Here is a 121,896-nt window from a genome sequence, read left to right on the forward strand (position 1 = left end):
ACTAAGAGCTGGAAATTAGGTGAGTTTTGATGACAGATCTCCTGAAATAGCTCATGCTGATTTCTGAGCAGAGGAAGACTTAGCCATGATAAAATTACTCCAGGGGGAACGGTCTAGCATGCAGTAGTTGTGATGCACTGTTAAGGACGTGACAAACTAATTTTCTGCAGCAATTGCATACCTATACCATATATATCACCTCCATCCACGCACTCCCTCATGGAGAGAGGCAATATGACTACAAGAAATGGCTTTCACAGTATTCCTTTCCCCCTTCTCCAGTAGCATTCTTCCCTTCCTCAAAACATCCAGGCTCCAGAGAAGGGTGAGGCAAAAGAAGAAGGCCTTGTCTAGGCTCCGGTTTCTTTAATTGAGATTATCCACCGGGAACTTTCTTCACTTCATACTGGGAGAACTGTAGCAGTTGTGGCAGTGGCTGAAAATTGGCTGGACACCACTAACACAGTTATTGTAATTTGTCATATTTGGTCTGTAAAGAACACGAATGAAGAGTTTCTTGTTTTATTTTCATTATATTAAAGTACTATTTATCAGATTATGTTTAATGTGTCCTTTTCAAAGTCTGCTATATTTTGATTTTGCTATTCTAGACGCCAAATAGGCCAGGAGCTACATTAGAAACAGCCCAAACCACAGAGTAAATAATGCTGAATATCACTGCATTACTGCTGAGGAATTTCTCAGTCAGCTTAATGATGACATAAGTCTATGGGGTAAACACATCAAGCCATGGTTTGCTTTTGACAGTGAAGCTGGTTGTTATTTGTGATACAAACATTTGTTTTAAACAGTGGTTTGGAGGAGCTGTGAGAAAAATGAGTCTGAAAAATATATTTGAGTAACTTGTTTTGTGTCTTCAGAAACTTCCAGTTCAAATACAATCAAAAACTCCTTTTTCCCTAATTGTCTTCTCTGCAGTCTGTGCTAGGAAAAAAAAAGATCCTTCTTGTGAGCAAAGCTATTAAAGATTCTGCAATTAGAAGAAAATAACTCTGTACTACTCATTCATGGAGCAGTCCATCTATTCACAAGAGTGAGCTTTAAAGAAGAGGTTCTTAGTCCCTAGAGCCTACAATGTAGGGATTTTAGTCAAGAGTTGTTTTCCATCTTTTTTACATTTGCTTATTATTTTCTGTAATTAGCATTAGAATGTACTCCTTGAAATCCCACCATGGATATGCACAGAATAAGAGAAATCTCATTTTACAGAAGGAGAGAACCCACAGTTGTTACAGCTCGGTGCATTCTATCTCCATTCCCTGGGAGAAGTGGAAAGATCAGCAATCAGCAAAGGGGCCCTCTTTTCAGAGCAGCTTGGGCACCCCTAGCAAAGCTGATTGTATTGACTGACATTACTTCAGGTTCCTGTAGATCTGCATCATTTGAAAGGTGTTGGAGTATTTTATGCCTGTTTTAATGGGAGAATGCTCAGCTGTAGATTAATTGCTACAAAGTCTTTCTTTGTGACAGATTTTCTAAGAATGTGCAGGACAAAGGGTAGATATGACTCACCTCTCAATATGGTATTGATAACTGCATTAAAATATTTGCCTGTTGTCAAAACAAGTTTAGAGCAAAGATCTGTTTTTTGCCATTGTTGTTGTTTTGTTTTGTTTTTAATATGTAGTCAATATATTAAATATATTCTAATGTCATTGTTAGTGTCTCTTGCTTTAGCCCGAGGCCCTACGCTCCAGATCTTTATGCCATCAGGTTACTAAGTGTAGACAAGATCAGGTGCTGTGCACAAAAATGCTGAGGTGCTGTAGGACAAGGACTGGGAGAACACTGCAACAGCCCCTTTGACTTTGGGAAGTGATGCTGCCTAAAATGTTCCGAATGTTAAAGCTCAACTTGAATAACGAATAGCATTTGGGCCCTAAAAATTAATTCTAAAAACTCACTGAAATTCTGTTTAACTATGCAAACAGAGAGAAAGTCATAATGACAAGATACTGTACAGCAGTACAGTGGGACTGAAAAAAATCCTGATCAGCAACTCATCTCTGCTGTGGCAATGAAGATGTGATATACACACATAGGCTTATTTCCCAGTTTCTATTTGTCTCTTACAGCATTACTGTTGGCTCTGATGTTAGTAATATTTATCTGCTTGGTTTGTTTTCCTTATTTCCTGAATTGGACAACTGCGTGAATCAAGGACATCACTACAAAACAGGAAAGGAAACTGATGGTGATTGGACCTTGCTAACAGTTGGAGCATGAGACCAATTAATGTCTTACTCCCGTTTTTGTTTGGACTTAGCTAGAAATTGAAACAGCTGGGATTTATCTCCAAAATTTTCTTTTTTCAAATACTGTTACTTGTTTAGAAGCCCAATAATTAAAAAACAGTGACTGAAAGCATTGAGAACACTTTGCATTTTCCCAGCTAAGTTTTAGATCGTTTCTGCAGGTCAATATTTAAGGTTTATGGAATCTTATCTTAAACAGTGAGAGCAGGGATAAGTCAACAGATTCCCACACACCTAAATCAGGTTACTGTGGCATTCATTTTTCCAAAGCCGGACGGAGACCTCAGCCAAGGCTGATGTCCAGAGCTCTGGGAGCTCAAAAGGGGCTGATTTTGCAGGATGGTGGTTCTCCAGGACCTGATTCTGGTTCTGCGCGTGCCATTGAACTCAGCAGGTAGTCCACGTGTAGTTATCTTATCTTGCCAGGTCTTCAGATCCAGTATTCCTCTGTGTCTTATTTGAGACCACATCCAAAAGCACATCTAAACCAGGCTCTGAAACCTTGTGCTTGAAGTATGTGTTTATAAAGAAACACATGAGAGAGAAACCGATGCTAGGAAATAGCATGAGATAGGCATCTGTGTGTTAAATGAACAGGCTTTTCTCAATTTTCTAACTGGAAGTGCTTAGAAAGTCTAAGAGGAGTTGGATGCCAAAAGGGTTGAAATGGTTGAAATGCGGCAACATTTCAAAGAATGGTGAAACGTTAAGATCTCCTCAATCCTAAAAGTGTCCTTGCACAGCATGTGGATTTGGTCACCTCTGCATAGTGTAGCAGCTGTGCTGGATGCTAATCGAGGCATCCATTTGCCCCTGAATGCATGGACTCCGCCAGAAGCACCAGGGCCCAGAAATCAGCCACTTGTAATGGTGATTGAATTTGATTGCAAGTGTGGGTCTTACTCCCTAAACTCACTAGCCATGCCTTGGTGATTCACAAAGATGTTTTTGATCTATGCTATTGATGTAAATCAAGGATAATCTTCCTGGAGTCACTCCAGGATATAATTGTTTCTGAGATAATTAACATTTCTTTGTATGCGTACAGATGATCCATGCTGGCTCTTGAGTTTGAGGGAGAATGAACAACATTGATTTGAAAATAAATAGGGAATTAGAAAATTTAAAACATCTTTGCTAACCTGCAGCTAGGGAAATAAAGCAGTATTTAAAGAATTAAGTTTACGCAGATGTGAAGTAACAGTCTTTAATGGGTATCTTAGAAACTATGAAATAAAGCCACTGCTACCGTGAAGAACAACAAAAGGAAAGGAAACTTGTGTGGAGATTAAAGATTCCACTAGCACAGAACGTAGTTGTTATGTTATTTTTTTCTTTTCTGAGAAAAAAAAAAACAACATGGTAACGGATGCAGAGCTAGCTTGTGATCAGGCTCATTACTACCTTGTTATCAAAGCAAGAACCAGATGGCATGACCTAGCAAGGGTAAGAAGAATGTTTTCTTTAAATAAATAAGCAGCACTAATAGATTTCAGAACATTATGCAATGTTGATCTTCATATTCTATAAATATTCAAAAAGACCCGTGCAAAACAGCTCGTTAATGATAAAAACTTACTATGAGAGTAAAAAAAAATGAACAATTTCAATAATGCTCAATTTCTGTACTGTTAATTATATAGTAGATGCTATTCGTTATCTCTGAAACTTTCTTCGTATTTCACTTCTGTTGCTTTTATGTAATATTTCTGTTATAAGCATAGTCACAGGCTTTGTCTGAGGCCCATGTGATTACGCCCTATCCACACACCTACTGCCATGCTGATGCCCAGCGTTGCCCTGCACAATGAAGCACTGATTGGGATGCTTACACCATCCAAAGAGACTCTCATAGAACTGTCCCACAAAAACTTTTTCAACATTTTTGGAGCTTTTTTTGAATAGTTGCATGCTTGGACAATAAGGTAGCACTAGGTAAAATGAATGTAATTTTTTGGAGCAATGTTTGTTTAAATTGGACAATAAACTCAGTTTGTAAAATGAATGGTTTAAAATAAAAAGGCAAAATTTCATTTATATTAAGTATAGAACACATCGGTGAGAAAATCTGCAGGTCTGCCTTTTTTCCAATGTCTTCATCTCCTGCTGGCATGCTTCAGCACTGGGTGTAACCACATCTGCAATTGCAGTTCTTACCTTCATATCCCTCTCTCTGCCATCAGGAAGAAATCTTCAACACAGGGAATATCACCTAAACACCTGTGATGTTAATCTTGGTTAGGTCTTTTGGAAGTTGCACATCTTTCATGTAGGAAGGAGTAAAAAAGCAGATTAAAAAAATGTTTTTAAGTGAAAATCAGACATGCATGATTTTCCATTTTTCTTTCAATTCCCATTATTCATTAGGCTTACAGGGAGATCAAGCATTTTGTCAAACTTGTTGGTTCTTGTTAGAGATGATTTCTTTTACGTTCCAGAATGTTCAGTAATTTGACAGTGAAAGAAATGGCACTATACAGCCAGGTAGCATGAAAAAAGTCTTGTTCAGATTGGCATTGCAATCACCCCAGAGGAATTTAAGAAGCTTTGGGCAAGGTATGACAACTCTAAATGATTAGGTCTTGCAATAATGCATCTTTTATAGGATTACAGAGCCTTCGGTAGTGCAGTGAATGACAATAGATTGCATTGCACAAGAAATCTTTTATTTTGTTATGACTGGGATCTTAGATCATGACAGTCTAACAGGAGGCTACGTCTTATCACACTGAGCTCAGGAATACAATTAGATCCATAAGTTTCCCATGAATTCAAGGACAAGACTTTATCTTGACTTCAGTTTTACTGATCCCTTTAATGCAATACACATCTTCTTTCCTTGAACGGCACCTCAGGTCACCAGCTACCACCAGCTTCCTTTTCATCAGTTTTGTTTTATACACACAAAATGCCTACCTTAGTTTGTGTGGAGTGAAAGGCAGTCCCAGGTGTCTCTGGTCAGTTGGGAAATAGCTTCTATCAAGGAGGTCCTAGAGAGTCTATTACAAACCTGTAAGAGACGGTGTTTGTGCCACCAGCCTCTCATTTTCAAAGCGCTAAATTTGCTTACAGTATTTTCAACCTAAACAAAAATGATTCAGTCAGAAGAAAAATGCTACATACCAAGTACATAACAAAAGAGGGTAAAGTAATTTCATGCTGTGTAAAGATGGCAAATAATATCCTGAAACGTTTTTATAGACAAGCAATTTGTTGTGAAGTGGCTAGAAACACTTGTCTGCCTTCAACAAAGAGGAGCTGTGCTACAGACTGTTTGAGATGGCATAGATGTCAGCTGTATGTGACATTATATTAAAATTTGCCTTCGTTACAGGTCTATTTAAAAAAATAATAACCTTCTCTAACGTGTAGAACCTGAGTGTATTGCTTCTTGGTTTCAAACTGCATTAACTGCATGTTTTTTTCTTAAAGCTGATTCATCTCCGCATTTTTTCAACTCCATTAGATTTTACTTTCTATTCTTACTCCTTATGGATGCCACGGCACAGTGAAGAGTATCCTTTTCATGCAGTTATTTGCTGCACAACTTCACTCCCATCAGCCACTCCTTTTATAGAATAGCTCAAATCTCTTCCGTGCCGTTATGTCTGTAACTTGAATAAAGGAATTAGAGTGAAGCTGAAGCTAAATTAGGCATTACCATGCATTGGAGCACTAACGGGTGGGGGGTGGGAAGGAACTGCAGGGGAAAAATCTATGGAAGTGTTTATGCCTAAGAAAATATGAAGAGTGTTTATGAATCTAAACTCATATTTCTAAAGGATGATTACAATTCTGAGCATCTCAGACTTGTGTGACCCATTTGAGACACCTGGGTCTGAATTTTTACGAGTCCAGTTCTCCGTGTCTCAAGTGAGACACTAAAAGGCAGCAGTTCTGAGAGCTGGAGAGCACTCCTGACTATTTGGTCCTTGGGGTAGTGCTTTCAGAATTGATTCTGTGATTACAAAGCTAAATCCTATCTTTCAAGTCTCATAGAAAGTCACTTATTCTCCGTGTGGTATGGCACCTCTGTAAGAGAGGGAAGTCAATGAGATTTAAGCTGCTATAGCACTTAAGGACATCTGTAATGCCATTCCATGAGGAACACATGAATATTTTAAAAGAGCATTTCTTTTTCATGGTATGATAAAGATGCAACAGAATATCTCAGCAAGAATTTTTTACAGAAACTGGGGATGGAGTTTGCATCCACTGACACAGGGCTCAGCAGACTCATCACAGAAGGCATCAATGCATATGCAAAAACAATCTGTAATAATCAACAAAAGAAGCATTCAAAGCTGGAAGAGCAGCACCAAGAGCAAACTAAAATTCTGCATGTAACAAAAGTTAGGGAACAGATCAAGTAAGATATTTATGAGTTTTGTATGTAACTTTCTATGCTTGTGTTTAGTTTAAGATGGCATTGCGTACAATACAAATGTAACAAAAATAATTTAAAAAAAAGTCTCTGAAAAGGAATTTCAGTAGGTACCAGACCAGAATTATGCACACTGGTATTCCCTTGACTCACTGGAGATAAGCTCAGTGTCTCATTTTTAAAATATTCCCCATGAATGTATGTCTCTTATTTTACAGACTTCATGGCTGCATGTCTTCTGAGAAATCCATGTCCAGAAAGTCTCAGACACCACTGTCTGTGATGCTAACCTGCCAAAACAATCCCCTCCAATGCTTTGGTCAGTTCATGCTTTCTCTGATCTCTCCCAGCACAGTTTGGGAGCAAGAATGCCCCAAGGACTGTTCCTAATAGGCTGTTTGCAGCCAGATGCTCTCTTGCAGTGGCTGAGAAGCTTCAGTAAGCAGAGAAGTGCCAGCTGGCTTCTGTGTCCAGAGCACTCCTGGACTGGTTTGTTGATAGTCTAATCTTGTGGTTCCAGTCCAAACACTTCTATCAGCACGAGTTGAAACCTGTCACCCTGCAGGTCTCGTCTGAGACCAAGCAATGTAGACTTAAACCAATCTGATCATGATCATTGGGTGCTTTTCTTGCAGCTGGAAGGCTTGAGGATGTAGCATGCTTTGGTCCCATATCCTACCCTGTCCCTTGGATGAGAGCCAAGTACAATCACAGTTGGTTTCACAACCCTCTAGCAGCTACTTAAATTGTCAGTAAATGACTGCGTAGAAGCAGCAAAAGACAGCCATGACAAGGGTAGAGCCTGGCTCCATATGAGAGAAATAAACATCTCTAAGCTAGAGGAGTCTCTGCCTCAAAGAAAATCAACAGTCAGAGTTAATAGATGATTCCTCTTGAGAAGAGCATTTCACAAACAAACAACAAAATGATACCCTACTCTGAGTGGAGTCTAATGATCCACACTTGCCCTGGTGAGTAGGCAGTGATTAGCCTGCTGCTGCTATGGGATTCCTAGTCCTGCCGCCAGAATGGGGCAGCAGAAGAATCCTCTGCCCCACCACAGCACAATTACAACCTTGTATTTCCAAGCTGTAGACAGACAGTACCTGAATGAATATAATGTTTTCTGCTCATGCTTTCACTGTTCTCCTGAACTATTTTTTATATTTTTATTTAGGACCGTAAACCTTCAGGAGCAAAACACATTTAAAAGTATACTTCAAAGAACCCAAATTTGCTTTCTTTTGTGCTTGGAAAGTGCCTAGGTGTTGTAGGAAATAATACGTTATTGATGATAATAATGATAATTCCCCATGACATTGTTGGTAGGGTGATACACTCATAAAAAAAAAAGAACAGCAGCCTTGTCTGACAGATAAAGTGGCAGCTTGGGAAATTATCAGACAAAAATAAATAAATAAAAAAAGGAGAGAGAACACCATAGAGAAGTCCTGTTAGATTAGCTGAGGATCTTGACTTTCTGCCCTGCTTTTTTTAATATTGTTTGCCAGTATCCCAGCTAGACCGAAGGAAACGTGGGCAAAACTTTTCTTCCTTCTCAGCATCACAGCTCTCCTACTTGCACTGCAGTCCCCAGCATTGTAAACTGTACTCGTGACACCCACAGATACCTTCCACCTGTAAAAAATTGCATAATATACAACAGAGATGGTTAAGCAGCTACTATCACAGCCTTTGCCTATTACTGTAGATGTAACTATCTGATGTGAAACTTAGACCTGAAGTGTCTCATACTGAGCTCCTGCTCCTTTTGTTGTAGCAGCTGATTGTCTTCAAACTTACACTTTGATGAAGAGCAGCTTTGGTCAGGAAGCTCCAACTTTTGACCCGTTAATGCAATGCCAACTACAAAGTGGCACTACCTTTAGTGCTATAAATAGAAAGTAAAGAAAGAAGTTGCTGTACTGCAAGCAGAAAATGTGTAGTGTGTCACAAAGATGCAAATACTCACTCTGAAGCAGCTGGAGAGTAATTAATCCAATGGGGAAGACATGGAGGGTTGATATAAATAGTAGTGATGCAAAATCCTGGCTGGTCCATATCATTTAGAATTATGAAGCTTTGAGAACTCACCATAACAGCAGTTGTGTACGTAACTATTTATGTGACAACAATACACACAAGTACACGTGGCTGTTGCTTTATCATAATATGAAACAAAACAGAAATTGGCAGACTGAGCCAAGGGTAACTGGATTCAGTTACCTGGCAGTAACCAGAACCAGATGTTTCTGCTGGAGGTGAAGCAGTCTACTAGTAGGTGGATGTGGAATACCTTGCCCCTGTGCTGGGGCTCTCTCATGCTGGGTTGACGAAGTTTGGTTTAAGCCTGTCAGATAGGACTTTCATATCACTTTCAAAAATTATGTTATAATTATTTGGTAGATTCTGGCTTTCCTTGATTTGTATGTATAAAATATCCAATTCTCTTCTTAATCTTTTCAAATTTCTGGCATCTGTGCCTTCCTCTGGGAATGGATTCACTTGCAGTCTGCAAAAGTAAGTCTCGTTACTTATTCTTGTCACCTTTCCGTTCTCTTAAATATTCTCCTTGTCTGCCTGCGCTTTCCCATCCACTTCACATCCAGTGGGAGCAGTCATAGTGGTTTCTGTCTGATTTTCTCTCTTGGAAAGCTGAAAGGGCAAGAGAATTTGAGTCCAGGCCTCTGAACTCCTCAGATTTCACATTAGACCTGAGAAAGCCATAAATGACTTAAGCTGGAGTCATTGTCTGGTGAATGAAATCCAGCTGCACAGTGGCTGTGAAGGCAGGAATCCAGCAAGTGTCAGCCTCCAAGACCAAATAAGACAGCTGAAATACAGAAAATGGAGGTAGGCACTGTGCCTTTCTACTATATTAATCAGCACAAGGAGATCTGTTCTTGGTCAGAATAATGGAAACAATAGTTGCAAAACCTAACCTTGGTGATGCAAGTGGGCCTCAGCCCCCACTTCATTCTAAACCAGTTGAAAAACAAGTTTATTTTACTGGTTCCTGTCCAGTTCTGACTAGGAGGAGACAGTTGCATGAGGTGTCAATGAATTTACTTTTAAAGGACCCACTTTGGTACCACTGGGAACAGCACCCACTGACTCTTCTGTGATCTTGCTTAAGCTGTCTCTCTGCTCTTTGCACAGTGGCTGCATTTCATCCATATCCTTTCTTCTGGCTGCAAACCTCACCCTCATTGCTTTGGAGACGTTTCAGTGCCCTGTGCTATGCACAGTGAGGCAGACAAAAGCTCTGGACTCTTGCAGTTCAAAACATACTGCTGTGCACTTTTTTTCTTTTTCTTTTGTTGTAACTCACAAGAACAAGCTGCCGAAATTAGAAACAGACATTGAACAGTGGCTCTCCAGCTCTTCAAGAAAAATACAAAACATTTGCAAGAAAATATTCCTTTTTGGCAACGTAACTTACTCTAGGATTTCAATCCTCATTTGGTCCACACACGTATTTACTGCTGTGAGTGGAATAATCACTGCCTGGAAATTTTAAATCAGTTCAAAAATGATGAATGCTTCAGTTTTCCAAAAATATGATTTTCAAAAACTGTTTTGATTTTACCCCAGCCTTTCCTTTCATTGGGAAGATTTAAGTGGAAGGTAGCAGTGATGATGAGAAGCTATCACTTAGCTGTATGGCACAGAAGGAAACAGGAGTCCAGCATCTTTTTCTGAAATGAAGGTACAATGTAGATATTATATCCTAAAAGTACACCCTTTCAAGATGGGAGGAGCAGTGCTAAACAGTCATCCAGTGATGGAGGAGATCAGTATCTCAGTGAAATCACAAAGACGGTGATTTTTCTAAGTGCCTGGTCTCACTTGTTTTTGGCTTTCAGGCTTCTGTATGCTGCTTCCTAGGTTTGATTCTCTTGGTCACTTGGGCTGCTGAGACCCAGGATCCATCCTCCTCTACTGTTTCCCCTTTGCCACCTCTGCAAAGCCATAGTTCTTAAGCTGTGGCACATTGCAATAACTCAAAAATAGGAAACCCTACCAGTAGATTTTAGATTTTTGTCTCTGTTAGAAAATTTACAGGCTTCTGAACATAATGAAACTTGAAAGCTATGGATCTAATTAAGGAGATATTGGATCTATAGGGTCTTAAATCTGAGGGTGAAGAAGCCTAAGCTGATTAGGCAGTAATTAGGTACTTGGAGATTCAAAACAGTAAAACCAACTTGAATGCAATGGCACCATCTAATGTGCATGTAGGATCCTTCTATGTTCCTTGCAGTATAAGTTTTGCACTGAGTCTTGCATGGTAACAGGAGCAGAATGTGAAAAAGAGGAAGCACAGAACTGGAAAAAAAGATACTTGAAAGTGAGCAAAAAGGTGATAATTCTTTAGGGGCCTTTAGAGGCTCTAAAAAACACCAGCAATATTGTAGTTTCCATGGAAAGATTCACATCATGCTTTGAAACCAATATGCAGTGGCTGAATTCATCGTAGAAAAGCTTAGACTATCTTCTGGAATATTACAGGAGTAGAATCTATAGGTGTTTTTAATGGCTAGCCAGGGTAAGAGAGCAATGCATGCAGCCAAAAAAGTATGCTTAATAGTGCATTCTCCAGGAAATTGAACTTTTGAAAGACAAAGGTTTCATATGAGAATGCAGAAGGAGGAATCTTCTGAAGCATTTTGTTGGATCTTCAAATAATGAATCAGCCAAGTAGTTTAGGAATAATGTACCGTCTGGAATCAAAGATTCAAAGGTACGGGAAAAACGTAGGAAAGTCAGATGTTAAAAAAGAAGACAATCTGTTTAGTCAAGTTAGGACACTCATAAGAGACAGTAGGAAAATATCAGAAGTGCAGCAGGACATTCTGTGTATCCTGAAAGAAAATGAGGAGAAAATTTTGAAGACGCTCTTCAAAGCTATCATTAAGAAGTATTAGAACTGAAAAATACATTGGCAGTAGAAGATAGATACAGTCTTCAGCGAATGGTTTATGGGCAGTATCACTGAAAAAATAATCAGTGGAAATGTGTGCCCTGTGTTTCTGAAGTGCTGCTAAACACCATTATTATAGGTACTGACTGAGAGATCAGATCTCTGGCTCTGCTGTGGGTTTTTAAGAAATGTCACACATTCATTTATTGATCTGCTATGATCAGAGCTGACACAAATCACTTTTTAGCCACGGCAAAAACAAACAAGTAACAAAACACACACAAACTAGCTTCTGAAGTATCAAAATTCTGTGACTATTTAGTGTTTGACTATTTAGTGTTTTTCCTTAGTTAAAATCATTCCATTTTACAATAAAGTTTAGGTTGGAAAGATGATTACTAATAAAAAACATACTTTATAGAGCATTAAATGCATCTATTCTTGAAAACAGCACTGAAAATGACCTAACACCTGGAAATACATTTTAAAAACAATGATTGCTCTATTTCAGAAGGTGGGCTGGGCTGGGAGAAGCTGTGGAGAAGGTGACACAACACAGAACGTCATGAAGGTTACCATCTGCTGGGTAGCAAAGGCATTACACATCAAGCCCACATAGCCAACTCAGATCAGCTCTCTGCATTCAGTGGCATTACAGTTTAGAGGTAAACAGTAGAGTGATGTCAATATGTTATGACCTGATATGCCTCACAGAGTACAGGAGGCTCATGAGACCTTTTAAAAATGTGAAAGAAAACATCATATGTCGGTACATCTGCACCTGTTGTAAGTAATCGACTTGGGCATTAACCTGAAATTGCATTTGGATTGAATTTAACATCAGAGCGTGTTATTTCATATACTCATGCTGAATCTGTTAGAGTATGGATTCCCAGAAATTTTGTCTGGCAGTGGTGCACTGTTCAGCATCCCAGACCAGAAAATATTTGTATGGAATGAAGGATTTTGACGTGACATACAATTCAAATATCCTGAATTACAAGCTGAGTTAAAACTATTGAAAAACAGTTTCAGTAATTTGTGAAGGTGAGAAATGATCCATACTTTCACAAAACTTGAGAGGAATGTATTTAAAATGGTTTATTGACAGCTGAAACTTTGTTAAACAGAGAGACCCAGTATTCCCAATTTAGTCCATATAACATTGGAGGGTGCGATGGGTCTGAAACACAAAATAAATTGCTAACAGCCCGCTGAAGAAATACAATAATTCAGATTTTTTACACTGTATGCTGTTTGCATACACAATGGTGCTTCCTGGACCCTGAGGAAATTATTCTTTGTTCATATCAAATGTAAACTTCAAAAGGATGGATTCAGAGGAGAAATAATTGGCAAGGAAAACATTATTGTATGGATTGTACAAAAATAACAACTTCTTGAAAACAAATAGAAAATCAAGGATCCTGTGATGCTGTGAGAAGAAATACAGCACCAGCAATGGGAGCTGAGAGCAGACACCTCTGAGGAGGAAAGACTTGCTGGGTGCTGCTAAAAAGTAGGTGAGATCTAGCATGTTCCAGGTTACCCTTGTTCACAGAAAGAAGATGTATAGGTTTGGATGCTCAGTGATTAATGGTAGCTTACCGAGGAGCAGAATGAGCTGGTCTGTGGATCTAGCAGCTCAGACCAGCTCACTGAGAGACAGAGGTAGTTGTGCTTGATTGCATGTGCTACACAGCTGTACTTTGTTATCACTGTCATACACCTTTTATACTCTAAATCCTGATTCTCTCAAGAACCCAGGCTCCATGCTCTCTGTACCCTGGGGCTGTCAGAGCAATCCCAAAGCAAATGGAGTACAGCTGTAGTTATCTACCCAGATAAAAATGTGTCATTTTTACCATAAGGGTATCTGCTTTGAAATGCTGAATTATATGTAGCTAATTTATGTATACTTGGCAATCTACATCAAGCTATAGTTTGCAATTATTTTGATCTTTCATTAATCTTAAGTGACTGCACCAGCTGAAAACATGCAAAAAGGAAAGATATTTGCACCTGCCTTATCCTCCTGAGCCCAAATGTGGAGAGGCTTCTGTGGAATCAAAAGACAGAGAGGGATATTACTCGGGTTTCCAAACTTTGATCGAAAGGTCCCTGATGTCAGTGAAATATAAGAGAAAAAATAAAGTGAGAGGAAGAGTCAAGATTTTCAGGTCTGGATTCAATCATTTGTAAGAAGCTGTAAATATGTCAGAGAAATGTTAAGGTGCTGATCCAAAGTCTCCATGAGTCAGCAGAAGCTCTACACTACTTCCCTTGGTCATGAATCAGGCCCTGCACTTCTGCAGGTGTTGCTCAGGTCTGACTCTGTTAAAATCATTCTTCCTACTATTTCAAAGTTCCAGGGGCTTCAAATTACTGAAAGTATGCTGCTCAACCTAATTTTATCAGCTGTACCAAGTGTTTTGTAAGTGATCAGGACAGGCTCTAACGGCCAGGCTGGATGTGGCTCTGGGCAGCCTGGTCTAGTGGTTGGCAACCCTGCCCACAGCTGGGGGTTGAAGCTAGGTGGTCTTTGAGGACCTTCTCAATCCAGGCCATTCTATAATTCTAAAAGAGAAGAGTGTATTTTCTATTTGCAGTTCTGGATAAGAAGAAGAGCCCATTAATCACTGAAGTAGCATTAGTTTGCATGGGGGAGGCTTTAGCCACACGGTTCCACATACGAATTAAATGGGGATGAGGGCGGGATGAGGTTTATTTGTGAACAATTTGGCACTCTTTGAATAAATCATATGAACTTACCACCCAAGAATAAGATCAAAATCCTTCTCTGCCCCTTCACCCCTATTTTGTATATTTCTTTGTATCCTTTCCATCTGATTCAACAAATGAGCTAAACTAAACATCTGTTCCTTTTCTGGGATAAATTTAGGGATTACTTCCAAGATTTCAAGAAGGCCTTTCATAAAATGGATAAAAATAATGATGGCTATGTAACAGCATGTGCCCCACAGAGATTTCTACAAGAATTCAACCATCACCCTGATCATGATCAGTTCAGCAGTCTTCTAAATAGATTTGTATGATTATCTCCTGAGCACCTCTTTGGTCACAGCCATAAGCTTGTATTTAGCGTTAAGCGTATTAGAAACTCTGACAAAGCTAATGGAGAGGGCCCCATGCTTAAAACTGCATATGGGTGAAAAATGTTTTTAGATTGGGTACTGGCTCTGCAAGTAATGAGAGTGAAAGGGCTGCTTACAGAAAGACGGTGTGCTTTGAATCTGCGTATTTATTTGCTGGTTTTATGTATTTATTTCACTGTAACAGAGCAAGCAGGTGAAAGGGACCCTGTTCAAAACAAAACCAGAAATAAATCAGGTCATAAAATAGCAGTAACTTTCAAAAGATCCAATACTGCTGCCATGCAGCTTTTAATTCTGCATATTAAAACGAGTGGAAAATTCTCTTGGTAGAGGCTGAGGAACACAAAGGACCTGTTCCATCATTGGATAGTTGGGCTTCTCTGCCCCAAACAGCCCCCCAGAGGTCAGAGGCCTGGCAGCACTCAGTTTTGTCTACAGCCTGTCAAATGAGACTCTTTTTTTTAAACAATGTTAGCAAAGTCTTTTTACAGTTCACCTTTAATTGGGTGATCAACTTTTTATGAATTGAAACCTTAATAGGAATCTGCTGCTTGTTTCTTTCTCAAAGACCTCTTGATGATAAACACCTCCATTCATTGTAATTTTGTGCAGATTATTCCTTTCTTGATCCAAAATAGTCTTTTCTAAATAATACAGAGTAGATTAGCATATGCATTTAGTTTTATTACTAAAATTTTAATGCCCACTTGGCAATTTATTTCTCAGCTGAAATGGTGTTGATTATTTCCTTTTCCACACACTGTCTCCAATATTGGAGCCAGCTTGACATGGGTACTATGTGGGAGTGCTGTGCAGCTGCAAGATGCAAAATCAGGGCTCTTGAATATTTTTTTTTCTTGGTAGCAGATATGGGGTCTATAGTTAATTTCTTTTCCAGCCTGTTTCATAAAGCTTCCTCTTTGTTTTACTGGCTCTCCCCATTAATTAGACATTCTTGTAACTGGATATTCTGGTGATTGGTAGCTGAGGCATTGGTCCCTGGTGATTTACTGTGGAAGCAGATGATGAAAGTACGTTAGAGTAATTCATTTTTACACAAGAAAATCAGGCTTGCTTAGTGGAGATATCTTCTCTGTCAAGGCTTGGCTCTCTAGGACCTGCCTTGACCATTATTCTGACCCAAAAAAAGCATAATGCAAAACGAAAATCTCCCAACCTTTCCCTTGCAGCATAGGAGCTGCTTACTTAATGCATGTGTGAAAATAATCTTCAGTTTTGATTTAAGTCTGTTAAAAAAAGACCTCTCCATTGCTGGTTATTCTGAAGTCAGTCTGGAACCATTTCATGGAAGCCAGTGAACCTGCATGAAAAAGTCCCAAAGTATACTGTAATCTGAAGACTTTAGTTGTCTTTGAATGATAGAAAATTCTGTAAGCTGACTACACTGGATTTGTACTGGGTAAGGGTAAAGCAAGCTGCTGCTATTGTATCCCTTGTGGTAATGAATTCTACAGGCTCATTAGGCAGGTTTGAAGTACTTGCTTCAAATACACCAGGTGTCTTTTCATTAAGTGGTCATGAGTCACAGGACATTGCAGGAAAGTAGCTTTTCATGTTATGGTTAATGCTACTCATTTCATCTTAATCTTCTGTGCTGAATAACCCTTATTCTCACGTACTATCTGCATGTGTGAAACTTGCCTTAAATCTAGACTTTTTACAGGAAACTATCCACCGTTGAATAAAAATTAATTAAGTTTGGTAACTCAAGTTCTCTGCACACACACACACACAAAACAAAACAAAAAAAAATTATAAAAAAAAAAAGCCAAAATCATATGCAAGAGCTCATCTTTTCCCATGGTGGTATTTGATGCAAAAATATATTCAGTGTTGTTACCTGGAGCTATCTGTAGTCAGCTGTGTAACCCACTCAGTTTCTGATGTGACAGAACAGGAAAATCCCCAGTGTCCCTGATCTAGCAGATGTTTCAGCAGACATAAATCCAGCAAGTCGTGCATGCAGTCCGCACAGCCTTTGGGCTGGTCTCCTAGGTACTGACCACAGTGGTCTGCTCAGGATCCCTTACTGATCATGAGGCTTCGCAAGGCTGCAGCTGAGGACCTGCATCCTCTGGCCACATCGGCGATGACAAGCTCAGTCACAGACTGTGATCAAAATACTCTGCTGTGCTTCAAAAGCACCTCATCAATGCTGATGGACTGGAAGGTTGTGTGCTTGGGCCCAGGCTAAAGCAGATCTCGAGCATCTGGAGACAGGTTGGAATCTTCACTGGGAGCGCAGTTGCCTTTAATTGATAGGATTGGTGGCTTAGACTCGAGAAAGAGGTTGAGCTGGAGCTAACAGGATTCATACACTGACAGCACAGACATATCCTGAAGCACTGCTGCAGTACACATAATACATCATAATAATTAATCAGTGCAGACAACAGTGAGATAATTACTTAAAATCATTGATATCTCATTCTGTGTTTTTCCCTTAGCCTAGGAATCAGCATTCATGACAGCAAGCTCTCTTATTTTGATTTCCTGAGAGCAACTGATGATGGCAGAGCATCTAAATACCAACAGAGACAAAAGCAAGCCACACCACCTGCAAGCTTTGCAACGCACAGCTTAGAGCAGACCCTAATTAAGATAAAAGAAATAGTTGCATCATCTTGTGATTTGTTGTACAAGGTAAGTTTCACGTGGTCATTGCGTTTTTTTAATTCTCTTTTTTCTGCCTGGCTGGAGACTAGTCCAAAGGCTTCAGAACTATTCTACTATTAATTGAGTGTTACCAAAAACCTTGGCCTTTGTAGGAGCAGCATCTTCAGACAACTGCAGACTTTTTAATTGATGACTGCATTCTGGTAACTCCACAGAACAAACAAATCAAATGGAGCCTCACGGTTTTGTGAAGATAAGTATTGGAAAGGAAAAAGAAAAAAACAGCAAATTATCTGAAGCTCCCTCTTCCCCAGACCCCCTTTGCCTCCTCTGGTTTTTTGTAAACTGCATGGAGGCCTGTGAATGTTTAGTCTTTTGAATATCTCTGTTGATTTTCCTAAGCTGATTTTACTGTAGGTACATATAATGTGCTATTGCAGGCAGGCATTATGGCTTTATCAGTGTGAGATGAAAGAGCGTGTAGCAACAGGAGCTGCAGACATATGATCAGATGAGAAGACATTATAGTGGCTGCAGAAGTTAGCACCTGTCACCCGGGCTTCTGCAGCTATCTGCATTTATGCACTTGGCCTCTCCTGGCTCTGACACAGACAGATAAGGCACATTAGCTGTCAAGCAGCAAGCTTCCTGGTTTTCCCATCTGTAAAATGAGGATGATAAAAATAACCCATTTTCTATAGAATTTTGAAAGCCCTGAATGAGAAAATGCTATTAAGTAGACTTAGACTGTTGTGTTGGAGTCTACTGAAATGCAGCCGCCTCGAGAGTAAATAGTTCTTGATGCCACAGTTAGATTGTTTACAAGCATGGAACAGAATAATCAAAAAGACCTTGAAGGAAGCATTCCTATCACAAAGAAATGTAAAGCCATGACATCTCCCCTGCAGCTGCAGGTCCAGTTTAAGCTCATGGTCTTAGGGGCAGGCTTCTGTCTCACTGCTCCTATATCCCCAGCAATATGGTCCTCCAGCCGGCCTTGTGTCAAAGCCAGTGCTTGTGTTCCTGCCCAGTGATGCAGGTTGAGAGCTTCAGCCTGACAAAAGCCTGAGCAGTTGTGTGTGGCTACGGGAAAGCTGCTGCCAGCACAAGGGAGTGGAAGGAAACAGTGTCTGGGAACGTGATGGGGGTTGAAGTTTCTTTTCATCAATCATTGCATCTTTGAAATCTCAATCTCTGGGCTCTGTCCTGCAGACAGCACAACACAGGCTTGCAATAAAGACATCACTAATGATGTCACTGCTACAACTGGAAAAGAACACAGAGCCATGGGAGATGCTAGTTCTTTACAGAAATCTCTTTTCACGACGTTTGGAGACACCTATCATGCTGTAAACTTCCTGGGGCTGTCTTGCCATTTTTGGCCACTAACCACTGGACAGGACACTGAAGTATTCATGATTATTTTGCATTTTTCACAGTAAGGGAAAAAAAATCCTTGCTGTGCTCTGCATTATTAAAATAGGAAGCAGATAAATATAATAGCACAAGTTGGTGTTTGTTATATTTTAATGGGACACACCTGGCTTCAAAATGGACAGTAGTATTTGTACTGTCAGCCCTAGGTGCTTTGGGAATAGGGAAAGTCACGGTTTTGTCTACTGAAGGTATGAGATGAAAATTGTTTTTTGGTACAAACAAATAATTCATTCGATTTTTCAGGATATCATTTGGTGTTATCCTGACTGCAAAGATTGACTCATTTTCTCCATGGAGAGCCAGACTGTTGTAGAAAAGCAAAACTTTTTCTCATTCCCTTTATATGAAAGAATAAGTAAATTATGCCTTTGTTTCTGAGCCGTTTTTTTGAGTAAAAGTCCCTCCCTCTTACATGATGGGGGTCTCTAACAACAGAAGAGTAGAAGAAAGTGTTTCATTAGAAAGAGCAGATCTGAAAGCACAATTCCTGGAGTCCAGCTAGTTGAGAAGAGAGAACATCCCATCCATGATATTTCTACACCTGAATACAAGTCTCTGAAGTCTTATAACAAGTAGTTTAAGGTTTTCTAGTGTTCAAAGGATTCCTTTGGATCCAATGTCCTTTGGATATAGCGATGTTTGCTTTACTGCTAGGCACGCTTCATGTACATTAAAATATACGGTTTTGAACACATTATTTAGAACAGTTCTAATGCTAAACCAAAACTTGCTATATTACACTAACAAGACCTTGTTAGCCGAGTAGTATGACATTAATACAAAGTTTTGAAAGGTGCTATCGTCTACACTTTTTTGAATGAGTGGTGCACACGTGCAGTGTCACTAATGAGGGACAGAACAGAATGAAGGGGCATGGTTACGTTGGTAGCATCCAGGCAGCCTGGGAGCGGGTATGACCCACAACTTGTCCAGACCTCAACACTTTGGCCTCTCATCTGTACTACTCTCTTGTATGTCACCTGCTGCAGCTGTGCAGGATCTAGCCTACTTGCCCGGGGAAACATGGGGAAATATTCCACAAGGAACAGGCTGGGCACTGCATGTAAGGAAAAGTGAGCGAACAAGTCTTCAGGATGAGCTGACACTAATGAGAAGCAAGGACTGCTGAGTCCTTTAGGGAGTAGGCAGAGGAAAATAAATTTGCTGTACTAGGAAATCTTTTTGGGAACAAAAGGCAGATCAAATATGCTCAGGCGGATTTCATTAGAAGTATTTCTAATTAAAAATATATTAGGCAGACCTCAAATATTTTTGTTCGCTTTCTCTCTTGTCTTCAGCAGTGCCTGTTCTGGAATGTCTGGATGCTTTGTATGGTTCCTTGTTGTTTTTACTGCAGGTTGTTGTTTATTTGCATATTTATACTTGTGGCACAGAAATGCAGGCTATTTTTGGATTATTTCAACAATTGCTTTTCATTTTTGGAAGAATGAAAAACTTCAAACTAAGTAAGGTTCTGGAAAATGTTTTTTGTTTCTTCGTGTCTAAAACACCCGTAAGGAAAGGCATGTGGATCTCATTTCCATAGGAACTGCTAAATGGATATGAAAACAGACTTCTCTTGTGAACTGTCTACATTTGCTTAAATACTTTGAATTCTTCCTTCTGGGGCATTTTCTCTAGTTGATAAAGGAGACACCAGAGCAATTAAAACACTAGAATTTCAGCAAGTGCTTGACTATTTCTGCTTTAAATTATCACACAAGCAGATCAGGAACCTTCTCAGGAACCTTAACCTTTGCAAGGAGCCGACAGTAGACTGGAGAGCTTTGTTAAAAAACATAAACCTCCCTTCAGAGGTAACAGTAGCCACCAAGCTATTATTTTTTTTTAACAGATAAGATGTATTAAAAGTGACTGACTATCTAAGCATCCAAAATTCATGCATCTTTCAGTTGATCTCTATTGAGGTCCACAAAACCCTTATCTCCTTATGAACTGCTGTCTGAAGTCTGGCACTTCTGTAGATTTAGGGTTACACACAGCAAGCTGTGAGCATGGCCACAGATGCTGACAGATCACCCCAGCAGGATGACGTGGGATGTGGGATACCCAAATATGCCTGACCTGTCTATATGGAGTGAAGGATGGGGAGAAAAGCGAGTGCAGTGGAAGCCCACCGGGTTCTTGGCACCAAGTAGTAAAAGCAGTATGGATGCAGCAAGAAGGTCAGACATAGTGATCAGCCAAATAAAGAGAAAATCTCAACTGCAGCCACAGACAGTGTTTTCTGGTGCTCTGAATATGCATGCTGGAATAATTCAAATTAGAGTTGCTCTTCTCTCTGGCAGAGGTTTGTATCTACAGTGTCTCAGTTTACTTGAGGCAGACTGCAGGAACAGATCCTTCAGTTCATACTCACATCATCCTTCTGTCAGGCAGAAATTCTTTCTGCACTTGTAAATTACGGAAGTGTGTCAAAATATGTAAGTAAAAGAAGCTTTTATCCTATTTTAATTTCAAAGTTTTTCCCTTCCCTTTAGTTTCTTCCATCTATCTTCTACCTTTTCCAGTGGGAATTGGGTATAACAATGAATATACAGGTGTCCAAATCACATTACCTTGCAGTTCACTTTCTAATTGGGCTGAAGGCCTGTTACTAAGTAGATGGCAGTTCTAAAGAAAATTAAATATGCAAGTACTAACTCTAGTCTTACAGTCTAAGAAGTAACTGTGTTTCATTTACAAAAATGTATGCTCCAAGCACAAATAAAATGTGGAAAATAATAATCATCACCCAGTGGAAAACCATATAAAAAGCCTAACACTTCATTGCCATGGCAATAATAGAACGTTGTGCTAAACAAATCCGTGTAGAGCTACATGGTGGTTGCATTTTGTGTCACAAAGCAGAGGCTGGAAAACCGGTGAGATCTCTGTTTTAGCCTCCTCATATTTGAGTCAGAAGTCTGCCAGGGTTTGAGCGCTTCACAAGAAAAGGAGAGATCAGACTTTTTCCATACGGGAAGACCCACAAGCAGCTCCAAAAGTTTGTCCTGTGTTACAGGCTTTTTTTAGCATGTTAGAGACTTTTTGCAAGTCAGTTACCAATAGGCACAGATTTACAATAGCGCTTATTATAAGTGCAGCTTTATTCAAAATTTTATAAGGTTACTTAAATGTATTTTATTCTCTGTAAATTTAACATTAATATTTATAGTAGTGCAACTGTTACTTTGTCCTTGGTGGCAGGGCTACATTTAATTATAGTTATTTTTAAAGTAGTTGGGAATTTTTAAATATTTATGTTTTCAGCTTGTTGAAATTAAAATGCAGCCTTAGCAGATATAACATCACATGGCTCTCAAATGAAAAACATTGGAATACTTTTTACAGGTCAGAAAGGGCTGCATTTCCCCATTATCCTGCTTTCTGCTCATATAATTTCAGTTGCTTTCAACCAAGTCGTACCAGCCCAAGGACCAATTGCATGAAATACACCCATATGATTATTTTCAGAATGTTTTTATGTTATAATATTGATTTACCAGCAAGCTTTCATCCTGACTTTAGAAGGGATTTCTGCTTTTGCTAGGGAAGGTTTTGCTGTGATGCATTCTCATCCTCCACGTACATGCTAAGCTCCCATAACAACTTGACAAGCTAGGTTCAAACTCTGAAAAGACACATTTTAATATGAAATCTCTTCAGCAGTCACTCCTCCAAGACCCTGAGTACCTCCCACCTCAACTTACCAAAAAATAAGCTACCTCCACATCTTTCAGGAAGTATTTTGGTCCATGGCAGGACTGGAGCCTGTGTGGCTTTTTTCAAAATCAAACATTCTTCTTGAATGCTGTGTTGGTGTAGAAGGGATAAATCCATCATTAAAACCCCAAATTAATCCACAAGGGAACATTTTCAGAAAGACAAAACAAATATGAACCAGATTCACAGCACTGGTTCAGCTTCCATATGCTCTCAAATCTCATGTTAACCATTTGGGTTCAACCCCACATCTCCCATGCCTTTGCAATTTCATCCCACCTCAGGTTCACATGTATTCCAGGGCTCCTGTGCAGGCTCAGGGAGAAGTCTGGTTGTTAAATTATTCACTTCATCCAAACAGGCTACAGTTCGGGCCCATAAAGTATGTATGTAAATTAATGAGATATGCAACTCATTCAGGCACATTAGGAAAACTGATCATTATGCTATACAATTTGATCAGTGAAGTATATTAAAAAGTAACAAGTAAAGTATGCAGCTTGATCATTAAAGTACGGAAAATTTACTGAACTAGTAAAGTATGAGCCTGGGATGACTTTTGTCTCACATGGCACCTCATAAATAAAGCCCACAACCACAAAGGCAAACATTCACAAACCCAAATACCATACAGGTTTAGAATGGTTTTTCATTTTTTGCATAGAAAATAGCTGGATAAGAGGAGATGCCAAAATCTTGTGGAAATTGTTTCTAAATATTATATGCATCACATGGATCTTTTGATGGCTTTGACATATGCTGATAAGCTTTACATTCTGATTAACTCTCTACAATACAGTCTATGGCATCTGTATGTCTAATCTGGTTTATATGAGGATGCCCCCTGAATTACAGCTCTGTAGAGCTTTTAGGGCTACACAACATGAAAATAGAACTGCAAATAAAAGAAATAATAGAAATGTGAATTCTTTATGCCGTATGACTGCAGCTTAATATTCAGGCAAGGAAGAACTGTGGTTATATCACTTAGCCGTGATACTGCTAACCATGCAGAAGATTTGAAGAAGAAGAGCTGAAAAAGTAGGAAGGAGACAGAGAGGACATTGTCTTGGGTGGGATGCTATTAACCACCAGTGAGCATTCGGAGGACATTTGTAGAAGTCCAGACTCTGGAGCTGGGAATAAGCTCACCTGCCAGTCTAATGACTAATAAGACCTGAGACCTGAGTGGAGCTCTTCTGTATTAAAATAATAAAATGCAATCTGGTCTAAAACAAACTACAGTTGGGAATCAGACATCCCCCCGCTAAAAGAGAATGTACTCACACATCCTTCCCCACTGTGAGCTATTTCAGTTAAGGAAGGAAAAAAATTAAAGAGTGTATTAAAAGCAATAGTAGAGGGAGTTCTGGTCAGGTCTACAACAGCGAGGATTTACACAAAATCAGCAAACCAGCACACCTGCGCATGAGGGAGGAGGGAATGGGATCAATTGCTTTTTGTCGAATGGCTTTCCTGGAGTTGGGGCTGTCAAGGGATTTGCCAAGCACTTAGTAAACCTGTAAGTGTCAAGTCCAGCAGTGAGAAGGAAGAGGCCAGGTCAAGCTGAGATTCCCCGAAGCTGTACCTTCCTCTCCTTCTCCACTCTAAATAATAAACCAAAAGGTCTAACAATATACTTAGAGGAAACCACAACCAAAGCAGCTCAGAAAATTCATTTCTTGAAATAAAATCCCAGACAAACTACCCTGGCACTCTAGAGCCAGCATATTTTGGAATTTTAATTTCATCCCTGCTTTCCCCCTTGTCCCTCATGATGCTTATGCACCCACTTAAGGCTGGAAAGCAGGATTTTAAAATGACGAACTGTACTTTGCAATGAAAGCCTTTCTTTCACTCTGTATTTACTGTGAGAAGTGGAAAAAGAGAAAGGAGGGGTAATGGTTTTGGGAACACAGTATTGGGCCACCAGATGTACTACTGATGGGCTAGACACTGGTGAGGAGTAGGGAATTCTCACTGTGGCTCCTAGTTCTCTATCCAGTTCTACCTAGGGTTATTTAATACAGCAGATAATATTTTAATTACATGTAAAGGATAGTGGCATTTTTCAAGGCAAAATCAAGTTTGCAAATAATCAGAAGCACTGTCTTAAATCACTTTGTCAAATCATCATGTGCTATTACAAATGCTAAACACTACAGAGAGTTTTTTACCCCATAAATGTGACCTCAAAACTTGCGTATGTCTGTTGCAAACTGTTGGTCAAAAGGAAAATAGTGCATTACAAAATGACCCCCAGTGGAGTTTTCATCTTTTATTTATAATTGCATTTATTATTGCAAGCTCTTGTTGCACACTAGATATCGAATCATCAGCCGGCTTAAATCAGCACTCAGGTTAATGGAGCTAGGTTGATTATTGCCAGATGAGAATACAACTCCACTTACATGCCACTGATAAAAAACAAGCCTCGCTGTAATACTGGAGCTTTTTGATCAGAATCTGAGAGCTAGAACTGGCTCGCTGGTGAGTTACTGATTATGTTGAGTATACAAACAAAATGCATTTCCACACCAACCCCACTCAGGCAACTAACTGTGGCTGCCACGTACCAGGCAGGAGCATCGTTCATGGAGATCAGCCTGAAGATACTTGTTGTGAGGGTAAGGGACAGGCCCGTGGGCTAAGCACAGAAACCCCAACAACTATGTAAACTGTCAAAAGGATGATTACTTCTGGCAAAGGTCATTCTCACTTACAAAGAGGAAAATGCATCCTTTTTCGGAGGAGATACAAGAGGCTTCTTACACAAGCAGTTTCCCAAGACCTTTGTTTTCTGAACCTTCCCAGAAAGGGGAGAGGTCAGACGTGACAGGACCAGAGAAATTGTAATTTATCCTGGTGTTCTGATTTACTTTATAATCTAAAATTTTCTTAATAGAAAAATTTCCCAGAAACAAGAAGGAGCTGCAGGGATGGAGCTTCGCTGAGCAGGTGTGGGTGGTGGAGCCTTCTTTTATTACTAATCAGCATAGTTATGCCATTTATAGAAAAGGACATGAGACTGTGCAGGGAACTTTCTAAAGAAGAAAAATGCAGTCCTGCTTTGAACAGCTAGTGATCTACATAGAGCCACCCATGAGAAAAGCCTCGTCTCTCTCACTGAAAGCAGGAGGGGAAAGTGGATTTACATGATCCTCTGAAGGCACCCCAAATTCTGTTACTCCATCTCACTCGTGAGGTTAAAGTGAGACAGAAGCAAAGGAATGTGCTGCGTGTAAGCTTTGCTTCAGATGCAGAAATGGCATTTAAATACATTGATGCCCAGGCCAGAGTCTGAAATTCTAGGCTCCAGCACCGCTACTTCAGCCAAAGATGATTATTTTAGCTGTTGATGGCATACACTGAATGCATTATCTGAATGTAGTAGATGAATGTAAGGCAATGAATTAATACAAAAGGTTTTCTAGTTTTTGAGCTATGCTTTCCAAGAAGTATAAGTGATTTTTTTTTAATTGGCTCTCTAACCATTTTAAGATCAAAGAGTACCAGGTCTTATGAAATAAACAGAAAGCTTTTGAAACGAAATAAATTAGGAAAGCTCCCACTTTCCAACTGTATTTTTTTAAAGGGCTGCTCAGCAGTAATATTTTCCCTAAGTCTTTGGCTTTGTTAGAATAATTAAAAGCAGAGGTAGTCCGCAGGCAGAAGGTGCACCTAGTGCTGGACCGAGCCTGGCAGTCTTCATTTCCTGACGACAGAAAGGGCCTGGCTCTGCATGCACAGTTCCACTTCTTGCGTTTCTTCTCTGAGCAGTGCAGCTGTAATACCTATCCTGCAGATGTGTTTTATGTAAAGCGTGGTTAATTGTGAAAAGTGTTATTTGCATCTGAAAATAAGGGAGTCTTTTCAGATGAGAGGCAGGCTTCTTGCGGTTCTGTAGGAAACATATTTTCTTTTCCATTCAGTTATAATGATCATGTGAGCCGTGACAAGGGAACAGGAGCTCAGGACCAAAAAGCCATCTGTTTCTTCTTTGGAATTTGGCTTTGCATAGAGCAAGAAGGTGGCAAAGCTTATACGCTTAAATACGGAGGTATAAAATACAGTAGCAACATTCAACGTGCTGTAAAGAAATGTCCCTGTGTCTTTGAACCAAAAGCAGACTAGTACGTTTTTAAAACCAGAACCTCTTACCACCATGCAGTAAAAATGGCTACCACTTGTGTTTAGGAAAACTTTACTTCCAAGATATTTTACATATTTAGTTTAGACAGTGCTGGTGGGTGGGAGGTTGGCTTCCGTTCCTGAAAATAAGTAGTTGCTTTTTCAAAATTCTGATACTGCTTTTTAATTACCATTATTGTGCCGTTCCTGAGACTAATTTTATGAGTAAATCTTCATTCCATTTTAAAAACTGAGGCTTATTGTAGGCAGAATGCAAATGTTGAATAGACTTCACTGATGTTTAGTTTTATGAAATGCAGTTTTTCACATGCACAGTGAAACTTCTGGTGTTTTCAGGTATGTCTGTAGAAAAGCATAGCAGTTCTTCGTTCTGCACTTTATTCTAACCAACTGTATTTTGTAGCTTCTGTCTCTGCTTGCCTTATGACCTTTCACTGCATTTACTCAAGATGTGGACTTTCTCACTGCAGAATGCCTAATGGGAGTTTACTTACTAGGAGTAAGCTTTGGTGCTAGATTTTAAAGGCAGCACACTGACATTACATTTGAAAGCAACACATGGAAAATAGGATCGGTGCACACCTTGTGCAAGCTTTTACACACTTCTCTGCTCTTCCCTTACACATTGTGTACCTTTGCAGTCTTCAGCTGCAATGTTTAGCTGCCATACTCCTACTGTGGATGACCAGATTAAAAAGGGCCGCAGTGAATATACCTGGGACTTAGAAATGAAAGGGAAATAATTGCCCTCTCTTTCATTTCAGGACTGAAGTGCCCTGTAAATCAAAGAGATTTTCACTGTGTGCTAAGAACTATTCAGATGAGAAGAATACTTTTGGGATATTTGGGCTAGTTAGCACCCACTTCCTTTTTTCTGCATTAGCAGAATAGCCCTCTTTGTAAGATCACCCAATTTTTTAGACCTTTGTAGAAGTTTAGATCAGTCTTGGAATTCTGTGCTTTTGTTGGCCTGTCACCAGTTGGATCACGTTTATAGTGAGTCTATTTTTCCCCTTAACTACTTGCATAGCCCCTTTTCTCTTTTGTGGTATAAGCCAGAATTCCTGGAAGCAGGTTTTACTGCCTGCGGGATCTCCAAGGCCGCCTTCTCTGTGGACTTCTCTCTCTGCGGCTGGCTGAGTGCCACACCATGATTTATAATTTATTCAGTAGATCCATTACTGATTCTGTGTGTATGTTTTGTCTAGACTGAGGAAGGGCAAAAAGTCATTCTGCCTAAATTTTCTTGGGAGCTGTCAGAGAGAGGCATCCTCTCACGGATACCAGAAGTAGCAACCGCTCGCTTGGACATGATTGCATGAGATTTTAAAGATATTGACTCTTCAAAAGATAACACAATATCAAAAGAGTTCTGGAATATTTGTAACCAACATTTTCAGCATCTGACAGAAGAGCAAGTAAGACAACTGTTTTATTTTTTATTGTTACTTTACGTGTACAGCTAGGTAAATTGGCTCTGGCTATAGATGTGTGTTTGAATGCTATTGTGTATAGGATAGAGTTTTAACAGTTTGGAAGAAATGAAAATGTTTTAAGACTTATCCCATGAACATTTCTTGCTACACTCATATGAGATTATTTTTTTCCTTATCTCTGACTGTGACTGTGAACTGTAATAATCAGAGGCTTTCCAAAGCAAGGTAATGGAGATGCTATTGCTAATAATGAAGGTGTGAATGGAGTGTGCAGCAGCTTTCTTTGCCCAGCTCCTGATCTGTGTATTTGCTATTTTAAAAGTTTCTTTTTACAGTTTTAAGTTAATTCACTTCCAGGGTTGATGGGAGGGAAAAGGCATTGTCAGCATAGAACAGAGAATACTTCCCTGGGGATCTAATGCAAATTCCTTTTTCTCAGTAGATATTTTGTTCTGCCCTCCTTGGACAAAGAAAGGGGCAAGTATTTGACATTGCCCAGCCATCTCTCAGCTACTTTTCTGAATTAAAGATTCCCCTAGATTAACACCAGCAGAGTTTACGTAACCTTGAATTTAGCTCCAGTGACTGGAATCATGACATGAATCTGGCACTACAAACCACCTGATTAATCCCATGCTAATCTCAGGGAACCTGATATTTTTGTCTTTCCTAAGATTCTGCTTCTACTGAGCTTACAGTGAAAACAGTCATTTTTTATCTTTGCTAATGCTGTTTCATTTTGAATTTTGCTGGTCCAAGGTGAATAATGAAGAAGAGAGAGTGAACCTTGACTACAAGGTTTTACTTAACAGCACTCCAGCCTTCATGCCTGACTGTGTCAGTGTTTTTTGGCAGCAAACTTAAAGACAAGACACAGTCTCCAAAGTCTTGTGCATGTCTGCAAGCCAGAATATTATTTTGGTACTTTGCTCATTGCAGATACATGCTCTTATTTTTTGGCTCTGTATTTCTCACCAACACTTCTGACTACAAATTGAAGATAAGAGTGGGGCCTGCTTATAATTACATCAGAGAGATTGTACAGTCTTCTGTATTATTGGGCACTGCTATGCATGTGTAAATTAGCAAATTAAAGCAGTGAAAAAATATCTAAATATTTTCTGCTTCACCCTTGGAAATAGTATAAATAATATAAAAGAACAAATGATCTGTGTGCTTCAGCCCTAATAGTCATACTGCTGGTGAGGCACCAAGCACAACTGCTAAGGCTTTGTGAATCCTGAGCTTCCAAACCAGACAAAAGCAGAAGAGAAAACTTAGTGGTATTGTTTCCTCATCTCTGTGAAGCACTGAGCAGAAGAGCCAGTGTTGACATATGGCTGAGACCAGGCCAAGACAGGAGAGCAAACATACACCAACCATGTTGTGAAAAATTTCGTTTCTTTCCTTTTTGGAAGCAGTAAGGCAGGCATCTCCTGCTGAAAAGTCCTCCAGACAAGATTCTGTCTATTTTACAGTCAAGAGAAAGCAAAGGGACAGAGGAGCTATTTTTCACTTTGAAAGAATCTCAGACAAGTTAAGAAAAAACTTCCTGATAGAAACTGTCATCCATAATAGCAATGAAAAGCAGGCCTGAAGAGCCTCAATTATATAAGCAGCAGCCTCTCTGTGAGACTCAAGCCCTGTATGTTCAGAAATATTTTGATTTTGACAGGCCTCCCTAGGATATGCCTACGTATAGCTATATGAAGATGCCCTAGGAGAGCCTTCCAATCTGGGTGCAGGATTTGCCTCTGCTAAACCAAACCCCTGCTGTTCAGGCTGTAATAGCTGCTCAGAGTTGTTACAACAGTGTTACTAGCAATCATATTCTAGATGACTTAAGAGAAAACGTCATCTTTTATCCTTTTTTGGATGACAGTCACTTATTGTTTGCTGCTAGCAAGGCTAAGTTGAAATCTATATCAAGTCACAGGTGAAGACTTTCTTCCTAAAATTTAGCTTCTTGGTCTTCTGAATTTTTGTGACCTTTCTGGTAAAAAATTCTATGGGGCAAATGGGGTGTTGATTAATATCTTCCCAACTGACACCCCCCTTTTTATTACAGGCACTTTTCTCCTCTCTGCTTGAACTACCTTGATGTGCTTGAACTACTTGCAATCCCCCAAATCCCCCAAATTTTGTTGAGTGTTGAAATAGTTTCTATCTATAGCTAACCCAGCTCATCAGGGTATTGTTGTATTTAATTGAAGTTTGTAATACACTTTGAGATCCTCATATGAAGTGCGAAGTGTAATCACAAGTGCAAAATAGAATTGTTTATAATTCATAATGTGGTAGCAGCCAGGCCAATGGGGGAAAGTTGAAAGGAAATTCAAAATGTATCCTTTGCCCTTTGAAGTTTGACTGCAACTTGGCTCATGCATCAAAGAGGTGACTAGTTTCCTTTAGGGTTTAAGTCTCTGCCGAAAAAGATCAAATCAAAAGCAATCTGGGGTTCCCAATTAGATTTGTATTAAAAATCAATAACGAAGACCCTATAAAGGCATACTGATGACTCTTGAAACACTTGCAAAATGAGTGCAGCTCATTTAAGGGCAGACTGTGATAATCCCTGCTTTGATTAGTAGCTTATATCATGAGTAGTCCCATTAAATTCAGTGCAGCTACTTATGGAATGAAGGGCTGTTCAATGGAAAGCAGCCCGGCCTTGTCCTTACAGAGCCATGCATCACTCAGAGAGCAGGGCTGCCCTGCCCTGCTTTGTGCCAAGCAAACACCGTATCTCCACATATGCTTTTAGTCCATCAGCTGCTCCCAGAACCTCTGTAGGCTGTCTGTATTGTACAGATACTGTTCTCAGCAGTTTATCATAACTATATGTGATTCTAAAGGCTGTAAAGATTTTCTGCTATATTCTTTCCTGCTGATTCCTTTATGCCCTCAGGGTGAAATAATTTGTTGATGCAAATACAATAACTGAAGAACCTTAGTGGCCTACTGAGATGGTTGTAGAACTTAGGTGTAGCTGATAGCATGAGAAATTTGCCGCAATGGTACTTAGCTAGGATACATGTGCACTGTGGATTTGATTTACATCTCATGATAAAACATTATTCTTCTATATGGCAGCTTAATCTCTGTGTCTAATCACAAGACTTAGTAGTCTAAACGTACACCGAGGGCCAAATTCAATTAAAAAATGTCCCGCAGAAATCCCTTTTTCATTGTTTTCCCAGCCTTGCTCAGGCTTCTGTAGAGAAGCTGTGATTTTTAATGTTTTTTGTAATAAGATGGACCCTAGGATTCCTTCTGTTCCAAATCATCCTCTCCCTTTCTTTTCAATATGCTTTGTCATATCCTTAGTACCTTAGAGGATTCTGGTTTTTAAAGCTAGCATTTACAGCAGTTGTCTTTCTTCATCAGTTTGGAAATCTTTGGAACACTGTGGATGTCGATGTTGGTGGATGACTGAAATATCAGGAATTTTTTTGAGAAATTCAGCTCAGAACATGTAGCAATGTCATCAACCGCTCCCAGTGCGACCTGTCCTGAGACTTCTGCCAAGCCAGTTACCTCTGCATCTTCTCAGCCAGAGCATCCCAAGACATCATCTTCTCTAGTGGGGCAGAAGAGTGTAAGTATGGTTGTTTTAAGAATTTTATCAATTTTCCTTTCTTGTGCATAGACTGAAAATAATAGTTTTGGAAGTTAGTGCCAGTGTTTCAATTGATTGCCCCTGAGATCTGGCACAAAGCCTGTCAATAAACAAATGGGGTTACTTGCAAAATAATTGTGTTACTAATCAGTAACTCCCCTGAAGTCAAATCATACATATCAATTTATACCAATAGCATTCCCTGCTATTACCTTGGACATCTCCATCAGATGGCAAAACATCAGATGGCAAAAATTCTTTTGTTGTTTAAGTACAGTCTCATTTCTGAGAACAAAGTGAACTGCCCAAACCTCAACAGCCCAACAGCTGCAAAAGCAACAAAGCAACATAAAAAAAGGTAAGTGGTTGCCTGACAAAGCCAGGCAGGAGTGGTAGTTGCAGTTTGCTGGCCTGTGCAAAACATTCTTGTGGTTTTTCTCTGCTTTCTGGCAAATGCCAAATTATAGTTGTTGATGGCTGGGAGTCAGATTGGTAGACTTGCTATGAAGACCACTGATCCAAGACAGATGAGAGAATTTCATGAGAAAGGGAGTAGTCTTGTTCCACTTTGGCATCCCTGGCTATACTTACTATGTTAGTACTGCGCTTTGGTCCCCTCCACTGGCAAAAATATTTGATATCCACTTGTGGAGCTTCACGTGCTTGTACCATGTTCTTTGACTATGACTAAACCTACAAAAGAAAAATAAAATAAAAAAATTATTAAGGTCCTATAAAATGCTTGAGTTTTCTGACTTCTTCTACATAGAGATGTTTAACTACTGAATAAGAAATAACAGATTGAGCAAATTAAAGATGCAAACAACTTGTCACAACTGGTAAATCTAAACATAGGCCCATTGCTAGCTCAATTATTGCATTAACTGTAGATTCTTTCGTGAAAAGCCAGGCTATTAGCATGCGTCCTTCATGCTTCCATCCAGTTCTCAGAGAAAGCACTGGAAAATTTCTCATTACTGTCTGTGAATGCTAGATTGGATGGTGCAAGACCGTAGGAAAGGAATGTAAGTCTCCCAGAATGTATGGCTGTTGGGAAGACCCAGCCAGCCTGAACACCTATTAAGATTCTTCTCTGTAGCATTCGTTGCATGGAAGTGTGTGAGTCCTCATCAATCCTGCACCAGTGAGACTCCTGTAGGAACACTGGGAAATCTCAGAAAATATGAGAATATTTGTTGGACCTAGGAGCATAACTATGGCTTGTGCACCCAGCATATAGAAGCAGGCTGAGGCTATACATCCAGCTCACACAAAGTACTGCTGAGGCAGCAGTCAAAAAGACACTAAGCACTGGCATCTTCTCACACTGTTCTTTCTGTGGGCTCTGCATGTGAGACCACAGAACTGAGTTTTCTCAGTAAGAAATCAAAGCACTGTTATTGCATTATTCAGTGATTATTTTGTTCTAAGATGATATTACACAGCTTTTCTAAATACAGAATCTGTTCTTTATTTAAAAAAAAAAAAAAAAAGTTTGGAGAAACTGTAAATGATTTACAAGTAAGATGAATTTTTTAAAAAAGTGGTCAAGGCTGAGTAAACAAATAGTGTCATTTCAACACTAAGAGTTTTCTAATATTTTTACCTACAGTTTTGCAAAAACAATTTAAATCAGAAATGGTTCAGATGGTGCATTAGTTTAAATGCTGGAAGGCCAGAATCCGGATTTGTCATTTAGTTGGTTATCTACAAAATCAGTAAGACTTGGTAGAAAAATTACTGTTATCTCTTGGTTTCAGACATCAGCATCCAGCCATCCTCAGACAACAACAGACTGTTCTGCACCTGTCCCTAACTGGGAAGAAATAGAAAATAAGATAAGAAAGAATATCCAGTGTTCCTGGAGAGACATTCTGAAGCTGTGTCAAGAGAAGGATGTCAGCAAGATAGGAGAAATCCCATTGTCCGACTTCCTAGGTTCGTTACCATCTGAAAAGTGCTTTATTCATTCTCAGATGTGTTCTATTTTCTTTCTGGTGTTCTGGCTATCGGCCTCCAGACATGTGGCATTCACTGCATGGTTGCTCCAGATCCCACCCTGTTAGTGCAGGGCAGAACAGCTTACTGTAGCTTTGGGTGCAATAAAATCCTGTTCGTATTCAGAATTAGTTGCCACTTAGAAAAGGAGTACATGGCTTTGCTTGTTGATAATTTTGGCTTGTAGACAAGTTATTTCCTCACCTTCCAAGTACACTGCCCTTATTGTACCTGGTGATGTTTTAATAACTTCGCCAGTCTTTTCCTTGTGATCTTGCATGTGCTTCTGGTTTCTCTGGTAGCAACAGCTGAATACCTGTTGATTTGAAAGGACCCTGGATTTTACTCTCAGACAAATTGAGCTACGCTGCTCTTATGTTGTGTTCTCTTCCTGAGAGAGTGTTCTGTGCTTTTGTTAGGACGTCCATCCACAAGTGTGATAAGACAGTGTACACTTGTGTAATCAAATGTAAAGTCCTGGGTAAAAAAAACATGTTAGCTTATCAGAAAATCAATTACATTCAGTATCAAGGCACACTTCTTGTGTGATTAAAATCAAAGAAACATGTTATTAGTCTGCTGAAGCCCTGTGAAGTGTGAACAGCTACCTCTAGAAGTGTATGCATATGTATATACCTGCATATAGCAATGGCTGTATAATATATTTATGCAGAAGTCACTGAAAGTGAACACATCAACATATCCCTGTAAAACTTGTGAACACAATACGCGATTGTCTATTTTTATGAGTGACAAAGTAGATGTTATTTCTGCATTTCTTTATTATTTCAGATATAGCAAGGAAGTTCCATTTGGAGTTAAGCAAAGAAGAAATTAACCAAATAACAACAAAATACGATATCAAGAAAAATGGAAAATTTGCATACTATGACTTCTTTCAGAGCTGTGTCTTGTTGTTAAAACCACAGAAAAGCACACTGCTACAAAGAGTGATTATACCGAAGCCACAAAAACCGGTACATACAATGCTTATAAAAATCAAAATTACACTTCTTTCAGTTTCTGCTGCAGTGACAGAGTATTCCAGCATTCTCTTGTTTAATCCCATGATGTTAATTTCTGGTATTCATTTGGTATCCCCTTCAGTTTGAGGATCTAACTCCTTGTGATCATGCTCCCGTGTACCCAAGTTAGATGGTAAATTGGCTAAATGTGCTAAAATTTGGATGATTACTACCAGTAGAAAACATAGGACCTGAAGTTTTAAGAGCTTTTGTTGAACTAAATAGAAATAAATTTAGGAATAAAAAGTGCTGTGGATGTGTCATGGGATGGCTGTCATTCAGCAGCCAGCCCCATGCTCAGCCCTGTAGGAAAAGTACTGAGGCACCACTGTTACCAGTCACTAAAATCATTTTGTAGCCAGGACTGGTCAAGCACATTGTATCCATGCAGCTGTCCTCCTAACATATACCTATTCCTGGAAAGACAGGCCCAGCAAAACAATTAGCCATAGGCTGTTGCCCTTATAGGCAGAACATGACAAATACCTATAGTAGTGATCTAAGGCAGGAAAGATGAAAAGAAGAGTAGAAGACAGGCTGTAGAGGCCCAGAAGGAAGGCATTGGTAATAGTGTCCCGATCAAATTATGTAGTAGGAACAGTGCCAAAATCCAAATCTGCTCATTCAAATGAGCTGTTTTTGACTGTGCCTAATTAGTTTAGATATGGTTAGTAGCAGCATTTTATAGAGAAATTACATTACTGAACTGTTTTCAGATGTGAAACGAACAGATTGCTACCAAGGTAGGAAGAGAGTATCATTAGGAATTATCAAGTATTCACTACCAGTAGGGACAGTAAGGTAGAACTATTAAGTTTTGCATCAAAAAACCTCATTAACTTACATAAGGTTTCCTTTATACACAAATTTGATGTTGTAAAATTTCATCCCAGAATACTGGAGTGGATAAAGAAGGAATTTTTGAGTCCCTTATGTAGTTGTCTCAAATCACTTTTATTTTATTTATCCTGTTCAGAAAATGCAATGAAGGTCTCAGTCCATGTTTTGAGCATCTTTGTATAATGTAATATTCAAAGTGAAATTTCCTCATTGATTGCTCACCCCATTCCATCTAATAAGCAGACAGATGCACATCAAAAGGAATAATAATTAATAATGGCAATAATAGTAATAATAAACTTTTCCTTTATGTCATAGGCAAGTTCTTTCTCTAAAGCCTGAGGGAATCAATGGCCTAGGGCTTCACGGAAGCATCAAACCTCCACACTGTGAAAATAACCCAAGTTGCATTCGCTGTAAAAAGCTCCTTCCCTTATTTCAATCCACAAGAGTACTCAGTATTTGGGGTTGGAAATTGCATTATTCATGTATCCATGCATTCCTCAGCTACGTATTCTGAAGGCAGAATGCACGAAGAGCACACAGATCAGTGGTGTTATCTCACCACCATGCCTGTTACAACACATATAGGCTCAATACAGTGTCTGCTTGTGTCTGCCTGTGTCTAACTAACAGAGGTATAACATCCTCTGTTTGTTTCCTTCACAATGAGACATTTGTAGAGACTGTAGCGTCATGTGTGCCTGGCACAAAAGTGGCATAAGTGACGTAACCAATGACAAGTGTTAAGGAGAAGCCTGACATGTACCTAAAGAAATAAAAGGATGGCAGAGCAGATTCAGATCCTGAAGGTGGCCTGCTGACTTTGGGTTCCCAAAGTCTCTTATTCATGGCAATACTACAGTACTAGTTCTGCAGATCACATGTGTTCAGCATAAAACATATAACGAGCTTAGCCAGGCCAAAACAAGGAAAGACATTTCCTAAGGAAAATTAAGTCTATGTTCCAGTTATTTAACTGCAGAGGTGTTAAAAAACTGACTACAAGGTATTATAGCTATAGGGAAGAATGTAGAGCGGGGTTTTGCTTTTCTTAAATCACATGCTGCCCCCATAGTTGGATTATGCATTCAGTCATTTTAAAGCAAAAAATTCACTCTGGAAAATGAACGCTGCAGGGAATTAAAAATGCCTGAAAGAGGGAGTTGAAACAAGGACAAGCGTAACACAAGTGAAAACACAGATCTGAGAAGAAGTAACACTGACTTCAGAATCAGTTTCAAATAATACAGTTAGGGCGTTGACAGTGATTAAGTAAATATACCATCTGCACTTTCCAAGAATATTAAAATGTCATAGGTTAAAATTATCTTATGTAAACAGTATCTTGCAATAATTTGTAAACAAGTGCTTGGCAGCCAGTTCGCCAATTAAGCCAGCGCTACTTTCCGATACCTTCTCATTCTGCATTATTGTTCTGCCCCGTTGTGTCCAGTGTATTAATGCTTGTCTTTCTCATCCAATTTTGACAGATGAGTCCTGGACCACAATCTGTGTTGTTCTACAGCACAATGCTGAGAATTCAGCCCCAGATCTTGCACTGTTGGAGACCAATGAAGCGCACTTTTAAATCCTATGACGAAAGTCGTACTGGACTGTTAAATGTTGCAGATTTCAGACAAGTAAGCTGTGTTGAGCAGTTAACAGTCAGAAAATTGCAGTACTTTAATGTGAGCTTCCTGATTGAAAATTTTCTGGAAAATGGTACCGAACTATAGTATATAAAATCATTCTGGCTTTCTTCTGTAAATTTAGCTCTGACTTGTGGTAATCTTTCTCCACATATGATTATACATTCTCAGGCTGAGGGTCTTAGTGGGGTCCTGCTATAACAGCATAAATAAAGCAGAGAAAATCTTAGTCCCTATCATAGAATCACAGAATGATTTGGGTTGGAAGGGACCTTAAAGACCACCCAGTTCCAACCCCGTGCTGCGAGTGAGTTGCTACCCATCAGCTCAAGCTGCTCAGGGCCTCATCCTACCTGGCAATGAATGCCTCCAGAATTGGGGCATACACAGCTTCTCTGGGCAGTCTGCTCCTATACAGTCTTTAAATACAGAGCTTTCACAAATGCATAAGAACAGAGGTATTGGCAGAACCAAACAAGTCCTTTGTGGAAAGTAGCTGCAGGATCCTGTGGACTTCCAACTGGTGTGTTCCCTTCTGAATGTGAAATGGGCCCAAGCAGTCCACATCTAAGAATCTCTATTACTGGTTTCTCTCTTTGCTCTTTTGTGTGGAGCACAGTTTTGTACTAGGGGAGGGATCCAAAAGCTCTACAAATATTTTGGCACCTTGTATCCCCTCAAATAGCAAATACCTCTGTATTCTATATATGTATATTACATCTGGAATTAATAGTTGCTTCTTTATCTAGATCTATGGCAATTTTGATTTTTACTCAACTTAATCTTCACAAATTTCAGTGTATTCTTTGTTTTATTTATTCATTGTTTTATTTAGGATTAGTAATCGCAGTGTGTTCTAGACAAATTGTGAATATTTGCTATTCAACTGCAAGAAAAAATTACGATGGGTCCCCTAAACTGCGTGCATTGAGACACCCCTTGGTATTATTACTGCTTTAAAGAACTGATAAACTGGTGGACGGGATGCTCAATCACAGCAACCAAATGCTTACATGCAATAAGTAATCGTGAGGTGTAATTCTGAGGCTCGCCTTCCCTGGAGCTGCAGAAAACCAGCTTGTTGCCTGGCACTGCAAAGAACAGCCTAAACCTCTTTAGATTATACCAGTCACTGAACTCCTCTGTAAATCTTTACTTATTTAGTATTGGTGGGAACATGATATTTCCTGGCACGGCCATGTAACTGAAACCTAAGTCTCTACGTGAAGACTGAGGGATGAGAAGCACCACTGTAGCTATACAATCTTCATGCCACAGGCTCCCTGGCTGTCACTACAGCTTTTTGCCTGCCTGGGTACTGCCTCAGGATATCAGGCTTAGGGGAATATGAATGAAGATCAGACCTGTTAGTTTGTCATATTCCTCTAGGACTGTGATGATTATCTTTCCAAGTTAAAGCACTGTCAACAATTGCAAATCAAGCGTCTTTAACATGATCTAAGCTAGGCTAAAATAAACAAATAAATAAAATAACTTCTCATAGGCTTAGATGAAGAAGCCATCCCCAGTTCCAGAATACTGCTACAAAGGTGTTAATCGGCCACTGACAAGATGTAAGGTGTTTTGTGAAGGAACAGAACCCTTTATTTCCTAGGAAACTTAAATTTACTGAAATGGAGAAATTAGCACCCTCCTAACTTCAGCAACATTGCTATTTACGGCTGTACAAAATGCACAGGGCCATTAGCAACTTCAGATGCTGAGTTGTTAGGAGAGAGTTGCAAACCAATAAGATCTTTCCAGAAAGCCAGTGATTAGTGGCGTGGCATACCAGCACTAATGGCTTTGCTGGTCACTGGCAGGGCCCAAATTCTCAAGTGCATGTGAGACCAGAAGTAACGCCCAGAAATTAATGTGTAAAAACATGGAGTACATGTGGGCATTATTACATACACTGGGGTTTGCACAGTTTGAGTGGCAGTGTTATTCCTTCTGTTTCCCTGGATGTGAAGACTGTAGATCGTCCAAGAAGGATACAAAGGAAGACACTCCATTTCTCCATCCCATCTCCTAATAGTACTTAAAGCCCTCTAAACATGCATTATTTGTAAATTTGCTTCTACACGCATAGGGGCTCCCCATCTCCAGTGCTCCCCCTAAGGCAAGTGCTGTTTGGGATTGTGGATGAAACCCCCTGTATACACAGGTTTTCAGAAATGTATCCCAGGGAACCAATACTGACATGGAAGTCAAAGGTAAGAAAGAGGATTTGATTTTCTGGTATTCTCAGAAACCTAAGATAGGACAGGGCTAAATCATGAAGTTGTTTTGTAAAGAAATTTTAGTATAACTGTTTTTATTTCTTCCTCACCAAAGGAACAATAAATTTTAAAGTTGCTTCTGTCTTTTACAGGTTCTTCATGAATACAAAATCAACCTATCAGAAGAAGAGCTGTTTAACATTTTGGAATACTATGATAAAACTCTATCTTCAAAAATATCCTACAATGATTTTCTCCGGGCATTCTTACAGTAGGATTTGGTCAAATGCAGGAAATTGTAGATAAAGACAGTGATGGATTTACAATTTCAAATTTCAAACTAATAAATTAATTGAGAATGGCTTTTTGTATCTATTCATTAGAAAACTCAAAATACTTTAGAATTCTGACAGAGTGGTCCTGTGTTGTGGATTAGATCTACATAGTGAGAGAATTAATTTTGCATAATCCATTTATCAAAAAAGAGGCAACAATTAACATTGTCAAAATAAGGCTTCTTAAGACATCTCCAAGAGCTATTCTTTTAAGAAAACTCTTCTTTTCAATTTTACACATTTTATTAATGGCATACTCTAATTTCAGTAAAAAGGTTTACAAGGCATACTATTCAATTTCCTCAATTGTGATTTTCCAAATGTATTACTTTTAGTATATTAGTCATCATTATTCAAAAAAATCATCCCATTTTGCAGTGCTTCTTTTTCCTGTGCTTAGTGTCATATTTGTCTTGTCAAGGACATTAATTTGGAATGGCTATTAAGATGCCAACGGTGAGTCGACACCACACCTTACTATATTAAAACTGTTCCTCTACATCTGTCAGCAGTATAGAAAAGAAGGCACCAATGAGCATTGGCTTCTTAACTGCAGATAGATTCCTAGTGTTAGTCATGAGGTTTTATTTTTTAGAGCACACATATAAATTAAACAGTAAATTGCAAGTAAACCGTTTGGTTAGATTTCCCAACAGCTACTGTTTGCTATTCCCAATAGCAGAATTCTGTTTGAATATCTTGTGAGATACTCAGATCTTGGGAAGGAAATTAAAAAGTAATTGTTTTGATTGTTGAACTTCTGAGATAATTAAAGGACATATGATCATCAGAGCTTGCTTCCTGGCATTGTATGAACAACTAAACAATTACCTGATCTGAAGACTTGTTAGGTAAATATGTCACTGTTGGGTTCCTGAATTAATATTCACTGGTACACTGAAGAGTTCTGTCCTTATCACCTGTGCTTATTTGGCATCACTCTTCCTCCAAAGTAGAAAAAAGTTTAACAGTATTAATAAAGGAAAAGAAAGAGCAAGCTGTGTGGTTGTAGAAGCATGTACAAAACACACACACACACATGAATATATGGAAGTCAAAAGGAAATGGAAGAACATAATCCTCTTTTTCTTATTGTTTCTAGTGAACATGTGAGCCATTGGTAGGAATCTGAAAGATTCCCAGCGCCCACCACTTTAATGCAGTCACTAAGAGGGTGATGCACTGGAACAGGCTGTCCAGGGAGGTTGTGGAGGCATTCAAGGCCAGGCTGGATGTGGCTCTGAGCAGCCTGGTCTGGTGGTTGGCCACCCTGCACATAGCAGAGGGGTTGAAACTACATGATCATTGTGGTCCTTTTCAACCCAGGCCATTCTGTGATTCTATGAATGTCTGTTTTTATGAAAAAACGGTTCATTGCATTTGGAGCTTCCACAGAAAAAGAAAGCACTGGGGATGTTTCTGATTGGACCTGTGGATGTGAGGTGTAGATGTTCTGTATTGTTTTTCATATAGCTTCTAGGATACTCCAACATAAAATAAATACATTTGGCATTGGACGTGTTTGAAATGGTAACATAAAGAATACTTGCTAGATTTTTTCCTCAAAACTGATGGCTATCTGTAAATCCCTGTAATTGATACTTAGATGATTAACAGAAGAGATTGTGACTACAGTTATTAAAGGCTGTCCTCCCATACTAAGATAATACAAAAATTCCTAGTTCCATTCCTGGAAAAGAGTGCATCTTAGGGATATACATACCTGTAAGTGACTGAAAAGGACGGGCCTCGGTGCATAGCTGTTGTGTCATGTTGGACGTTCCCACTGGGCATCTCCAGGTGATCCTGCATTGACATCGGCCAGCCCCACAGGAATGTCCCAGTGTTTGAGGTCATCTCAGGCTACAGCAGAAAATGGTGTTTCAGCACCTGATTTGATCCCACGAGGGGTTCAGTTTAGCCCTGTACAAGAACCAATTAGTCTGGCCTTTTAGTTTTATTTTTGTAACTGTTGTGAATCCACAAACTGCTCTCTTCTTTAATAGCAACTTTTTCCCCCAACCCTAATCAGGTGCAGCATGCCTGATTTAATTTCTGTTATTATTTCATGCAGTTTATGTCCTGAATTAATCATTCATACTCATTAAAGAATTAATTGCTGTTCGGAACACCTAAAATTGTAACACAAATACTACAATGATTAGTTTTTAAATAGTGGATTTCACTGAACTGTTATAATGATGGCCAAAAAAAACAAAAAACAAACAAACAAAAAAAAAAACCAAACAACAAAACTATTTAAGTAATTATTGGGAGGTTATGTTTTTGTGTATTTTTTTTTTTCAAATACACCAACACCTTCTATCTGACAATTGGATCCGGTTTTGTACCAAATATAATAAGGTCTCCATCCCCATGCTGTTACTGGGCAAGGAGGAATGTTGTGAAAGGATAAGGGCATTGTGCCCTGGCTCTGCCACCTTCAAGGTACCTGCCATCTTCAGAAGACATGCTGTGTCCAGGGACATTCCTGGGCTTCTTGACACATCGTGCCAGAGGATTTTTCATTAGTTCCACTGGCAGGAATATCAAATACAACAACTCCAAAGGGATTAAAGAACAATCTTTTCGCTGTGCGAACAAATCAAATCATGCTGGTTTTTTTAGTGAGTTTTTAAAGGCAGAGATGGCACTTGTCAACTGTTTATCCAGCCTCAAAAAAACAAAGTGAATTTCAACTACCAGCATTTCAAAATAAGCAAGGTAATTTTTCATATTAAAATCACAAACTGCTGGATGGATCAACTTTATAATGGAAGAGAGATTTTTAAGCAGCCCTTCCCCAGAAACGATGGCCAGTCATCCAGCATCAGCAGGCTGGCAGGCATCCCATTTGTTTCCACTAAGAGGTAGATAATGTCAGTGGGATTGAGTATTATCCCTTGGTAACAGTCCCCTGCTGCTACACGTAATCACTGAGGCAGTTATGAAAATAAAAAACGTCAGTGCAAAGGGAGGAAATGTCACTGCTGAGCAGAGGACACTGATTCCTGTTTTCTGCCATCCCAGGAGCAGCCTTCAGGGAGGGAAACACAGGTAGGGCCACAGCGGAGTTTGGAGCAGCATCTCTTCTTCATGAAAGGCTATAGGACTAAAGTCAAGGATCCATGGGGCTGGTTCAGCTGGGCATCACAATCTGCCTCCTGCCGCAGCCCTTCTGCCCAACCTCATGTTGCTTGCTATTCTATCCCCAGAATGGTGTCATTACTGCTGGGGACCTGCTCTGTACCAGAGGCATGAGATTCGCCAAGGGTAGAGAAGATCTACTCCTTCAACAGTGCTTTAACAGCACTTTAAGTTCCATTTAAACCACTTCTGAACAAAATAAACAAACCGAAGGAGATTGAAGTTGCTGGTCAATCCGCCACCTCACAGAGGCCTCGTGTTCCTCCCAGATCACCCATCAACCTGCTCAGAAAACCCACTGACAGAAGGAAACCTTCAGAGATGTGTGTTGTGGTGGAAGCCTCCCTCGAGTAGCATCCAACCGACAGCACCCACTAACTGCCAGCACCACCAGAGCCTGCACAACAGAAGAACTCGTGCCAGCCAAACCCCGTAGGGTTTCCAGACAATTAAAGTTAAAACAAAAATGAATTTTGTATCTAATTAGACTATGAAGGAGGAATATCTTTCACTGCATTCTCTTCCTCTCGGATATCTCTCTCTTTGAAGCTCCTGTGACACCAGCAGCAATGTCTTGTTAGCACATACCTGAGCCCTGCCCCAGGCCCGCTGGCCACCATTGCCAAGCACTGAGGCCTAACTTGGGGCAGGCAGCAGCTCAAGAGGGCTCTTCCTGGGCAGGGCAGAATCACAAGGCACAAGAGTTTCTTGCTGGTAGCATGAGCAAACAGGGAAAGGAAAACGAGATGGAAAACAGTTAGCAGAGGGAAGTTTATAGACTTTGTGGCAGCTATTTCTATTCTGGAGCTACTGGAGTGGTTTCCGAGGCTGCTGGAGCAGGTCCAGAGGAGGTCACAAAAATGCTCCGAGGGCTGGAGTACCTCTGCCATGAAGAAAGGCTGAGGGAGACGGGCTTATTTGTCTGGGAGAAGAGAAGGCTCCAGGGTGACTTCACTGCTATCTTCCAGTACTTGAGGGCAGCTTCTAAACAGGAAGCAGAGTAACTCTTTACATGGCCTAACAGTGGTAGGACAATGGGGAATGGCTTCAAATTAAAAGAGGAGAAATTTTGGTTAGATGTTAGGAAGAAACTCTTTACCCAGAGGGCAGGGAGGCTCTGACACCAGCTGCCTAGAGAAGCTGTGGATGCCTCATCCCTGAACGTGCTCAAGGCCAGGTTGGATGGGGCCCAGAGCAGCCTGAGCTAGTGGGTGGTAATACTGTCCATGTCAGGGGTTGGATCTCAATGGTCTTTAAGGTCTCTTCTGACCCAAGCCATTCAATAATTCTGTGTTCTATGATTCTAGGGAGCTTGCAGGACCAGAAACAAAGTCTCTCTGTGCTTAGAGGATGAACAAATAGAGTAGAGAGGGGGTTAAGGTAATCAAAGGGACTGAAAAGAAAAGGAACAAGGAAGAGCTTCATAGAGCCCATCTTCTACAGGCACACAAGGCTAGAAATAGAGCATGCTTTAGAAAAAAAATCAAACTCCTCCAGAATGCAGTCATTTGATTTGTTTGATTAAGGCATTACCATGTGAAGTACCTATATCTCTGTGCAATTACTGTTTTTATGTGGATGATATACAGCAGGTCATGTGCAGTAAAGGATGCTCCAAACATGGCAAAATGAAAATTAGATTTAAAAAAATCCATTTTCTAAAAAATAATTTTCTTCTGTTTTTGAATTTTTCTATACTAAAAGCTGTCATGCAGTGGAAAGAGCATTATTATGCTGTGAAAGGAGACATAAAAAGAATTTTGTATTATATCAATACTTAAAATATGCAAATATGATACCTTCCCAACGCCCCAAAATTATGCTTGGCATGAATTCTTAGCAACAATACAAATATCAGCATCTTCAAATAAGCAGGTTTAACACGCTGCTCAAATACCTGTAAAAACAACCTCATCACAGCTCTGGGAGTATCCAGATTTTGTCTTTGATGTAGTTAGATTTTAAGTAGGAAAGGTAAGCAAGTTGTCTTAAACAGTAGCTTTCACTGGGTTGAATGTTAATGGGGCAACTATGAATTTGACGTAGGAAGGAGAAGTGCCAGCATACATACCCAGACTCGACACCTTAAAAAATCTGGCTCTGGTCCTGCCCATTAAGGGCTGATGGTTCATTTTGGGGGAGGTGACACCTAAGTGCATAGAGCAGCTCCCAGACTGCTTGTCTGGGGAGTTCAGGCACTGCACAGCCAAAGAGGAGCAGTTCTTTGGGAGGTACTGTGGGCTCCTGATAGGCATGGGTGCTGCATGGGGCTACAGAAGCACTGTGCTCAGCCATTTTCTTTCCCTGGCCCTACCAATCAGGAAAGTCAAAAGTTGCAGAAGAGTTTTAACTGCATTTGTTGAGCTCTGGAATTTGATTTAACAAAGCATCTGAAGACTTGGTGCTATGCCCAGTTGCTGGTTGCTCCTCCAAACCTGTGCAGGTGTTGCACAACTAGAAATTCTATAACTGGCCCCATAGCCAACAAGGTTAACCCCAGGCTGCACAGCCAGTGTGTTTGAGCCTTACTTTAGCTATGTCTGTCTTCATCCCTGAATTGTGGTTAAAAATAAGGGTAAAGTGAAAAACAGTGTTACGCAGAAGTTTCACTGCGCTACGGATACCCCTTCTGCACCCGCTTTCAATGGAAGTACTTTTATGGAGCTAAATTCTCATTTCACTAAACAAAGCTTTGTAGGTACACTGACTTCAGGGTGTTTATTCCACCATATCAGATCAGAATCAGACCAGAATCAGCTTTTCCAGCTATTTCCAGGCCTAGAATGGAACTCAGATTCTACTTGAGGAGCAATGCATCTTTCTCCATGCACTGTGCATAATTCCTATCTTATGCATTAGAATAGATGCTGAAACAGTTCTAATAAACATTTGTAATTTGCATTTTAATTGCCTGCTAGAGTGTAAAATGTCTGCATAAAGGAACATTTTCCTCAGTGCCATGGGTTTGCTCAACACTAGCAAGGGAGCAGTGTGGAAGCACCCTGGGCAGTGACCATTCTACAAAATTGTCTGTTCAGCCAAGGCCTGATTCAAAGTTAAGCCAAAAGCGCCCGTGTGAGTGTATGTTACTTTGTTCCTAATGAATGGGGCTTCCATAATTAATTTTTGTTTGTAGATATACATCAGATCTTGATTTTAAAATTGCCAGTTGCAATGAAACAGCACAATCACTTGAAGGTTGTTTTGGAAGTAATTACAATATTTGTAAGGAAAACACTGCATACATACATTTGAATACATACATATGTGTATTTTTAAGCTGATGGCAGTAAACACTGAACATTCCCTGCAATATTCCATTGCGTGTTGCTGCTGTGTGACAGATGGCAGCAGACAGGCAGTCTGACAAAATGGTGTCTGACATGGAAGTGCTCAGGAAGCAAAGGTGTGTCACTGAGTTCCTTCAAGTGGAAAAATGGAACCAATTGACATACATTAACACTTGTTGAATGTTAATGGAGACCAAACTGTGCATGTGAGCACAGTGAGATGGTAAGCAATGCATTTCAGCAGTGGCAACAGCTATATGAAAGACAAGACACATTCTGCATGGCCATGCATAGTTGTCACATTACAAAATGAAGAGCATCTTGATCAGATCACGCACGAATCAGCTAATGGTGGTGACTGTGTTGGAAAACAGTGTTTGGTACTGACAGTTTGCTCTCAGGTAGTGCTATTGTCCTCTTTGTATCTGCTGCAGTGTCTATGGAAGCAAATAGGAGGCATTACATGCAGAGCAGCCGGTGTGTATCTTGGTCTCTTGTATTTTTATTTCCCATACAAAAACATCTTTCCTCTCTTCTTCAAAACTCAGTCCGTGCCCCATTAGTCACGGAACCGGTCCAAACCGGCCTGTAAACCGTTGACATTTGGTCACCATGGCACCGTGATGGAGAAGAATGGCATCACCATGGCCTCCTGATGTCACAGATCATCCGGTGTTCCAAGCCCTTGGAAACGGGGAACCCTGGGCCCAGAACCCCAGTTACTGAGCGAGAGGCGCCAGTGGCTGAACAGAGCTCGCGAGCCGAGTGGTTGTTTTTGTTTTCTGAGGAGGCAGAATGGATTCTGTTCCTCCAAAGAAGAGGCGGCTAATGGAGAGGCTCAACACCATCGAGCCCATGGAGGTGGACCCTCCCGAGAGCGATGAGGAGCCCATGGAGGTGGATCCGCCTCCATCAGGGCAGAGTCACCATCAGCCCATCGCTCTCGGGAAGTGGCAGAGGAGAGCCAGACCCAGAGCCCACCCCTACTACTGGAGTGGCCTGAGGTCCGGTCCACCTCCCGGCAGGTAGCCGCCTCGATGCCGACCCTGATCCTCCCATCCTGTAAGTTTATCATTATCTGATACAGCCCCAGCTGTCAGACCTCTCTGCAGGCTCACATGAGACATTCATCTCCTGTGAATTCTTCTTTTGACAGCCAAGGTTCCTGTGAACCCACCCTTCCCGTCCCCACCTCCCGTCCCTTCCCAAGTCCTCTCATCTCTTCTTCACCGAGAGGAAGAAGGAAGGCCAGGGACTGGCAGCCTCTGAGACACTGCTGCGGGGCAACAGGAGGAGCCCAGCGGAGGGACCTGAGCTGCCCGGGGACGTGAGGAGGTGTCAAAGGTGTCACCGAGGGTCTCTGTTCCTGTGGAGAAGCAGAAGACGTTGGTTGTGACAGGAGGAAGGCTGCCGTTCAGCATGAAGGACTTGATCAAGCTTGGACAGCAGAAGATTCTAAAAAATAGAAAATTTAATATAAACAATTAAAAACAAACTGAAAAACAAGCAGAAAAAAACAACCACACCTAAAGCCTCAAAAATAATGAAAACAATAAATTTTCTTCTGTGTTTTCTTTTTTGAACTTGAGAGTCTGTGAGTGGATTCTTGCCTCCTCTTCTCGTCTTCCCAGTACAGGAAAGACATTGCCATGTGGGCTGGGGCCCAGGGCCAAAGAGGGGGGAAGGGGCCAAGGCACACAGCCTCTCTGAGCAGCCTGCTCCAGCATCTCACCACTCTCTTGCTAAAGAACTTCCCCCTGATATCTAACCTAAATCTTTCTTCCATCAACTTGAAACCATTTCCCCTTGTCCTGCTGTTATCTACCCTTGCAAGGAGCTGACTCCCCTCCTGTTCGTAGGCTCCCTTTAGGTACTGGAAGGCTGCAATGAGGTCACCCCACAGCCTTCTCTTCTCTGGCCTGAACAAGCCCAGCTTCCTCAGCCTCTCCAGGTCGGGTAGAGCTCTGGGGCAACCTCATCGTGTGAAAGATGTCCGTGCATGTGGCAGGAGGGGATTAGATAATTTCAGAAGCAGACAACAAAAACTATTCTGGGTGGTGCAATGAATCTAACCCACAGAACCAACAAGCAGACCTCTTGAGATTGGGTCTTCATGGTGTCCTTACAAAAAACAACAGGAGCCAAAGGGAGAAAAGACAATGAAGTACTACTATGAAGTAGCTGAGAGGAGACACCTGCGTCCGTTTGTCCAGTGGACAGCTTAATAGTCTGTGTTACCTCTTCCATCTATACAGTGCATGAAAGCAAAACATTGGAAGCATCCTGGAACAGGAAGTATCTTGGGTCTCCCTGACACCATGGTAGCACAGGCACGACAACCCCTCAGCAGAAACACCAACACAACTAGCTTAGTTGTTATTCCACAACAGTCTGCTCAATTTCTTGCCAGACTGTTTGCACTTTAGTCACTGCACAGGAAACAGAAACACCCTCCGTTTGCTCTTTGCTTGATTTTAGCAATGCTTTTATGCTGCTACAGGTATATAGAAGTCAAGTGATAGGGACAGCCACATATGTGGCTGTGCTCCTTCACCCTAAAGATGAGCCCCGTAGGACTAAGAGAACAGATGGACATTAGGAAAAGGTTCCTTCAAGGATTCAGGAAGCTTTTGGACATCAGTCTCCAGAATGTGGTTTGAATGTTGGTTGGCCCAGTGTGGAACCAGACACTTCCCCACAGCCATCTCTGGGAGTAACTGTCTGCTCCCCGCTTGGACAGGTGTACAGGTCACTGGCTGTAGAAGCAGGTGGGTGCCTGGGCTGAAGTGTCACAGTGAATGGAGGACTGCTGATGCGACTGAGGTTAGGAAGAGTCTGCATAGAGCTGTGAACAGGCTGCATCAATGGGCTGTGTCCAATCACATTAATAAGACTAAATGTGATTCTACGATTCTATGATTCTGTGCTAAGGAAGGGCACACTGAGAGACTGCTGCCACCTTGGGCCACTGCAGCTGTTAAACCAGACGTGCCCAACGCATGGCCCACGGGCAGCTTGTGGCCCAGCCCAGCCCACTCTGTGGCCACCCACAACCCTGCACCATCTTGGCAGTGGCTCTTCACCACTAAGCAGCCCAGCCTGGCCCCAGGCGTGCACCCAACGCTCAGCAAGAGCCAAACACCGATGTGCTACTGGCACTGTCTGAAACCAGGGCATGGGGAGGACACAGTGCAGTGCTAACTCAAGTTGTAGCAAGTAATTGTATGCATTTTCATACATTGCATCAATTCGGTCCCGTGAACAGAGAAAAATACACAAGCCTGCTTTCCATTTTGATAAATTAATTTGAAAATATGTTTCAAGATTGCAAAAGAGCAATCATCACTTGTTTGGAATATGTGTGACTGTTTCAGTCAATGTTAATACGTTACCTATGCATTTTCCAATGTACGTACAGAGTTGCAATCATGCAGTCAACTCAAAAATCTGATCATGTCTCTAACAGCCCAGGACCTGTCTTACAAGAGAAAAATGTCCCTCACTTCATAATCACACCTTATTTGTGACAGCACTTTGTGGCTGAACTTACATAGGTGAGCAGCTGTAGTCAGGCTAAAGCACAGGAAGAGTTTGATTTCATGTGAAATATCCAATGAGCACCACTGAGAATTGCAATCATTGCCATCAAACAGGAGTGATGTTGAACGAGGTAAAATATATCTGACGAGTTTTATGGGTTTATTACTCTTCCTTTTTTTAAGCTTGAATTTAAAATATCAGAAATTAAAATAAGCTCTGTTACTGGTGTGCATGAAATATGTATTTTTCAAGGGCGGCTCCAAAAGTAATGCCTCCTGTTTTATTACGTTGGCCTGTAACGTCAGAGGTGGATGACGATGGTATGGCACAGAGGTTGAGCTTTCCCAGCAATATTTCCTTACATTTTGCAGCTGTGTGACAGATGGCAGCAGAGAGGCAGTCTGACAAAATGGTATCTGATATAGAAGTGTGCATGAGGCAAAGCTATGCAACTGAGTTCCCCCCAGTGGACAAATGGCACCCAGTTACATTCATTGGCGCTTGCAGAATGCTTATGGAGAGCAAACAGTGGACTTGAAAGCAGTGAGGTAGGGGGTGGTGTGTTCCAGCAGTGGCAACAGCGATGTGAAAAACAACCACATTCTGCATGGCCATGCATAGTTGTCACGTTACAAAATGAAGAGCATCTTGATCAGATCACGCACGAATCAGCTAATGGTGGTGACTGTGTTGGACAACAGTGTTTGGTACTGACAGTTTGCTCTCAGGTAGTGCTATCGTCCTCTTTGTATCTGCTGCAGTGTCTATGGAAGCAAATAGGAGGCATTACATGCAGAGCAGCCGGTGTGTATCTCGGTCTCTTGTATTTTTATTTCCCATACAAAAACATCTTTCCTCTCTTCTTCAAAACTCAGTCCGTGCCCCATTAGTCACGGAACCGGTCCAAACCGGCCTGTAAACCGTTGACATTTGGTCACCATGGCACCGTGATGGAGAAGAATGGCATCACCATGGCCTCCTGATGTCACAGGTCGCCTCACAGCCCGGTGTTCCAAGCCCTTGGAAACGGGGAACCCTGGGCCCAGAACCCCAGTTACTGAGCGAGAGGCGCCAGTGGCTGCACTGAGCTGAAGAGCTGAGTGGTGTTTTTGTTTTCCAAGGAGGCAGAATGGATTCTGTTCCTCCTAAGAAGAGGCGGCTAATGGAGAGGCTCAACACCATCGAGCCCATGGAGGTGGACCCTCCCGAGAGCGATGAGGAGCCCATGGAGGTGGATCCGCCTCCATCAGGGCAGAGTCACCATCAGCCCATCGCTCTCGGGAAGTGGCAGAGGAGAGCCAGACCCAGAGCCCACCCCTACTACTGGAGTGGCCTGAGGTCCGGTCCACCTCCCGGCAGGTAGCCGCCTCGATGCCGACCCTGATCCTCCCATCCTGTAAGTTTATCATTACCTGATACAGCCCCAGCTGTCAGACCTCTCTGCAGGCTCACATGAGACATTCATCTCCTGTGAATTCTTCTTTTGACAGCCAAGGTTCCTGTGAACCCACCCTTCCCGTCCCCACCTCCCGTCCCTTCCCAAGTCCTCTCATCTCTTCTTCACCGAGAGGAAGAAGGAAGGCCAGGGACTGGCAGCCTCTGAGACACTGCTGCGGGGCAACAGGAGGAGCCCAGCGGAGGGACCTGAGCTGCCCGGGGACGTGAGGAGGTGTCAAAGGTGTCATCGAGGGACCAAGGGCAGCAGGAACAGCCACTGTTTCTGTGGAGAAGCAGAAGACTTTAGTTGTGACAGGAGGAAGGCTGATGTTCAGCATGAAGAACTTTTTCAAGCTTGAAGAGCAGAAGATTTAAAAAAAGAAAAAAAAAAAAAATGTATAATCAAGAAACAAACCAACAGAAAACAAAAGAAAACTAAATAAAAACAAACAAAAAAAAACCCTAAAGCCACAAAATAACCAAAACAATAAATGTTCCTCCGTTTTTTTAGAACTGGAGAGTCTGTGTGTGGATTCATGCCTCCTCTTCTAGTCTTCCCAGTACAGGAAAGACATTGCCATGTGGGGTGAGGGCCCAGCCCAGGGCCATAGTGTGGGGAAGGGTCCAGGGCACCTGGCATCTTTGTGCAGGCTGAGGGATCTGTGTTTGGAAAAATGGCTATTGACCTAGACTACCACTGGTTCATCTCAGTTTTTCAATCCTGCTATTGTGAGCAGGAATGGCTCTTCCCTGTTCTTGTGGGAAGCGATCTGCAGCCTTGTGCACAGGAAAGAAAAAGCCAGCAAGAGTGTGCAAGGTGCTGTGAAGCCTCTGAAGACTCAAGAGAAGCAGTTGCCTTTTACATTTATAGGGAACTTTCAATGAATAAAAACTTATTTTGTCTTTATTAAAACATACACACCCTAGCTTTCTATTTTGAATCTACTTGTGATCTGTGACTTCCTGATAATTCAAGTGAAGTATTTTTAGACCAACACTATGCAGTCACAGAACACAACCACTGCCAATAATGCGAGCGTGGGGTCAACAGGACAACATTCTTGAGAGAACACTATCCTTTTTTAGCCCAGAAAAATAAATGAAGCCAATAGGGAGCACAGAACATTACAATTGCATCTGGGAGCACTGGTCAGTCATGTGCTTTCAAATTTTTTTTTCTTCCAATCTCTGTGTTTTGAGTTTTCGGTTGTTTTAATAGATAAAACTAGCTTCAAAATTAGGAAGAACCATACCCTATCTGTTGCTGTTGTCCTTTTCCCTTTGATTCATTTAGCAAGTGTTGGTTTCTTGTAAGCATTGCTTTAACAGAGCAGAGCTGCAGTGAGCAGGGTGTCTGTACCCGATGTGAGGACCTATCCTAACCAGCCAGCTCCCCCCCTGCCCCGTCACTATGCTTGGCCCCAGGGCCCAGCTGAGATCCTGCACTTCAGATTAAAATCTGCACCATAGAAGTTCCCTGTACTAAGGAACAGCAAATGCTCAGCAGCGGGTGAATTGAAAGTAATTAAGAAATAAAACACGGAACACATGCTCTCTTCTAACACAGAAGAGAGCATGAGCACAGTATTTCCAAGTTTAGGGCAGCATTAATGATGTAGTCAACACATCTATAATGCAACAGGCTCAACCGCTGCAGACTCGTGTAATACACTGACACAGTCCTATAGGCAGTTGATTGTCTTCATCGTAGTTTGTTGAGTGTATTGTCTATGTTTCCATTATTTATTACTTCCTTGACTTTCTTTTGTGTTGGGAGAAACACTGACTCAATTCAAGCAGTGGCTGCTAATTGTTTGAGCTCTATTTACCGCTCGAGAGCTCCAGTTTTGACAAGTCTCTTGACCGCATGTTAATAATATGTATGATTAATTATTGTTACGGGCATTCACAGAAACGAACTGGATAGGTAGCACTTCAGAGCTATTATTTCTTTCTGAACAAACAATAAACACAGTTATGTACACTCTGCAAGAATAATGGGTGAGGAAAGAAGGTGCTGCTGGATGTATGTGGGAAAAAATTGCTTCCCAACAATCCCAGCACGAATTCCCAACATCTCTGGTGGGAACGATGGACAGCAAGCCAGAGGCACTGCTTGTTCTGTTACAGGATAAGCATGAACATCAAGCATGCTGTTAGATCATCCAGGAGTCAGAAGCCATCATCATTTCACAAACAGGTGAGACACATAAGATGAGAGGAATTGTGGGTTCTGGTGGGCAAAATGTTCAACAAGAGCCAAGACTGTGCACTTGCAGCTCAACTGCATCCCGGACTGAGTAAAAACAGACCTGGCCAACAGGGGAAGGGAAGTAATTGTCCCCTTCTACTCTTCCCTTGTAAGGACCCATCTGGAGTACTATGCCCAAGTCTGCGGTCCCCAGTGCAAGAAAAGATGTAGGCTATTGGAGTGGTTCAAGAGGAGGGCCATGAAGATGGTCAGAGGACTGGAATGCCTTTCCTATGAGGAAAAGCTGTGGGATCTGGTTCATCTTGGAGAAGGTTCCAGGGAGACATCACTGAGGCCTTTCTGTATTTAAAAGGGACCTACAGGAAAGACAAGGAGGGACTCCTTAATACAGAGTGTAGTGACTGGACAAGGGGTAATGCTTCAAACTAAAAGACGGGAAATTTAGATTAGATGTTAGGAAAAAATTATTTACTCAGAGTGTGGTGATGCTCTGTAACTGGCTGCACAGAGAAATTGTGCATGCTCCATCCCTGGAGGTGTTCAAGTCCAGGTTGGATGGAGCCCTGAGCAACCTGAGCTGGTGGATGACATCCCTGCCCATGGCAGAGGGGGTTGAAAGTAGATGGTCCTTAAGGTTCCTTTAAATCATAGCCATGCTGTGATTCCACAATTCCATGTCTATGTCTTTCAGCTTAAGGTGAGCTTGTGGAGCACCTACTTTCACCCTTAGTGGAAGGACCTGCCCCTCTCGGCCCTTCTGGGCTTCTTGGTTCTGTCTGGAGCTGATGGAGAAGGCATTGTTGTTTGACTGTGGGCTGAAAGGCAAGACCATCTGTCTATCGGATAAAACTAACGTGCTGCTCCTCACAGATCTCTTCACTATTCATGCCATAGCCATGTTCAGTCATTGCTAACTTTGAAAGCAAATACATGACTTGAATGATGGTAGTGATGGTGATTTGGCTACTGTTACATGGTCCATCCCTCCACAAGCTGACGTTCTCAGGGTAATGTGATCAGCATTACCAACTCATTTTGAAGAGGAGTTGCCCTCAGCAATGCATCTGGAAACGCCCCGTTAAGCCAACCCAGCTCTTTCCCTAAGTACAGCCTGATGTAAATCCTGACTTTTTAAATGAATGAAATGAAGAAGTACAGTATATATAAATGATGATGCTCAATGCCTCTGGTGCCATTAAAATAAATATGTACTCTTTCAAGAAATCCAAACATGGGATCTAAATCACACAGTAATGTGGCAAACATGGGGTGTCACAGCCACAGGGGCACAACCTTTGTTGTGGGACATAAAGGAGTGCCTGGAACCTCCCTTATCCAGTCTCATCTCTGCTGGGCAAACCAGCCATCCTGCCAGCTGGACCTCCTCTTCTTTGTGTATAAGGATGCACTCCAGCCCATGGAGAGACAGATGTGTCTGGAGTGGGGATACCCATGTTGGGGGCTGCTCATGAAGCCCCCCAGTGAGTGGCACACAGTGGTGAGGACAGAGGCAGAAGGGTTGGTGACAAAAGAAAGGTGACTGGCAGCCAACACGTGTCCATGCAAAGCAGCTTTCCCTTCCTTGTAAAACATCAGGTAACAGATGCAGTCAGAGCAGCTGCACCATGCAAAGGCCTTATAAAATAGCTAAAAGAAATACAAATGAAGGTTTAATTGCCCAATCAATTTAAATTGTGTTATCCCGCATAACTTTATTATTTCTGGAAACTTTGTCCCAAGCTGTTAGGCAGGGGTGAAGGTCTCAGTTAGCCTAAGAATGTTTCCCTCGCAGGAGCAGCAGCTGCTGGATGGGCTGCCATGCAAGGCAGCCAGAATTGTTTCTGCAGCACAACTCCATCAGCGCACTGAAGGCTCATGACATCCCCAGAGCAGAAAGCACTGAATGAAAACAGCAAGCCCATCCGATCACCATTCCCCAGTGAGGCCCATGGCATGAGGCTGGCTTCTAGCTGGGAACGGGGCCTTCAACACACAGTGTTCCAGTGCCAGAAGCCATCTGCTGTCTGACCAGACCTGGGTGATGTTGAGGCTGAGCAAATGGCGGGAGCACAAGGGCATGTTGTGCACAGGCCCAATGGCTGACAGTGAGGTTAATTGCTCTGCTCAGCATTGGCTTGTCGTGCTCTAGAAGAGAATGAACTTTGCTGTGTGTGGAAATAAAACATGGTCAGTTTCTGGAAAATAAAAGCTTGTTCCTTTAATCTATTTGAAAGCTTTGGTACATCAAAATCCTGTCAAGAAGAGGTACCTTGATATAATTGGTGTGGACACTTGCAAAGGTCCTGATGTAGACCTTTGTCAAAGAGCAGTTCCTGAGAGGCTGCAAAGGGTCATGAGCAAGGGACATGCTGGGAAGCACCACACCACGGGATGGGAGCCATGAGGCATCCCTCTGCTGCCAGCCCCTCACAGCAGCGTGCCCGGCCCCACAGCCAGGAGCACCACTGGCAGGCCTGAGGAGAGGAGGGCTGCAGGGTGCACCACCAGGGCCAGGGGAGGGGCCCAGAGGGGAAAGGCCGCAGAAACATTCTGACGTGGACTCAAAGGGATTCCACAGAGACACAAAAGGATTCCCACGTGGATGTGTCCTCAAACAGATGGTGCTTGTACAAACCAGGGGAGCCTAGATAGGCTGCCATCTCTTTAAAGGAAAACTCCATCTGGGACCATGGGCAGCTCACCACAGTCCTTCACTTTGGGCTGCAAATACCTGTCGTTATCAAAAAACCCTAAACAAATGAACAGCATTAGATGAAGATCAGGACAGAAGAAAGTGGCAGGTCGTTGTTCCCAGAAGCTCTGTTGGGAAGGGACAGGAGGTCCTCCGGAGTCCCTGGCTTTCCTCAGCTCCCACAGGACACATGGGAAGGGAGAGAGCCTTTCTGGGATAGGACAGAAAGAGGTTTAGAAATATTTGAAATTGTTTAAATTTCCTGAAAAGTGAGGAAAAAGCAAAGTATTGGAAATATACAAAATAACAAATGGTCCAAAGCAGGTACATATAAGCACTCCTATTCACACTTTTCACATAAAAAGAGATCAAAGGGACAGTCAACAAAGTCGAGTGGTGGCACTCTTGCAGGGATAAATGAAATGCTGTTGTTCTAATGCACAGTGCATCATCACCCAGGGAGCTTGCTGTTCTAAAATATCTCTGAAATCTCAGATGCAGAGAGTTTCCTGAGAGGGACAGCAATGTACCTGACAGGACATTTGCAGTTATCTTTGCTAAATGTGAGTTACATTAGCAGTGAGCAATAATACGAGTTTTTAAGAGAGAAATTCACATACAAACAAGAATAAATGAAGAGGGGCAGACATCCCCATGAGCAGACTATTCCAAAAATTGCCTTCAAAGGAGTATCTTGTTCCTCCTTCCTCTGAAACACTTATGTTGGCTGTCAGCATGCTCAGAGTCTGCAGAAGATGAACTGCTTCTCCCTATCCCTTCTAGCTGCCTGCTGCAGCAATGCTTGAATGCTGGCACTGCCTCCTGCCCAGCACGGCCTCCAGTCTCCACACTTCACACTGCTGAGCAAGATAGGGATTTCCACCTTTCCCCCAGGAAGGTGGCTTGCTGTATCCCTGAAGAACTCTCCTTGAAGGGCAGAGAAGTTCTGGGGTTCTCTAGCTTCAGATTCTCACAAGCAGCAGCATCTGACTTCCCAAATCCAGCTCCCCAGATCGGGGTACACTGTGGTGGGTAGTGGAAAACGCAGCTGCTCTGGTGGGTGCCGCATCCCTGCTTGCTCACTCCTCGTAGCCAAGGAACATTTCACATCCCCAGCCGTATGTGCCTGAGAGAGGTAAAAATAATCTCGCCTTTTTTCACTGACATGCAGCAATATCTCCTAGTCCTCACTGAAGTGAACTGAAATTTATCTCTGTAACAATTCTGCCTAATGATGGGAACGCACGTTATTACTGACACACACCAGCACACCTCTGGGAGTGATCCTACCTGGATAAATAGCGGTGAAGGTCAGCCCTGGGGACGGGGGTGGGAAACATCTTGACAGCTCATCCCTGAATTTAAACAGAGCTGACAGTTCCAAAACTGCAAAACCTTCCCTTTCATGGCCTTGTTCACCTGGGGTAGATTGGAGCTGGGGCAAGAAATCCAGGCTTTTGATGGTGTTCACAATGCTAAAATAAAAATGTTCCCTTGCTCTATCTCACAAACCTGTATAGTTTGTGTCTGTACAGACATAAGCCAGCACTCAAACTGTCCGTCCCCCAGTTCACTAAACATTCCCAAAGGGCAGCATGCAGCTTGAGCAAGTGACAGTGAAGACCAAGACTTACCAGGACAGAGCAGGACAAAGTCCATGCCCTGCTGGTCATATCATAGTGACCACCACTGTGTCGGCTGCATGACCCATGGGACACCCCACCCTCTGTGCCAGCTGCCCCCAGCCATTCATGATGGCAGCTTCAATACCCCAACTCAGTACCCTCAGGCTGGCTCCCACAGCTGCAGAGCAGATGCTCTATTACTTGGAATTGAGTGCGCCAGGGGGATATAAAGAAGCCTTGTGTTTTGTTGTTTCTTTTAAGACTTTATTCGTCTAACATGCTTGACCAAAAATTACAACAACAATCAAGTTATGCCAAAATGATTAAATAACCTTTAAGCTTTCATACCTCAAGTAGTTTAAATGATATTTTGAAGTAACAGCTGCTTTCATATCTTTTTCACATAAAAATACACAGTATTTTGAAGATACCTTAGGAAAAATTATTTTTAAGAGAATAGTTTATGGTCGACATAGAAATTTTGTTGAGGCCAATAAAAGGACCTCTTCCCTCCACTTTCAGCATTTTAGCATCTTAAGTGCCATGAGTGAATGTAAACATTTCAGACTTCTTTAACATACAGCCAATTTCCTGCCACGTTTGTTTCAAAACGCTCAAATTGTGACTAGATTAGACACTTTAACTGCATGCTATTGTTCATCTTCCCAACGATGGTGGGAGTTCACATTAAGCTATGAATTTTAGCCTTTGCTGAGTTAGGAGCTGATCTTGCAATTTCTACACCAATGGATTTTACAAAAAGTAGACCCAGCTGAATTCAGTGGCGGACTGTTCTTGTGCTGTGAACTGTTCACTCCAGGAAACCCCTGCTCATTTTTATGTTTGTTTTTTGTTTGTTTGCCTGTTTCAGGAAAAAGCAGCAAATCAGTTTAGATCCTAAGTCACACAGCCGCTCCAGGAAGTGACAGCTCTACGGCTTGCCATGTTTCTTGCTGTCAGTGGACCCACAGCACATCAGTTGCTGGCTTCAAATTGCACAGCTTCCAACATCCACTGGATGAGGATTCAGGAAACCCCCAAAATGCAGTATTTCTGCCTGCCTCCCTTAGAGTTGTGGCTGCTAGCCTGGGTTGGCAGAGCAGGAATTTTGATATAGATGCAGCCGCTACACCAAGCTCGCCTTCACATCCATACATCAGGCAAAAAGTAACCGATGCTACCATCCACTGTGTGTGTGCACATAGGAGCTGTGCGCAGAGCTGAAAACAATCCAGTATTGATAGTGAGATGAGTTGCCTAATTTGTGTAAACAAGATTAATATGTAAATGCAGTCAGCCCCAAACACTGAAAGTCAGCATTCAGATTCCAGCAGTTAAATGATCTCCATCCAGGCAGAAAAGCTGCTTTGAGCATAGAGGTGTTAGTTCAAGGCAGAAACCCATTTCTTGCGGGACACACATGAAGCAAGTATTTTTGCAAGTTTGTAGACAGTTCTCTAGCTTCTGCCCAGGACTGTGTGGAAATCCCAGCAGACTCAACACCTCTGCTAACCTGCAGGAAAGCTGCACAGTTAGGATTGGTGTTAGCCATCCCCAGCAGCTCCTGACACCCCCTGCTTTGCCTGGATGCATCTACACGCAGCACAAGAGACAGATTTCAGCTGGGTTTATGGTTTTGTCTTGGGCCTCCCTCAACAGTGCCCATGAATGGGTACATGGCCATGACAGGCAAGCTCTTTGTGAGGCAAGCTCTGCTCTGTACCCACTGGCATGTACTCATCACTCACTGCACTTATGCTACTACATAACTATCCAAAAATTGAATGCCCAAACCCCACCTTTGGATGACCCCTCCCCCTCCCCCTTGAGGTCCATATGGTTTCCCAAAGGACAAAATGATCACAATGACATTCAGTCACAGCTGACATGGGCCAAATTCAAAACAGAAATCTCACTATTGGCTGCATATACCAGCAACAAGTTTTAAACAAATAGTCCCAGTGGGTTTCATTTAAAATTTCAATACTGAGCAATGGGTTGTTGGGTGTTGTTTTTGTTTTTTTTTTCTTTTTACAGACAATCACGCATTGCCTTACCATATGAAAACACAGTTATACTCCTTCATTTTTTTTAAGGGAAACGTCTCTTTTTTTTTTTTTTTTTTCCCCACAGGCGAAATCAGCTCTCAAATTCCTGAGTTTATACTGCACTTAACACAGTCTCCCTTCTCCCTTCTTAGATTTTGAGCTGTTTAGAACATGCTGGCAATATGCATCCTTTCCCTTAATGTCAGATGTAGCAAACTTCATTTCAGTACAGTGAATTAAGACCTCTATTGCATTGGTTTGGAATAGATGCAAGGACTCAAGACCTGGAAGGCTTGAAATAATAGCTTTCCTCTTGTGGCTGGTCATTTATGAAGCATCTTTTGTGTATCCTGTGTTAAGGGAAAACATCTTTAACATCACTTTTATCAAGAGCTCAATGGGAAACATCTGAAATGAGGAAATCCTAGTCTAAACTCTGTTTAAACTGCAAACTTTCTTGAAGAAACATTCCTCTGAAAGACACTGTTCTTTTAGTTAGTCCAATATAATGTACGGTATATACAAAAGTCCCTACTTGAGAGAGAGAGAGATGTATATGTATATAGATGTGGAATGCATTCACTTTTCTGTGTTCACAAACATTTTAATGGTGATATGTCTTTAATCTGTTTCTGGCACCAAAAAGTCTTTGTTCATCATCCGTTTTTGTCACTCAGATTTATCTGTGAAGAGCTAGCAGGAAAAAGAGAAGAAGGACTTTTCTTGTTGAACAGTTCCCTAATGGGATTCTCAGCCAGCAATATAAAGTTGCTAATGTGTTGGGCACAACATGAAATCCTTTATTATAATCATGTATTCCTCGGAGTAGGTAAGTCAATAATTATAGGTGGATTTAGTGGCTGGTAATTCACAGTGCACACAGAAGCATTCACGTAGGTAGTAGTTCCATCAGCCATGACACCATAACCTACAAAAAAAGAAGAGCTCTAATTACTCTTATTATTCATCTTTAAATCATTTTTATTATTTATCTTTATCACATTAACAATGATGACTGGCACGTTTATTATTCAGAAGGTGTTTAAAATTTACCTTAATGCAAAATGTGAAAGTCTCTTGGATGAATACCATCTTTGTTCTACAGTAGAACATTCTGCCATATAGCATAAGAAAACAAAAACTGACCCTCACTAGATAAAGGCTATCATCTCTGGCAACCTGCCCCCCAAACCTCCTTATAAACATTGGTATTTCTCTTTGAAAAGCTGTTTTCTTCAAACCTCCCCAGTTTTAGAAGGGATTGGAAGACAGAGCTTAGACAGTTTCAGCACTAAAAAAAAAAAAATACTTCATTTAGATTTGCAGACATCCATGCAAAAGAATTTGGGCAATTTTTCTTCTTCTACCTTTTTTTTTCCGTGCTGTGTTGTAAATATTTTAAGCAACTGATAGAGAAAAAGGATGATGTGACCAAGGGGAGGATGTATGCATATACACATGGTTGGGCTTGGTCTCTGTAGGAACCTCTTCCCATGTGTTTGATCTTGATGACTAATTCCAATAAAATGTGATGGAAGAGAAAAATGACTTCATTAATACATTCTTTGACAGACAAGGTGAATTCCCCCCCAGACACTGTAACATTTCCATAGGAGAAAACACCTCCAGAATGTCTTACAAGTAGGGAAAAAGTTTTAACTACATCTCATGTCTGACTAGACATTCAAGACACTCTCAGAGCTAAATCTGCAGGAAATCAAACTGCCAGTTCTTAAGCTTGTAGAAATGCAGTGAAATGCTGTTTGAAAAGCTGAAGAAAAAGCCCCTGGACTGAAAATTAAACACATTGTCCACTGTCAAAAGTATTTTCATGTACGTCTAGGAGAAAGCATGAAAGCATGAATTGATAACACTAAAGCTTCATGTTGAAAACTTTCATTGAACTAAATGCAAGTATTATGATCAATATAATGAAATGCATTCACAGTCTGAAACACATGATTTTGGGAAAATCACCTAGAGGAAGGCTTTTGTACCAACAACCAATCTTACTGTTACTAAAGTTAATAGTGAAACATATTCACTGCTACAAGGGTTGCTCCTATTTTATTATGCTGGTGCACAACGTCAGAGGCAGGTGATGGTGGTATGGCAGTAAAGGTTGAACTTTCCCAACAATATTCCATTACACTGTGTGACATGGCAGCAGAGGGGCAGTCTGACAAAATGGCACCTGACATGAAAGTGCAGATGTAGGAAAGGTGTGCCACTGAATTCCTCAAAGTGGAAAAAATGGTACCCACTGACAATCATTAACACTTCCTGGACGTTTATGGAAACCAAACAGTAGATGTGAGCACAGTGAGGTGGTGGGTGGTGCATTTCAGCAGTGGTGACAGTGATGTGAAAGACAAACCACGTTCCAGATGGTCATGAAGATTTTTATGAGTGTGGCATGCAGGCTCTTGTTCACTGCTGGCAAAAATGAATAGTTAATGGTGGTGACTGTGTTAGAAAATAGAGTCTTGTAGCTGAGAATTTGCTCTATCACATAATGTTATTGTGCTCTTTGTACCAGTTTTAGTTTCCATGGAAATAAAAAAGGAGGCATTACTTTCGGAGCGACCTATGTGCACTGAGTTAAACTGTTGCTCTCCTGGGTACATAGGATCCTAGTTTTTTCTGAAAGCAATTCCATGTCTTACAGAAGCACTGTTAATTGTAGCATTTATAAACAAAGATCCTTAAAATACCCTGAAAAATGCAGGGCCTCCTGGACTCCCCCATGGAAAAGCCACATTATAATTAGGGCGTAGGGAGGGAACTCTGTCAGGTTCCTGTCACAGACATTTCTTTACATCATGTGCTGTTTGCCACAGAACAATCGTCCTGTGTAAAACACAGGCTGCACCAAGGACAGTCTGCATTGCTGCTGGGAGTTTCTGTCTCCTCAGCTACACATTTGGAGAGAACAAAATAAGCTTGCTAATACATTCTTTTTGCTGGAAGATTCATCACACTACAGTCTTCACTCTTTCCTTACTGCCAGCAGAGTTTCCTTGGGCTTGACCTCCACCAAGCGCTGGCTGTAATTGGCAAAGCAGTATTTCAGCTGGAGCCCCTGCCAGGCATCTCATCACCACCACGTCAATCAGCAGCAAGGCCATGTGGAGAGGTATTTTTTGGCAGAGACAGCTGTGCAGAGGGGGAATAGGGAAGAAACATTTCTTCTAAGCATCTCTTCCTCCTGGATATTCAGTAAATGACTGCTGCAGATGTAGCTATGCCAGTCAAGGGAGGAACTCATCTGTTCAAATCATGCATTCTCTCTACAAAGAGCAGCTTCGTTTGCACAGCCTGTCTGCAGTGGGAATTCTCCTCTGCAGAGAGTTGCCATCCCACTGCAAAACAGGCTATGCAGCTCCCCATTTGTTTTCTCTAAATTATGGTAGTTGATGGGAAGAGTACCTTGTTTCTGTGTTCTGATACCTGCTGTGCCAACTTACTAATTCACATGATATACCATTACTGTGGAGGTGCCACTCATTTCACTTGGGAGCCAAAGTTGGGCTTGGTCTTAGCAGATGTGATTTTGTTTACCTGCCTGAAGCTTCTTGGCTCACTAACTGTTTGCCTACCTCCCCTGCAACTCACTTGGCCTATTTCTGAAAAGACAATGAGTTTGAATTGTAGTCACCAGCTCTCATGTACAGATTCTCAAAGCCTGCTGTAACAGCAAGATATTAGGAAAAAATATTGCCTATGCACTGCTTGTTTGCTCTGTACTTTTAACAACAATTTGGACATTAACAGGTCATCACAGATGAGAAAAGAGAATGAACTTCATTCCTGCCCTCTAAAATAATGATCTCAGTGACTTCTCTGTCAATTTTAAAGCAGTGCACCTCTAACCACTCTTAACCTAGCAGGGTCAAGACTCCAAGCAGAAAGTCCAAGTGGGATTTTTTGTGAAAGGCAATAATTCTTCACAAAAGCAGAAGTATCAGGGTGCCAGTTACTCCAGTTTTTCCATTAGTTCATTCCTGCACTGCTGAAACCCACTGATATCCTACACTGAAGTCCGGAGCAATCTCAGAAGCAAAAACTGGCAGTTGTGGAGCACCTTTTCCTGCCAATCAGTTAACACTGCCAAGAGCTAAGTAGCTAATAATACATGCTGACATGCCGATGGGCACGTTTCTGCACAGCCCAGTGGTTTCTTCTGGTGGGGGCATGCTTGAAGACTTACTGCCACTGTACGTGCACTGGAACAGACTCCTCTGGAGCAGAGGGCATCTACCATACCCTTTGCCTGGAGACAAACTCCTGCTGTTCCTGAATTCAGCAGCACACATTTGCTAACATTTACTGACTTTGTGAAGAGAACTTATTTTTTCCAGTTAAAAATCAGTCAAGAGAAATGTCGTGTTTTGTCCGGCTACAAAACATTTCCCCTGCCAAAGCACATAAATACATGAATAAGCATCTTGTACTTCTACCCAAGTAAGTGGTGATATTGCTCTTCATTTTAAATTCATAGAGAGAGAGAGGGAGAGACAACTTTTATTGTCCAATCTTAAAGAATAGGCTTCAGAAGTACCCCCTAAAGAACTCTCACCCATTTTAAAAACACAGAAACAGAGACACAAAGAACTTGCACGAATTACCTTAAGTCACAGAGTTTCAGCAGAGGAAAATACAATCTATCGATCTTAATATTTAGTCCCTTCCTGCAACTACTGCGCTGGTGTCATTTTAAAACTCACAGTAAGCCTCACTGTGAAGAAGGCACCACTCTATTTTATAGATGAAGAAACTAAAAGAGAAACTGAAGTACAAATACTGAAATGTGAGTATCAGCCAACTTCATCTGCATATTTGCAGCTAAATAAGTATCTGAATTCCAAAAGTGCTACTTCAGACTTCAGTATTGAAAAATACTGGTTAAAACAGACAAGTTCTGTGCTTGTGGGTTTCAAGTATATACAGAAAGAAATGTTTTCTGACCTTCATGGATATGTCCAAACACATGAAGCCTTGGCTGTATTCGTCTCTGGACTGTGTTCAGCAGCTCTACACATCCTACCCGTTGCATTTTCTTAGGTACCCAGTCTAGAAAACCTTTGGAAAAGAAAGGAAAGCTTTAAAAGAAGACAGATCATTTGCAAAGCTGCACTGCTGTAGTATTCAAAAACATTTCTGAGATTTAATGTCTCACGGCCTCTCATAAGCAGTCAGAAGAACTGACGTGGCAAAAAATGGTGTTTGCTTTGGTAAGTAGAAGAGGAAAGAAGGAAACATAAAAGCTCATCTGAAGAAACAGGACTACGATAACTCTTGCCAATAATTTTTCAAGGGAAAAAATCACTGCAATTAAAACATTTTGTTTTGCACTGCCGTTAGCAGGAAATCTCAGTGCTTCATCCATTCTTCTTCCTTTAAGAGACCGATTATCATTAAAGAGCTGCATATCCAAAGTGAGTCTCTAAAGTTCAACACCTAAATCAACACTTAGCTGTTTAAATCCAGCCCTGGGATATAGTTATTAAAACAAAACACTTCAACCAATATAATGAATCTGTGTGACTAATGATAAAATGACATTGTTTTCACACTGACTCTTACTTTAGCACAACAAGGTGAGGAACCCAGACCATGTCTAAGAGCATCCTCAAGTCAAATCAATTTAAGGGCTTCAGATAGCAGACGAAGCTTAGCCATCGTGCAGCAGATACATTTGGAAATGCTGTATTTACTCCCACAGATGTGTATAAAAACACAGTTTTTATGAAACAAAATGAGACAAAAAATGTACACTGACTTGCTTCTATGTCCATAAACTTGCTGCCAGCTGAAGTGTGTTGCTTCCTTCACAGCTGAATAAGAATGTTATTGTGTTAGAGGCTTTGGAAGAAACCCCTCTTGCTTCCTTTCCATTGTTTGATCATTTTTGATCAGGCTCAAATTTGGAAATGTGAAAAATACCACTGTTCTGTTTTTCTGTATTTGTTCTGGTGCTCTCACTGCACGCCCGTCATAGTTCTACATCTCTGACTTAGACTGCTGCAACAGCAGGAATATATTGTGCTTTTGAGAAAACTGTTGTCAGTCAGGGAGGTGCAGAGTCTGGACCTCGTTTTCATATGTTTACTTTTGAGGTGCAATCAGGCATGGCTAAGTAGTATGTAACCAGCTGGCTTAAAAGGCCAGAAGTGTAGTATTCAAGCTCTTGGAAAAGCTTTCAGCTTTACTGGAGCTTCAGAGTAGGTTCACACATTGAAAAATACCTCTTCAGATGCCAGTGCCCGGAAACTGAGCTCAGTGGGTTTTATCTAAGTGATAGAAATTTGCCCTGCTATCAGTTGTGAACTAGGTGTCATATAGTGGACGCTGGCTCCTAATTTATTCAGATATCTTTGAAGATGGTGCTTGGCAGCCAATGAGGGGATGTACAAAGAGAAAGCCAGCTGAATTACAGACAGAGCACATCAATGCACCCAACACACTTCAAAATTCACTGCAGGAAATAACAACTGTTTAAGATGTCGCAGTGAAACCAGCAGTTTTTCAGGGATTCAGTTCACATTTTTTTTCATAGGAAACACGTTATAACTTTGGGCTTTGTCACTTCAACGATTTGAAACAGTTAATTGTCAGAAAGTCTGCGGTGAACATAAAGGGAGAAGTATTTCCACTTCAAAAACTTCACAAACAAAAATCCATAAAATTAACTTCTCCATTAAATTAAGCATTATTTATGTTGAACATGTTTTTGTTTACATGCATTATCACCCTTCTGAAGCTTTCCCATATGTTAGCAGCTTATTATGTACACCTGACTACACAAACTAAGAATAATTGATTACACCTAGCTAACAATTAGAGATCATTTTAGGGTTTTTTTTTAATGTTTGGTTACTTTAAACAGGTTTCTGCAGCTGTCAGGAAAGTATAAATCTTTGTCACAGACAATCAAGCAGACAGCTAGAAATGAAGACTTAAGGGTGAAATTAAATTAAAAACAAACAAACAAAAAAAAGAAGTCAACTTCTGAAGAGGAAAGAATCATAATTGAAGATCTTTGGGAAAGGACTTTCAAAGTTACACTACACATAAAACTAACAAAAATAAGCTGATTCAGAAATCAGCATTAATGCTTGTAAAGCACCATATTTTATAAGCTCTGGGAAAAAAAAGATTATATCTTCGTTAGAAACAAAGAAGTCCGTAAACTCTTAACGTTGCTTCTGCATCTAAATTGTGGGCAAATTTAAATCTATACAATAATGTAGTATTAATTAGTTTAGGAGGATGCATGCTTTTTGGAAGTGAAGGAATAAGAAAGCAGCAGAGAAAATGAATGACAGAATTTAGGGAGCCGTGCTGGGAAAAAAAAAAAAAAAAATTGAATTTGCAAGAGAACTGATTGCTTTACATGATCATTAGGAACAGCTCTGATCTTGCTATCTGAGATCAGAACAACAGTAATCAGCTTTCTGGTTAAAATAATTAGCTTGGAGGGTTAAGGAAAATCCTGTCTCCCATACTGTCTGTGGACAAAGCTACACATTAAGGAGGCTCTGTAGGTTGGGCACAGTGCTAATTTCTTTGAAGTGTCATGTATTTGTTGCCGTGAGTGTTAGGGATGCCAACAGCTGATGTTCTCAGGCAGAGCGTTCTGTGCTATGAATGTATCAATACGAAAAAGACACAGATATGTGAACTTGAAAAAAGGAAAATCCTTGGACGACAGCTCAAGCTTATTTTTATTATTAACACTAATAATATTAATAATAACAAAAGCAAGTGACTAAATTAGCACAGTGCCTGAAACTGAGTGGTGTGAAACTTGCTCTCTTCCTTCAATCAATGGATTTCAAACAGGGATACAGGGATATTAGGAAGAGCTGAAGGCTCTTTAAAAATGGCTTTTAAAGTGCTGACGTTCCTGAAGAAATTTTAGAAACAGGAGAGTTATGAACAAGACAGTGTCAAAGATCCACTGTTACAATGCAAGCCTTGGATCTACATAGCGATTACCTCTGCTAATCATTTAGAGAAGATATATCAAGGTCTATACGACTCATTTCTGCCATCCACTTTTATGAGGCAGGTCCAGGTTACGAGCAGTCTGTGACACGGCATGAGACTCCAGTTTGGTGGAGCAGCAGCACACAGGCCTGCTCTGTGAGAAACCGAGCTTGCAAAGCAGCCCTTTCACCAGGATTAGTGAGCAGTGGAATGCAAACGTGTCTTTCTATAGGAAACAACAAAACACAAACCCTTTGGACACTTTCTGCTCCAGATTTTGAAAGAGAAGGAGAAAGGGTGAAAGACAAGAGGATTTTAGCTTCAGGAAATTGAAGAATGAAGAGAATCTAAAGGTTTAAAGGAACCAACTGCCTTCATCTTACACAAAATACTATTCTGCAGTAAGAGGCAGCAAAACATTTTAGTACATGCTTCACATCCATATCTAGTTATTAGTGAGAGTTAAATACACATAAGCATTAGACACAGCTTGCTATCTGTTAGATTTGTTGACAAATGTGTTAAAAAACAAAGCCTTTACTGTATCAGGACAAGTTTCTGTGATAATTTCATTTCAATAACACAGATCATTTCACTGTTATCCAAGAAGGTAAAAAATTTCTCCCATCTTGCTCTGTATCATCAGTATGCTTATTACTTGTAAAACACAAATGCAAAACTGTTTCTTGCAGGCCTGCTAGTGTTACTGTATTGTATTTAAAATAGGCAATTAACCCTATCCAAAGATAGGCCAACTACCACAGTGTTGGGGTTTGTGAAGCAGGAGATAAATCAAGTCAGCATGCAAATCCATGGTAGATAGGGGGGATGCTGGTGCAGGTGAGGGAGAATGATGGTGCTACAAAGTAATCCTGCATTGCTCTTCAAAACTGCTCCATGCTTCAAGTCAACTGATTTCACCAACCAGTGGCACCGTGGGCAAATGCGCAGGAAGACTGAACCTCACTTATTTATAAAGCTCATTAAGACCCAATTTATTAAGACTTTATTTTTGTAGCCGTTATTTAATTCCCTACCATAAGTGGTCAGTAATCACAAAACATAAACCTGAACTGAAGTTCTGGTGCTGCTGACATCGGTAAGGATATTACTTTTGACTTCCGTAAGTCAGGTTTCCACTCTTTGTCTAAGGACAGCCAACAGTTACTGTATAATCATTTGAAATTCACAGCTAACAGCACTAATATTTTCTTACCGAGAGGTGGTCCATGTGTTATAAGAATATCTATCCCATCTGGAATAAGGTTCCACTTCTCTAATAATGCTTGGCCTCGTGGAAGATTAAAGCCCCAGCCATAAAACCATGGTTGCCTGCCAAGAGAGGAGGAGAATGTCTTCAGTGCTACTTCCATGTATGGTTACCTAAGTAAAATATGGTGATTAACTTTCTATTAGCACGGAATCTGGAGACACAAATAGCATTCTTTTTTTGTGTGCGTCTATGTACAGTGAAACTCTCTTTCTGTACAACCAATGTTATATAACTTGTGTGGAATATCCACATAGCCCTTAACAGATTCGGTGGCAGTACATAGTACAATGTTCACAGTTCACATTGTTCTAACCAGGTATACAGTAATTCTTACAACAGCTGAGTACCAAGACCCCCATCTACAGATTAGCATGCCAGATTCTCATGGTATCTAGAAGCACACCTGCCTCAGACAGCTAGGTATGGTAAGTGTTCTGCACTCATTCTCATCATGTTTGAGTTGTAGCCCACCATCATTTGAGCAGGGTCAGAACCCAGCACAACCACAAATCCCACTCAGAAGAGAGAAGGAGACATCACCTATGCTGTTTCGTTTCTCCAGTTGGAAGCATCCCATCAGAACAACACTGCTACTTTTCTTATATACTTTTTTTTTCTGGTTGTTTGTTTTTTGGTATGTGGAGTGGCTTTTAAGATGCTATCTATTTAGGATTTCTTAACATATGGGCATTTACTCTTTTTAAAATGTAGTCATAGAGCGGCTCATCATGGAGCAGTGGGACTGTAACACTTCCAGTCAGAACACAATTTATCCGTACCTTGGAGTCCCATTGATTAAAAAACTGTATTTCATGGCAATTATATCACAGTGGTAAATTATGTCTTGCTGACTATATTCTAATTCTAGGCCATAAAATTGAAGGGTTAGTTTTAGGTTGGAGTTTTTAAATAATTTTTTGACTGACATGTTCTGGCCATATCCATATTTGGAGAACAACAAACAGACTGCTGTGATTTAATAAGGTTTATGGTAATTGCAGCCTTGGTGTTTATAAATACATACACATAAACCAGAGCTCCCTTTGAGATGTTACTTTGTTGAAGAAAGCTTTACACTCCCTTGCTGCATCAAAAGACAGAAAGAAATCTTTTAAACAAATTCTCTGAACTATATTTTACATCATGTATGGCAAAGACAAAAGAAAATGCCCATGAAGCTATTATTCATCCTGTCCCATTACTGATGCTTGACTAACATTTCAAAAATTAGCACGTCTGCAATCTTCATGATGATATATTTTCCTCTTTTCCTTTCGGAAAGCTGCAAAGCACATGTCTATTGAAAACAGCTTAAAATCTAGAGCTGGATAAAATATAAAGCAATGTGGTTTACCAACAGGAAGAAAAGAAAATTCTGCTAAAAGGAAAAGCAGAAGGGGGCTTTTCCATTCTTTCTTCTACAGACTAAAAAAAAGCTCCAGCTTTTCTAGAGAGGTGACCAAAGGCCACGAGTGCCCCCAGCTAACAGAGAGATCACCTTTCAGCTCCTCATCACACAGCATTCTGGATAGCCAGGTGTCCCAAGGAGAAAAGAAACAAAGGAAAAGAAAAAAAAAGAAAAAAAAACTTGGTACATCTGCCACTGAAACCAGAAGCATATCTCAGCCATTGGAAGTTGTAACGAGGGAGGTGAAGCTGTGTGAAGAAGAGATGCTAAGAGCAGCACCAATGCAGCAGAAACGTTGTTCTGAGCCAGGTGGCTCAGACCAGGGTAGCTGCCTTCTGCAGATACCCATACAATTCAAACCCCACGTTTCTGGTTAGCTGTTCAGCTTCCAGCACGGTTTCCTCCTAGCAGGAACACAAACTGGCCCACAGAACATGACTTCTCCTTTCCTACTGCTGTGGTAATCACTCACAGTCTATTTGCTGCCTTATTTTGCAGTAACTAACTTTGATGTGCAGCACTCTCACACAAACCAAATCCAGGCCTGGGAAGACTGATCCTTGTGCTCAGCTCGTTACTAAGAGAATGGGAGTGTTTTTGTTTCACAGAAATGCTGTTAAAATAAAGAAACCAGAGCCTGCAAGGTGCTCAATGTTCCAGAAGTGGAAGGCTTTATAAAAATACACAGGGGTTAGGTTATTTCCAAACTCCCCATCCCTGCCTTGGAATCACACTTCAAGCCTTTACTGACAAGCAGCTTCCTTCACTAAGATGAACATACTCAACTATTTGGCAAACTGTACTCAGGCCCAGAGCAAGTTTTCCAGTCACTGGCAGAAAATACTTGCAAGGGCAATCAAGAGGCAAGCGAGGCGTCAGTCAGTCGATCCTTCTTCAGCCTTCAGTCACAGCTGAGATGCGGTGACTGCAGCCCCCTGGCCCAAAACAACGCAGTCCCCGTGTCCCCAAGGGATGTGGGGTCAGGATGCGTCCCACAGCCTGCAGCCTGCTGGGCACTGAGGAACTGACTGCTCCCTTGTAAAGAACCCAAGGAGAAAGATCAATATTTGCCGAAGAGAAGGTCAACAACCTCCAGAATCGTTATTTTAAGCACACAATGAAGCATTTATAAAGAGAAATAATCGTGACCGTCACAGGTCGCGACAACGCAATTTAATCCCACTGAAATCCAAGCGACTACGAATGGCACCATGCAGACGCGAGGGCCTCAACCTGTCCCTCCCAGGCCCAGCCCGTACATCGCGGCTTGTTAAGAGCCCGTTTCCCCTTATGAATAGGCATGATCTGCTTATTAAGATCCGCAGCACTTTCCCTGTCCCTGCCTCCCTTTGTGCCGGCAGCGCCCACCCGAGCTGCGGGGCTGTAAGTTATGCATGCTGGAGCTGTTCTTTTGTGAAGGGAAAATGTTCGAACTTGCCTGATTTGCCATTAGGCTGTCTTTTGTGACAATCCCAAGATCGAAAGAAATGGCCCAAGTGTTTCAGGCAAAAATCGGGAGTCCCAGGAAGGATTCAAGTGGAGGACAGTAGAGTGCTTTATTCAAGAGAAGGAAGAAAAATCACGCACTTCAGTGCCCCCGCCCCCAAAGCCAAACCATCTTTATACCCACACAAGATTTTATAAACCCCCAGGTCCCCTCTTCTGACAATTTATTGCAGAACAGCTATCAAAGTTTCAGAGTAGGAACAAAAAATCTCCTCAAATACCTACTAACAAGCCTGTGACCTGGATGTCATGCACAGATAACTTGGTCTAAGATTTCCATTTATGGTGGTACCTGAAAGCAAAGCTGAAGTCTTAGTATTAAGCACAAAATTTCCAGATCCCCTTATTAGTACTTGCTGATGAAAAGCATAATGTTTTTATAATTATTTTTCAGTATTGGTTCACATTTTGTAAAGAAAAGGATCTGCTGTATGTTATCAAAGAGAAAACCTCCTATTCTCAAAAACAACAACCAAAAAAACCATTTTTGGCAATTAAAGACATACATCATGAATATAATTCACCTCTGAAGTGAAATGCTCATGTGTAGAAATGCACTTTGATTTAGGTCTTATCTTCTTAAATAGAACAGTTGCAGTCTCTCCATTTCCTACTGAAATTCAACAGCATTATTATTATGATAAAAATAATAATTGTCTACACATAAGACTCTCAGGGGAAAATATATTGGAAGTAAATTTGTTTACAGCACAATTAACCTTATGTTAAAAACATATGAACAAGTTTTACAGGTCAAATAATCCACCATACAAAAAGGGCTGAATTATCAGAATTTGTGCTAGCAGTCGGATGTTGCTTTATGTACTGAATTTCTATCTTTCTGTTCTAAAGTAACCATTGGAATAATTTTCTTACAGAATGATAGTTGCTATGACAACCATAGCAAATTTTCCTTTTCTGAAACAGATGTCTCATTTAGTTGAAAATTAGAATGTGAAAAACCCATGGGAAAAATTAATTCAAACTTTAACAGAACACTGACTACAATGTAATCTCTTATAGGTTAACCCCTTAACATCTTCCTGCACTCTTATAGTAACCTTCTCATAAATACTAATTAAACCAATTTAACCTCTTATGAATGACCTTCTTAGCTATCATTAGCACTTTAGTTGTCTTTGAAAGGAGCAATTCTGTTACAATAATAACTGAAAAAAGTCATATAAAAAAAAAGAGAGTGGTCAAACATATTACCATCTTAATTATTTATTACTTTTCCTTCTTTTATTCAGCTACTACTGGAAAGAGCTACTGTGTAGTCCAAGAATTCCTTTGTCATTTAAATGGGGCATAACTTAGTTTTACATGTGATTTACTGTAAAGGGCAGTGATGCACTACGAAGACTTGACCTGTAATTTATGTGAACACTGAAGGTTTTCAATTTTCAAACCACTGGTATACATCTCAATCTGCTCATCAGACATACAAGGGAATACAGAACAGGATACTTGACTGGCAAAAAACTATCTACGTACATGCGTTTTTCTACTGCATGCAACAAGGTGGTAAATCTCCATTACCTTGATTCTATTTAAATGTTTTAACTTAACAGATTTTTTTCCTTTCTCTACATGGTACTCAGTCATAAACTACAAATGACCATGGAAAGCAGCCAGTGGGCAGTTAGAAAAAATACTCAAAGCACAGCATCATCCTTAGTGCCTGCAGAGTGCAAGCCACAAAAAGAACTTCAGGGCCGCAAGATTTACAGCAGCAGCTCCAGCTAGGCTGTCCGGTTGCTTAAGACAAATCCTGCCACCAGTAGGCACGCAATTACTCTTGTTGACTTCAAGGGAAAACTTCCTTACAGAGTCCAAAATCCACAGAGAACTATGGGTGGCAACAGACTCAATAGCCATTAGCATATCAAAGGGAGCAGTGGGTAACATCTTGTGTACACCTGAATAGCAAAAAACACATAACTAGAACACAATCATTACACATTCTCATTTTTATAAAGCTTCCTACAGACAGCCTTTCTGCAGCTGAAAGGCAAAATCTCTAACTAGACTTCCTTCACTTACAAAATAAATTTCAGTGGTTCAGCATGAACACTTGCAACTTGTTTCAGTCTTCAGTCACGTAGGAAAACAAGCAGATAGTGGCCAGTGCCTGTAAAGAAGCTGAGTGGGAAAAGAATGGACCAAATCCTCTCATCTCTGCTCCCTCATTGCAATTGTAGAGCCACACATAAACCGAATCTTTCCTGCTCTTGCTTTAACGTGTTATTGCTCACGACAGATCTGAGAACAGGGATATACAGTAATGTCTATACCATATACCTTCCTTATCTGTTTGTAGTTCACATCCTTCATATTTCCACACTCACCATCACTGCATTAGTTGAATTTAATCAATCTCTTTAAATGTATATTTAGCCTTCCCTCAGTAACTATCCAGTTGATTATTTTGGTGGCTTTTCACTGTTTTCTCTCCACCTAGAATTCAAAAAAGGTCACCTTTTTTTGTGTGTGTGAATATGTGCATGTGTTTGGCACCAGTTTCTACATTTAAAGGAGTTGTGAATTAGCATTGTTCTGTCTTTTTTTTTTTTTCCCTCTTACACAAAAGAGGACCATTTAAATCAGACAGGAACCAAAGGAGCAATTGGACCACTGGTGCTTGCAGGGACAAGCAAGGCATGTTTGTTTGTAGGCTCTCAACAAGCGCTCATTATTATGGCATCTGCTACATTAACAGTATAACTGAGATGTGAAAAAAAAGTGGATTTCAGAAGTTATGAGGTAACGCATATAAAGACCAGCTTTCATGTGCAAGTGACAAGGATAGTATATTTTCAGAGGAGAGGAATGAGAGATGAGAGCAGTGCATGGAAAGGATTAAATTATGCCAAAAAAAAAAAGAAAAGAAACTTAAGATTCACCTATTCTTAACAGCAGAACCACAGTATTTTAATGAAAGCCAAGGCCTCCATACTTACGTCTATTAAATGCAAATGACAATTAATCTCATAGATGATTATCCTTTGGAACACATGGCCACCAAGTACAGCTTACAGGTGGAAAGTCAAAAGCGGCAGGGAGGGGAAATAAGCTAAGAACTTCAGTTGAGGCACTAAATGCCTTGCACAGTGTTACTTAGGGCTGTGCAGCAAACTGAATTTGCATCCTCCGTCAGCCTGCTGGCCACAAGTATATTTCCAGTATATTTCTTTTATTGGAAAGACTGCTGCGTTCTTGGCTTTTTTGCCTTACTTGCTTTGCATCCAAGGTTGTAAATCTCAAAACTCAATCAAATTATATTACTTTTTTCTCAAAAGGAAAGAAGTGTAAAATCAGAATGTGGCCCTTTGTCAGTAATTATTTCTTTTGCGATTTGAGTTACATATAAAATCATTCATCTTTTGTTTAGCAAAGGATTTCATACATCTCTGACTGGAAAGAAGAAAGAATGAGCTGTGACTAATAGGAACTGATCATTTCTAAACATTAATCTGTTACAAAACAATGAAAAATAAAATGAAATCCACTTTATCTTCATAACGAGAACACAGAAGATAACAGGTAAAGAGAAAAATTAATGAAAGACTGAATTTAAAACACGCCAGCACCAAACACAAATTGCTTATTTCATTCTTCTAGGAGCCAAAAGATAATATCCCATCTGATACATTTTTTAAATAATAAAATAAACCCTGTAAACAAACTTAAAAGCTCATTTGGAATAATTAGCTAAGAGATTCAATGCTAGAGGTACAGATGTAGAACTAACTGGACAATCAGCATGGTATTATGGACTTACAGCAGAACGATGCTGTTTAACTTCTGATCTCTTTGAGTCCGTTCCCGCAGTCTGACTCCCAACGTTGAAAATATAGGTACAGGTAGGTTACTCTGTCTGTACTTCCAATATTGGCAACTGAGAATCACAGTGGCTAAGAGGGAGGAAGAGTAAACAGACCCTCTGTCCGCAGTACAGTCATGATCTCTTTTTAGATACAAAACTTGCCACCAATGCACCAGTCAGAACAGAAAGAATTGAAGCCTCACCTATGCATGGCATCTCTACAGTTTTTCCACTATCTAATGACTAGACAGCTAAAGAAACATGTTCTTTCTCCACACATTTGGCTAGTTGGATTTCACTTAAGTTCTCTGTGGCTTTACAGAACTCAACTAGATAAAAAGATGGAACATCCCTCCAAAAGGAGACACTATACTTCAGCTTTTTTATGGTGTAGCTCCCAGAGGGGCTCTCTTACATGAAGTATGACTCAAATACATAGGATGGGTAATAGGTGCACTGAGAATTGTTAAAAAAGGCCCTCACAGTAGCCACTTCTCAGTTTAGTAACTCACCAGGTCTGCATTCCTTTCTCAAAATACTAGGAGTAATTAGGCCATATGGACTAACTGTCTGCCAGTTCTTCCCTCTTTTCTTCCTTTTTCTTTTTTTCACGTTAAAAAAAAAAATGGAAAGCCATTTTGAGTTAAACAAGCATGAAAATGCTTTCAAACCTAATACACTAATACAGCATATGCGTACATATGCACAAAGTGCATTCTTTTTAACATTTTTAATTTCGCAACAGATGAACTTATTCCTTGTTTTAAAAAGCACATAACGATGCTCCACATGCCTTATTCTTACCTGAAGTGAAAAACATTCAAGTAATCCTAAATTTCCAAGCTAATGCTTTCTTGCAGTCCTAAATTCTCTACACTACGGTAGTGGAAAACAACTGCTGCAATAGAACTTCCTATGCCAAAAATGTACAGCTTCAACACCTTCATGTTCATTCATCTGGTTAGGAATACTGAGGTATCCTTACAAAAAAATCATACACTTATCTGATGTCAATTACATAATTGGAAATATGAGGCACGCACACGTACAGCTCCCCATTTTAACACTGGTTCCAATTTATTCTACATTCTTACTGGAGAAGAAAACTGTTCATATTAAACAATGTTAATTTATTAAATAAAATTAATTCTTGAACATCAAATCCAAAGGAAGGATTATAATGTTAAACAGATCCACAACAAATGGCAGAGGACTGCTTTATCTCTTAAATTCTGGTCATGAATAATAGAAAGAACTGAGATAACCGTGTTACAGTTAGTGTAATAGCTCTGCATACCACACCTCCTTAGAGCACAATGTAAAGTCAGCATCTACTTCTCAGTGCAGCAATGCACCTGAGATGAAAGAAGCTTCTGAACAAAGTGTCCTTGCAAACAAGTTGCGCAGAGGCTTGCAAATTTCTCTGTGCTCGATTGCTGTGCTTACAAACAAGGCTCATCAAGAAGAACCAGTTGAAACAAGAAGCTACAATGGTCAACCAAGAACTTGAACATACGAACTTTAGACTTATTGCATAGGTTTCATACACTAACTAATATTAACATCCCCACCCTGGGCAACACAGAGAGTTAATTAGAGTTATACATGCGACGTAGAGTTAGAATTAGAGTTACACATGCGATGTATGATACACTGGGAGGGCACATACAAGGGGGAAGATGTATTTGACATACTGGGAAGTCTCTAACCTCCGAGTACTTCAGCCAGTGAGTAAAGGTGGAGTAACAGTGTGGTCTGGAGATAGGGAAAAAAGGGGGGCTGCGCCTCTGATACTTTGAGAGACCCTGCAGGAGGGCTGTCCCCACGGATTCACGCTTCATTTGAATAAAGCAAGCTAAAGACTCTCCTGTTTCTTTTTGGGGTAAAGATAACTGAGCAAGCCCCATATGAGCAAAATTTTTCACAACACACCTATTGTGTAAAAACCTTTGGAAAGCACATGCATGGAAAGCGATTGTGAACTTGGGAAGCTGATTCTCACTCCGCATAAAGGGCTCAGAAGCTGGTGGAGCTCTGCCAGTTTACTCCAGCTGAGAATCAGCTCCACACGGATCCGCCCCAAAGCAGTTAGTTATTTGTGCTTCTCTTGGATCATCGCCAAAGGGCCCATCCAGTACCCAACTGTGTTTACATCTTTGAAACATCCTGAAATTGCTGCTGTCTGAGACTCCAGCCCAGACTACAGATTGGGCTGGTGGGCCTTTTGTTCAAGCAAAAAATTAAAATTAAAAAAAAAAAAAAAAAAAAAGTGCCAAAACAACAACAACAAAAAAAGCACTTTAAAGTTTTAAATCGGCTCTGTCTCATAAAATTAAACTTGTAAGCAAATGTGTAGAATAAAGAGAAAACTAACTGCTGTGGGGGATTGCTATTCACTCTCGTGGTTTATGAACTGCAGGAAAGTGAAGCCAATTCCCTGCAGTGAGATTACAGGTCTCCTCTTCTATAGGTCTTAAATTAAAAACCAGCTGAATCCAAAGTGAGCTAGTTTACTGAATCAGAAGATTCAATTATTTCTGCTAAGTAACTGAATGTGAACTACTTCATTCTAATAATATACAACTAATAATTACTGCCCAAGAAAAGACTTTTTTCTACCAAGCTAATTAAACTAAAGCAATATATTTTTCAACTGCTCTCAGATTTAACTAAAGCTAGAAACATTTGCAGCAAAACAAGCAAATGCAAATCCCCACTCAACAGACAGAAATACAAAGCCACACAATGCATATAAGAAACAGCACTTCCCCAGCAATGTTATGGGAAATAAACATAACTGCTGATCTATATTCAGCATACATGCACACAAGTATACAGAGCCACGTCCTGCACTCCTGTACAGATGTAGAGTGGATGCAAAGGACCTCTGGATTCGTAACTGACGAAGCTCACTCTGCAAGAGATCACGGTGAAAAGTGTTTGAGGATTGATCCATATCCATAATATGTGAAGTAAGCAGTACAGAACCGTGTCTGACTTACTTTTTTCTTCTCTTTTGACCATCAAAGACGGAACTGTTCCAGGCCCCTTAGCCTGGGGCAATGGGAGAAATCGTAAGTGACAGAAAACTTTTTCTGGAATATTCATTAACAGGAAAAGAAAAAAGGGCTGTTTCAAACTGCCATCGCCTAAAAAAGCTATCCCAAGGGAAATGGAAAAGTGAAAGTTCTTAGGAGCACATAACAATTAGAATTCATCACATTGGTTTCCCTTTGACAATATTTATGAACTATGATAGGTGTAACTAGATTTACACTCTCATTCACTCACAAAACCTAAGGCAGAGTTTATTTAGTTAATAACAACCATGTTCTTTCAACATGCTACAGAAAATTCACTTTCAGTCTGAGAAATCTTGGTTTCTTTTCATAAACATTTTTTTTCCGTGGTGTTAATTATCGTCCCTAATTCATTTCTGCCACTTAATTTGTACTGCAGTGTTCATTAAAAGACCTCTCCTCAATTCTATGATTGCTCATATAAACAATGACACCTGTATACCTCTTGTCTACTGAATGGCACTCACACATTTCCTTTGTTTCCAAGTCATGCAAAGAGAACGCTTGCCAGACTGCATTTACCATACAAAATGCACCGATTTTAGCAAAGTACCTTTAGTAAAAAAAAATGCATATATATATTCAGTGATCTATTTCTGATGATAAAACAGCCAGAATGCACTCTTAAGTCTCAGTTTCTTTCTGTCACTGGCAAACCTTTTACACTTCAAGAGTTCAACATCTTACATTTCTCCCCACCACCTCCCCTAAACAGCTGAATTTAATAGATCAAAACCATTTTGCAGGAAAAAAAAACAACATTCTTACGATCTCCCATATGTTGCAAACTAAACTACAGTGAATTGCAGTTTTAAGTGTTTTTAGAAGCAGCACTTTCCAAAATGGAAAACAATTTCTGATAAGTACAGAAAAGGAAATAAAAATATCACTCGAGCATTCCATTAAAATACAATTAAACCTGCATCTATGTGCCACAGACTGTAATTAATATATTTTAACAGAATGATCAATTTCGCTTTCTCTCCTCTGAACACGTTGCCATTTCTTACCCATCTGTCACATCTTACCTACCTTTGACTGAATGCCTGAAATAAAACATCTTCAGCATTCTAACCATAATCACACAGCCACATTAGGAAGGCTTAGATGCCAACATCTTCCCCAAAATTTCTGAAACCTGAGATGCCTGAGTTCTAAACAAGAAGCAGAGCCTACTACTCCCGCTCCCAGCCAGCATTCTTCTTCCTCACAAGCTATGTCTGTGTACCTAAATTATTCATTTATATTGCCTGCCTCATCACTGATAAAGAAAGAGCTCCAAATAGCTCCTGAGTTGCAAAAACAGGGAATATCCGCCATTATTAAATTTCTGAGCAATCAAAACCCAGCAGTCTGCAGTATGTCCACACCCAGCGTTCTGTAAACTTTAGCACTGACACAGCCAGACATGACAACAAGCTGCCTGCTCAAAAATCTACTTACTCTGACATCTGCAAGAATTTTTGCATAGTATTTCACTGCTTTACAAGCCAGTATGTAAGCAATTGCACTTCAGATCTTTGAATTTTTATCTTTTAACAAAGCGAAGTGCAGAAAGGAGAGAACAAATGTGGATCAGATATTTTATTTAGAAAAATTGTCCAATAATGCTTCACTATGTATTTCCATAACAAGCAAGATACGGAATAGTTTATTTCATAGATATGAAAGGGGAAATAAGAACTAAGAATCAAAGTGGTCATTCTGAGGCAGAAGAACAGTGATTATTTTTTGTGTATTTTACAGGGGATGAAATGTGCAACATAATATCTTGCATTGCTGCTGCTTTGTCATGAGTAAGCCATGCTCCCAACTTGGGAGGTGCATTATGTTAAATGAAGTCAATATTTTATTTTAATACAGCTTCATTTTAATTGATGTTCACCTCAATGACTGTAAAGATTTGTACAAGGTCTGGCAAAGTAAACATGAGATGATTCATTACTGGCAAAATGAAAGCATGTCCTTCTCATGAAATGAATCTATAAATCTTTGTTACATTATTTCACTGATGGAAACTGGGTTCAGTGAGGAATGAAAGCGACTATTATAAGCCGCTCTTGAAAAGATGGAGGAGGTAGGCACTGAAAAAGAGACTAGGCTATGAATGGACTAGACTCCATGTGAAATAAAAATTAGCCTACCTCCTTTTGCCCTTTGCATGCTCTCTGAAACTACTGCAATTGCATGGAACTCACCAATTTTCCTGTCCAAAGCATGCTCATTCCCATGTGCACACATGTGAGAACAGAGTCTGAAAATGAGTATAACAGAGTCTCCTACTTCGCAACTAAAAAACCAAATTGGTCAAGGAAAAGAATAAAAGTATGTCACACACCTGCAGCTAAGTACTACTGATGACTCTGGACTACACAGTTTGAACAAGGGCACTTGGCTGCATGCCATAACAGTACAGACAGCTGCAGTGCACTGAAGAAAGGGCCAAGAGGCTGGAACAGCTTTCCAGCCTTAGCACCAAAGTGGGGTGATGAACGACATTGAGAATAAGGCCCTGTTGAGGTTACTCTGGATGAGATGATGCCTGCTGCAACTGACAGGTCAATGTGCCTTACACTTACACAGCTTACAATTACATAGGCAGAGCTTCCATCCTTGACCCAAGATGCTCAGTAATAACAATAAACGAACAGAACAAATACTTCCCCTACATACACCCCTAACCCTCTTCATTAGGTTCTCATTATCTGAACAGAAATGTTGTATGAAAGCTGTTGGCCTCTGTGTAAACACATGAGGACTGTATCTAATCAGCGTCCTGTTAGAGAAAAGCTATAAAAAAAAACAAGAGTCCTGCCTGGGCATCTGTCACTTCAACACAAATGGCCACAAATGTCTTTCTAGGCTGATACTAATCTTTGTTCTTCCATTTTCTCTGATAGAAATAAAAGTTTCTCAAGTTCCAGATGGGCTATAACAAAAAAAATGAAGAAGGAAATATGAATACACAGACACTAGAAAAAAAAAAAAAAGTAATTTTGCAAAAAGAAAAACGAGGGTCTGCTCAGAAGAAATAGATTCCTCCAGATAATCAAAGCCAAACAAAAATCCACTCTCTGCATAATGAGTCTGGAGGCAATCTCATCCAAAAGGGCTTTTTAAAGCTATCCAGGACAACGTGTCACTTAGAATAACAGAATGGTCATGTTTGGGAAAAAGAGTTTGATTGCTGCTCTCTCTGTCACATTGTGGAAAATGAAAAACAGTGCAAAAAGAGATAAAATGCTCTCCTGCCACTTTATATGCCTGTTTTAGGACAGGATGACAGAAGTTTCTCCTACAGCTCTGTACAGCTGCTTAGAAGCATTATGGAGATTCAGTGGCCAGGAAAAAGACGCCTTCCTTCTGCCACTTACATTTCTCCTGCTACATCAAGTAAAAGACATACTCTTACCTTGCCATTAATGCACAATAGTCCACCTTTAAATAGAAATTCTTGCCATTTTCCACAAGGTCAGAGCATAAACACAAAATAACTTCTGCAAATGTATACTTTACCAATAAATGAGGCAGGGATGCAATATTAGACATTAAGGCAGCAGCAGTATAACCTTTGCCAGATATAGGGGTCAATTCATTCAGTTTCGAGTCTTCTCATTAGTTACGGTATGCAAGAGTAGAACAGAGGGCTATGTTATTTACTCACTGGGTTGTTAAAAGCTCAACAGAAACAACATAGCACAGCAGAGCCTGTTAAGCTCCAGCCATGCTTCAGCCTGGTACTACTGGAACCTCATGCAACAGAGAAGCAAATGTAGCAACACTCAGGATCACAGCTGCAAGTATGAAACTCAGCAAGGTGCTCTCATGACAATACAAAGCATACGTGCACCTTAACACCGTGTAAAAATAAATGATTGTAATTAAATAATGAGCACAGAATACATAGATGCCCATTCAGCAAGCACAACACATCTTGTGCACTGAACGAATCTTGTGCAAACTCAGTGTATGACTAATTAAAACTGCTAGTAGTACACAGGCACAGGTGGATTTTATCTTAATTCTGGATGCTAACACTCCTACCTTTGCAATAATAGTATGTTTTTGTACATTATGGAGGTAAGGAACTATAATGGAAAGCTGAACACTTATAATGCTCACTAGTCATTAATTAATATGAGTCCATGCAGGATATCCTCATGCAGATAACACTCAGTCTGATGACACCGAAAAGAACTTCTGCCACAAATGCATAGTTCTAGTGTTATTTTGGCTTCCTGACTTTCAAACCATTTGTCTGGACTATCCACTGCTCGTTGGCAGTTAGAGGTCAAGGGAAAAGCTTCCTAGCGTTAACATTTTAATACCAGTTCATTTCAGGTATCAACACTCATACCTCACTCTAGCTCCACAGCAGGATTTACAATCACAGCAACATTGCTCAGAAGGGATCTCTGTAAGTTTTCAGCCCAACCTACCACTCCAAGAAAGGCAAGAACAGTCACTAGACAGGGTCAGCCATGACTGTTGTGTTAAGACTTGGAAACACCTAAGCATGGGTGCTCTGCCACCTCCCTGTTGTTCCTGCTTGCTGCATAAGTATCTATACATTATTATTTTAAACACTGCTAAAAAATAAATTAAACCTCTCTGGCAAATTGCTTCATGGTTTGCTCATCCAGACACATGAACCAATGGTGTGTAATGCACTATGAAGAGCACCAGATTCCTTGGCCAAACAGACACAGAAAACCCTTAAAACTCAAGATACTCTGGATATATTTAAAATCCAGGTATTCTCAAGTTTCTGATGAAGCATATCTTTATGCTCCTCTCCCTCACTGTATTTACTGATAGTCCCCTGGTCTAGAGTCTCTTGTGTTGCAAATATTTTCAAACAAAAGCTTTTGTATTGGCATCAAAATGGCTGCTCCCTGCCTGATTATACTACCAGTGTAATTAATGCTTAAGGCAGTTACATTTTTGTGATTGAGTAGAGGTTCAATGTGGCGCTGAAATCTTGCCTCTGAAGCCCAGGAGAGTTATAGCGTTGGTTTCTGAGACAAGACAGTGTCCCATTTCTTCTCTGCAATTAAAAACAACCACTGAGTTTCAGATAATACTAGAGGTCAAAATATCCAAGTGCCATAGAATATATTTAACTACATACAATTGGTACCTACTTAAAAGGCCTTAGAAAATTGCATGTTATACAAACCAATCAAGCTTTCAAGGTTTACTCTGCAACTAAAACATCTTAACCAGAAATATAATCTAATTCTCTACAGGTCACATACAAAAATACAGATGGCTACAGGTAAACACACTCAGTTAATACTGGTTGGCATTCACTCAGACCTTATTCCAGGGTTCTCAAAGTACTTTACAAACAATGACCAGCCTTTTTCATAAAGGAGGGATATCTGTAGCTTGCATTTATTTTTACACAGGGTAAATTAAGACTGAGGGTCAGGGCTGTAATCAGAAACAGAAAGGCAGGACCTGGGGCCCCAGTTTTTACATAGCTCACCTTCTAATTAGAGTTATGCATGTACAACAAACAGAAACTCTAATTGGGAGTTCTCCAATTAAACAAATCCTCTAAGAAAGCTATATGCATATTTTCAAAGCTGGAAAAGAAAACATTTTAGGATACTGAGCAAGCAACTGCATGAAACTTAGCTTTCTTATTGAGCTGAGTGGTTCAAGAACTCTAAATTTTGAAGTCTTTATTGGATTTGTAAGCTTTTTGTAAAGGACTGGCTTCACGATGTAAAGGCAATAAAAGATTCACCACAAAAAGTTCACCAGTGTTCTGTACCTTTTAGTTTTTATCATTATTATTGCAATGTATAAAGAAATATTAATTTCCCAGAGAGACTCTGAAAACACCTTTCTTTTCTGGGCAAATGAGGTACAGAAACAAAAAGAAATACTGAAGAACAGCAGTGCTCATTAGGCACAGACTTGTACTCAGCCTTCAGTTTAGCAGACAGGCAGTTTAACCCACACACAACAGCTTTTTCTCTTCCTAAGTTTTCTGACCAGTGGCCTTGCTGATGGAACTTGGTTACTTCTACCAAGTTTTCTTCCATGCATACTTCTGATAGAATGATTTAGAGCTACTTCTTATTGTTATTGCTGCTGTTTTCACTAGATATGACATTGCTTCATTCAGCACTGCATAGTAACAAAGAGACAAAAAAAAGAACAGTTTGGCTGGAACAACAGGAGCATAATGTCAGGCCTAATTCAACAAAGCTGGTGCAGGAATGCTTAAAATGGCAAAAAGAAAAAACATCTCGTCAGAGGGAAAACAGAGATGGTCAAACCTATGGAAACCAGACAACACGGGATATGCAAAGGCAGATTTAAGCATCATCCCAGTTCCACAGACATTCTGGTAGAATTAGCAGGCAGAAAGGGAATCAGTGGATACCCACTACACTTGTCAGATTCTAGGAGGCATCTTCAACCTTTATAACATGGTGGATAATTTAATGTCTCTGGAAGATACCTGTTTGCAATGCTGTGGGCACTAGGTCTTTCTGTCAGAAAAGCTTTCCCAGCCTAGTTTTCATCACAAAGACTCTCTCCCATATGATATAAGTCAAGATCTTCAAAGAACTCTGCAACTCTTACCTTCTGGGACCATAACAGGGTGGGAAATGAGTTAGCAACACTGTGAAGCATGTACCATAGAAGCTAAGATATAACCCAAAGCACTACAGAATCGGAAAAATAAGTATGACAGTAAATCTAAATGAATGCATGAAAAATGAGAAGTGATCTTTTTCAAGAACAATGGGTCATGCCAGACAGCCTAGAAAATTTGTGCAAAATCACAGGATAAATGCACAAAGGGAAAGCAACAGATCATATTTTACAGAAACATTTATGGTTTGGTGGGTGGAAAAAGGTTTTTTCGACAGATTTTTACAGACCTAATCAAACCCAGAAAGTTCAAATGTTTCTTTTTGCCTATACTTAGTGCTACTTTATAGATAGTATTTTGCTTTAATTTAATTTATCGAGACTTTAATGAGACTTTGGTACTTTACTGCCTGGAAAATTATTACTGACACTAGAAATATGGTGCCTGGTTATGAATACTGCAATGAAGATATGAAGTTGCCAGACATATTGTAAACAGAGCATAATTACAGTATTTACAGTTGAACATCAAAATGGGAAGAGATGCCAAGCGGCATTTCTCAGAAGTTAATATTGGGAATTATACAATCTAGTATCTTCCCTAACAATTTGGAAAATGAAGTGAATTGTATATTGATTGAATACACGGTAGACACAAGAAGATGAACTACAACACAGCAGGTGGGAAGGTTGAAAAAACACACAAAAAAACAACCAGCAACAGAAAGATTTGGAGGACTACAAGAGAGAAGGGTGCATTTAAGAGGGACGCTGTTTAATATAGAAAAATGTAGAATAATAGGCTTGGAAAAAATGAACGCCCATCTCATGTAACCAAATGGGAAAATGCCAGTTTTCATGAAAAAAAAAATTCCAAAAGATTTCACAGTTTATTCACACTGAAAATTCACACTGGGGTATATGCATCAGGTTTGACAACTTGTTTGCTACGTTCCAGCCTGATGTGACTTTAAAAGGAAGAATAATATATTTTCTTAAAAACATGTCTTTTAAAATAAATTTTAACTTATTTAAAATCTGTATGGAATGCTCATAAAAGACCTAATTTATAATCTTACTTGCAGAAATAACATTATAATGTAATGTCAGTGACACAGAAGAAGCACATGAGAGGCTAAAGGTGGGGGCCAGGAACCAAGGCCTATCTATCTCTGATACTTCAAGGAGTTTTAAGTGTTCACATAGTATAGCAAAATGAATACTATGAAATATGAATACCATGAATACTAGGCAATACAATACCATGAATACCATGAAATACTAGGCTGCAACTAATTTGCTGATTTTAATTAATTTAAAGCTCAGCTGTACCTTGAGGAAAGCTACTATTGTATAAAGGAAAGTAGGATTCTGAGGGATGCAAAGGGAAAAAAAAAACCTGAACAAATACTGAAACAAGTTTGCTGCTTTACATGACTACTGTATACATTAATGAACCTTAAATATCATCTGTAGGACAGAAACTGTCAAAAGAATCTATCCTGGCAATAAAATTAACCTGTAATTATATAAACTTACTAAGTGTTGAAAACAGACTTTATGACAGAAAAAGATCTGCAAGGACTGTATTAAAGAACTGCTCCTGGGTAAGAGTCTAGAGTACTCTATCTTTCCCCCATCATTTTTTTATTAACAATACCCGTTCTGTACAAGCATATAATTTTGTCACAAGAGTGATTCATTACAAGACAATATATAAAACTTTATCAAATTGAGTACTACTTTTCTTCCTAACACAGCAATCCAAATATGGCTGAATGCATACAAAATGGCTGATGCGATAGCAATCAACAATATTTTTTAATGTATGCTATAAAACCTGCTTACCAAGGGGAGCCATATATTCTGAATCCCCTCACGGTCACTTCAGAGTCTTGAAGATAGATGCAGTTTGTTAGAAGAGACTGTACATTTTCATAGCTCTCTGGCTTCAGCTTAGAAACAGAGGGGAAATAGTAAAAGTCCTGCTTGATTAAGTCAGCCATGAATTCCTGGTCAAAGGTCAATTCATGATTTCCTGCTATCACAATCTTGTATTCATAGGGCAGGCTACCTAAAACAGTGAAAAACAAACAAATTACTTGTTTTATGGAAAATCCGATCAAAGAAAATAGGCAGACTCACAAACTATTATCGATTCCTATAATAGGCTCACATAGTCAAAACAATTGAGCACATTCCTTCTCAGTGTTACTATAATTCCTGGTGATTTCGGGTAAATGACATTGCTGTCTTCTTCAGGGCACAGTACGATTTAGCTTGCTTAGCATTATTGTGTTGAAACTACTTTCAACTCATCATCCTTAAATAACAGTCTGCAGACTTCTGCTCTAGTATTTACTTCCCTTTAATTGCCATTTGCATTGCAAGTATCACTTACTGTGACAGCCATGACAACTCAGTGACAGAAATTAGGGTTCAAAGGAAACCAGCCACAATGCTCAATAAATTATCCCAGTTCTCATTCCCTAGCCCTGCGGTCATTGCCAGCTTGCACTGACAAAGTCTCACTGACTAAAGGCTTGGGTCACCCATGGGTCTGCTGCCCTCCCTGCCCCAATATGAAGACCAAGACTTCAAACAAGACAGGCCTTGAGCTTCACTGTCAGAACTCCACATCCCCCAGAGATTCCTAGCTTTTCACAGCTCTATTTTCTCACTGACTTCCTTGGATCCATGGTCTATAATTTAAAGTGACTCATGTTTAAGAATATTTTACAACTCACAGTTAGTGAAAAACCTAACAGCAACCTCCTGCCTAAGGCAAGAGTACGTATCCCCCCACACGTGTTTTCTCCTGAAAGCAATACTGCAAGAGAACCCTTCCACCTGACTCCACTTTGGTTATCAGCTGGACTCTGCCCATAAAGCAGGGATCACCTGTCCTAGAAGACTTCTGCTGAGTGCTTTATGTGCATTTGAGAGAAAACCTACAGGGTTTTTATGTCACCAGTCCATGCGTTTGGTAGGAGTTGGCATCAGTAGGATGAAAGATAAAATCCAACAGTGGGATTCGGAGCTCCAGAAAGAGGAGAGAACGGAAACACTAGCCCAGAGATGTATATACATGGCTGAACTCAGTGTCTTATGAATGAAAATATCTGCATGACTCCTTCGTATTCATTTCAGACATTTCTGACTTTATTATTAGGAAAATTGATCTTACCATCCCACTTGTGGACCCAATACATCTGTGCTTTTAGAAAATGTATTAAGGGAAACTCTGTTCGGGTATTAATTATTACACACAGACTCAATTATTCATGTGAAAGACTTCTTGAAATGTAAATACTGCAATTTGTGTTTCTGAAATGCTTCATGCTTCACTTTTTGCAGCTGTATACTCCATTTCCACATTTCTGTGTGCACACATACACAAGTTTTAAATGTTTTTTACGTGCTGCATAATGTAAGGTCATCTGCAGGACTTAAAGCATTCTGAGGAAAATAAGGAGAGAAAAAAAAAAAAAAAGAAATCCAGCATGCCACAACATTGTTAACAATTCCATTTCTATTCTGTTTTGTAAATCTTTTCCAGCTCATCTGATCCATCCATCTAGCAGCCAAGAACCTGTATGAGCTGGTTATAGTTGTTGCTTCCACTAATGTATTTATGTCATGTTGCTGTCTGTGGGTGTTACATAGGCAAATTAGCAAATTACTCTAAATGTACAGTTACATTTATTATAGTGGCGGCCAGCAGCACTGCTGTAGTTACAGGTCTGTCAGCCTTTCAATTAACAATTCTGTTTTTGATGAGTTTGCAGCTCAGTTTTTTTTTTCTCCTCTTTCTTTTCCTTTCATTCCATACCAGGCAGCAACTTGCTAAACCAATTTCTCTCCTTTGTCTCCACTAGCTCTCTCTACCCTCTGTCTAACACACTGAGCTAATTCTTTCTGCTTGCACATAAATTTAACAGTATTTTGTTTCAATTTTGTCATTAGAAGACTTACAAACATGCTTCACACCAAGCACTCTTACAGTACTAACTTAACCTTAGAAGGAAATCTTTGAAACCTTGCTCTTGGCTGGGCACTGCTGTCATGAACTATACGTAGAAGATGTATAAGACCCTCAGCTCTCAGATCACAGTACTGCTTATATACATTTCCTGCCTTTCTAGTATGACGAATATTTACCAGTACTTACAGTCCACATGCAGAAGTCAGCACTGAATACTATACATATGTGCATTAAAGGTACAATCCCCCTACCATTAACCTCAAAGGCGCCACTACCTTACTGTAGGAGAAACACAATCCAATGTGGTGTGTGAATGCAATCCTGAAAAATTTTTAATGTTCTGAGTGCCTTCTATGGCCTTAAGATCCACCAAATACTATCAATATCTGATATTTACCTGAAAACTACCTTAGAATAGCAACTTTCTTTCCTTCTCCTGACCTACAGCATAATACTTTTTCTCATTATATTTTGTTATTTAAATAGTTTTGTATTTTTTTATTCTAGTACATCCTTCCAACACAAACACATGGTTTTCCAATCCTAGGCACAGACTATGGCACACTCCATAGCTCTGGCTTGGACTATGGCTGGACCAAGACCTCTCCAAGAGTACACAGCACAGTAACCTGGAATTTTCATACATGCCCATAGTTTGAGAAGAACCACTTTTTCATCTATTATCTTTTGTGTCACCAGTTTTGAATTCAGATTCTTCCAGGCTGACCGCTTGATCCTGCACCTTGTAGTGGGTACTAATGGCAAGCTGGGTATAAATAACTTCAGGCACACTTTCTGTCCCTTGTTGAACAAGCTGAGCTAAGAATGTTGAATTCACAGTCATGAAAGCTTTCATGGCTTGGCAAGAATGATTCCTACCTAAGACAGCAGTAGCTACAAACTAGCCAATGCAGCCTTCGTCTTCCTTTTACAGATTCCATGAAAATAAGCTAAAGATTCCATGAAAATAAGCTAAAGGCAATGGGTAGCATTTTGATTTGCTGTTTTCCTTCTTTTTTCCTTTTGTTTTTCCCTTTTATTTCAAAAACAGTAATACACTAAAAAGCAAGTTCCTACCACTCAGCCACGTAACCACCAGTGATACCATCAGAGTGGCTTTGAATGCATATAGGGCTGACCAAGAGCCCTGGGGTGATGGTTGGAGATGGGGCCCCGGGGGCATCTCCTCAATCCTTCCAGTGAGAGGGCTAGGAGCTCAGGTGGGAGTGGTGCATCCCATCATCAGTCTGAGCATGGCAGAAGCTGAAAGCAGAGCTCCCACTTTTATTGCCAAGGGACCCTTTCTGAAGAATAAGGGCTGCTGTGCGGGATGATCTGAGGTCCCCTCCATCCTGGATGTCTGTAAGTCTACACTGGCAAACGAATGAGAATTTTGAAGAGCCTGCAATGCTGTAAGAAATTAGATACTCATTCCGTGTGATTCTAATGAAACAAATCTATAGTAAACAAGCAATTTAACAAGGACTAGAAAGTATATTCCATTAACTTCTGTATAAGTTTCTCGCATTATCCATTTAGCAGGTGAGAAGGACTAAATACTCGACTGATAGCCAATTAACATTTGATGCTAGCATATGGCTTTGCTGGTGGGCAGGTAGCAAACTTCATTTTAGTACAGGAACTCTATGCATACAAAGATATTAAAGAAAACTTATGGTTGTCACAGGAGTTCTGCACACATATCCAGGACAAAATTCATTCCCCTGTGAAATAAGTCAGCAAGCATGTAAGAAATAGATCTGCCCTTCAGGAGTGCCAAAAAACACATGCAAGAACATATGCTAGGGGAGTCAAAGATGATTTTTAAAAAAAAAAGTTATGAATTTGGGGAAAATATGTATTTTTTTCATGATTTCTTATTTTGATTAGTCAAATCAAGACAAGTGATTTTGCCAAAGACATGGGATTACCGAGTTCTTCACATCTGAAAAGCTTCTGCTAAAATAGCTGCATAGCCTGGAGAGGAAATACAACTAGACTGGTTGGAGAATTTCACCTAAATAGTTTTCTGTATTAAAATCATTAAAATACCACTTGGATGAAATGAGATATATTTGGAAATTCATTTTATGGTTCTGACATTACCAAGGAAACAAAATGAAACAAAATGTCATTTAAAAATATTTTGGGGTGAATAAAAATTACACTTCTAAGCAAAACTTCACTTTTTTTTTTTTTTCTTCAAAATAATTTTTCCCTCTCCTGGAATGCCTAACTTGTGAGAAATAAAAGAGTATTTTTCTCCATAATCAATCTTTTCATCCTATTTGGATTTGCAATCAACAGAAATGCTTAGACATCAAAATTCTGTCAGAAACACATTGGCTCCAATTCAGTCCTGGGTTTCAGGGCTTTCTCTTTTAGGACACATCCAGTATTTGCTTTCTGCCAATTTGGAATGGAGCTCCAAACAATGACCCAACTCTTTCAGCCACTATCTAAACATGGGTTAACAGATTATTTTTCTTTCCTTTCCCTTCTCTGCTACATGATTCTTTATCTTTTTTTCCTCATTTTTCCTTCTGTTTTTTTTTGTTTTTTTTTTTTTTACAATTCTCTTTTGTATGCAGAAAAATGCCAGAGTCGCATTTTCATGCACTTGATTTAGTAGTTTCAGAAAAGGGTATATTTTTCTTTCTTTTACAAATACAAAACCATTGCACCTTACAATTCTGTACCTTTGTTTCTCAGCATCCCTCTGAAAATGCCCACCAGATTTAAAAGTCATTTACTACAAAAGGCAGAGGAGTGGAGGCCTCAAAAATAATTACGTTCCTTTGAGTTTCCTGGAAGTAAGTGCCTAATAAGACTCACATACAATCTGGAAGAGAGGCTTCCGAAGGATGACAACTCTTATGAGATGCCCTAAGATCCCGCAGAAAATCTTCAAGACAAAATCTAAGAAGCCAAGCAGCAGTGGTTCTACTCCCAGAGCAACTCATCACACAAAAAAATCTGTCCCAAATCTCCTGAATAAACATATGCATGTTGCTCCGAAAGCAATGCTTCCTATTTATTTCCATGGAAACTACATCAAATACAAAGAGCACAATAACACTACTTGATAGAGGAAAATCTCAACTCCAAAGCACTATTTTTCAGCAGTGGATACCACCATTAACTACACTTTTTCACCAGCAATGAAAAAGAGCTGGCATGCCATGCTCACAAAGATCTGCATGGTCTTCTGGAACATGGCTTCACTTCCACATCGCTGTTGCCACTGCTGAAACGCACTACCCACTGCCTCACTGTGCTGACAGCCACTGCTTCGTCTCCAGAAACGTTCAGGAAGTGTTGATGAATATCAATGGGCACCATTTTTCTGCACAGATAAATTCAGTGATGCCCCTTTGTTTCATGTGCACTTCCATGTCAGACTTCATTCTGTGAGACTGTCTTTCTGCTCCCATTTGTCGCACAACAACAAAATGCAATGAAATATAGGTAGAAAGCTTCAACTTCTACTGCCACACCACTGATATCTGCCTCTGACATTGTGGGCCAACTTAATAAAATAGCAAGCATTACTTTTGGAGCAGCCCTAATTTATTATCCTTTAAGATTTTTTTTTAACTACTGAAAAGCCTGGGATATCATACTTAACTTACATGTAGCAAAAGGTGTCTTCGACTTGGCAGCTTCTTAACTAGATATGTGGGGATTTTGTCAGTTGTGGCAAGCCCTCCTCAGAAAGTTTCTTAGCCTTTGTTTGCTAACTACAAGAATCTGCTAATAGCTCTGGTAATACAATGTGAATGAGAATGTACGTATATATTTGTTTAGCTAGTAACATCTTTGTTTATTTCTTTCATTACTGCAGATTACTAATTAAGAAAATCAACTGAACATCTAATTTTTTGTGTTTTTATGCACCAGTTACAAAATCATTACAGCAATTCTTAACTTGTAAACTACAGCAGGTCCTTTTTATGGTGAACATAATTTCTACCAAATAATTTGAAATGCTGGGGGACTGTCACTTGAACTACAAACTGCGTAATGCAAAGCACTGAACAATGTGCCTTTGCCATTTCCCCTCATCTGAGTTCGTTGGAAGTAGAATTTTGTGTACTTAGAGGTTCATTCGATTCTATCAGCAAGCCTTCCTCTTCTTATATTAGATAAACAATGCAAATACGTCAAAAGCAAACGCAGGATGTTTATACTCCAGGCTCCTCTTGCACTAAGAGGTTAGGCATCTTTACCAATGTGACTTCCTTTGTTGCTTACAATTGTTACCAATTCGCAACTTCAAGAGATAAAAAGCAAACTTGAAGAGCAGATGTGCTTTGCTCCTCTCCCAGTATTGTACCAAGCAGAATTTTTAGTATTCATTAAAAGCAGTGACAATCATGTAAGTGCCCACTTAAATGCTTTCTCCCTCTCATTTCAACCTTTTAGAACACAGCAGTGAGTGATATAGTAAAAAGACTGCATAACTGTCTCAGATTGCTTTTTTAGCATCTCTTTGACAGTTCTGTGTTTAAACACTGGGGCTGATGTCTGGGAAATTCACATTAACATACTTATTGTATGGTGTGTAATCTGGAATAACATTGTAAATGAACACTCCTTCCTAAGTCATCTGTAACCTGCTAGATCAAGACATTCTTGCATTGTAAAAGCCAGTAATTATATCAAGCATTTGAACAACAAACACATACAATAATGCTCACATTTGCAAACCAGGATTTCTTTAAATAGTAGATAAAGGCAATAGAACTAAAAAATTATTTAAAAAAAATTCAAAATTGGATAATTCTCCAACTTATATTCTTTGATAAATTGTGTTTTATACACACGCACATAATAATAATTGGCCCAAATTACTTCTAAAGGAAACGTGGCTTTGTTTTAGCCTAGTAATTATGTGGAACCAAACCCATGCATGCTGTAAACCAGGCGCTGAGAGCAGCTGTAGTGGAGTCAGGTCAAAACATTGTCGCTCTGTACCTTCTGTCCACTAGTGGTCAGTAACAGACGCAGAGAAAATTGCCCAACTGCAAGGTTTGCCCAAGCTGAATCTTTCCTTGATATGCTCCCTTACTTTATGGTGATTGATGGACCCCAGTTCACACCTATACAAATCATGGCATTCATTTTCATAAATTGTTTTTTTTTTCTTTTTTTTTTTTTTCTATCTCCTGGAAAAGTTTTAGTTTAAACAATATACCTTTCTGAGGTTTTAAGCCTTTCAGAATATTGTAGTTTTGGTATACAAAATGTATCTGGAGACAACAAATGCAAAGGAGATAGAGAACTACGTTGAAAAATAACAATAAAAATACTTCAAACTTCCTGCATAGATGTCTCTGCGCACTGATACAGATTCCTGCTCAGATCTTCAGATCCCATAGAGGTGCTTTTGCTATTTCCCAGCTGTCACCTTCTGCAAGGGAAGACTACGTGGAGCTGCATGTTGCGTCACTGGATGAGGTGCACAGCACTAATAACAACATTTAATGTTTGTGCACAGTGCCTTGCAATAGGTGTTCCGAGTGCTGAACTGAGAATAATTAATCCTCCAACACATTCATGTAGTAGGTGCATCAAGCATCATTCTCACAATTTTACATGGGGGAACGATGAAGAGGCTGTCAAACCTAAAAGAGGACTAAGTCGAATTTGGTTGCCCGCCTTCCACAGGCTCCTTCAAATATCTCAGTCAGGGGCAATCAGGGTTTGAAGAAATATATTCCAGATTTTTCACTTCCCTGGTTGCTCTATATGTACTTCTGGGTCTCGCTGCCCTCCTGAAGGGATGCTTGTCTGCTAGTCCAGTGGAAAGCAGCACACTCAATCTAAGAACAAAGTGCAAAATAAACCCCAAAGCATTTGTGTGTTTGGAAAGAGGGAATGCAGGAAAACTCCTTCAGCATCTACCATTCCTAGGGTTCCTACAGCTTCTCATCACTACATGAGGAGCAGATCTGGAAAACAGCTGCTCTGGCACATCTTCCTATAAAGGAGCATAGCTTAAATATTCCTTGAGACTCCTAGTTCCCAGTCTAACGTTCAGAAGTCTTCAGGATATATGAAACCTCCAGAACTGGAGAAATCCTGGAAGGGAGTGTTGCAGTACACTTTTCTGTGCCACACTGTCTGAAGCTTACATGTGCAACGCATCTGAGACACATTTAAGAAATGAATTTTTTTTAGTATGCCCAGTCTTTTAAAAATGACATCTGTTCTAAATCCCTACACAGCTCAATGTTTTTCACTGCATTTCCAAAGCCATTCTTTTGTAAATAGATAATTTGTGCTTAAATACTTCTTTCAAGAGGTTTCTACATTAACATAAAAATAGTGTAATTACCGATGGTCAAAATGGCATGACTACAATTTATAAATTCTAATTTCTTTTCCTGCTCTGAAGCTGATTTTCTTTTTTCAACACAATTTTAATCTGTTTAAAATGTGAGTATTATTGAACTTAAAAATACAAAATACCTGTTAAGAGAGGAACATAAATAATTGCCACCATTTCACAAGATTTAACATGAGCAAAAGTAAAACTAAACCTCATGTTTTAAGCTTTTTTGAAGATCTTTTACTAAGAATTTAAAAAGAGGGATGATGTTTATTGACCAAAATTAGCTGACTTTGTTCTCTGCTGTAATATCAGAAACAAGTAATTCCACTGCTGCTAGTTACTTAATCTGGGCAGACATTTTCACTCTACAACCTTTTTTTTTCGGTCTAAAAGAAAAATGATATCTTTTGAGCTGAGTCTGCCCAGGTCCGTTTCTGAAGTGCATGTCAAATAATTTAATTAATTTTTGTGGGTCTGTGTGTATGATACACAAGTAAGATTAATATTGTCAGGAAAACAGTCTGAAGAGCTAATTACTGTTTTCCACTACAATGTAAAGCCACCTTCTCTTTTTTTTTTTATTTCAAGTTTAGCTTACATTTGAATTTCAATAAGAGTGTTTTTGACATTGGAAAATCCCAAGCAAACACGCTGAAACAACGAGCACTATAAAATGTGCTGGTTTAAGTAAGCTTTTCAATCCACATACAAAAAACAGTTCTCAAAGAGAATATGAAAGTATGCTTGCAGCGTGTACTGCAGATTGGCTATTCAGTTACATTTCCAGGAAAGTTACTCACAAGCTGAAAGTGACAGCGGGTCCTGGAGCATACAAAATTTGGAAATGATATTACAGACTCTAGCAAAGTGAATTGCAAGAGCAACTGAACCAAGCAAGCAATTTCCAGTGCCAACAATATGGGACGCACAAAATAGAGATGGTTTTAGACTCATTATCTGATGAGTGCAGGAAAGCTTGTCTTTGTGTTCGTCCCACAGCACATTTGATTTATATGCAGGTTGAGATTAAGTAACAAAATAATGAAATATCTGACTACACGGATAGCTGCAGTGCATACAAAGCATGACACACCTTACAATATAATCCACCTTATCTAGCCGTGGTTACATACTAATCTGTATTTATTACAATTCCCCTGAATAATTTTCAGCTGTTTAAAGTGACGCCACTAAAATCCCCTGGACATACTGGAAAACCAGTGTATGTCCAAAGCTGTCACGCGATCCGTCCTTAAAATGTCACTACAAAGTTTCGTTGCCTTCATGGCCTTCCAACTGCACCTACTGTAATATATGCTTTGCTCTTCCTTTTTTTTTCTGATTCACAATACCTGCATTTGCAAATTTGGAAGAAAAATACAGTCAGAAAAGAAACTCAGCAGCAAAAGGGAAAAGAGAATCATAAAAATAGGAGAAAGGTCAGTTCAGCAAAAAAGAGGGGAGGGAAATGACCTCATTAGCACCACTCTATAAACTTGACTATTCATAGCCTTTCCCCTTCTTTTTCTAAGCTACCCTGAATAAGAGTACAAAATGGAAATCTGACTTACAAAAGTACATCACGGTACTGCACGACTGGGCAATAACAGGAAAGATGAAACAGAACAGAAATTCATGCAGAATAATGTAACTGCTGGAAAAAGTATCCCAACTATTCGTAAGTGATGGATTCTGAACTGGATGTTGCTGCTCAGGAAATAGTTTATAGAGTAGGCAATTTTATGAAATCTCATTGTTCCGTCATCAACAAAAATAAAAACAATAATCCACAATATTAGAAAGAAAAGGAGAACAAAATAGGAAATTTCGTTATGCTGGGGTATAAATCTGTGATGTGTTCAGAGCACGTGCAATTCCAGTCTCTCCACCTTTTAAAATAATAAAGAACAAGCAGAGGTACAAAGAAAGACAAAGATGATCAAAGGCATCTAAGGACTTCTAAACAGCTTTCAGCCTGAAAAATATTGAAAGGGTAAATATGGGAAGAGCCTATAAATTCTGGAGCAGAATGAAGACTGGAATTGTTCACTTGCCTCATTTAGTATTAGGAAATACCAAATGAAACTAGTCAGTGGTAAGTTCAAAATATGCAAAGTTCTTCACACATACTATATATGTCTATTAAATACACTATATGTGTATTTAATGGTGTGGTCCAGGAAGTCCTTGGACTGCCTATCAGAGAAAGCTGGGAAAATATGCATGCCCAGCTATCACCAGCCTTTTTTCACTCCCTCAGAGCTCAGCATCAACCTATTACTGGTAAAACCTCAAATCCTGAGAAAAATGGAGGAGTCTTCAGAAAACAAAACCAGGGAAAGTAAACAACTGATCACCAAAAAGAACTGAAATGAAATGCAGAAAAGGGCTACAGGAGTGAGAGGATTGAAAGTTTAAAGTAGGAGACTGAGGGGCAGACAAAGGCAGTGATGGGCTGCAGAGATATATCATCTGGCCTTCCTGTGTACCCACATACAGTTAGCCTAAAAAAGAAAGAACATATTTTAGGGTATGACTCAGCAGCCCAATGTGCCTCTATCAGCATAACACTTGAGCATGTGCTTGATAGAAGCATAAGCTCCACGGAAGTTAATGATGTTAATGTAAAATATATTTTGCATCAAAAAGGCACAGAAATTTTATGTAGAGAAGAAAGATAAAATCTGAACTTGCTTAAGGGCCTCCTGATAAGATGAAACAGGCTGACAGACCAGAGTGGCAGAGACCCAAGGGGGTGTGACAGAACTGAATGCCATAAGGGAGGAATAAATGCTCACATAACAGCAGAAGTAGGGTGTGTACCTACTGCCTGGAGGAAGCAGAGGGAAGGCATAACAAACAAATATTCTACTCTTTATTTTGAGGCATTAATAAATAGGTTATGATCTACTGATTGCAGAAGACACATTACTGAAACAAAACAAAATAACCAAATGGGAAAGCCAGTCCTCTGGTATGGGAAGAAGCAACAGACAAGGAAATTTGGTGATGACAGTTAAGAATGAGGCTGTAAGCAAAAGTCCCGGTCAGTGCATCAATTATTTTCTCAAGACACCAGTGAAATGTTCAGACAAGGAAGAAGGATAAGGCTGGGCAGGCTGTGGGCATTATAGTTGCAAAACCATGTAGAAAAATCTAAACTGTCACAGACTAGCATCTTTCCCAACAACACGGGCTACCAGCAAAAAGTCTGGAAAAATCTTCCTCTCAAAGAGGAGGCTTTTAACCATTTTATCATTTACTACAGATTTTGTAAACATTCAGTGCATTATTAATTCATAAGTTGTTCATTTAAAACAAAATAACCTTTCAAAATAAAAGCTAATGCTTTCATTTTGAAATCAGATTGAGCATAATTATTAAAATTTACACCTTTTAACTGAAACAAAGCCTTTAATGCTAGTCAAATGAAACCTGCATACCAACTCCAAGCTATCTATTATTCTACTGGATATTTTAGAATTAATTAAAAAAAATATATTTTTTTTTCTGCAAATTGTCAATAAGCCTATATATATATATATATATATATATATATACATATGTATGGTTTTTTACTTGTTAAATACGCATCTCCCTGTCATGGTTTTGTGGTTTCTCGTTTTCAGTATTCTACATCATAACATCATGTAGTGCACTGGGAGTTGAAGTGTTAATGCTCCAATTCCAGGTACCAGTCCCTGTATGTTGCAGAAGTCATGGGATCTGGCCCGTCCTGGCTGGGTGGTCTCTTACTGCCTTGCAGTGGGTGCTTCCCAACCATACCAAGCTTTTCAGGTTCGACTTGGTCTCAGGAACTCTCCTATTTTATTTGATTTGTTTGACTCAATTTCAATTTGATGGTATTAAATTGTGTTATCTTGCATTCTGATATCATAGTAAAATAAGCTTTCCTCCATAGATCGTTGCCACTGTTTTTTTCCTTCCTCGAGCCCAGCTCCCATCTCCCCATCCTTTTCCCTTTTCCTTCCCATCTTGTGGAGGTGGAGGGGGGCCCAAGGGCCTACTGCCTCCCTGTCACGGGCATAGATTGATCTAGTTAATTCTGTGACAGTCCCAGAGAGGCTCTGTCAACAGTACACCTCAAAATGCAAAGATCACCTTTTCCCAAACCATACACTACCATGAAATCAGACTTTGGCAAAGTCAGATAATTAGGCCTTCTTTTGGAACAAAAATGATGAAGGGACCATCACAGAAATGCCTTGGGAAATTTCCCAACCAAACTGAGAGGATTTTAGCTTAAGGACTTCTTCAGAACACTGTACAGCTATGACCAGCAGAGAGGCAGATGGAGAACTAAGGACACAAAAACTGTGCAGCAAGCAATGTGTGTAGCCCTGTCTTTGCTCACTAGTGATGTCCCAAGGCATTTTTTTTCCACACTAGCAGACAAATAAAATAAGAATTATTTAGAATAGTTAACCATATGGTAGGCATCATCTTCATATGCTGTTTTCAGTGCATTGTTACACTATACGATAGAGATCTACAAAATAAGATTCAAATTTGCTTTTGGTTGCACAACAGACCATTTGGGGACAGAGAAGAGCAGAGGGCACCATAGCAGAGTATGAGACTTCCACAGGCTGCTCCTAACTGAGTGACCACAGAACAATGCAATTTCTTCATGCTGGGCATGTCATGTGGTTTCCAAGCTGAAATAAATGTTTATCGGCCTTAATTGATGATTTTTTTGCTGGTAAATATTTGTTGAAATTGTGTAGCCCTGACTTTTTTCTATCCGTTTTCAGCCTATGTGTGTTTGTCAGCTTTGTGCATTCTTAGTGAGGAACACTGTAGCATGCAGGAAAAAAAAAAAAAAAGAAAGAAAAAAAAAAGGACAGTGCACAAAAGATAAACTAGAGGAAAGATAATCACTCTAAAAACCAAAACCCATTAAACTCTGTCTTTCCACTTCCCAAGTCCTCTGACCCTTTTTTTGGATAATGAAGTATCAGAAGCAAGAATTTGTTTTTATTCTAAATTAAGGTATCTACGCTGCAGCCTGAACAATACCGATTGGGTTTTTTGTCTGGATACAGTGAAATGCTTTCCAGTTTTCACTGACATTTTTTTTTTAGAATATACAGAACACTGCAGAAGCGCATGTAAATCACCACTCTCTTGCCCAGTGGAACAGAATTTCAGTTACAATGCCAACAGTTGCCTACAGAAGGCATCTACATCTGGTCTGCTACATCCAAGACAGCAACCACGGGCACACGTTTTGCTTTATTTGGAATTCATTGCTGTGGTGCAGCTGAGCCCCAGATAAAAAAACTATAAGCCTCCAGGGTTAAACAGACAAATGTTTTCAGTCACAACAACTTTTTTTTTTTTTTGCAGGGAAGCAAAGCCATAACAATGTATGTAGGAGGTTTTATGTAAATCATTAAAGGCCTACTGACTGAAATTGTTGCTAACACCACGAAGTTGCTTAATGTACACTTGAGAGTGTGAAGGCAGAACAGATGAATAGTCTCACAAATCTTATTTGCTCCGTTGGAAAAATGCAAAAAAAAAAAAAAAGAAAAAAAAAAAACTTGTAAAAAAAAAAAAGAAAAATAAATATCTGATTCTTGCTCATTGCCATTCAAATTTAAGACAAATTAATATTCATCATTCCTGACTGCGTGGTGGTTTTTACTGGGAGGCAGAAGGGGCAGATACATTCAGTAAACAAATTTACTTTCAAATCCACACAGATTTCAATACCTACCTAGCCACTCGTTGAATTTTTTTACTTCACTAGGAAGTCCCAGCTCAGTGAAATCACCAGCATGTATTAACACATCTCCATATGGCATTTGGATGGGATCAGTTCTCGAGTGAGTATCAGAAATGCAGACAAATCGAGTATACCCTGGAGGTTTGGGAGCATCATGGGGCACCGGATCAACCCTGCAGGAAATGCATCACAACAAGGTTATAAAGTACTTATGAACTTCCAGCGTCTACTTTGTAATTCTAATACTAATTTTTACCTTCACAAAAGATTACACAGTCTTATAGATCTGTCTGATGGAAGGGATTTATTAAAACAAATCTAACGCTAATGGGAGGTGTAAAAATTCTTGATGTTCGCATCACAACATTCTCAGTATTTGTTGGATTAATTTAAAGAGATTAAGCAAGAGAGACTGAACTGTGGCAGCAACTCTAAAACAAATACTTACAAATAAATCAAAGGCATCGAGAGATTCAAAGGAACGGTGCTATTCTGTTTCACTGTTTAAATATGATTACATGGTACACGGGAAAAAGATTTATTTCAGATACATAAATACATTTTAAATGCGTTTTTTTAATTATAACTTTTTTTTTTCTGCAAGTTATATAATTCCAGCAAATTTAATTAACACATTTTGGAGATATGTTTCAGTCTGTTAATGCAAAGCAAGATAAGAATCCTCCCGACAACAGCTGTAAATGTATGTTCAAGTCTGACTATTGTCAGGATAAATGTGGTAACTTTCTGGGCTTAATTATACTAAAAGAAATCAGATGCTGTGAGGGGTGAGGATGCACTGTTCAGAATCCAATCTCAGTATTTGGAACTGAGAAAAAGAAACAATCTGACCAAGTTTGGTGAGAGTTACAACTTATGAATAGAAGAGGAAAGCAGAGAACACCTCTCTGCTACGGGAGGCATACTTATTTCCAGCTCATTCAGTCTTTTTACCCTCAAGCTATAGTTTGTTAGAATATACAAAAGCAAATGTATCGTATACAGCTATACCATATCTGCTATTCCAGTTTGGGAATTCTGGTGGAATAAAATCAAAAAGTCAGAGATGCAAGAGTTATATTTATGTCACCAGGAACGAGAAAGGCATACAGAAATATTCTGAATTATTTTACTTTTAAAACAGTTATCCTGAAAGGAAAATCAAAATTAGTTTTGTTCACTATTGCCATATATAATATATTCCTTGATGGTTGTGCTTCAATTCAGGATCTTACTGTTATATAAATAAACACAGAAAAAAGTTAGAGATCTTTGTTACTAATGATACTGCCCCTGGGTTTACTGGGTAAATTTCCCAAAGACATATTATTACTTGAGAGACATAAGATAATCATTTCTAATCTTTTCCCTAAGTGAAAGAAGAATTCTATTAAATTTATGGATGGATAAACTGAGGTATTTTTGACAACTTCACATGATAAATGGATAAAATCTAAGACTTCATATATATCAAATATATGTAAAATATTCTATTTTTTGTAATTAAAAAATCCAGTTTGAATAAATTACATTGTATTCATCTTTCTTACATGTTTTAGGAAGAAGTGGAGTGGCTTTGTTTTGTTTTGAATCCAGCACAATAAGCATCAGCTACTTGTGAGGTGGTTTTGTTACTTTTTTTTTTTTTTACAGGAATACTGGAGAAACCATTATGAGTACCTTTCAACTCTCCAAACTTCCTGTTTCTGAGCAGAAAATAATGAAATGTGAGTAAGGAGAAAAGCCAGCCACAATCAGATCCTACCCAATGAGCCCCTAGCATTATGCGCATGTCAGTGGTACATCTAAGCAACGCATAATAGAAACTGGAAAACTCAGCCAAAAAAGTGAAACATTTGGACCCCGAGACACAGAAGCTGCAAACATGATGTGCACGGCTGAGGGAGTATGTAGGCTGCGTGAGGGCCACAGAAAAGAGTTAGATGGGTGTTAAGGAGCATGAGAGGTCACAACCTCAAACAGTGCAGTTAGATGATTGCAACTAGGTATTAAAAATGCCTCTGTTTTCCCAGGGATGAGAGCTGCCACAGAGGGAGCTCTATGGACTGTGAGGGGAGGTACCAAAAGATGGAGAATGGTGGGTTTTGGACTACTGAGTGAGGGCTGTCTTAAGGTGCAATCTGCATGAAGGGTACTGCATTTAGTTCACAGAGTTCCTCCTCAGGGGTAGTGTGTATTTCCCTGCATTAAAACCGAATGGAAAAACAAGGGACTTATCACAGCAAACCAAGTGTGCAATACATTTGCTGTTTCTTATAGTTTGGATAGGGAGGGGGGAGGTGTGACAGCATTTTCCTGGTTGCTGAGGTACACAACTTTCAGAGCCCGTGCAGTGGGTCAGATAATGTTCATGGAGAAAAGATACCAATACTAAAAAAAAACCCACAAATAAATGAGATGCACATTTTCATGTTGAAGTGATATGCACACACTGAGGCCACATATAGGTAAAAACGTGTCAAATTTCACAAATGCATCTAAGTTGTATTAGAAATGATTTCTGAAGGCTGGATCCCAATATTTTTGGGTAACGCATTGCCACAGCAGCTGTCACACCAACACCCAATGCACTGCTTGCAGCACAAGCAGAGGAAGAAAGATCTGATTATTTTTGCCAAAATGCTATTTTTCTATAAAACAACGTGTAAACTTGCAAAGAAAATGAAAAGCAAAGTTAAAACCTCATAGAAAAAAAAAAACAACAACAAAAAAAAAAACAGATAAGAACAATAAGAGTGAGTTTTTAGACCAGACTTTAGAGGAGGTTCCCAAAAAACAGAATAACGGAACTTCTTAGGAGTGACTGATGAACCTGGGAACACTGTCAGAATTTGCCACCCCTCTTGTCAGTGGCAATCCAGTCACCTCACAAACATGGGAATGACGGACTAAGATGGGGTTAGGAAAGTGCTGTCAGTATGCCAAAAAGTTAAGTAGAACTGCACCAAGGACCAAAGAAGAGCTCCAGAACTGGATTCAGTAGATGAGTACCAGAAATAACTGCAGTACGAGTATTTTACCACAAGTTCAAATGTTAATGGATCTATCTGGAGAGTGTTTACAATTGGCTGCAACCTAGGTATTTTGACCTTTGTATATATATTTTGCATATACCTGCCCCTTCTTTGTCACTGTTCTATTCACTAATTGGAAGCAAAAGCAATGCTGCTGGTAGCCAAAAACATTCTTTACGATTTCTGTACCAAGAAAAGAGCAGGTGAGATTGTGGTATACATTTTAATTTATTTAACCTATGTGCACAGGCTTCTTCAAGGGCGTTAATCATTTGTAAGAGAGTGCTAAATTCTTCTAAGGAACAATTTTCTAAGAATAGCTTATTTTCAACTATTTGCTTAGGTGCTGAACTTGTATCATGCAGTTGATTTTCTCAGCTCTCTGGTACTATGATTTGTTCGTCACTTGTTAGAAATTCAAGCTGTGAATTGTTGAGTACCAAGTGGATACTTGTTTAGACTGGAGAAGAGGAGGTTCAGGGGAGACCTTTTTGCTTCCTGTAACAACATGAAAGGAGATTGTGGCGACATGAGGGTCAGACTCTTCTCCTGCGTAACTCATGATAGGGCGAGAGGTCTCAAGTTGTACCATGGGAAGTTCAGGTTGGATTTTAGGAAAAAATTTTTCTCTGAAAGGATGGTCAGATGCTTTAATGGGCTGCCCAGGGAGGTGGTGAGTCACCATCCTTGGAGGTGTTCAAGAATTATTTAGATGTGGTTCTGAGGGACGTGGTTTAGTGAGAAATACTGGTGGTAGGTGGACAGTTGGACTGGATGATCTTGGAGGTCTTTTCCAATCTTGGTGATTCTGTGATTCTAATAAATAACCCATTTTCAGCACAACAAAACACAGCTTTTAAATCTGGAGAACAAGTTCACAAGTGCCCAGGAACTGCCTGAATGTACATGAAGAATGGCTAAGCTTCAACAAATAAAGCAACCTGCATTTAGTATTTTCATTTATAAAAGTACTCCTGAACCCACACTTGTTTGTTTGTGCTTTTACTAACATTTGCCAACTCTATAAACAAAAGATGTTTCCCACTGCTGACACTCAACTCATTCTACTGTTTGTATTTCAATAGTACCTAAAAACCCCAACACAGATTACAAGCTTACACACTGCCCCCAAAAAGCAAGTGTTTGCTCATCACCCTGCTCTATGTCAGTCTCCAGATTATTTTTTTTTTTACACAGTATCTATTTATGCCAAAAAATATACATAAGCATTCCCTAAACAGACACACAGCATTCAACCACTCATAACTGCTGACATTTTCAACTGCAGAAATCGTGGTCTATGTCTGGAAATTATAAATTCATATTAAATACCAAAAATGTGAATGAGGGGATAATTTATTCAGACTTAAAAACAAAAAAAGAAAAAAACTTTCCTTAAAAAAAAAAAAAAGTGAACACCAGTCTTCTCATCTACAGATAAGGCTGCTTTTTCCTTTAATAAACACAATAAAATGGTGCAGACATTTTTATTCCCTATAAAAATATTTTACAGTAGAATTTTATACTTAATTTATTTGTAATAGCTTTACTGTTTTGCTCTTCCTTCTGGCTTTAAATTTTATGGCAGGTTTCATTTCGTAATTATAATTCTCCACTTTACATTACAAGTAAATCATTTAGAGCAGTTAATTTTACTGATGCTGTCATTATATAAGAAGTCAGAAACAAACACATTATTTTAATTACTCTTTAAGCACTTGGCATCTTCAGCACATTGGTATGAAAGTAAGTTGTCGGATGGATGCCCACACCATTTTACTTATTGATGTCATTTTTTCCTTCTATGTGCCTGCAATATAACTAACCAAACAATATCTGTTGTACAGATACGAGCTTGGTATTTCAACAGCTATTTCCATCAATAGGCAAGCGCACAATGCAAACAAACAACTATTAAGATTGCAGAAAGTATCAGCCTTGTAGAATTTCTTGTTTTATTACCATGGCTTGATGTTTATTTATTTTTTTAATATTATTATGTATTAAAGTTATGCTGGTGGAGTGATCATTCTATCAAAGTACTTATACTTCCCAAACAGACTGACTTTGTATCATTACAGTAATTATTAGAAAGGCAGCAAAACAGTTTTCTTTGCATTCTTTTTGACTGGTCCATCAAATACCACATTGACAAGGCAATAACAATTCAGAAGGCTGTGCTAAAGCAATAACAAAACTATAATACTTACATTTGCACATGTGGGGGCTGAAAACGTCCCTGGTTAATGTTGTAGAACGTGAAAGCCTGTGTGGGGTTGGAGCTGTACTCATCCACTTCAATTATGAGTCTACTGTGCTGATGCCTTCTAGCTGCCATAATGTGTGACTGGGCGAAAGCCATGCTTGCACTGGGTAGCTCTGCTTTCTCAGGCGATCATATCTGCTATCTTCCTACATCGACGGGAGAAGACCATGACATCTTATCTAATCAGCACACCTCTCTTTGGAAAACCTAAAAGTAGATGGAAGAGATGGAGCATAACTGCTTGACAGTTAATCTGTTTTAAGATTTGCTTTATTATGAGATGAAAAATCAAGGAGGGAGTAAGGAGGAAGAGGCAGAGCTCAAAGAATTCATTACAAACCCTTCCAATTCAGCAATCTGATGAACATACTTCAGTTGAGGGTGGAAAGTGGGTGGGGGAAGTAAGCTTGCAACAGAACACAGGAGACAACTTGCTCAAATATTTCAGACATTTAATACAGATCTAAAACAGAATGGTGCGTCAAATATTAATGTCTCATCAACACATCTACTTTTTTTTTTTTCCTGATTGAACTGTTGAATGCTTGTATCCCATCTTCCTCCAAGAAAACCCCAAACCTAAAACTGAATACACATCCGTGAGTGACTACAATGAGATCTAATTAAAAAGAATGAGATCTACCAATTCTTAAGAAAGTCTATGCCATTTAATAATGGGATGCAACACAAATGGTTGTTCTTCAAATCCCAAGGAATAAAACAAACTCAACCTTCCACACACATGACCCTGGCTCTGCAGACCCTGGAGGACCTTCTGATATATATACGACAACCTCCCCATTTCAAACACATTCTCTTCTTAGCACTAGCCCCATTGAATGTGGATTCAATGGGGAAAAAAAAAAAAAAAAAAAAAAAAGTGATTTGAAGGCTAACACACAGGTAAATGTTATTAAATATCAAAAAGTAAAATCCACAGAGGTTTTATGTTTGGGAATAAATGTTCTCTGAAGGTTACATATGTCTATAACAACAGCACTGAAAATGGGGTAGAGGAACTGCAAAGTGAAACCAAATGGAATGTAAAGAGTATCCCCTAGAAACAGCAGAAAGCAATTAAATTGTGAATTTTACTTTTATTTCTCAGTTTTAATAAAAAATGGATTATAAGGAATACAGGTGGGTATTTTTGCCGCATAATGTTGTGTCTTTTTTAAAAGTTGTCTGACTTAAATATTTACTTTCATGCAAGCAAGGGCTTTTTTCCTCTAGCAAATATAAGTCATCTGCTTCAGAAGCTGTATTTCAAGAAAAGCTATGGTAGAATGCAGCCATCCGTCTGGTATGAGCAGTTTCTGAAAAGCAGAACTACTGGTTTTTTATGTGACCTTGCTGATATGAATTACTTCCATTCTGATGGGACCATTGCCACGTGATGGATGAGGAAGGCCTTCATAGTCACTCAAAGTTTTAAAGCTATTTATAGGTACTTAGGTCTAATTCAGTTCTAGTGGGAAGTATCCAAAGTACCGAAGTACCTTCACCGAAGTATCTTCAAAAACCCGGGCTTCAGTCCTTCTATCTATTGGAGATGTTAAGTGCTCCAAGAAGTGGTGGTGTATTTTTGTTTTGGGAAACTTTGTCCTTAGAAAACTGGAATGAGAGATTCAGCTCGTTTTTGTTACTTGCTGAATGGCTACAAAATGATGACAACTTGCTGCCGCTAACAACCCGCAGGAAAACTGTCAGAGAATAAAAAAGCAGCTGCCCCTCCTCCACCTTCCCCCCCCCAGAAGTGAGTGGGGTAAAGAAATGATAGAATAACAGCAAAGAAAAATTTGGATTTAAACACTCTCAGATGCTCTGTGCAGGCTAGACGAACAAGCAGCAGCACAATGGAATGTGCCAGAGCAGGGGGAGGGAAGGGAGGCACGATTCTTGTAAGAATAATCAAGTACAAATTGCAGCGCTTAGGAAATAAGAAATTATGATGGCAGATGTGAAGAATCCTCCCTGAGGAGCTTCCTGTAACAAATGAAGCATTTGTAAAGAAGTTTGAATGGGCACGGTCAGGCATTTTATAGGGGGTAAGCTGCTCCTAGTGAACCTACTTGTGTTTGAGAGAAAACATTAGGACTGGAGACTTCTAGAAATATTCTCCAGTATGATTAATAATATATGAGCCCACAGCTCCATGTGAGGATTTCAGATTACCTTAAAAAACACCCTGTGTTTTATAATTCAAGGCTCACGCCCACCTTAGACATAGCTGAACTGAAGCTGTAAAGGCATTAAGGCACTGCCCGATGGGACCTAGAATCTCCCATTGGCCTTAGGAAACTCTCAGTGCCCAAAGCAGCTGAGACATGTTTTTGTTACCCTTCTGTTTAGTCCTGTCTTCTACGATTGCTCTCAAGTGATACATCAAAGGAAAGGAGAAGCAGATGGATTCTGGCACCCCAATGTCAACTCTTAAGCTCTGCTTTCTCTTTCCAAGTGAAGGGAAATCAGTGCTTATCAACACAAACTAATTCAAAATAATGTTTTTTTCCACTTTGTTTGCAAACAAAAACTAAGCACGGCAAGTGCACCACCAATACACCACTTAGTGCTGAAGAGTTCCTTTAAGCAGGGAATCAATCCTTGCACATGGGAGAGCATGTGAATCACACCATTAGGCAAGCCTGTGAGGATGCTAGCCACAGACATTCAGCAAGAAGTTCACCACACGAACATGTAGGAAATTGGAAGGCAGCATGTCTCACTTAAGGGGAAAAGAAAAAAAAAAGAGAGAGACCACAGCATTGCTAAGTCTTCTGCCAAATGACAGTCACCCAGTGTCAACTCTGGACACATAAAAAGCATCCAAGACAAGGGGCGTGGGGAGAAAAAAAAGAGACAGATACTGCAATAAAAATAAGATAACTAGCAATCACATGAATAGCTTATGCTAAACAAAAATCAAATACTGTAACACGCATAATCAGTAAGCATAATTCAATAGCAAGCTTCATTCAAGCTCATTTCAGAAACATACACAGATGTCTTTGAACCTTACCTTTCAGTCTAGGGCTGCTTTCCTGCATAAGTGGTTGGCTGACTACAAACATTCTTGGTGTTCGACAGAACAAGCTGCCTTTTTCTAGCTTGACTGATAACTAGACTTACATCCATTACATCCCTCTTGCTGTTTCCATTTCCAATGGTCCCCACAATCATAACTTTCTCTTCTTTTAATATTTTGAAATTTCTTTCTTGCCTAGACCAGAGTATGAAATGTAGCGGGAAAATAATTATCTGCATCTCTAGTATGCAAGTTTTAAAATTTATATGCCCAGCATTACCAACACAAAGCACTAAGACTCAAATCCCCACAGCAACAACGTGCTAACCATCCTCTTCCCCCAGACTTATGGAGCTGCGGGATGTCTGCCAGAGAAAAACAGGGAAATGTAAAAAGGACTGCAAGAACATGAATACTAAAATAAATATCACAAACCTGGCTGTTAGAATCACAGACTGAGAAAAAGCTATTAAACCAGCTACGCCATTTCCTTACTGATGTCAGGAATTTCTCCATGCATTATCTTTCAGGTGCTTCCTTAAATGCGTGCTCAGAGGTTCAGAAGCCTGATCCAAAGCCCGCTGTATACAATGGACACTGCTAGACCGCCTTCAGCAGGCTTTGCATAAGGCTATAAACTATATGGGTCACCATCTATTCTGAGGAATTACTGGACCAGGCAGGTGCTTCAATTCAGACATATATTTAAGTCATTTGCAGAATTAAATTCTCAAAAAACAAACAAACAACAACAACAACAACAAACACATTAAGATGTTCTTACTTTTTCAGCCTGGAAATTTCTAGTATAGCCAGCTTATTTGTTTTTACATCAATTCTCCAGCCTTTCTATCCATCCCTTTTCCTTCCCTTCCCTTTCCACTCCAGGGTAATATTTTATTTTAATCTCACTTCTTCACTCCTGGATTCTGTTTCATTCTATGTTCATCCTCCAGCTCATTCTCTTGTCCAGTGTCTCTCATCAGATCTTATTCCATCATCTCTATTGCTACCATCTACTCTTTGTCTCAAGCCTACAAACAATACCAAGACTTCTTGACAATTATTCCAGAAAAAGAATATAAGAATCCAGACTTAAGAACAACACAGCTCAAGCAGATGTCACTGAAACAATAATTAGAAATCAAGATAAAATACTGATGGTGATGATGACATTGATGATAAAAACAAAGAAGCTACAAATTAAGAAATAAAACTCTGATGGAGTTACCTGTTGAGCGAAGAACTTTGCCAGGTTACAAAAAATAAGGTGATCAAAAGGCTTAACATGGCTGGAGCACATCACAGCAACAAAGTTGAAAAGGGAAGCTGCCAGATTTTGCATCAGCAACAGTGAGATACCATGAAGTAAGAAGAGAAGCTTGTACTAGGTCAGTGGCAGAGGCAGCTAAAGAAAACACATTTTGTTCAGAGTATGACGAGCTGGGATTTGGGGACGCAATGAAGAAATAAAATGCAGTAGTAAAAAAAAAGGCACCTTCATGCAGCTATAAAACATCAAAGCTATATTTTTTCAGGGAGAGCCAGTGAGACAACAGCAGTAAAATACCTTAACGAAGCACATGAGAGCTTGTGATAGACCACATAGTCACACACGTGCTTCTTGTGCAAATCACAGAATTGTAGAATGGTCTGAGGCGAGAAGTACCTTAAAGACCATCTAGTCCAACTCCCTGTCACGGGAACACTTTCCAATAGAAACTGAATACTGGTAATTTTGGAAACTGATAAGCAGAAACCCCTCCTAGAGCTTTACTCAAGAGTTCAGGCTGCCCCCTATACTGAGGGTAAACTGTTCTTCACAGGCTGTCAGGTCATCCTCTACACAAAGAGAAGCAGGCTCTTTATTTTTAAAAAATGGGGGGAGGGAAAGTGCCACAGAGTATTCAACAGCAGTGGTACCAATTGTCATAGTAACATTCTTAAAACCCCCAGTGGCTTTGTGATAACAAATTACTGATGTTTATTTCTTGGTTTAAACCCCTCCTCCCCCCAACACAAACAGATTATTATAGACTGTCCAGTAATAAGTGAACATAATGGATCCAGTGAAGTGATTACTATGAGAAGTAGGGTGAAAACTATTCTTTTTCCTGTTGAAAATATCCATTTCACATAGTCCATACTAATCGATGGAACTGGGCTGCTATTTCCAGTTCTATCATCAGAAAATGAATGCTGAAACAATCCTAAAAAGACATTATTCTGTGGGAAAGGATGAGCCAAGCAAATCACTCTGCAGATAAAAGCTTTTCCAAAGTGATACATTCTCTTCTTCCTTCTCTTCATTTTCTGAAATGAAATGCAAGTCCTGGCAAACAAAAACCGCCGAGTCTTCCCTTAAGAGACCAAGCAAATTCACTTGACAAATGAGGAATGTGAATGCTCTTAACACAATTGTGGACTTTGAAGTGAAGGCAGCATCATCATAGAGACACTCGTAGGTTCTACGGTCAGTCATGTCACTTCTACTGATGGGATTGTTAGGCCCTCTAAATGAGCAGAATTTTTTGTACCAATTGCATTTAAAAAGTCAACAAGTGAAAGTGCAATGTTCTAAAGTGCAATATGCACCTACAAGCCTCCTTTCCCCAAGGCAACTGCTTTACATATACGTAACTTGTAACAATGAGTATGAAACAATATTTTAAAAACCAACAGATTCCTCATGGATATCCGAATTGTCATTTTATAACGTGTGATGTCACTTACGGTGCCTTAACCCTTACCAAATTCCCAGAGTTCTATGTTATGAATACAGGGAGCTAGAAATCCTGCTTGGAAAGCTAGCCCTGCTAAGGTACAGAAGCAGGACAGCATCTGAGAATTGTTAGTTTTCCTAAACGTCAGTTTAGCTCTGGTGCAACGTGCCAAGGCGACAGCCCTCAAGCCTCCAGACCTCCATCCACGGCACACGCAGGGGCCTGGCACAAGCAGCAGGCCTGGCACGAGGCCCCGGGCTGCCTTTGTGCCTCAGATCTGCTCAGTAGAGACCAAAGAGCAGCACCACATCAAAGTCACATGTTTCAAGAAATCCCTGCTGTTAAGCAGCAAATAGATGTGTACATTAGAATGAGTTCTGTGGAGCAGGTTTATCACCAGAGTAAAAGTGGAACGAGCACACCAGTTAATTCTGTGAGGGCCCGGAGGCGGCAAAATACATTGCTTTGTCTGCTTCTCAGGGCACAACATGTAAGGATACTGATTGATGTTTGGGCTTGTTGTCTAACGGTCAAGAATCTGAATAAAACTTTTAAAATGCCTCCCTACTATGGCTCACCTGTTAACTAGAGCACATACGCTCTGCTACGCTCTGGTCATCATTTTTAGAAACTTTTTCTTATGTTCTGTCTTCAATGGATAGACACCCTAAGCCTTCCACTGCCTTCCAGTTTCAGCTCTCTTCAGAAGATGTGTGAAGAAGCTAAATCATCTCCGTAATTTATTAAGGGGACCATCTTAAAGAACACATCTGAGATGGTCTTCTGCACTAGCGAACCTAAATTTGCTAACAGTTATCAAATAATACTCATTTCTGTGACTGTATCTTTTCACCAGATGTCAGAGTTACTCCCAGATAAATAACCAGAAAAAGCAGACATAATTCTCAATTACCTGTATGCCTCAAAATCCTACCAACTTCAATGAGAAGAAACACACAATCTATCAAATCTTGTATTTCATCTATCAAGGAATGCTTTGGTGTCTCTTCATTTATACCATCTATTTCTTAACTGCAGATCTGCAAGTCACAGAGCAACCTGTTTCGTAATGTGAAAAGATCCGTTTACTTGTATGAGACTTTTTATTTCTCTGTAATTATAATTGCTTTAACATGCATTAGGAAAAAATAAGAACAAATCCTCCAAGTTATCCCTCACCATGCAAAAATACATTGTTCCTCTTCTTTGCTGATTACAATGACCTGTCAAACACAGCATGATAACATTCGTCACTGAAATGAACTTTTACTCCAAATTAGTTTTCTTCCATTGCTCTCAAGCACAAATATTATACACATTTCTCTCATTACTTCATAAATAAAAAACACTATTTGCTAGTACTTGTTAGCTTTAACTGTCATGCAAATATTTTATAGAGAAAGCAAGTAGGAAATTAGATAATTTGTCTTTTGGAAATACGCCCTTACGTTCACTTCTTTGGAGTTTCCTCAGAAGGAATACTGTACCTACTCTGTGTCCAAGTTCTGACCTGGCATCCACAAAAAGAAATGGATGGATTCAGAAAACACCAAAATTAGACATTTGCCTATGAAATTTGTGTTGATTTAAAACAATTATCACTTTAAAACCTTCTTAGCTTGTCTTATTTTGAATGATGATTGTATGATTTGAAATTACATGTGCTAATTTACTTACCAAGGTTAACAAAATCACAATGACTGAGTGTTCCATTTATGAAAATTTTATTTTATTTGGGATTATCGGGAGTATCATTTTCTGAACCAAGTTCTCATCTATACAAATAACAGTTAATTTATTCAATTAAATTTTAAAAATATCACTAATAATATGCGTTTGTCTTTTTCTTAAACGTTGACTTTACAATACACCAAATGCATTTTAAACACTGCAACACTCTAAGATCAACAAACAGGCTAAACATTTGCCAAGGCTAAATGTTTTAGAGTAACCCTACATACGATCTTGCCTGAACATATAAAACATCATATTTGAATAAAATATTTACATGAATTCATTTCTCTTAAGGAAAAATCTTTTCCCTGAAAGATATACTGCTTTGCTCGATGTTGCTCTATTTATCCCAAAGTATCTGCCAATATAGCTTATCTATTTAAGTAATTACCAGTAAGGAAGGAAATTTTAAATAAATATATCTAAAAGCCACAAAACTCATTCTTCACTCTAAAAAATTAGCTCTCATCCCTGGCAGTATTTCAAAATCTGCTATGCTACTGAAGATCCCAAGCTCATACAAGAAAACTTACAAGTCCCAAAACGACAGTACTCATCTTAATTAAAAAAAAAAATAAAAATTAAAAAAAAAAGCTAAAATACAGGTTATCTGGAAACATTACCAAAAATAGACATTTCAATAGGAGTAAACTAAGATTGCGGTGCAGTGATTCCACATTTCAGTCTGCAATTTGGGCATGTCATCTGACGAAGCTCTCGAATCTCTTAAAATATTTGCTTAGAAAATGCACATATAAGTACTGAAATATCATATATTTAAGAAGACAGAGTTTGGTTTAAATCTGCAACTGACGATCTTTGTTCTTTACCCTTTTGTGAGAACTGCCTAACATTAATTTCTTAGCCTTTATCTGGACAAGCATCACCAGGTCAAATTCAAGTTACCTATGCCACAGAATTTATCCAAACTAATTTCCATGGAAATAGCATATAAATGCACAGAATTTAGCTGATTGGGTCATTCACACCTGAGGGCAGAATAAATCCAAATGATCTAGCCTGCTTGCTCCGATGCCAGTATTTTATCAGAATATGACAAAGCCTAATACTAAATGCCTAGCAGTCAGTTCAAGTCACTCTAAAGCAAGCACTCAAAAATAGCGTCCTCCACCAGCAGGGTTAGCCCATAGGCCAGCAGTGCACAGTGCTGGTAGTAGGGTGGCTGAGGACCGAAGCAGCAGACAGCAAAACAGGCAGCAATTCCCACATTCTGAGGGCAGCCAGAGATAGAGTTGCTGCTTCACACAAAGGCATGTTGATGCCAGCAGGACAGCTCACAGAGTCTTCCCTTTTTGTCCAGCAGCATTGCTCAGATTTGGATGAATTTCTGTTGCTGACATTTCCCTCTGATTTCAGGAAAAAAACTAACACTAAACAGTCTTGAAAGTTTGCTGATCTCTATGTCAATATGCAAGAATGGGAAAATAAGAGTCTAATACCTGTAGCTGAAGATGAATGAAATGCCAAAGTACAAGCGTGCAAACATGTGTAAATCAGAATATACAACAGCTCACGTGTACATACACCTTCAGTGATACTACCTTAAGGATAATCTTATTAAAAGGAATCAAGAAATCTTTTTAACAGCTTTATATATATATTTGGACACAAAACTTTGAAAATTAAGTACATTGTCCTATTATTTTAATTGTTTATACCTTTCAATCCTTCAGCTTTATTTATTCAGTTGAAATCCTTCATGACATCTGATTATTATCTGATGATTGTCTGACCATCTAGGAAGAGAGTCAGTGGGTTTGCCCTGTTTGTTTTTCCAAGTACCCTCCCCAGGACTGATAGAAAAAAAATAACACAGAAGTTGGACCATTCACTCCTTGTACACATGAGGTCACACCCACATAGAGCCCCCCTCCAAGCTCCATGGGAAACTGAGACAAAGATAACTAAATCTCTTCCTTTAAGGAAAGAAGATAGATAACACAGAAGCCCCAGGTACACAGCTCTGAGGCAGAGTGTTGGAGATCAGGAAGACCCAGTCCTACAGTGCCTTCTTCCACAACAGGATGCTGCAAATCACTGCTCTCCCTAAAACTGAAGAGGCTATTCGTGAGAGAAACAAAAATCAGGAGAAAACCTACAGCGAGACAGCACATCCACAGCACTTCACTCCAATTGAGGTAACTCAGGTGGTAGCTTTTGCACTGCAAAGTGCTGGACCAGCTGCTGCTGAACTGTGGCTCTGAGCCATACACACACTGCATCACCTCATTTGCTGGCTGTTCGAAAAACTCTTTTGACAATTTTATTTGGACGGACTACAAATCCTCATTTGACCCAAAAGATGCTAAAACAAAGCCAGTGGTGAAAAGTAAAGGGAGACCAAAATGAAAAAAAATATTTAGGAGGAAAACATCAAAGCAGTGAAATTAAACTACTAGACATTCCTGGATTTTCTTTTTCTTTCTACCCTTTACTTGATCAATCTGGTAAAGCCCGAATGTATTTTGCTGTTGTCAGATCTTCTACTAAGTATTCAGGTTTTACTATTTTGTTAACTACTGGCAGTAGCTGGGTCTTAATCCATCCTCCTCCCGCTCCAGCAGGCAAGGTATCTTGAACTTTTACCAAAACCAACTCACACTAGGGATTCAGTACATGTGCTGAGGGGAAAACTGAGATATATCTCAGAAGACTGATACTGTGAAGATAAGCCAAGACAAGACATAATTCCAGTATTATTAGTTACTGCTACACGAGTGTCCACAAACCAATTGAAATCCAAGAAGAAACTACGTTAGTACAGTACAATCAAACAGCAGCAAAAAGCTTCTGCCCCAAAGAGACTACAGTCTACCAAAACTCAACAAAGGATGTGGGAAAAAAATGATACAGCAATGTAGAAGAAAATGATCAACGCAACAACAGAACATTACATTCCTTCCATTTATTTATGAAGACAATGAAAAAATAAGCAGTATTAGTATCACAAATAGAGAAAAAGAAAAAGAAAAAGAAAAAGAAAAAGAAAAAGAAAAAGAAAAAGAAAAAGAAAAAGAAAAAGAAAAAGAAAAAGAAAAAGAAAAAGAAAAAGAAAAAGAAAAAGAAAAAGAAAAAGAAAAAGAAAAAGAAAAAGAAAAAGAAAAAGAAAAAAAGGTATGATAGAGCCGGTGAGAAGAGGAAAAAAGAAAATTAAGTGCTATGTAGGATGTTTGAGCCAGAGAGAACACAAAGTAAAGCGACTGAGAGCTGGCAAAGAGGGATCTTGAGCAAAGCGACCAATTAAGATAAGGCAAAGAAAAAACAGTCATATATATCAGTAACCATTGGTTTCCTTCGTACGCTGCTTCTACAGCTGCTCTGCTGGCTCCAGTCTTTGGCTGAATGGCAAGACCCTCACCTGCTGCAAGAGAAGCTGGAATACATGCATGGTACATAACCAAACTTGAAAAGTCAGGAGAGCATGCTGCATCAAAACAGCTTGCAAAAAAGTCATATAGGTTTAATACAGTAATCTTATTAGCAGAAATGTATAAACTAAAAAGGCATAATCAGTAGGTGGCAAATACTTGCAACTGAAATGTACAGTATGTATTACAACTCTTAAAAAAGAAAATCTAAATAAGATGACCAATTAAATGACATTATGAACCCAATTTTACTCCCATGGTAAATACTGGTATTTTAAATAGTGAAGCATTCTGTATTTAGGTTAGCATAACGAAGACCAAATCAGCTACAACTGCAAGTTACTACACATACAGCATGATGGTTATTTGTTTATCCTAATATAATTCCCACTGCCACATCAAATCACAGCAAAACTGTCACACTTGTTGACAGTTTCAACAATGAGGTCAAGCAGTGAGCAGTCACAAGAGGATGAACTGCTTCACCCTCCGGAGATGGTCACCGCAGAAGCTGGTGAATAGTCATTACACTAAGAGCTCTGCTCCTTTTTGCAATGTATCTTACACTGGACTGTCATTCTGTAACCTTACCCAAGCATTGCATTTGCATGTATTTTAGTTATAATAACATTAGCCTCTAAGGATGACCTTCTAAGAGGAAGTCACACAATAACAGTCCAGTGTCCTTAAAGGACTCCCTTACAATAATAGCCTTGTTTATATTTCAAAACAAACCTGGAAGATTCAGGATTGAAACAGGAACGTGTATTTATGTTAGAAACGATTAGAGACCATATCACTTTTATACACTGCAGCACAGACCCAACTCACCCATGGACAACGTTCACAAAACCCAACCTGCTGTATATGCAAATGACAGTTTCCACCACTATACTTGGTCTTCTCAGGAGACCTCAAACTGTACATTGTAACAGCCTAATACATCTTAATGTAACAGTACCATGCGGAAAGACTCTTCTCTCAGATTATTTTACATATCCTCCCTGAATCTGGCTGCTTGCAATTCTTTGAAATACAGTTTAACAGGAATCAGATGAACTGCAGGGAATTACCACTATGTGTATTAATCACTTGAGATGAAAACTGATTTCATGTACAAAAATAGTGAAATCCTCAAATTTAAATACACGTTTTTATTCACTGATAGTTTCTTCTCACAGATAGTATCTGCATCAATTAAGTGGTCAGCTGGTTCTAAGGAATTTGAGGTTCCTCATAATTCAGTGGCAAAACTCTAGCTGACATAAAAACCAGAAACCATTCCATATAACACTGCATGCTCTACTACAGTAGAGAAAAGCCCATTCCTGTGTAAGTCTTCAGGTGAGAGGGACTGCATCTGAGGCAGCAAATCCAATCATATTCCTTTCCTAAGAGGACATAATATGCACTTTTTTTCTAATTCTTTACAATGAATTCTGTTAGGTAAATATGATCACAAACGGCACTATAATCATTAACCCAAGAAGCAGAAACATCAATGTCACAATAGGCAATGTATTCCAAAATCAGAACTCTGGTCCACTTTACGTTCCTGCTGACAGTTCCTGTAATGAGCACACAGCATTAAAGAAAAACCATGACCTGTTTAAACAAAGATCAGAGCACCAGCTTTATCTGTGCATTCTCTGGTGTTGTTTGTTGTTTGGTACTACAGCATCCTACAATAACACTTTAACAAGTTTTCATGCAGGGCAAGAAGGGTTTGCTCTAGTCTAACAGGAACAATTGTTTATCTTTAACACAGGTGCTTTTCTTCATGTGAGTCTGTACAGGTATTCACAGCAGTTACAATGCTTTAGATCAGACTGAAGGAAAGCACAGAGAAGAGGCAGACTGGTGTACAAGCAAGAAATTTTAAAATTCTTCTGTCTCAAATAGCCTGAGACAACCAAGGAAACGAGAAAAGCAAAGCCATAATTGTTTAAACAGACCATTTAAATTCTGTGGCTAATGATTACAATCAATCAGTTCATTTACGTAGCATACACAGGATAGCCATCGTATTTAATAATAATAAAAAAAAATCATATGTAAAATAAAAAAATACATACCTACACTGCCAGCAAATTTACATCACGGCACAGTTTAACACGTGCAGGTCCAGCACACGTTACAGCCCTGTAATGACTACTGAACAGTCTTCTCAAAAGATGCACTCATTTTGGAAGCCAAATCCCAGCCATACACATTTTCTATGCAGTCCTGCATTTTAAATACCTACTGATACTCTCTTGAGAAACTGAGCTCACTTCACCAGGAGCTTATCACAAAGTTTAATAATCTTGCCCAGTTATCCAGAATAACTGAAGCTCCTTTGCTCTGTAGCCTAAATTACTTACTAAATTCATTAGGCATTAACTGAAGTTGAAGTGGTTATCAATACTGGACGTTATCAGCAGATCTTTCAATTAAGGTATTATCAAGATATGTGTGGTGTACGCAGAAACCTTTAACTACTGATCATTTGCCAAAGAGAACTGAAATCTGCCCGCTCTCTGCACATTTCTCATTCTTATCTCCTATGTTGGCCACGCACAAATATATGTATTTAAAAACGTATTTCATGCTGCTGGTTCAACGTGCAAACCGCAGAAACGCAGACATAAAGAAAACAGTGAAATACATCGAAATCAACGAACCCTTTACCTAACTCTCTTCAATCTTCTATTTTCTTCCTCGCTCTGCTGCTCGGAGCGTGCCGGGTACCAAGCAGCAGCCAGATGCACGACACGAAGATCAGCACGAATTCTGAGCAACTTACTGAACGCTCTCCTCCCGGAACAAAACTTTGGAGGTCACCAGATCCTTTCCTACCACCCCGCAAAGTTCTCCCGCTCCCACCGCCCCTTCCCCGGGCCGAGCTGCCGCACCCGCTGCTCCAGGGCTCCCTCTGGGCGGTCTGTGCCCTCGCACCTGCCCGTGGCCGACGGAGCCGCCCTCCCTCCGACCCGCGGCTCGCAGCCTCCGCGGGAACTCGCTAACAAAGTAACTTCCCGGCGGGAGCGCGGCCGCTTCCCCCCTCAGCCCCGCGGCCGGAGAGAGGCGGAGGCCGGGCGGGCAGCGCTCCGCTCGGCGGCTGACAGCCCGGATTTACCTTCGCGCAGCCCTTCCTCCGGCCCGGCGGAAGGCGAGCGGCGGCAGAGCGGCATGGAGGCAGGGCGCGGGGAGCCGCGGGGCGCTTCCCTCCGCCTCTCGGCAGCCCCTGCTCCTCGGAAAGCCCTTCCCCCTGCCGGACCGCCTCACTCTCTCCGGCTTCGGGGCATACGTATCTATTTTTTAAGGAGCGCGGAGAAGCCGCGGGGAGGCTCGGCTGGGAGAGGCGAAGCCCTGACGCGCTTGGGGGTGGGCAGGCGGGGGGATCCAGATCCTGGCACGGCCGCGCACGCACACCCATCCCCCCTTCTCCGCGGTCCCCAGCCGGGGAAGGCAGCGCCGAGGCTCGAACCCCGCCGCCTCCAACCGACCCCGCAGCGGGGAGTGGGGCCCTTCGCGGTGCCCCCGCCCCAGCCGCGGGCAGACCCCGCCCGGGGCGGCCGCCGGGATCCCTCCCCGCTCCCACCCCTCGGGGCAGGGGCGCTCCCCAGAGCACTTACCCTGCCCGCCAGGGCTGCTCTGAAGCCGCAGGATTTTGCGCGAGTGCCCGTCTCGTTCTCCAGGAGCCCAGCCTCCCCTCCCCCTCGCCTCCCCTCCCCCGCCTCCCCCACCTCCTTTGGGGGGCCAGGAATCCCCCACCGCCGGCCCTCCCCTCCTCCCCACCCGCCCGGGGAGCCCCGTGCCGCCGGAGCGCAGAGCGGCCGCGGCCCGGCCCGTGGTCGGAGCTGCCCGGCCGGGCACGGGGCCCGCGGTACTCCATGGCCCCCGGCCGGGGCCGGGACGAGCTGCCGGCCCGCCCCCGCGCCTCTACGCCCTCCGCCCGAGGGGCACGCCGGAGCCCGCCCGCCCCGAGGCAGAGCTGTTGCAGCCCCTGGGGAGCGGGGGGGTTAGGCGGGAGCTCCGTGCCGGCTGCCCCCGCGTCCCTTCGTTGCGCGGGGGGAAGTTGATCGGGGGGTCCGCCTGCAGCCAGGCCGCGCCGCGCCGGCCGTGAGGCGGAGAGCGGGCGGCAGCGGGGGTCCGCGGCTGCCGGCCCTGGCCCGCTGCCCTCCTCCTCACGGCG

At 40.2% G+C, this 121,896-nt stretch overlaps 1 protein-coding gene across 6 annotated transcripts; it reads right to left on the bottom strand.

Annotated features, from left to right (window-relative positions):
* Positions 1 to 59,733: 59,733 nt before the first annotated feature.
* On the bottom strand, positions 59,734 to 121,436 carry MPPED1 (metallophosphoesterase domain containing 1). 6 transcript variants are annotated; one of them, XM_052690679.1, is made up of 7 exons: positions 121,337 to 121,436; positions 106,793 to 107,055; positions 101,535 to 101,720; positions 87,322 to 87,543; positions 68,979 to 69,094; positions 64,739 to 64,852; positions 59,734 to 60,698 (listed from the first exon to the last, which is right to left on the bottom strand). In XM_052690679.1, the coding sequence occupies exons 2-7, from the start codon at positions 106,942 to 106,944 to the stop codon at positions 60,580 to 60,582; spliced, it is 909 nt and encodes a 302-aa protein (XP_052546639.1). In that variant the 5' UTR covers positions 106,945 to 107,055; positions 121,337 to 121,436; the 3' UTR covers positions 59,734 to 60,579. The 6 variants fall into 6 exon arrangements, with proteins under 6 accessions (XP_052546639.1, XP_052546638.1, XP_052546640.1 ...); XM_052690678.1 differs by lacking the exon at positions 121,337 to 121,436 and adding an exon at positions 120,838 to 121,235; XM_052690680.1 differs by lacking the exon at positions 121,337 to 121,436 and adding an exon at positions 120,390 to 120,762.
* Positions 121,437 to 121,896: the final 460 nt, after the last annotated feature.

The sequence above is a fragment of the Tympanuchus pallidicinctus genome, unplaced genomic scaffold (assembly GCF_026119805.1).
Source record: "Tympanuchus pallidicinctus isolate F22 unplaced genomic scaffold, pur_lepc_1.0 scaffold27, whole genome shotgun sequence".
NCBI classification, from domain to species: Eukaryota; Metazoa; Chordata; class Aves; order Galliformes; family Phasianidae; genus Tympanuchus; species Tympanuchus pallidicinctus.

Coding starts and splice junctions, on each gene's coding strand:
- MPPED1 (XM_052690679.1), bottom strand. CDS start 106,944: ATGGCTTTCGCCCAGTCACACATTATGGCAGCTAGAAGGCATCAGCAC. Junction 101,721..106,792: donor CAGCCCCCACATGTGCAAAT/GTAAGTATTATA, acceptor CATTTCCTGCAG/GGTTGATCCGGTGCCCCATG. Junction 64,853..68,978: donor AACACATGGACCACCTCTCG/GTAAGAAAATAT, acceptor TCTTTTCCAAAG/GTTTTCTAGACTGGGTACCT.